Source organism: Acipenser ruthenus, chromosome 22 (genome assembly GCF_902713425.1).
Source record: "Acipenser ruthenus chromosome 22, fAciRut3.2 maternal haplotype, whole genome shotgun sequence".
Classification (NCBI taxonomy): domain Eukaryota; kingdom Metazoa; phylum Chordata; class Actinopteri; order Acipenseriformes; family Acipenseridae; genus Acipenser; species Acipenser ruthenus.
Genome location: NC_081210.1, coordinates 5929603 through 6050891, shown reverse-complemented (window position 1 = coordinate 6050891; position 121289 = coordinate 5929603). Strand labels below are relative to the sequence as shown.

The window sequence follows — 121289 nt, the reverse complement described above, 5'->3', positions numbered from 1 at the left end:
GGGTAATGCATATACAGTGTACAATTTAAATAAAAGTTTAGTGTCCTACATGAATAAGTGTGGAATCTGTAATGCAATGACCAAAGCTGTATTTCAGATCATATGCAATATTAATAATAGAACAAAATACTGTCTTACGAGCATGCAAACGACCACTTTATTAATAAAACAGCACGGGTTGAATCTTGTTTTCGGTCTGGCATGTCGTATGGTGTTGTCATGCTGCGCCATTTGTTCCAAACTACAAGGATTTAATTTAAACATACCTACCATTTCAACTAGAGTTCTTTTTTTTCGATAAACCATCTTCGCTTTTTATGAGTATACAATAGGGTAAACATTTATATGTAAGCACTGAGTTTGTTCTAATCACAGCTCCAGGCACTATCAGATCAATGCCATAACAAATGTAATCTCCTAAACTAAGCAAGGATGGGCCTAGTTGGCAATTGGATATACAGATAACACAGGGAGTCAGCAGCAAAAGAAAGACTGTGCTCAAAGCCACTTTATAAATCACAATGTCATTTCTTTTGCAATAGGGTCCCTGTGAAAAATCTCTGTACCGCTAAATAGAGGCTGTGTCACAACACTGTTTACAAATGAAGAAACCTCAAATGTATGACCATGTAAGACCACGTTAAAAAGCATATGTTTTTTTTCTATGTTTATTCTGTAGCCTTTTCTGCATGCATTACATAAAGCTCACTACATAGAGCAACCTTTAGTAACGGAAAATATAAATATATAGAGGTGGGTGTCCTTCTTATTCAACAAGTCTAGAACTACATGCTTCCTCCCCAGCCACCCCCACCCAACAGAAGAGACAGCCTATTCAGTGTTCTCTCAATATCCTGCTGGTTCTCACTTACAGTGCAAAGCCTTGGCTGTTCCCTGACTTTTAAAACCCTGTCACAGGCATAGAACCAGGGAAGTAAGACAACCTCACAAGACAATATCCTGAAACAGTAAATCGACTACTCAAAAGCCACGTATCATGACCATCCAGTCTGGTCTCCAGCTTTGGGGTCTGAGGTTTTAAGATGAGCTGTCATTTCAGCCTTCAAACCGCACTTTGTGAATCTCTTAGCTGTAGGATAACCTATGCAGTCTGTTTTAAGAAAGGGGATGCTAAAATACGGTCATATTTAGAAAAAGTTAAACAAATCTGTGGCAGCACACTCAAAACTATTTGAATGCTAGAGTTTTAGTTTGCGAATCCAACAGCAGCGTGAGGCCTCCAGTTTGGGGGGAGATTTCCTGTCTGGAGACCAGATGTCCGATCCAGTTCAGGAAAAGTGCTTTTTTTATTTTTTTTTTGTTTTAGGTGGGCGGAATAAAGAACATCTCTGAATCAGACCTATTGCATATGCACAAAATAAACCCACACATTTACAAAAATGAGACACAGAATAAGTTTGGATAGCAGGATTTGAGTTACCTTATGGCATTAACCCCCACCCTCCCAGCAATTGAGCTATTCCTATAAGAAATAACGAATAATAAAACCAGTTTAAGTGTGTTTAAATTATTTCTCATGGTTCCCTCTAAAAAAGTACAGTACAACTTTGATTATCCAAACACCTCTGCGATCTAAACAGCCCCTTGTGTGCTGTGCTCTTCTGCCCTGTTTGCAAATAAAATGCGCTATCCAGCTCTCAGTTTCTGGCATTTACAGAACAGTGCAGTGCTGTAGGTTATATATTAAAAGGTAAAGGGGGAGAATTATATCTTTTTAAGAGGTTTCTTGATTGCGAAAGTCATGTAAAAAATATCACTGTCATAATTCTGAACATTTTGAATTTCTGAACACCCCCGGTCCCAATTAGTTTGTATAATAGAAGTTTTACTGTAAAATAACATGCATCTTTAAAAGCAATGCTTTTTAAGACTTTTCTCAAGTGTGCTTGAGAAATTATGCTTCTTTTACATAGTTGTACAATTGGGAGGACACAGTGATACTGTGTCAACTATTCGGCACTAGCAGACTTAATATAAGCTGCGGGGATATAGCCTCGCTCTCACCAGAGACTGCTGCTCAGTGCATATTATTTCCAGATCTAGTTCCGTTCTTAGTGTTATTTTTTTAATTCTAGCCAAAGGTATGGGAAGCCTGAAGGCTTTTCCTGGCAATTCATTCCTGGCTTAATTGAGGCACTGATGCTGGGAAAAAAAAAAAAAAAATTACCGACCGGATCATCAGCCCTTTCCTCACCAAGTCTCTTCCTCACCTGGGGGCTGCACTCTAGACCCAGCACTTACAATACCTGACGTCAGCTTGGAATAACGTTTGGGAAGTGGAGCTGGAAAGCGGGACCCTCAAGGATAGGCAAAAAATAATGATCCAGAGACGATACAGGACAGGACTTTCCACTTCCCCTAAGTAAGCTGTGTTTTGCTTTGGGGTGTCTGCAGAGCTACAGAAAATCTGTAATATATATATATATATATATATATATTTTGCAGTGCGAATATTAGATATGAAATAATAAATACCACATAGAATAGTCTAAACAACCATTCAAGTTTTCCTCTTCAATTCTATGCACCCCTAAGTATAAAATGCCACAAGCCGAGACATTCCATTGCCGTGTGAAATGTGCTAGTCCTAGACTGGGCAGGGCAGGGCACACAACCAACTGTATGTACATTGCAGTGCAGTGCTGCCCACTAAAACACCCAAACTCAACTGACAGGCATCTGGACAAGTTACATTTATACTATAGCTGCCAAATACTGTATTCTGTTCTTGCCCAAACAGCAAAAGAAGCAAGTGAGCTCTGTGGAAACCCATTGGAAACGTAGTTGACGACACCTGAAAAGCTGTTTAATAACACTGTAGGTATGAGCTCTGCTATATGTACATAAGAACATGTCTGAGATTCAAATCTTTGAATGGTTTCATTATCTACAATAGGATACCACACACATGTAATGTATTGCTCTGGTATTCCACTGATTTTAAATAGCTTTCTTTTTTTATAGCAAGATTTGTTGTTATATAAACGTTCATTTCCAAATGACTTTACGATGTCAACTTTACAACAAATATGAATATTAGAAAAATTCCTTGAACATAAAGTCGTGAACTAGACAGCAAATTTGTATTAAATTATATTTAAAAAATAATAATAAATTAAACAAGAACTTTTTAAAAGATTTTATTTTTTCCAAAAGGACATTCTAGTCTGAGGATTTCAAACTGGTAAAGTGCTTATCCCTTGGAAGTCATTTAAAAAAAAAAAAAAGCCCACACTGATGATTACACATGCACAGAAATCAGAGCACAGAGCTTTCAATAACTCACTGAAGTGAACTGTAAAAGAGACGCTACAACTACTGCCATGGGACAGCCTTGCTCTGTGTCAAGCTGACTTTGACACAAGAGAGGCTCCTTAATGTGCTCATATCTCAAAATCAAGGGGCCTAAACAACTGATTTATCACGGTTCAGTCAGAATCCCTTTTTGTAAAGAGAAATAAAACTGCAGATGTTACAAAACCAGTAACAAGCACCTTAAGGACACCATTCCCAGCCTTAAACTAACACTCTGATTTGCTTTACTGTCGTGGAAGGAGGAGGGTTGCGTGTCTGTGGCTAAAACGGAAATGTAAACAACGTAAACAAAAAGGAAAACCAACAAGGTCTGTCTTCTACCAAGACTGAGGATTCATAGAAAGCTGAGCTTACGATGGAACATAGCAAAGAATATTTTAGGAGATTAGAGTAATCCTTTGACAACGTGGGAATCAACAGTTTTAACAAGATTACATCATTTAAGTGAACTGCCTCCTGTGTCAGTCAGCCAACGATTATCACCCTAGTGAAATAATTTCATAATAATTTGAGAAGCTTTACAGGGTTGGTGGGAATTAGAGTCCCAAAGCCAGAGAGCAATTTGAGATGAATAATTTGGTAATTACAGGCCCTTATTAGCAGTGCATTGTTCATGAAACAGTTCGAGAAGAACAAGGTGAGTTATGAATTGAAATACCTGGATTAGTACAAGGGTTTCATATTCCAAGATCAGTTTTATATGCGACCTGCCAATTCCATTATATAATTACAATTCAGGCAAAACTACAACTTCCAAAGAAGGAAAGTTATCTTCCAAGCAGAACTACAAGATTACTTTTACAAAACACTGTTCATCACTCGACCTTACTTGAGTTGATAGCCCAGTGGAGGTCATTGTTGTTTTTTTGGTTTCTTTATTTTCCCTTAAAAATATCAAACTGCCCTTGTTGAACTGCATTCTGTACATCAGCCTCCTCTTCTGTCTCTGTGCTAAATTACATTACTTCTGGAGCAGGCCTCCTCCTGAAGATCTATCATTCACAGTTTATTAAGGATACAGTACAAACAAAACACATTTCTTTAAAAAGAAATTTGCAAAAATGCGTAATACATAAAAGGCAGCAACTAATATTATAAAAGCCACAGGTATTATGCAAGGCTTTCATTCCCCCATAAGTATGAATTGGGTTAAACCGATTTCAAGTGAAACAGAAAGCAAGGAAAGAAGGCAAAGGGTATCGTGTACTTTTCCATGCAACCACTGTTTCTTTTACTAAGTAATCTAATATGCTGATAAAAGTATTTTGCTTCACCTCTAATAAAATGAATTAATGCCCACTTCCAGGTAGAAAACAATTCTACTTGTAAGTCGTGATTAATATGATTCAAGTTAAGAAAACACATGGGGCCCTGTGTTTAAAGACTTGATCAGCTTATACCTTGAGAATCCATCTGGTTTTCAGCAACTACCTATTTTTAATACTAATCCTCAGATAACCATGGATAGCAATGCAATCTGGGGTGATTCTGGAGTGCGGAGTGCAGATTTTAACAAGACCTCTATTTACTGCATTTGTAGAGAATTGAAGAATGAGTCAGTGTAAGGGAATGTGATCTTTACTATAGAATCCCGCCAGGACACTGGAATATAGCACTAACAAGCCTCCTTCACCTGCAGTGTGAAAAATGACCTGCCGATATTTCTAAACTAAAGAAACCTGAAACGCTAAACTGCATTCAGATGCTAACCAGCTGGAAATGGCACTTCTCAGTGCAGAGCTGCATATAACACTGGTTTATAATCACATTATAAAGGACCCTTCTCTCAAGAACACTTGAAAAGCTTAAAAGCTTACAAAAAAACACCATTCCCTTCCAAATGCAATGCACTGCGCCCACACATCAGTGATGTCCTTTGGAAACCATCACCTGGCATTAAAATGTGCTGTGTGCCTCACCAGAGGAGTTCTAATTGGAGAAAATGTGGTGCAGAGCTTCAGCTACTAGACAAAGGTTGAACGATAATCTGTGACTAACTAAATGGGTGCTTTTGGAGCGCAAACTGGCTTGCTTTCTTATGATGACAACTGCAGGGTGATTTCAGTCTGAACCAGCTCCCTGTCCTCCAGATCTGCTGCCACAGCAGAGGATAGCCTTGCAGGTATACCACCATCTTGGAGGCTAAAATAAGCGCCAAGATTGTGACTAATTGGAATGGAGTTCATTAGGACGTCAATGGCCCGAGTTGGTGGCCAGATCTAAGAAATTCAGCACTTTGTTAACTCAAATGTCTTCAAAAGACGTGCCAGAGCAACCCAGGCATACCAAATTGACTGTTTAAAAAAAGGAAATGCTAACTTAACTGCTGTCACATCTGTGTAAATCCAGCTAATGAAGCTTCACAAAACGCTAATTGCTGCACTTGCCCCTGCCATTAAAGGTGCATTAGTTAATGGTTAATTCTGAATCTGCACTGGTGTTATTTGGAGCTACAGTTGAGACTTCAGCATCTGCTGCTAAAGAAGTCTGCATCCTTATCCTCTGGATTTCAAATGACCATCAGATCTGTGTGTTTGTATTCCGGCCTAGTTCTGATAATAATTCAGTCAAAGCCAATGAGTCAATGTGTTAAAATGCAAATGCAACAAAAACAATGGTTTAGAAAACTTACAGATATCAGCTTGCTGCAATACCTTGTCTCTCATCTATACATGAAATCCTATTAGAAGAACCCATTCTTCTGAATCATGCTCGTTATTTAAAATGTAAATCACTGAGCTCCCACAAAGAAATGTTTTATAATTAGTGTTGACTAATCTGCTGTTTTTCAGCCACACAAATCCTAATAATTGGTTATGTTTATTTGATATATTAATGTTTACAGAAATGATCATCAAAAACCTCCCACAAGTGCATTATGCGTATTACACAAATGATTTCCTTGTGGGAGAGTTTGCGTTTCTACGCACCCTGGATTATGCAAGTATAAAAGGTTTTAATAAAGGCAGAAGTACCGTTTAGCTGTTCAAACAGATACATTCCTCAATGTCAAGACTGGTTAACATAAAAAAAATACACATGATCGTTTAAATAGCATTGAGTCAACTTCAAAGCATGTCTTGAATATCATGCCATTTTGTACAGATAACACTATGTAGACTGGGCTAAACTAATCTATATCACACCCCTAAAGCCAGACTGCTCTGTCTGGTGTAGGTCTGTATGTGGAGTGGCAGCCTGGATCTAGGGGGTGAAACACCATGTTCAGAGATTTAATCACCCCCAAGATACAGGCTGGCATCATATTTCAACAGTAAGGGCTTGATTTATTTTTTTTAAGCTGCTTCCCGATTAAAGTCTTGAATCACGAATGCTTGCATAAGACTAAAATGCTAAATTTTAAAAAAGGAAGCAATGCCAACTGTTTTGCATTCAATCCCTCAACCAATTCCCCTCATTGGCTTTTTTTTTCCATTACAGCCACACACAAAAGCTGAATACAGTAGAGCCCTAGGGCCAGGTGAGAAAAAAATAAAAACTCCAAATTTCGTCTTTGAAACTCGACATGCTGCCTTTGAAACTCGAAAGTTCACCTTTAAAAAATGCTAAATTTCGACGTTGAAAATGAAATGGTAGCCGTGTCCAGAGATGACAGACAAAGAGAAGGACTGGTGATCACTTTTATTGGACTAACAATCATTAATCTCAAGCTTTCAAGGCCTCAGAGATCTCTTCTTCAGGTGAAAGTAGGAAAGAGAGATTGATGCTTACATTCAAAGGTGGCATCAAAACTTTAACAAAAAGAACCCATGTTGAATCACTACAATTCTAATTTAAGGAAAAAAGCTGTGTTGAAAAAAAAACAGATGTGTGGCCATATAATAAACTATGACAATAACAAAGACAAAATAAATAAATAAAATAATAAAATACAAATAAGCAAAAAATGGTAACAGTACATAACAATATATGGAAATAAATAATAGTAAAATAAATACATACATAAAATATAAATAATAATTATATAAATATAAACACACATTATATATATATATATATATATATATATATATATACTATATATACAGTGTACACATACACACACGCATAAATACATACAATTACAAATTAAAATAAAAAATATATATAATGTGTGTTTATATTTATATAATTATTATTTTTATTTTATGTATACACATAAATACATAAAATTACAAATTAAAACATAAACAAACAAAATAATATATACATATACACACACGTACACAGAAGTATTATAAATTGTAATGTTAGGAAACCAGTATCTCTATTGAGTTTTTGTTTTTTGAGTCCAGGAATTGTATAAATTTAAGTTCCTAAGTTCTCCTGTCTTGTGTGTTTTTGAAATTGCCCTTTAAAACAAGAAGCGTCAGATCATGCAGAGAATGGCTAGGCATGTTGAAATGGCTGCCAATATGAGAGCTGGTAATTGTGTTGCTGATGGTGTGTCTGTGTAGATTCATCCTGGTCCGAAGATGTTGTTTGGTTTCTCCTATGTAGGTCCCATTGGAGCATTTGCTACATTTAATCATGTAGATTACGCTTAACATCTGGAGAAAACTACCAACTGACAAAAACAATGCACACAATGGAACTAAATCCTGCAATGCAAACAGAACCTGTCCCCATATCTCTCTGCAGAATACCATCCTCACAGCATAAGGGAAGCTGGAGATCAAAGGATAATTTATCTGCAGACCCAAAAACTGTTCAGCTCATAAGATCACAGCTATCATGTATGACTGTAAAGATAAGGAAAGCAAAAAACATGAACATTTGAATAAACTGTCAGCAAAAATGAATACTGGCCTTGTAAAGCTACCATCATGTCAGGACGGTTTCAAAAATCACGTGAAACAGGCATCATGGCAAACTAAATGTAGCCAAGCCTAATTTAGGATCTCCACAAGACCATGGGTGGAGAATGGAGGATACTGGCACAGTGCTAGTGTGTTTTTTCTGGGCCCTAGTATGCTCTTGCAGTACTGGCAGTCTCTGCTATTCTTTAACAAGAAATAGTTGTTTGCCAGCAAAATCTGCAATGTATTGAAATGTGCCCATGCCAGGGAGTGAAGGGATGCTGTAATCTCATAACAACCTGATGTTGAAACCACTGAAAATTAACATGTACAATATATAAAAATTCTACTCATTTAAATATGTTTTTCTTAACTGGGCTCTGTTGTCAAATCAATTTATATGCAGTACATCATAATATAATTTGGCTGATTGGCTACCCATCAAATAAAAATCGAATTTTGTTTTTTCTGAAATAAAGCATGCTTTAGCACTGTTTTGTGTACTTGCAGCAATAAAATGTGAGTGATTTTCAATTTAAGAATTCAAAAATACAATCTGACACTAAAGTGTTATAATTCCAATTATATTTTAATATTTAGCTTGGAAGACTAAATAATTGAAAACATATTTATTAGTCAAATGACTCAAAGTAAATGCTATTTAAAATATTAAGACAATGAACTGTTAGATATCCAGCTCACCATACTGAACTGTGGAAGACCCCAGTATATTTTCAATAATATATATTTACATACTAAAGTAATAGACTTGAAAAATGGTTCCTGTGTTACAACCAATACATTTTCTTCCATAAACTGTATCGTACAAATATTCTATTCAAGATGAATCAAACTTTTGGTTTACAGGTCCATTATATTCTTTCTTTAACTCAAACCCGAGGGTCCCTATTTTCTTGCCCTTAAGCCATAGGTGAGTTGAAAGATAAGTGTCACTAAATTTCTACATTCACTTTTTTGGGGCAAGATATCCCAAAGGGATAAGTTGGTCATACCAAAGACAAATATGTTTTATACAATATAATCCACACCAGGAGGTTCTGTATATACTCCATTTAAATGTATTTTAGGTTCCAGCACCTAATAACAGTTTATGATTTATACTGAAAATCCAAACATCCATTTAAATGTATACATAGACTGATGAGGATAAACCTTTTTTTCCAGGTTATCTGCTCACCTATTTTGACTGAGCAAGGTGCTTTCCACAAAAGACGCACACAGCAAGATTGTAGATGACGTAATTCCGATTTTTAGCACCATGTCAGAGACCCTCTACTCTGACCAGAAATTATGTCAGTCTGACGTATGTACTGTAAGTTTTGTACTCTAAGCAGGTATTCTCAAACCCGGTCCTGGGACCCCCTGTGTCACTTGACTAAACTCGTAATTGAACTAATCATTTGCTTAATTAGACCTCTTAATTGCTCTCAGCTCTGAAAAAGATGCAGATTTAAAATGTTACAGCTAACTTGAATCATGAAGAGGTTTATTACTGGGTGATGCCGTTCCCATGCCACAGCCGTGACTAACTCATGCTGCATTGGCTTTTGAACTGAAGCCTGGAAAACTCAAATTAAAGCGAATGTTAGACAAACACAAAACTCAAATTGGCAGACGGAGTTGCACAACACTTGGGATTAACTGGAATGAACTCGATTTGAACGGCTAGATAAAATAAAGTGTGTAATACTGCTTGAAATCCAACTTGTAGGGTCTCCAGCTGAGACTTCCAAGGCATTAATGTGATCTTTTGTACCACTATCTAAAAACGGATGGGAGGGATGAAAACAAAATTTATAAACATTGAAGAAGAAAGCAATTGATTCTGACCATTAAAAACCGAGGCTGTAGTTTAATTAAACTGTGGTGCTTAGATCACTGAGCTGGGCATTTGTGGACGACGTCCACTGAGTAGGCTTATAGATTTAAGTAATTATCTGACTCACAACAACGATGTTAAGAGCGTCCTCGTTTTTAGCCGGAAAGTGGAATGTTGAAAAGCACTGTATTGCATCGTAATTCTTTACATATGTCAATACATGACCATATAGATAGGCAGTCATGCATCGCGACGATGGAATTCACAATCCCTGTCTGAGGGCGTCAGGCACTGGCTCCTTCGGTCGCTTGCCATTATTGACAACTTGCCTTTGTGTAAAACACCTTGAGTTAACTGCTGGTCATGTAAGATATAAACTAACTAATATAAATTGAGCTGGTTATGAAGCAAACAAATACCAAAAAATGTAATCAAATATATCTTAACATCTCACTACAGACTGAGTTAGCAACTGACTCCCTCTTGTGTTAGCAGGGAAGAAGTGCATTGTTAGCAATTTAACTGCTTTCCAGACTGGATTAGGTGGATCATGAAGCAATGCTAAATAAATACTCATTAAGTGATCAGCAAAATGTGTAAAATAAATAAATAATAATAATAATAATAATAATAATAATAATAATAATAATAATAATAATAATAATAATAAAACTATTATACAACAGACTTAAAGTTTGTTTTATAACCAAAAAAGTGAATAAATGAATAGATAATATGAATCCTTTACTCAGCAATGACTCATCTAAAAGTGATGTATGCTAAATATTTACATCATAATTACTAAGGAGCACAGAACAAATTATCGTGCAAAAGCTAACATGAGTCTGCTATTAGTAGTGTTTCACAGATATGAACATATGGCCTGATGGTTAACAAAGATTCTTGTTTGATCCTACCATCTACAGCCTCCTATCAAATAGCACATTAAACAGTGATATACCAAAGGCATATGTATGGCGCACTGGATATTCACAAGGGTAGAAAATCTACTCACGTTGGAGACCAGAGCTATAAAGTAATACATGGGCTTCTTCACAATAACGCTATACTACTAAGCTCAAGTTACAGTATGAAGATTCTTATGGGGTTGCCTACAAAATATTGAAGCAACGAGTCCTGCTATGTTAAACCATGGGATACCTGTTGCACACAAAGTTTTCAAATGTGCAAATTGTTGTGAACTGTTTAAACATATATTATGTATTTCTATATTAATATATACAGTATGCATAACATTTGTGGGGGCTGTTTATACAAATCCAAAACAGCAAAAGTATAATCTCACAAGCTTCAGATTCCAAGTTCTAATCTTTTTTAAAAGAAAAATGGTGCAAAGTGAAGGTGGAGCAAAATGTTTAAAAATATACAGTATATATAGGTCGATGGATAAAACTGGAATGCTTAAAAAGAGCAGGATTTTTTTTAAAAAACTGCTTTGATCATATTGGGGTATGAAATGAATTACTGTGCAGAAGTGTGCCACTCGCAGATTTCTGATTCAAAGCCAGAGGGATGACAGTCTGTACGCTTGTTAAAATCTGCTTTTAATGGAGGCGAGACCGTGGCACTAACTGAAGAGCAAAATGGGATTAGTGCTACATTGTTAATGCAAAACATTACGATAACGAACAGAGTGTGGGGGTGTGAGGCCAAATATGACACAGAATGAATCAGAAAAACCAGATCCAGGCTGCTGGGAATTTGGCTTACACTGTCTATGCAATGCAAAATCAAATACATACACAGTTTAGTAGTTTTGTTTGTCCCCTATACTGTCCAACTTCTCTTTCCTAACTCAAAACAACTTTCTTATTTTTAATAAGGCATAGATAACAGACAAAGGTTGTAGTGAGGTTGAACAAATTAGTTGTGAGCTCTAGAGAAGTTTGAGGAATTTGCTCTTCTTTTTAACCTGCTACACTGTACAGCAAAGTACAATATTCTATTGAAGATATACAAGCACCCTTTCTGCGTGCTTCCTCATATCTCATCAATGTCTGTTTGATCATTTTATCACTGTGCGCTATGCCAACCATGAAAAGATAAACAGAAAGTAAAATAGGAGATGTTGATAATTAGGCTTAAACTGAATTCCATATTAAGCTGCTGGAAATCATGCTTGTTGTCTCACAAAAGCTCTTGTGTAATAATATGAAGAGGCAATAGAAATAGAAAAAGGACACAGCTTAAACCCTAGAAGGGCTGCATAACAAACAAATAAGGGTGAACTGCCCTTTTGCTGTCCAGCTCCATATAATCAGCTCACCATTAAGATCACATCATGTCAGTTCTTTTTGAACCACTGGCCATCTCTCTATTGAGATTGCTTTCTCACGCCTTCAAATCAAAGGTAATTTAAAAGCTTGAGGGCTGAATAAAGGTATGTTTACAGATGAAAAGTGAAGATAAATAGCTCCAACTGAATCTCTCAAATTGATAACACTGGGCAGTCCTATGTTGCTTGCTATATCACAGTTGGTTGTGGCCTGTATAGATTCGTGCTGTAAGATAAACATAATGTTCATTCAATAAAGAAAAAACAGGAATTGCCTTTTACAGTAGAACCTATTGCCAGCTTTCTGCTCTACCAGTTTCCATAGTTAGCTTGGATTTCAAGTGCATGCATCGTCTGAATAAAAAAAAAACATACAAAAAAAAAACACCAACACGTTTTTACTGAATATGGCCGTTAATGTCCGCTTTTGGTATGTATTCTGGGATATATTAATATATAGAGGATTGCTGGCTGCTCCCTTAAGCCAATCAATAATTCATTCCCAGGCATGCTTCTTCATTAACTAAGTGCAATGTGTCAGAACCTTGCATGGACTATTAATAAACCAGGGTCCGTGCGCAGTGATACTGCATCCAGCTGGGAGAACCAGGGCCAGAAATAACCCTCTTGGAAGCTGATTCGTTCTCTAGAGGTGGGGTATGCTTTTAATTGCATTGAACAGGATTAGGCTATTATGGCAGAGGCTGCATATTGCTGTGTGTTCATTAGAGGTTTATGTGTTTTGTGGTTCTTGGATCTATTATATTCTACCCTTTACCAGACCAAGCAATGGCTAAACTCCAGGTCTCTACATAAAAAAATGATAAGCTAAGTTGAGCTATCAACAGTGCAACAGAGCAGAGAAAGAGAAAGGGTCTGGGCTTTTGCTTTCCTTTACTTCAATACCGCTTAGTGCTTGCAAATAGCTAACTCCCCCAAAAGTAAGCCAAATGCATTTTTGTTAAAACACCAAAACAACAACTCGCTTTTGCTTTCAAGCAGCTATCAAAATTGACATTTCTCACTAAGAATGTTTTCCGAACAGAGTACGAAAGAAACGTGTGCTGGTCTTGCCAATAGGTCCTGTCTTGATTAGACATTTCATGTAGTTGGAGTATGCTTTTCAGCACTGTATATAAAAACAGCTAATATATCTGCCAAGTGTAAACAGGGTACTGGATTCAAACCAAAGCCCCTGATGCCAAATGCACTTACCGGTACGGACTGTGCATTACACGCTGCAGTCCCTGACTCCTCCTGTTACTTAATGAAATGAATTGTTTGGTTCATTTTTTCAAACCTTGTAAAACACTGTCATATTAAAATTATTCATTAAAACAATAATTCTATTATTAATAGAAACAGCCTCTGCTCCAGTTTATTCAGAGCATGCATCTCTGAGCTTTAATTTGTTTTTTGTTTTTTTATCGTTGTTTTTAATCAGAACTATTTGTTATTAATGAGTTCAGAAGAAACTTCCCAAAAGGTAATAACATCCACATGTAAAGAAACTTACAAGCAAAAGCTACTATGGGTTCTTCTGGGGTATATCAGCTTACCTAATTTTGACCACATCTGGTTTTATTTTACCAAGAGTAGAAGCAGAGCACTTTTAATCTGGTGGTCTAAAAAGGGGCTTATTGTTGATTAGGATATGATAAAACTGCAGGTAAAACAATATTCATGTCAATCGGCAATATTACATTTATTTCTATTTTTTTTTTTTTTGCTATTTGGTTATATTGCTAAATGCCAACATACACTGATGATAGGTATTCTTCATCAGATACCTAGATCATAAATCAACAAGTTAATACTTAGTGGACACCAACTGATTTGAACTTCAGGGATAGAAATCCATTGCATAGCAGTTTGATCCATTCCCTGTATTACTATGAGGTTAAAAAGACACCTGGGTTTGTTACCTATACAAACTAATTAAGCTCACAGTAAACCCTGGAATGGGTGAAACTGCAATGCAATAGGAGTCTTATTTCCATTCCTGAACTTCAACCATTTTTTACACAACTGGTAAACAAGTGCTGATCTCATATCATGAATTAGTTCCTAGTTAGTTTTCATTGGTCTTATGAACAAGGAAGGCCTAAATGCAGAATCCTTAAAGTTTTGTCTTCCCCATTATTAGTTTCACTACTCGTCACTGTTCACCTAATCATGAAGTTTTCACTTCAGTTTAAAAATATATATATTGTATTGGCTGTACAATATTGTAAATCTAAACTGCACAAATTGGTGTACATCTTAACTGTGTGAAGAGAATGTTACATGGGGGACATTCTATTGATGAAAGTGATTGTGATCTACCAGCATCATCTGTAAATATTTATACATACTGGAATACACTCCCAGAGACACTCTCAGGCACTGTGAGAGGTTTCACTTTCATAACCTTGACACACATATGGCCCTATTATCTATAATGGGGTGCTATTTAGATCCTCTACTGTTAAGATTAATTTAATTGACCTCTAGTTTAGCACAGAGATCCTTGGAGAACTGAGGTTAAAGAAGCATAGATTTCAAGAATCTAAATTTCAAGACTTCAAAAGCAATATTGCTTTTATTTTTTTCCCTTAAAAAAAACTGTGCATTCCCTTACATTACAATGATGTCTGAGGGGAATAGTTTAAATGTATACAAGACACTGGAAATAAGACATAAAACAGGAGGTAGATTTTAAGACTGTATTTTATCAAAGACAGACACCAGACTACACCCTGGTGGCTAAAAAGAGCATTGCTTCTTTAGCAATATTACTGACTTTGTGAGGAAACTGTGCAACTCAGTTTGACTTTCCACCACAGCAGTAATTTGCTAACATGCTTGGTTTCTAACAGCATATTCCAAGCCAAACCTTCATTTTTTTTTTTTTTTCAGGGATTTACAATAAAACATTTTGTTACCATAGTTCAACAAACCAAGCAATGCTTGTGTGATGCGCCTAGAAAACAGGTCATGACTAATTCCCATAAGAGGAAAGCACCTTGGTGTGTCACTGGACTATGAAACATCAGCTTCTTTTTACAAATCTGCATCATTTGAAAGCTATTACTGACTGCAAGTTGAAATTCCTTAGTAGGTTTCATTTAAAATGATAAATTACATGACTTAATGGTATGTTCCTCTTACAGGAACTAGGGCCTACAACCCAATAGAGAATACCAACAACTATAGCCATGTTATTTATGAACAAAAAATATATATATATATTTGAAAATGTACCTTTTTTTAAAAACGTAAAAACAATACACAAACACTTGATTAAATTAGTATCATGGGAGTAGGTAGGTAGAGCTTAACTTGTGCAAACGCTCTTATGGCAAGTAACAACAATATCTTTATATTGCACACTGAACACCTAAAACCAGAAAGCATGTTTCTGCATTTAGGACTAGAGGTTCTTTCTGAAGGCATGAGGTCAAAACAGAAAAAGGAACTGGCTAGAGCACTGTTGTAGATTATTGGGGTATTCTGGGAGCACTGCTTTCTGGACATGATAGACTGCCTTAAGCAATCCAGACCCCTCAGAAAGGCAAAACACAACTCCTCTCTGATTATTCCAGCTTCTAAACACAGATTTACTTTATGGAGGTGAGAGAACTCAAACAAACATACATGTGCAAAGGCCACAAAGCTTTCTTCAGCCTGACACTGCACTCCGAGGGCAGCGAAAGCTTTCATTTCATCACTCTTTGTAGCAGGTCAGAGAGAAGCGCACTGTCAATATATCTGAAGGCTTCCTCCAGGTTTCCCTTTTGAATTCATGACGGAGTGTGTTCTGTGCATTCTCTTGAGCTCCCTGGTCCCACATCAGAAAGCTTGCTAAGGAAACTGTGTAAAGCAGCACTGTACAAAGCTGGCACCGTGGATCCCTTCTCCACGGGAAAGGGATGGATTCCTGCATGCAATCCAGGGATGACTTTACTTTGAGTTTTATAGCCTTGCAGAGGGTTGGCCTTCATGAAGTCTGTTCTCTGACCTAAGGCACTCAGGACGCTTCCAGAGCTTGTAATGGGCTCACGTTCCCCCTCACTCCTCTGTGCTGTGGGTTGTGAGAGAATAGAGAGTTCCCCAAGGTCCTTTGGCATTCTCATTCTGATTCAATTTCACGAGGTAAATTAATAGTCAATAGCAGAACAAAAAAAAAATCAAATGAGTCTTCAATAGATTAATGAATTTCAATGTGGACCTGCAATTAAAAAAAAAAAAAAAAACAGTTTAACCTTTTTACTAATTCAAGAAAAGTAATGTAAACTACGCAGAACAAAACTCCTTGATAGCCAACTATTCAAAATACTCAGAACTAACTTTTTTTCCTCTCTCTCAGTAAGTGCAGCCTGAAGAATAAAACTCAGTTTTAAAATATGTCAATACATAGTCGTGGTTGACTGTTAATGTTATCTAGATAACCAGTACTTTTCCAATAGACAATCTTGAAAACCACAGGAATTCTGTATGGCGCGACATGACACACTCACTTTGATTTTAACCAGATAGCAAGTAGCTGCACCAGTTAAATTCAAAAGAATAGACACGTCTACACATTTATATAATAATTGAAACATATTTCTGTTTAATTTAGTTCAGTTAATAACTGTGCATTATTCCTGTTCACTAACATTTTAATAGATTGTTTTGTTAGTTATTTTTGCGATCACACGTCTGGTCGTTATCTAACATGAATTACATCTACGTGCATTTTGTTTTTCCTTACCTGTAGTCGCACATTGAATATCATGGAAGCAATGAGGTAGAGATAAGGAAATTTTATTCTTAGTCTCCAGGCCAGGTCGAAAAAAATCAGCAGCGTTCTTGACAGCCCTTTGGAAAACAGCCCATAAGATCTGCCCGCAGACCCCGAAAACCTGACCACCAAATCTGACAGGCCCGCCATACAAAAACAACGCCTTGGATTGTAAACAGAATCCTTGATTCACTAACGACAGTGTTTCGTACAGTTCATTAAGCCCCTGTTGTGTATTCTGTTCATTTCGGTAATTTCCTTTTTGAGTCGACTCTTCTCAATCGTTTTAAGAATGCTTCTATTTTTCAAGGCAGCTGACTCTTGTTTCCTTTTTTGTCACCCGGTCGGACCGCCGAGTATAAATCGGAAACGATGCAGATTCACTTCCTGTGCCAGACGAAGTGGAATTTGATAGTATATCTTGTTAAATTCAGCGTCTCACTTTGTCCACTGCGACTTAGCCATCTTTCAAAAGTAATCGTTTTAAAGCCATGTTGCTATGTGTGCAGAAGTGCGTCACAAAAGATATATAGGGGTCGCGTTAAGTAAGTGAGCCGCTCAGAAAGCACACTGAGCAGATTTAAGAGACCCGAGAGCGCTGAGCGACTTTTAAAAATGGCGAATAATATAATAATTATTTGTTTGTTTGTGTTTCTGAGGTGATGGTGGATAAAATGGCCCCGTGTGAAGTTACTGTCCCCTGCTGTACCTCGCTGAGTTCGGCGCTCTGTTTGGACTGAACCTCATATCTGGCTGTGTTTAACACCGGCAATACAGACGTTAATAATGAAAATTATGAATAATATTAATACTACAAGCCTAATAATAATACATTAATAACTATAAAACAGCTCTACATTAAAAAAAATGAAATTCAATGATACAAATTCGAAAACAACAATTTTTACCATCTTATTTAGCCAATTTAATACATAACTTCATAAATCGAAACCAGTTCATCGTTCTTGCCAAACGTATTTGTCAATCCTGCCTGTCATCTCCACTTGTTTCCTGCAGGTGGCCATTCCGTCCGCTCACTCTGATCACTGATGAAAAATGCTCTTTGAGGTTTTCCACTTAAACCCATCCTAAATAACTTACAGTATCAGTGAAGTATTTCAAACTGGTTAAAAAAAAAAAGGAAAAAAAAGTAGTGTTTTATGTGACATCATTTTGGTATGTGTCGTTCATTGACAGTAGGTGGCCCTCTAGTCTAGCGGTGGCACTGGAATAGTATTGTACCAAAGAATATAATTTTTTTATTTATTTTTTATTGCAGTTTTCAGTAATGGTACAGTTCACAACTGTTTTAATTTTTATTTATATAGATGTATATATAAACATTCATTTAACACACACACACACACACATATATCACTTGCTCGTGACCCCGCCCACCTGCCCACCAGCGTTACCGATAAGGTTTTGGGTCTGGGAGTAACTTACCCTCTAATAATTTGAACATTGAGAGAGTCAAATGTATTTTCAGGGGGTAAAATGCCACATTACCTTGAAGTCATGAGTAATCTCGATAAATACTGAACAATCTTTAATGGGGTAGGCATAAAAAATAGCCTTCCATTTGAACTGCAATGTTAACTACTGTAACCACATGTGTGGCTCTGCAAATTACTTATATTTTAACATTACATTCTTAAACTCAGTAAACATGTTAAAACTTCAACATAAAGCCATACTGATAAACAAAGTAAGGAAATGCATTAATAAGTTCGTTTAATATAATAGACACCTTCGTTTAGCAGTTGCCTCTGACGACGGTTCCAGTTAGTATTTGTAGCAGGACTGGGGTGTTCACGCTTCAACTTGTGTAGCTTCGAATCTTTCTTATTCTTACTGTGATTGGCTGCAAAGACAGCAGGGCCAGGTAAAGATTTGTTAGGTTTGGTATTTCTTATGTAGAGTCTCCTAGTAACTGAAGCCATTGTATTCTGGGAGATGTAGTTGTTAGTGGAACTTTTATGGGATGCGGGAGGAGGCAGACAAACTGAGCAGCAACATTGCTATGCATATTTGTACCCATTTAAATTTAGTGCGTATTTCGGATTTTTCTTTTAATGCGTAAAAACGGCAGCTACGCAGCTTATCTGGACCGCTGCCCGCCAGTAATTTTTTTTTTTATAACTGAAGAAAAAAGATGAGGACATTATTATATGTTGTTTATTTAAATACAGTTTAGTTAACAGTTTTGTTTTTTTTTCTGAACCAGATACTGTTTATTAGAGAATTTTGAGTACCTGAGGTTCTGAATTTGCAGGACCTGTGTGGTTCTGAACAGTGCAAATAAGTATTTTTTTTCGTTTAAAATACTTACCTATTAACGTGAATTTTAACAGTGATGGCAAATACCGAGAAGACAAGAGTGCTTTCATACATAAAGTTTTGTGTGATATTAATTATAAAATCACATTCTGCAATAAAATGAGCTTAAGCGGGTTGACAAGACACGAGAGTTTAGCTGCGTGAGTTGTAAGCACATCATAACAAATGAAGGTTGCAGCTCGACTGACCAGTTGATTTGATAGGCTGTTTGGCTGTGTTCTGATTTATACTTATGAATATGCATTTGACTTCTATTAATGTGACTGACCGGCTCCGAGGCTCCTTGCAAACCACAGACCTATGAATTTGACACTCATCTACCAGTCTGTCTGAAATAATAAACCTTCAAGTATCCCACTTACTTTAAATGCTTCTAAATACACCAGACCGATATTTAGGGTTTCTGGTTTTCGGGTTGTATTTCTGTTTTGTGTGATATTAATTATATGCACACAACGAAATGCATTTTATTTATTTATTTGTTTATTTATTTTATTTTATTCTTAGCAGACGCCCTTATCCAGGGCGACTTACAATTGTTACAAGATATCACATTATTTTGAATGACTTGATCTTTTACAGTTTGCATTTCTACAGATTTTTTGAAAATATTACAAAATAATAACAATAATATCTGAAAAAAACAATATCCAGAAATATAGTAGGGTTCTGTTAGTCAGCGGCGACCCTTAGCTTTTAAAGTAATGTAGCACAGACCTGCAAGGAATCTGAATTTAAAGCCACAGTGCACATTGGAAATGGAAGCCCTTAGCTTTCTCAGTTATTTTAACTGCTAATCCTGCTACTGTTACAGTGCACCAGGATCTGTTTTCTGCGCCACATTGTATCTGGAACGGAAATGCGCTTGTGGTTACGTGACTTGGCTTCTCTTTCCATTGCCATAGCGCCTTTGTGCATTTGGGAAAAGATGAACGTGCGCGCCTGAAGAGAAGGAAAAAAGATGGACGTGCGCGCCTGAAGAGAAGGGAAAAAGATGGACGTGCGCGCCGATTCATGAAGGAATAGATGGACGTGCGCGCCTATGCAGGAAGGAATAGAGGGACGTGCGCACCCATACAAGGCTCGCGCTCTGAATTCCTGAATTCATAGGAGAGGCCGGAAATGACTCGTTAGGGAACAGCGAACAGGGAGCTGCAGTTTCCGTTGTATTGCGCTGCAGGTTTTTTAGGGTGGTGGCTGGTTGCGACTCAACTTCTAGTCAAGAGTGGAGGGAGGCCAGGTTGTTGATATCAATCCAGGACAGGGAACATTAATGTTGTTTTAATAAACACTGTATATTCATAAAATACAAATATCTACATAAACACAGAGAGCAGAAAAGCTCAAAATCGCGAGGAGCAATGCAGGCCATTAAGTGTGTGGTTGTTGGGGACGGGTGAGTTGTTTGTTTTTTTTTGTTTTGTATTACTCCGGTTTTATGGGGAATTGTTTCGCGTAAGAACCGATTCACACAGCAGAAGTCTTGGACTCTCCTCGGTCGGGACGTTCCGCATTCCTCCTGGTTTGAAAGTGAGGCCGTGGATTGAATGTGCAACATTCCTTTTTGACTTTTTAAAGCGTTCAAAAGAGAAGAATGTTCGTTTCTTGACGTGGTTTAAAACACGCTTTTCATTTCCTGTGGTTTCCGAGGGGGTGCTAGAAGTGAAAATATTAATAAATATGGCCATGTAACAACGTAAGACCACTTTCCTGCTACGCATACACACGAGTTGATAAGGCAAGGGAACGTGTTGTTTTTTTTTTTTTCATTTTTCCTAACAGTTTCAATCATTTCTGTTTTAATTAAAATGTATTTGGAATGGCCTTTTAATATTGAGTCATATATACAAATAAGTTTGTTTTATGTAATACTGACATATTTAGTCAAAGTACATATTTAAAGGTGGTTAACATTTTTTCTACATTTATTATACATTAGTGTAATAAAAGACTCCACTTGTAAAGAGAATATTCCTACTTTCAACATGTATTCTTTTTTTTTTAACTTTCTTAAACCATCAAAGTAGATCTGTTTATAAATTGTTCTGTTTGCTATTTGAGGTTAAGCTTTGTTTAGCATTTAAAATATAACTATATGTGTAATTTGTATTTTATTAAATCTGTTATCCACAATCCACCCTGTTGAGTTAAATAAATCCTGTTGAATGTATTTCTTTAAAATAACTAAATGATTGACGTTTAGCTTATAAAGGGCTCAGTGCAAAATTAATTTTGAAGTTTTGACAAGAATGCATTTTAAAATGTAACGACAACGAGAATTGAGGTGTTTCTTTTTAAATAAATTGTCATTTGTGCATAACATATTAATTGGAATAACTGTGCTGCTGTAGTTTTCAAAGACTGAATGATCAAGTTCTGCGTGTGTTTTTAAAATGTAGGCTACTTGTATGTTTGGGAATTTCTTTGGAGGTTTAAAGTTTTTAAACTTGGTTAATTATATATTGGACATATGTGACACTTGGCATGCAATACATTTTATAAGTTACAGTTCAGTCAGGACAGCCATGTGGTCTAGCCACAGATTCTGCATTGTGTTAGTGGGAGAAAGCACAGCCCTTAGTGAGATCTTGTGTTCTGATTTAGAATTGTACCCTCATGTTTTTACGAAGGAGTCTTAACCTCTTAATGCTAGATTTTCAATGTATCACTTGCTTCATTTATTTTGCATGCCATATTTTATACAATATACCTATGTGATTTCATCCTTTAACAGAATATGTCCCATCACAGAATGGTGAGAATAAAAGTGTGGGGTCATTAGTGAAGTTGAGAGTGTGTTTTGAACCCAGTCAAGAAACTACTTCCACATCAGTAGCAGAGGATGACAACAATAAATATGTTGAAACAGTAGATGCTTATCTAGGTAGTAAGTTGATTGAGCACATTAGTTGGGAAGGGAAGAAAGGGTACTTGAAATGCAGCTAATTGGAAAGTAAATCAGTCGAAGTTAAAGCACAATTCAGGACAAGCCTACTTAAACTGCATGGAAAGGGCATTCCTGTAAAGGAGGTAACCCACGCTTATCATAGATGTAGCCGGAAATGTGCTGAAATGGTATGTGAGGATGAGAAGAGAATTATTCACCATGATTTCTACAAACAATGAAAATAACTAATGGACGACTGGACCGTGGCTGGAGGCTACAGCTGTTAAATGCTGGTGTACCGAAGCCTGATGGAAGGGGAAAACATGGTAAACATAAAAGGCTTGACCTTACATCAGTTTATGAACATAGTGGCACCTTCCCTCATACCAATGGAAATCATCAACAATACTTACCTCCTTGCCTATTTAAAAAATGTATGAGCTGTACTGCACATGGTGCCTAAAGAAAGACAATGAACCTGTGAAGGAGTGGGCATACCGTAAAGTTTTTAATGAAGAATTTAACCTGAGCTTCCATCAGCCTCTAAAGGATACTTGTGACAGCTACAAAGTTACAATGACTGCTGAGAACACTCCTGAGGAAAAACAAACCTTCCAAGCTGAATGGGATCTCCACCTCAGAAAGCCTGAACAAGCAAGACATTCTCGAAGGAATCTAAAAACAAACTCACACCCAAGCATGGACATCTTCACTTTCAACTTAGAAAAGACATGTCCAACTCTGGACAGAAGTACTGGCATTGCCTGTTATGCTCAAACTCTGAACATACAATCTAGGTGTCCACAGAGTTGATGTTTTCATGTATGTGTGGCATGAAGGAGAAGCATCCAGAGCCCTGGATGAGATTGGATCATGCATGATGGGAAGCAAAGCTTTACCATATTTTCAGACTGCTGTGGTGGACAGAACAGGAACTTTTCAATGGCAGTAATTTGCTCTTACTTGGTACACAGTGGTGCTGATATGGTTGAACAGAAATTGATGAGATTTGGCCACATTCTTTTTCTTTCCCCCAATGATGCAGACTTTGGGGTTGTTGAAAGATCCAAATCCAAACACCATGATATATTTATTCCTGAACACTGGATGAGAGTTGTTGAAACCGCCAAAACGAAGAAACCATTCAAGGTGGTAAGAATGACACACAATGAAAGCAGTCAACAAAGAAAAAGCTGAAGCAATGAAAGTTAAGTGGCTAGAAATCCAGTGGCTACGATTTGAGAGTGGAAATCCCCAAACTATGAAGTTCAAATACACCTTAGAACAGGATGTGCCCTGGTTGAAATCGATTTCTCAAGAAAAACATGAGGATGGTCTAGTTCAACATCAGCCATGGAGAAGCTGTACCCATCTCGGCGACCAATCAAAGCACTGAAGAAACAAGACCTTCTTGGACTCCTTCAATTATCCCTCAAGTTCTAATGGGATCTATCGCTAGATGGTAATGATTGCAGCTGAGGGCTTTAATTTTATATTTGCAGCTGTGGCATGGTGTTTCTGGTGGAAATGTTGGGGGAGCTCCTGCTCAGATAAAGGGGAATTTTACTACGTTGGTTAGTTTTCCTTTAAGTGATTGATTTGATTATGAATTGGTTAACTCCCTTGCTGTTTGTAGACAGTGGTTAGTAATAGTCCGCCTTTGCAGTTGGTGTTTGTAGCTTGCCTTTGTTGCCATAATAAAGCACTTCCGTGTTGTCAAATACAGCAGTGTACACTTTGTGTTGCCAGTCTTTTGTTTTGTTTTGCTTTTCTATGGTTCTGCCTTTGTTGAATTGGCAACAGTTTTGATTTTAGAATTGGTATGAAATCCTGATTGAACATGACAAAGTTCTGAGGGTTGTGTTTTTTTTTTTTTGTTTGTTTGTTTTAATGGGGAATTTTGATAGCAAACACAGTGAGCTGAAATGGCGAAATACCCTGATCTAGGTGACAAATGCATTGAGCAAACCCTCCGAGTAATAAACAAACAAAAGTATGCGGCTTTAAACCAGACTGGGAGAAAGTTTACTTTCACTAAAAGCAGTGGTAAACCTGTGTCTCATCTGCAACAAATCACTTACACACTGTAGCCTGTACAAGGTGAGCAAAGTCAAACGTCACAAACACATTTTCATCTGAATATCCTCCTGGATCAGGCTTAAGGTAGATGCTGCTTTCGTTGTTCAGTAAAGAAGTTGATTTAACGATTCAAGCGAGTTTTGTATGTCATGGAATATCGCTCGTGCCAAACGTCCTTATATATAAAAGTGGAGTGTTGGCGCTAGACTTGGCAGGGAGATAGGGGAGGGCTGCTGCTGTCAGTCGGCTTTCTGCTTGTTGTTCAGGGGCTTGCTCTCATCCGGGCTTGCTCTCATCCAGACTTGCATGTGTACTGCTCCCCCTCCCCCTTCCAAAACCTGGCCTAGATTTAAAGAGCAGTGCATCCTAGTAATTTGCTCTGCAGTCCTACATTGTGTTTTGTATTGATCTACAATGCAAAGTGTACCTCTCGAAATAGATCTTTGGCACAATTTGCATCTATAAAGATCATTAAAACTTGTACTTTTATATATTGCAGGCTATTACTAGTACATGTACTGAGTGGCCTCCTGATGTATAGATGCACTAAATTCCTGTTAAATTATTCCCAGATGTACTATACACTGTGTTGGAACATCTGAGTACATCTTGCAGAATACAATGTGCTTTCCTGCTTGCATGTACTGAAGTTATGTACAGCAGTTAAGTAACCGTGGAAAAGCCATTGCCTGGCTGGCCGATCATTTAGCAGTAGTCTAGTAAATCTGTTGCAATTCAAGCAATGCCTCTTAGGGATTGCTGGTAAACTACATTGTGAAAGGAGTTTGCTGACTAGCTGGTTTACCTGGAGTATTACAAAGGCTGACCTTGTTGTTTCATGACTTGAGTCTGTATGTTTAATTGTAATAGAAGGGGGGCAGTTAAGTGGAGCAAGTAGCTCATCACTTTTTAGGTCAAAGGGTCTCCTTGCCAGAGGTCATGGGTTGAAGACCCCCATCCCAGCTGTTACCACACATGCATGCTGTCAAACCCATTACCAGGGCTTGGATTCACTGTTTTAAGTTTCAGTTGCTATATCATTTTCAGGAAGACTATTCTGCTGCCACAGGCAATATTGACCATAAGCGGTCTCTGTCTTTTGGTCTATTAACTCACTTTTTTTTTTTTTTTTGCAGGGCTGTAGGGAAAACATGCCTGCTTATCAGTTACACCACCAATGCGTTTCCTGGAGAGTATATCCCCACTGTGTAAGTATCTGTGCTATGTGTCTCTGCCTCTTATGAACGTATAGACCTTTTACAATTAAGCTTCTAGTCTTTATTTCATAAGCTATCATTCTCAAGGTTTTTTCTTTGATTTGCATCTACTTTAATTCATATAGAAAGAATCTGCTGATGTGACTTTTGCTTTTTATGGCAACTTGGAAGGCATTTGAAACCTATAATTTTAATAACTGTTGCATGTTAAGGTATAATGCCTCCGTCTTACAGCTTCGACAACTATTCTGCAAATGTAATGGTTGATGGCAAACCGGTTAACCTGGGACTCTGGGATACAGCTGGACAGGAAGACTATGACAGATTACGTCCCCTATCGTACCCCCAAACGGTAAGGATGATGCCGGTTATGCAATTAGTTAAAATCCAATTATGTAAATTTATTAATTTTCTGAAAGACAAAGTTGACTACTTATTCTAGATAAAATTGTGACTTCATCAGAGCCACAGATTTTTATCATGTTGGTAATAAATAATTTGATATTCCATAAGTAAATCAGTGACCTTGGCACTACAAAAATAGACGTTGAGATAGGGATGTAATAAGTTAAACGGTTTGACGGTTAAATAAATTCATACCGTTTTTACATAAGTTAATGTATAATACAAATTGATAAAATGTATTCGGCATTTTGTGTTTTTAAAAGTAAATATCCAAGAAAGCATGTGCTCTTAACGCACTGCCTCGGAACCCTGCAACTCCTCTACCTGAAACCTTTTTTTATTTATTTTTTTTTATTTGGCAACATATGATGTCGGGTTAGGCATGATTAGTCGACTGAAACCTCATCTATCAGACTAGTCTCAAGCTGTCGATTTCCGGTGTTCGTATGCGGAGCACAGCAGCTGGCGTCAAAATAGAAAAGGGAGGGCTGTAAAGATGGATCAGTCAAAATGAAGTTAGTGCTTTATTTTGACCGAGTGCTGCAGCTGTACCTGAACCAGCTGAGCCAGCAGCTGAAAGACCATGTGGATGGACAAGAATAGTGCCATGTCAGTGCTTTTAGGTGAAGACTTGTTCTAAAACCGGACGATAATACAGTTGAAAATGAAGTGGAAAGTTATTTCGGGGAGCCTTGCCCTGCATTGTATTGCAATCCATTGAAGTGGTGGAAGGCCAATATGCACCGCTTTCCTACAACTGGGCACAGTTTTGTTAAAGTTGCAGTTTATCTGTGGTCATTTCAAGCAACTGGAAAAAATTGTGTGTTTTACGTACTTGCATTTAAAATGGATTCATAGCATGAATTCATAAGAATCTTGAAAAATGAATTGTATATTGCTACGCTAAGTTTATGGGATGGCAACGTGTTTTTTTTTTTTTTTTTTTTTTAAATATAACTGGTGTTTTATTTGATGTGAAACCAGTGTCCCCTGTAGTGGATCAAGATTAACTGCGAAGGAGATACTAGAAACTTAGAAAGGTGTACCGGTACACACATCGTCAATGTGATGCAATTAAAGAGGATTTGTGCGTTAAGCTGGCTCTTATGTTTGGTAGACAAATGTCAATGCCTGACAAAGACTTAATCTATGTGGAAAGTGTATTTATTTAAAGGGTATTTAGTGTGGTGGTGTAACTACGGTTAAACAGTTAACCAATAGAAGTCAAGTAGTTTAAACAGATTTTGTATTAAACCATATTTACATCGAGTGATCGAGATTTTAAAATTTTTCAGGATTGGGTTTTAACAGTGATGACAGTAAGTATAATTAACGCTACAGCCAACATGGCCTTTTTGGAATTGCGGGGAAAGCTGTTTTCTGTCTGCCTGTCTCTTACAAACTTCTCTGTTCCGCATGATTGTGAGCTATTTCTAATATAACTGTTTCAAACTCTGCATGTGTATACAACAATTGCCTGGTATACTATCTTGGTTCATATTCCTTACAATAACTTAACTTAAAGAAGGTTCTGTAGGTTAATATCGATACTGTCAAATCACAAATAAAGTGATGCAATAAAGTTTCTCAAGTGGATATGCTTGGAGGAAGGAAGTGAAAGGCTATGTATTTCCCCTAAATTCTTAAAATGCAGGTTGGGTGTAGTAGTTAAATGAATCCCTGGGGGTCCCCGAGTGGTGCGCAGGGTGAGTCATACAGCGCAGGTTCGCGTCATGGCTGTGCGAGGTAGGCCGGTCTTCGCTGGGGACTCCGAAGGGAGCGTTGCATTGGCCCAGGCGCTCCCGTGGGTTAGGGAGGTAAAATCAGCAGGGACTGTTACTCCTCATCACGCTATAGCGAACCCTGCTGGCCAGGCACCTAGTGAGCTCAGAGCGGACACCTGCAGGGCTGGCCTTTGTCCTCCATCCGCTGTCGAATTTCTGGGTGAAAAAGGAAGCTGGCTTGGTTGTGAGATCGGAGGACGCTCACTGAATTTTCGGGTCTCCTGAGCCATATGGGGAACTGCTGTGGTGAGGAGAAAAGCGACTGGGCATTCAAAATTGGGAGAAAATCGGGGGCGGGGGAAGAGAAATTATAATTGGACACATTAAATTAAATAATGAAAATAAATAAAATGTATCCCTAAAGAGAAACTGCCCTTTGTTTGTAGAAGGCTAATGAGGAGTGTGTAGTGTACGTTGATGAAGGCTTGGGCATTAACCTGTATTCCTGACAGACAGTCACAGGAAAGCTTTTGGCTTGAATTCAGACCTTTTGCTGATATAATTCCTTGCAGCCTGTACTGTCACTGCCTATTTTACTATACTGTCCCTGCATTTTTATCAATCTGTCGATCTAAAATCAATACTCAAATCTTTACTGTGGCTACAGTGCAAGTGCAAAACAAAAAAAACCCACCAGATTTTCCTTCTCAGATTTGGTTTCTTCCTCTTTCAAAAAGCCAAGTGTTGGTCATGCTTTGTTTCAAATTGAAATTCACCCTTGAAGTGTATTTCCTGGTAGGGTGACTTAAAATATGTTGAGCAACCAGTATAATGTGCTTTGACGGGAATATTGCACAGTAGCACATTTTATACAAATAATTCTTAAATGATGCAATCCTGTTTTAATTCTATTAAAAACCCTTTCCTCTTTGCTTTTTGCAGGATGTCTTCTTAATCTGCTTTTCACTTGTGAGTCCTGCATCCTTTGAAAATGTCCGCGCTAAGGTAGGTCTACAAGTGTTGCTCTCCAGGTCAGTCTCCTGGAGAAGGAAGTTGTTAGCTGGGATATACCCCTTCAGAGCTGTGCTTGAAAAATAGACTTTTTAGATGACGGTTTTGTTAACTTGAAGGTTCTGTAATATGAAATGAATGCTGTAAATCCCAAAACTAAGCAATGTGCTGCAGTGTAAATGGGTAATGGCTTCAGATATGTCGGGAAGAAGGATGTGAAAGGCTGGTAACATTTTTCATATCGTTTTAAAATAGTTGCAATGTGTTCTCTTTCAAAATAGTATAAAATTGTTATATTACAAGACTGTCCTAGGTTAACTAATCGTATAGTTAAAATAAAATAAGCTTTGGTTCATAATAAACCAGTGGCAGTTGGCATAATTAGCTTTTAGTTAGTTTTCTTTGAGCATACAAAACCAGGAAAAGTGACATGGCTTTGGCAAAATGAGCAAATGAAACCTGACTTGATGGTTGTTGCTGTTTATTTTTTTAGTGGTATCCTGAGGTGAGACACCATTGCCCAAACACTCCTATCATTCTTGTGGGCACCAAGCTGGATCTGAGAGATGACAAGGACACGATTGAGAAACTAAAGGAGAAGAAACTCACTCCCATCACCTACCCACAGGGACTGGCCATGGCTAAAGAGATTGGTGGGTCTCGAATTATTTCAACGTCTACAAAACCATTGAATGTGAATGTCTGTGTAAATTCATATTGTATCACTAAAAATATCTATTTGAAGAACAATTCAAAACAACATTTTCCCTTCCAAACATAATGGTGTTAAAAGTTTCACCTGATACAGCAACTGATCTTTGCAGCCAGGTTCTTGTAACCCTTTGCTTAATTTAAAATACAGCAAATTAAATAAATTGTTCTTTCTTTGGTGCATGTTTAATGAAACTATATGGACGTGAGCCACTACCTGTTAAACAAATGCAGCTGGATGACATTGTTGTTTCCTCTTCCTTGTACAGGTGCAGTGAAATATCTGGAATGCTCAGCACTTACACAGCGAGGCCTGAAGACGGTGTTTGATGAAGCTATCCGAGCAGTGCTGTGCCCACCCCCCGTCAAGAAGAGGAAGAAAAAGTGCATGATTTTGTAAACTGCCTTCCAGTCTTTGCTTTCCTCAAAATATTCGAAAATGCCATTTTTCTTCGATTGTAATTAGTGTTTCCTATCCTCCATTAATCTTGCCTTTTAAATAAAATCCCAGTTAGCTTTCATCATTTCATTTTGAAAACAAATATATTGAAGTATGCTGCCTTTTAAACATTTTATAACTTGCTGAAATTGCAAAAAAAAAAAGTCCCATCAAACAATTTTCCTTTACTTTGTAGAGTTCCCATTGTTTGTTTACAGTCTTCAAAGTGTTGCCAAACGTATCTGCTGTAACAAAACATTGGAAGTCCAACTGCAAACGCAAACTCATTTGTTTTAAAATTATTATGGTTTGTCTGTTTAAGGAAACTAAATCTGGCTTGGTTAAAGGTATTTTTTTTTTTTCTATAGTAATGGTTACATAGTTTAAAAAAAAATACTAAAACGTTTAGTTTTTAAACAATTGCTTAAATATTAGCTGAGGCGTGGCATTGTAGTGCAACTATTGAACACTAACCTGTGTTTACTGTAGAACTATGTACATCGTCAGATGAATGCTTATAAAAATTACTGTATTCGATGGTTTGAGATTCACAATTAAATGCGTTACTGTTGTAAGAGATGGGTTGTAAATTAATCCCAGCTCTTGCTGCTGCAATTTAAAATCCAAAAAGAAACCGCTCTAACTTGTTTTGCTATGGTATTATTCAGTCCCTCTCACCCCACTCATACACTGAGGAAGTAGGAAACCTAAAGATCCCTTTTTGTGTGAAACTGCAGTATTGCTAATTCGTTTTGGCACAGAGACTTGATTATTTGCGCTACTAAAAGTGACAAAATAACTGACCTGTGACTTCTAGGTTGTAGTGGTGCAACAGCTGGCCAGGTTTTATGGCTTGGACCTTACATTCAGGATTTCTATACCATTTTTGGTATTGGGGCATTTATATGGTAATCAGTCATTCCCATAACTATCTTGATTATCTTCCTTTCTTTAAATAGCACATTTAAATCCAAGTAAAAGCTTATGTGAGACTTTAAAGCATCAGTTTGGGTAATAAAGATGTTCAACTAAAACCCAATTTGGCTATTTCATAGGCTTGTTTGTAACTACTTGCTGATGGTGTTTGGTGTTACAATCCTGTGAATTTCCTTTTTTGTAAGGTTTTTATTTAAGCTACTTTTTTTATTAAAGTTTCACATCACTGTATTTTAAACTAACACTGTAAGTCTCATATGGTGCAGTACCTCACTTAATGGAGATATAACTCTTGATCTGATTATGTTGCTTCCTACATTTTAAGCTTTTAATATTGCTGCAGATATTATACAATATACTATATTTAGTGAGTGGTAGAAGGAGTTTTAGAATTTCAATGTGATTTTTATAGTGAAATTGCATTTTATGTTCAACCTTTTGAACCACTGGAACTGAACAAAACATTTATTAGGATATGCAGGTAGGTGTCTTGACATTCCTGCGGATGTATTTAGCAGAATATTCTACATGCATGAGTGAGCTCAATTAATCATTTTACCAGTATCAGCTTTGGTAATTTATATTTCTGAAAGCAAGGTGCTGTATTTTTCACACCTTGGAAAATGGTAATACTTTTCTGGATTTCAACAAAGCCAATAAACTTTCATTAAAAATAAAATGCGTTGGTTTGTTCTTGGGTAAATCTCTTCAAATATGCAATATATCTAGTCCAACTCTTTTGAGGGGAGTTTCAAGTCCTGCATGTAATAGCTGCAGTGTGTTGGTGTGATTTTATTGCCTTCACTTTTGCAATTGATATACATTATTAATGAGATTTACCATCAGACATGGATGAACTTAGTTTTCTATGTCATATAATTATTTGCCATGCAGTAATTTTGAATGGAACATTTTCTTGTTTCAGCATACAAATGTAACTACTCTTGTATTAGTGTTGCTGGGTGATACATCATTACAGTGTTGATAACCACTGTTTGAGCCTGCTCTAAATAATTGAATACCATTTTAAAATGTTCACGCAATCTCTTATTCTGATTGAATTTTTGTAAAATATAAATTAATTGGCTTTTTCTAAGCTAGATAGACCCGGGGAACTGTTTTGATCCACCTAAAATATGTATACCCTGTTTTCAAAATAGAAACAAAATATAAAAAGCATGGTTTCCATAAAACAGAAGAAATAGCCCTGCATCTCATAAATGATATAATTTAATATGCACTGCACGTCAACCAAATCGGTATGCCTAAAATAAAATGTCTAAACTTTTTACAATTACCGTACATTATTTTACTGAATAAACAAGCTTTTACTGAATAAATCAATTGTACTGTATGTGTGTATATATATAGATGAGGGCATAACTAATAAAAAAAGCAGACCTGTTTGTAGGCTATGATTCCCCCCTTTAGTTTAAATAGACATTTTAAAAAGAAAATACACATCTGAATCCACAACAATAAATAATTCAGCAGAAAGTAGTTGTTGGCATTCATATCACATTTAAATTGCTTGCATTGTTTCGAGGCGTTGGACAGAAAATGAAGGGACTGTCCTGTGTCAGGCTGTTCAGAGCTTTGAGGACAAGGTCAGGCATGTGATCTGTGATCATCTTGGGGCTGATGAGAACACTGCAGAACGAAGCTTCACTCGACCACGCGGCACGATACTTCACTTCAGAAAAACAGGACCTACAAATAAACAAGAGAAAAGAACTGACACACGGGTTCAATGTGAGTGAGATACAACATCATACCCCAGATTTATTTAAGCTGTTAATTACTGGCTGTATCTGAGCCCTTACCTCCTCGATGTGCTCTCCTCCACTATGTGTAATATTCGTCCAGGCAGGTAGAGAGGCGGGTGCTGGAGGTGAGAGGGGGAGTCCTCGGATACCAGGCTGTGGTAGGAGGGTGACCTTTGCACCAGGAAGCTCTGTTCAGCCAGCAGCGGCAGGCTCAGGTCATCCTGATTCCGGCTCTCCAGCTCTGTGGGGAAGTCGTCTGGGTTTCCACCAAACACCTCGTACCAACAGCCTCTCAAAAGGATCTGATACTATGACAGAAAGAAAGGAAAGGCTGGTGACTGCTTTACAGGTGCCTATTTACAAAGAATGTTTTATGTACATTTAAAAATGGAACTATAGATGCATATAGACAGATTCCCTTTGTATAGAATCTGAAAAACACAATAACTTGTACTCACGAATTTAAATATGCTGTGCATCAAAAGAAATGTATCGCTTCTATTTGAGCATCAAAAGAGAAACTGATCACTTATATTTGGATAAAATTCACTACATGTGATGGAAAAATGACAAACTCTCTTTTAGAACAGGTGCAGTGACTTTTTATTGTGCTGATTAACAACTGACATCATGAAGATGCTGCAAAATGATCTGTCGATCATTGTGACTCTTGGTCTTCCAGTTTGTGGCCTGTCATTGACAGAGTGTGTCTGGTTATACCGTCTGGTCAGGTTTGAAATTGCTGGTTGTGAGCACCCAAGACGGCAAGCCACAGTACACTGCCCTAGTCCAGCCTCCAACATGCCGATTGCACGAAGGCGGAGCTCTCTTGACAGACGTGGAATATTGTTTTTTTTCTGTGATTTTCTTTATTGCTTTTATTCAAGCTTGAAATTCAACAGCTGAAATCACTCCATAGTCAGTGTCCAATCAACTGTCTCACTAATTAGGTGATTAAGTGCATATGTTTCAGTCAGTCACTCAAGTGTGTCATGGTCGAAAATAAATGTGTTATAATCGTAATAAGTTTATTTTGATGCTCAGTATATGTACTCTAGATCTATGTAAAAATGTATCCCCATATTCTAAACACTTTGACTCAACTTTCCAGCATAGTTCAGAGGTTTTGTGGACTGATCTTGTGAGAGTCTAGGAACAACAGACTAGTAAAGGAGGTGTACTGTATGGAATACCTTTGGTTTGTTGCAGTTTGCAACCATTCGGAGTATTCTTCTCTTGAGGTCCTCCATATTGGGAATACTTAACCTAGGCAAAACAAGAAATAAATCTCATAGTTCTTACAGAATTATATTGTGGGTGTATCAAGTGTAAGTAAGCCCTTCAAACATTCTTCTTCAGTTTTTCAAAGAGAAGAAGTTCACTTACCTTGGAACAAGGTCCTTCCCAACCACAACAGACACGATGAATTCTTTCGAGTAATCTGCAAGGGGTTTGCTGGGTAAAAAAAAAAATCAAGAATATTATTATGAGAACTGTACGAAAGATACATACAAATAATACTAGTACAGCTTTCTAGGCATTAGACTAGAGATCAGACGATAGTATGCCAAATCTTGTTTTAAATCTAGTATATGCATATAAGTTCAGTATTAGTAATGATTTCGTTGTCTGTTTACCTAAGCAGGCCCCCTGGTGGAGAGAAGGCATAACATTTCAGCCCAGGGAAGGCACTCCTGAGTAGGACTGAAAGCACCGCGGCCGTCCCTGCTCCAAGACTGTGGCCAGTGATAACCAGCTTGTACTCCTGAAGGGAACGAAGGAAATAAGTTCTTGGACGTGGTTGTATTAATTACAACTGTTTATGTTGCTTTTAGAATAGGGGATGTGTAATGGTAACTTTAAGCCAACCAGATTGGGAACCCTTCAAAAAAAATCATTTTAGGTAGCTACAGTACAGATTTTATTGCATTTAACCTGTTGTGACAATATAATATAAAAGTAATCTAACAGCATACACACCAATCACATACTTCTAATGTTTTACACATTTATAAATGAAAAGGGATACTGTTTCTACTTACAGGAGCAATGGTGAAGGCCTGGTTCAAAATACCATCGTTTATAAGCTTCCTGTAAATGTAGTTGGCTGCTTGCACGATACCCTATTGAAATGAATGGTAAAGTTTTTTGTTTTTTTTTTGGACCAGGAAATTGACCACTGAATTATTAAGAAAGTTATGGTTAGAAGAACTGAGAATATGATAAAGGATTGGTACAATTGTACATGATTACTCATGATTACTACCGCAGGGACCTTACCTTATGTGCATAGCAGGGTCCAGAAACCCCTTCAATAAGCAAGTTTTCACAGTCAGCAGACAGGTCTGTCAGAGCATCCTGTAGATACAAGTGTTAAGATTGAAACAGGTAACAAGGGGACAATGTTCCTGGTAACTTAGTATGCAACAAGTGTGGCTGATATTCTTTTTGTTGGGATTAATCTTGCTTCAGCCCAATGAACTCACCCTAAGAGACAGAGTTCCTCTGACCGCAACCAGCACTGCCTCCTTCTTGTGATCCAGAGCCACGAAGAAAGGGATCTCGTAGATCTGAAATAATGAACGGTGAAAACAGCACTAGAACTGCAAAGGACAGGTAAATACATTCAAAACACTGAATCCCAAAGTGAACACATGTAATATTATTAGACTTTTTTCTGCAGCTCTTTCAAGGACGTCAACTCAGAAGAAGACTATCCTCCCAGGTACCTTGTTGTGAAAGCTGATGTAGATGAAGTCTCGGTACTGCAGGCCGGTGGTGTACAGCATGGATGTGAAGTGGCAGCCGAGGTGATCTCCGCCCACAATATCGTACTCTGGAGATCTGCTCCTGCAACTGACCGTTCACAACGCACAGCATGAGCCACATGACGGCAGCTACAGACTTCACTGTGGTTGTAAAACTTTATAAAGCAAACAAGGATCAAGCCAATAAGTAGAAATGATGACTTTATTAAACTAGCAAACGGCATAAAAGGGATACAAATTGGCCAACTCCTAACCCGGTACACAGCTATACTTCAAATTTAGAAGAAAAAACACCTACCAATCCCCACTGAGCTTACAGGCCCCAGTCAGAGGGTTGCTGAACACAAACATCGGCCACCCGTAGGCAGCCACTGCAAACTGCATGTAGTGAGCAGCATTCTCCAACTCTACATCCAAATCGTCTCTCTGCAAGGAAGGACATCTTTACTGTGTGGCTGCACCCGAATTAGTGAGCATCAGACTCTAACGTGGTTTATTTCACAGGGTAGATTTGACTGAAGGAGGTCTGATTAGAATCTACTCCGAGTTGAAAGGTATGATGTGATCTGATGCTAAACCTAGCTTTGCATCCAGCACCCTGTGAATGTTATTAAGCAGTCCAGTTATGTTTGAATTGTTTTAATGAAGACCACCTCATAGTATGTACAACAGACACTCCAGAAGTACATTATAAATGGAGAGCTGTTTTTAAATGCAATGCTCTTGCACTCACCATGTGAGAGGCTGGGCTTGGGGACACCACCACCTCCTCTGGGTCCCGGGTCTTCTCCACTTTGTCCTGCTCCTGGTGCAGGAGAGACAGGCCGGCAGCGATATCACTGGCAACCAGGTCAGTATCCTGCATAACACAGGAGACACACCTTCACTACAGGGAAAATACAACAGCAGGGGGCCTTGTTCTTGAAAATGCTCATGTAAAACTTGAAAACTGTCCAGATTTTTGTTTCACCCAGGACCTGAATGTATTCATTACTAGTCTGCACTGCTTTCCTGTGTACATAATTACAGCGCTTTTTTTTCAGAGCAAAGCTTGCATAACTAAATAACAAAAAAATAGACACAGATGGTCACAGTTGCTGGCTGTGAGCAAGAGTGGACTAACTGACATCTTGGCTAGGGAGCTTCAAGGAGCATTGCATTGGCTTCTGTTGTAACAGATGTCACTCCTTGATCTTCAGTAATCCTTATCAGTCAGCTGGATGCAGATTTAGGCAACATTTGAATTGGGCAGAAAAAAAAAAAAACTAAATCTATAGTATAACATCAGTCATAAGATATCAAACTTCTTTCTTGTACCAAACTGGACAAAGGAATAGGGATTGACACTAAAATAATAAATTGAAGAAATTTAAAATGTTACTAGCTATATAGGCACCCTTTGATATAAGGATGAGGGCGTCTGTAAAGCTCCCTTACCGAGAAGAAGCCACTGAAGAGGTGGCCGATGCTGGAGAAGGCTGCGCGGTTGTCTTCCTCCTGCATGATGCAGCAGCACAACAGCTTGATGCGACTCTCCCACACCCGCGCAGCCAGCGAGCGTGCCGTGTACATCAGCTGAGCTGACTCGCTGCTCTCCAGGTCGTGATCCCCGTGGCTGTCGAGGTACCCCTGCCTTTTACTGCCCAGCGGGTCAAACACAATCAACACAGCGACCACAGTGAAGAACAGGATGATCCAGCTGCAAGGCACAGATCAAAACATCATGTAGCGGGTCTGCACATCAATCTTAAATACTCTTGCTTTCTTGTGTGGTCGGTCGTACTGTTTTTTAGTTTTTAAGACTCACGTTACATAGCAGTTTTATCCATTTCTGGTTTTACTATTAATTTAATAGGACACATCTGAGCTTGTTACATACACACTGTGGCTAAGCAAGCTTGTATTAAAACCTGGAATGGGTAAAACTGCTATGCAAATTCTTATTTCCATCCCTGAACTGCCTTTGGTTAACATTCATATCAAGGCTCTGCAGCAATCAGTAGCACCGATTCTTAATTTGCTTGGGGTTTTTCATTCCTCACTATCCCTTTTCAATATCCTATATGTCATTATGGTATGCTTCCAATCATTATGCACCTCAACATGTAAATACATGCTAAACTATAGTAAGAAGACAAACCATACGAGTAAGAAATGAAAATAGGTTTAGTACTATAAAGAATGTGTTAAGTAATTCAAACAATTTCAATTTGCTATTAACTTTTTCATGGAAATCGCAATTATATACAGTATGAGACAAGAAAAACTGATTTAGGATTTGGCAAACTTACATTACAGAGGTGTCTTTCACACATTCAAGACTATTAGAGGAGAGAAAGACACGGACATCACTGATAATGTGAAGCCCTGTGTTCCACTAACCTCGCCACCACTGCCCCAATCACTGCGTTCACCACAGATTTATCACAGCCTGGACTGTCATCGGACACCCACACAGCTCCTAAGACGGCCCAGCATAGCTCAGGCACATACAGAAGGGTGCGGACATAGATGAGGGTAGGGATAGACCTCCTGGGACCAGGGTTTGTGATGGTACCTGTAGGAAGAGAGTGGGTTATATATAGGACACAACAGACCTACTACAACTTTAGGGTTATCAGGGATGAAGGAGGTTAAAGAGACTTACAATTACACATCATTGTCTATTCCGTTCCAACTTCATAACAGGTATTTAAAATATATCAAAAGCGACATTAATGTACAGTACAAAAAAAAACAATCAAATAATCAAATGAGACTTGCACAATGTAAGCTACACTAAGGGAACAATTGTGAATCCCTGCTGAGTTGTCCTGACAGACTTTTCATGCAGATGTTTCAATTACTTTCATATCTTTATGAAATTTAGACTTGAATTACAAAGTATTGTTATGGCCGTGAGCTTCTGTTCTCAAAACACAGCTTTTGTCCCATTTTGTAGCCTTGTTTAATTAAGAACCATGCATTTCTGCCTACCTTGCATACTGACATACACAATCGCAGACAGTGCGAGTATGATTACAGACAGGATAATAAGAAGAACGATCAGGTAGCTGTGCAGTAACCCTCCCCCGGTGCACACGAACTGCCCTTTATTTTTGACGTATAGAACCAACATACCAATCCACCTGTGGACAAAAAAAAAGCAACCTGAGTCACTTCTCTTGTTTTGTCTAAATGTATTTGGCTCCAATGTGTTACTTTTGTCGTTTTCTGGTGAATGGCGTCGCATGACTGGCTAGTTAGACATGTTAAAATAACCGACAACCTGGTCGCACAGTGTTTGTAAATGCAGTATTACCTACCATATCACCCGAATGAACAGTTCAAAGACAACTGGGAACACTAGGTCGTCGCTTGCAATACCCCAGCGCCTCCCGAACGCCACCAGCCCAGGCATCTCTGTGTTGGTGGTATTGAAATCCAATCTCTACGTCACTAGTAACAACAAGATGTTTACCACAACAAGTTCTGCTTAGAGGGAGTATCATTCCAATCAAACAAACGACATTATAAACACTAGTAACCTTCTTCTGTTACGTTTTTTTGTTGGTTTTTTTTAACGTATTACGTGATCGGGAAACACTGTCAATGGTTCCTGAACTTAGCGAATGCTTGCATCATGTCGTGCTATCTCTTCTGTCAAACGATATCCCAACCTTGACAAGAAGTCTTCCGAAAGCCGTTTAGTTCCCACTAATACTAGAGAGCGACACACAAGCAACGTTGGATTTTCCTTTTAAAATATTATAAACAATATCGAAACCTGCCTCTTTCCAGACTGCCTTCAAAGCTTCGGCTGTGCCTATTACAAAAAAAACTGTGCAACAGTATTATTATTCCCCCCTAAGAAAATTGGAAACAGAAGCTTATACAAATGTTCCGCCGTGTAATGTTCCACCTAAAATGTATCAGTTCTTTGTATTTTACGAGTGAGAAATACAAACTATGAATTTAACTCTAATTCCTAATTTACAAAATTGTACGAAGGAGAGGAGGCCATTAGGCCCATATCGTCCGGTGTGGTATCAAATTCAATTGTCGTCTTGGAAACGCCTGAATGCCAGGATGGGGCCTTTGTGAAAGGTGCCGGAGTTTCTTCATGAATACGCGTATATTATCACTGGTGCGATGTGGCAGTCGGCACAGTCAATATATTTGTATAATAAAATGAATCCTGAAGTGTTACACGTAAGTGTAATACTTTGTGCTTTATGCTACCAACAACTAGCGTCTATTACCTTGACGCGTTCAGTAGCAGCCACACCCTCCTTTTGTTTTTGGACCGTGCGTGTATATTTCCAGATATAATAGTAGCATCTTTATTAAAGATAATGTATTCAATTAGATTATTCTGGATTCTCTGTACGTGTTGCGTTTCACCCCCATGGGTTGTAAATAGGGCTGCAACGATGTATACATGTTGACCTTCAAAGGTTCGGAACACATTACCAAATTAAGGTTCGAACCTTCGATGGTACTCATTTGAATAATGTACTGGTGACGTCACCATAGCTACTTGTTTATTTGATTGAAAATCCTATTTTACAGGTAATCCATATAAATGGAATAAAACATTCACACATAGTTTTAAAAAAAAAACGTTATATAGAACAGTAATCATGTTTTTATAATTTAAATAAAAAGCACGTTGTTTATTTGCACGTAATTGAAGATGTGTGCGATACATACAGTAATCTTGCATTGCACTACAACACTTAGGCAAAACAAAGCTTTATTTATCAGTCACATTTTACTACTACTACTAACTACTACATTGTAGGGCAGCAGTGTGGAGTAGTGGCTAGGGTTCTGGACTCTTGCCCGGAGGGTTGTGGGTTCAATCCCCAGTGGGGGACACTGCTGTTGTACCCTTGAGCAAGGTACTTTACCTAGATTGCTCCAGTAAAAACCCAACTGTATAAATGGGTAATTGTATGTAAAATAATGTGATATCTGTATAATGTATGTGATATCTTGTAACAATTGTAAGTCGTCCTGGATAAGGGCGTCTGCTAAGAAATAAATAATAACTAAAAATATAAATACTAATATGAACTTATGCTTGTCAAGTGACCCCGGAGATTGGTTAGATCTCCATGATACAGGTCGTTTGCATTAAACTTTTTTGTTGGTCGTATGGGCATTTAACAAAAAAATCCCAAACAGCAGAAGGGTTTCGAGACATCTCTTTCAACACAGCTTACGCTGTACAACGCTTTGCTGTCGAGATGGAGAACGAAGAAATTAAAGGTTTGCTTCTGAATAACACGAGCTGGAGGGGGGAGGGACGGACGGTGCTCAGTTTTTGAAATTACTTCTGTTATCGTATATTATTTGTGTTGTAGTTATATTGCGTTGGATGGTAAAAACAGAAGACAAAAAGGACTAGAGTTTTCCCATACATTTTTAATTTGGGGTGATATCACAGGATAACATCATGCAACAGCTGAGTTAAAAAAAAAAAAAAAAAAAAAAAACACACACCTAGAGGAATGATTTGGATCAGTAACAGAATAGCCAAAGCCATTAAAAAAAAAAAAAAAAAAGTACTAAAACAAAAACTTCAATACTCCCCTATACAAAAAAAAAAGAAAAAAGAAACATATGTAGGCCTATGGGTATGTTTTTAATTTACCTTAAACAAATTTACTAATTCCAGCAAAGGATCTGTATTTCATAGTAACACGGTTTCATGTTTCACCCATTACCCTAAATCCATACTTCACTGCAGTGTCTCCAGTAACAGCTTTTCTACTCTAAAAAAATAGAGGGTATGGAAATAATTGAAATGGAGACCCTAGTGTTGGAAAATATATTTATACATCCCTAAACTGGAGTGCCAGAAATTGGATAGATAAATTAGAAAGTAAACACAAGTTTACTGTAGGGTTACATGAAGAAAAGCAATTTACCGCAAATGCATTTCATTGTAGCAGGGCAGTTTATCAAAAGCTGTGTTTCTGTAAAGAAAGGTCTCTGGGCATTACACAAAACAAGGCTATGCACTCCCTCAATCACCTGCCAAGGAGCAAGCCTGTCACATCAGTGTAGAGGCCAGGGCACCTTTGAGTGTAACCCAGGGATAGAGGTAACCGCTCAGAAAAAGGGAGATTGAAATAGAAGCAGAGAAGAGAACAGGCAGGACGCTGAGAGTTTTTACTGGCTTTGTACAAAGCAGCTGGCTTATCCAAATAAATACAATGGGAAAATGAATGGAAACAGGGAAAAAAAAAATTAAATGACACTGATCAGCTGGTTTTCTGGCAAATCAGGCCAGTTAGATGCCCAAAACTATCCTTTTTAAAAGATCAGCAAATAGTTTTCACTTTTTATTCTGACTGCAAACAGACTCTTAGAAAAAAGTGTTTTTTTTATTTTTATTTTGTTTGTTAAGAATATCACCACTTAACTTTTTTTTTTTTTTCTTACTGTCAATCTTCATATGTAGAAAATTGTTATTTTTTATACAGAGTAATAAAAAAAAGGTAAGGCAAGATGCATAAAACAGAAATCCGAAGGCGGTGGAGGGGCCCCTCTGTTTTGTTCCGGAGTTGTTGGTGTAAAATGATACAAAAACAGTAGTGTTTCCCTGTCGCCCTCTCTGTCTCAAGCATCTTACGCTAACTTGTGGCAAAGATCTCTTCTGCCCCAGTGACTCCAAGGGCAGATGCTGCTGGGTTGTTGTTTTAATTTTGGCACTTAAGCAGGAAGGCTGAGCTTCTTTCCTTTCAGTACTGTGGAATAAAAGAATAAAACAGAGTTACACACACACACAAACAGCTCTGTAGGTATTTCCAGTTACAAAATGGGCTTTTTATTTCCTGGCATCTCATTGGCTAGTACCTTTGGCAGGGGGGGGGGGGGGGGTACATTAACTTTCTGGCAGATATCCTTGAGCCACCCAATTTAAAACACAAATCTATTTTTTTTTTTTTTTTTAATTCCCAATAGTTGCCCATTTTGTAAACACAATAAGACCCTCCAGGGTGTGAGGTATTTGGAAATACCGGACCTTCCAGGGGCTATAAGGCCATCAGCATGTGGCGTCGGGCCTCAATATACCATTGGGCGGTCCAGTATTGCCGAATACCGCCCACCTTGTTGAGTCCTATTACTTACTTTATCTACCCCAGTAATTTCAGTTTTATATCCCAGAGCTTAGAGAGGATATCTGTTACCATCAGCTGCCTGCAAGGACCATAAACAAACTGGGCCACCAACAACATCTGTTTTCCAATGATTTAAAATGCACAGATCAGCTCTAAATCAGGTAATCAGCTGTGCTGTATAGAGAGGACCGGATTGCAAGAGGACTTTGGATTACATACTAAAGGTCTTCAAACGTTTCACAACCCAGAAGAACGTAATCAGTGACTGGGTATTCCACAACACAAGCTGTCAATGTTTGCCAAGCTTTAGACTAAAGTGAGCTTCCACATCGCAGATTCAGAACGTTATTCTAGATTCATACACGCAAGCTACTGAGCACTGCTTTTTCATATGCTGAATATGTATAAACTTCAGCTGGGAGTAAAATCTTACATCAGCTTTGAGACAAGTAGAGTAACTGCCAGTGAAAAGCGCTCTCACCTTTTGTGACATACAAGTAGAAGAAGTCACAGTAGAGGATGGTCTGCACCACGCCGGCCACGATGGCGATCAGGTCGAAGAAGCCCTCAAAGTAGAAACGCCAGATCCAGTTGATGAGGTACAGTGCCCGGTACAGCCCCAAGAAGAACAGGTAGTGAGTGGTGATGGTCTCCGCCTCACCGGTCTTGCTGATCATGAAGAGCTGTGGAAGGATCGCCACAGACTCCAGGTAGATGGAGAAGGTCCACAGGATCTGAAAACAGTGGCTACAGTTACTACCCGGACCACACAATGCCATATCATAGGACACGTAAATAATAACCAACAGAAACTGCAGTGCAGTCATGAACACAGAACAAGCGCTGTGGTGTGTCGTAAGATTTCAATCTCCAAGTAGAAACACTTCTGTTAAATACATTTTCCTAGACCCCATTAAGTAGCTCATGCCTTTTAAACCCCAAAGATCAATCTTTTCACTGTTCACTGCAACTTGAAATACTGACATACAATACTGCATTTTCTGAGGTAGTGATTGAAGTCAGTTTTGTTGCCAAGACCGTTCCAAAACCTTATCCCGAGTGATTTACCCAATTTAAGTTGCAAAGCTCTGAAAAATATAATTCGATGTGGATGTGGGCATGGTTGAAAATGGATGTTCTTGTGGTTTGCAGACTCACCTCAAGAGGGGTGAAGTCATGGTTGACGAGGAAGGACAGCCCACCCACGGGCACCACCAAGAACTCCGCCCGGAACGTGTCGTGGTTGCCATCGTAGGTCGCCTTGAATTTCATGTAGATCAAGTACACAGTGGCATACGCACAGCCGATGTAGACAACCTGGTTGAAATGGGAAGAAAGTGTTCGGAAACGTTCAAGTCATAGAATTCCATCAGAAACGACCGGTTTCTTCTGCAATCTACCTCCAGTCTCCTACCCCAAACTGTTCCTTACTGCATACTGGCCTATTTTGTATAAAGAGATGGGAGCATCAGAAGCAGGATGCTTTGTAGAGTGATGACACTTTATTCTGTTGCTTTTTTCTTGGACTGAATAAGGAGATCAATTATTTGTTGTTTCTTAAGTAGAAAGTTATTGCTACCTGTGTGACAATGTGGGCAATAATCCTTACACTATCAGTGCACTGGAGCAGACATTTTGAAAAGAGCTTTGGAACAGACTTAAAGTTAGGTGTAAAAAGTTGTCAGGATGTGAACAATGAAAATAAAAACAGGTACGTTATTTAAACAGTTGTAGTAACACGTGGGGACGTGGAACACTGCATTTTTCGGAACCCCGCTACTCTCTTTAAAGTCCAGTGCAATCAGTAGTTTTCTATTGACCTTCAACTGGAGAAATCCAGCTGCACTGGTGTCAGAAGGCACGGTATGTGTTTCTCATTGCTGAAAATAAAATTCAACATGACCACATTCACTTACCTTCATGAAGGTGTTATAGAGAGAGATATAAGAGGTGAGCAGATCCAAGTAACGGGTGGTGAAGACCAATGCAAAAAGAATCTGGCTTTTCCCAGAGATACCTACGAGAGAAGATACGCAATGTTACTACCCTCCTGATTGCAACAAACCACAAGCAACTGCAAGAGAACTATTAACTTCAAAGCAAAAAATAAGCACATTGTGACTAGTAATTATGTTCCCCAATCATCCAACCCATATCCAAAGACCTTTAATTAACCCACAGACATTCGGAACTGGTCTACATGCTATAGATTTAGAAACAAAACATTTGTATATATCTTCCAATACATTCCAGTTATTTTGCTATTCAAACATACAAGTGAGCAGTTTTACAAGCCATGTTAGCACAGAATTCAATCAAATACAGTATTGGAATTGTTCATTCTATTAGCCTTGGGGATGGAGAGAGAAAATCCTCGGCTATTTTTTTTTCGAAGACACTTGCTACTTTCATTAGTTACAGGAATAATCCAAACGTCTTCCATTTTATATCTGCCATGTTCATTTAGATAGTTTCATACTTGACTCCTATAGCATATATTCTAATAAAATAACTTAAATGACAAACAGATTGCTTCTTCAAAAGCAACAGTTTCTACGTGGCATATGACCTGGAGATTAAAATGTCTCTGCCAGATGGCCAAGTAAAACTTGACACCACAAATGACCTTACCAAAGCAAAGGGAGTCCTGTTATAGGAGTAAATGTACCTGTAGGCCGTAATGCAACTCTTTATAGATTTCCATAACCATCTTTCCATTCGTTTCTCTTAAACAGAGCTGTTGGGATTACTTTCATACTATTGTGGCTACCTGATCCATTAATCAGAGAATATAACAATACACCCACAGTCTGCAAAAGACACACAAATCACTGTATAGTCACGCACTCGAATATTGTTTGAAGATATAACAAGAAGTGGACTTGCTTGACACTTGAAAGCACACAGGAATGACTGGCATACGAATGGTAAGAACTACTTTCACTGTATGCAAAGACTGTTGTATTCAGCTTCCACCACGTTATACAAACACATACACCTTAAAACAAAAAGGTTAGGAAATCCACAACATTTACAGCAAACATTCGCTAAAAACCAAAGCGACCGTGTGGCTAATATGCCGTGCCGTGGAATGAAGACATTTTCAACGCAGGTTGAGCTGCATGACTATCTGCTCCATTGACATGCATTTTGAATGGTTTCCGTGAGCTGCATTGGATTTGAATTGTACAGTGCGGTGCATCTAATCTGAATGAAAATGTCTTTACTGGGGACATATTGTGTTTAATACTACTTTACTGATCCACAGAGGGAGAAACTTAGTCCTGCTCACAGTCTGGTGCACAATGTGTTTGTGTGCATGGTTCTACACAAACACATGCTCTGGCATGTGGCTTTAGCGAGTCACTAGCAGCTCCACATATACTATGAACCTTCTGCTCACACAGGTATTAAGCCCTATCACAGTGATGTGCACTATGAGCAGCAGAGATACAGGCACGCCAACTCACCCAGCCTGACTGCCCTGCAATAAACACAAACAAAACACCTGGATGAACAGATGCAAATTGTGAAAGCAGCAAAATACACGCAAATATAGAATACCATCTCTTCAAACTTGATGTTATGAAATTCACAGTCAAGCCATCCTAGATGATCCCAGTGCTTGAATGTCATAGGACTTCCATGCACAAGTGGCTCCAGCAGTACAGTGCATAAAACACAACATATTCACTACTTTGGTAAGAAGTAAATAATGCAGGAATCAACAACGTTCTAATAAAACATAGAAATATGGCACCTGGCTAATTCAGAAATTGATATCGATCAGTTGTTTCGAATCATGACTCGTTTCATTATCAAGTGTTGAATGTACAGTATTTATGATCTTTTGAAAAATCCTCCCTTATCTAAACCAGCACTATGCAGCGCTGCCACGTCATAAGAGCACCACTCCTTTCCTGAAAAACCTTCTTCGCTTTCATCTTTCTTGCAGCGTTAAATTAACTTTTATTAATTTTAGATAAAGTTTAACCTGCCTTCGTCTTCCATGAGATGCGCCAGTAACAAGTGTTCACACTGCAGCTGCCACCTTAGTTTTACGTTAACTACAGCAGCTTCAGTAATATTTAGAGGTAACAATATAATTTCTTTAGCGACTTTGTATTTTATAGATGTTTTTTTGCTCAAGTAGCAATGCTTAAAGTTTAAATCCAGCATTCATAACCACATTGGGAAAGAACACATCGCTAAGGGTTTTTCATTCATTGAGCAACAAACCAAGCTTATACACCATCCTATTGAGGCTTGACAAGTTCCGTATCCTTTTCAAAACAAAAGAACGTTATTAATTGAGGGGCACGTATACCAGTTTATTAATATAACCTCATTTCAATTATAACAAAACATGTACATATATTTTGCATCATAGGGCTTATTTACATAGCAAACGACAACAAAGCATACACGTCACCACAAATTATTTGTTACTGCCGACTATTTTGCTTTAACGAAAGTCTAATCAATATGTATTTTTTAATATAACTTTTTAAACAGTACAACAACCTTGGAGAGCATTTATTTAATTTGTAAAAATCCTACTCCCACTAAGCAACGCGATTTATTACATTGCTACCTTTGAACTTCGGGACCGACTCGGGGCTGTAGAATCTAAAACAAATATACACCGGCTATCAAAGACAATCACATTTAAGCGCAACGCGAATTTTATAAATAATTTACTGAAACTTAAGTTTGTCTGCCATATACAAAATGTAGGAAATGTATATTATTATACAAGTACAGAAACCATTCGCACATACCGGCACAAGACCTGGTCTTCCATATTTTGAGCAGCAGTATGATGATGGCTGCTAGATGGGAAAGATCGCCGGTGAGCCTGAAGATGTTCATGTTTTTTTTGTTATTTTTGAACGCGTTGCTAATCGGTCAGCGCCTTCAGACGGGATTGTGGAGACTCCCTCTTTTTCTTTATGCAGCGAGGACTATCTGGCCCGCTATCTTCCACCTCTTCTTTAGCGATCCGAGTAAAATGGCGAGAAGCAGCGACGTGGCCTGGGGACGTGGCCAAAAAACATGAACTCACAAAGCAGGCTGGGAAAGCGGTGGAGACAGCAAATCTCAAACCGAAACCTGAGCCGCGCCCCTTAAGGGAGACCTGCTACCAGCAATCCTTTCTAATTCCATTACTATGATTTACAATGAAAATTGTACTGTATGTTGTTGTATGGAATACATATGTTTGTACCAACAGTAGAATATGCAGTAATACTAAAAAAGAGATTTACTTTTCATAGTCATATATGATTAAAATATATATTTATATGAGTACGCTTTTAGTACGGGTGTTTTTTTTCCTCTTTAAATCTAGTGACGCTAAACTGAGCGCCGACTCTCCCTGTGTGCCTAGTCGATTAATTTCTGTGTTGGAAGCGGCTGAGAGTTCATCCAGATTCTTTGTCAGCTAAATACTGTACAGGATATGTATCCTGAAACACGAAGCGAACTTATCCACAGAGGTTACATAACAGGCCACAGCTGCACAGTTGAGCAAAGTTGTGTTAAATAATATAACATATTCACTTCTATTTAGCAATTTGCTAGCAGCTCATTCTTAAATCGTGGACACTAATAACTGATCTCACCAAGGCAATCTATGGGAACATGATCACGACTATAGTACTAGCATAGAATGGTTTCTGTCGGATCAGACTGAGAAAATGCGCGTTCACGGCCACACACGCAGACTTCTATTAAAGAATTATGCGCATTCTCCAAATCAATCTAGAGAGGTCTGCGCAAGCGCAACATGTTGGCGATTGCTCGGGGATGCAAGATATCAAGAGGGTACACGATTCATCATAACACCGGAACGGTGCGCTTACACTTGCTTAAAAAAGCGGGGGGTACTTCTCACACGAGCAGACTCTGAGTATGTGTACTATGAGAGTGAAAGAAGAAAAAGAAGAAAAGCTGACGCCCTGCTGTTGTGGCAGATTTTTCCGCTGCCCATTCTAGTGCTCGTGGGGTCCTGTCTTCGCTCCAGCTAGATATTAAAACCCTGCTTTCTTCATCAGTGAAGTTGCACAGGCGCCCTTCCGACATTATTTCTGAAATCTGCAATACAAAACAATTAGCCAGTAGTCGCTACACATCGAAAAATGTAAACTACATAACACAGCTGTTAATTGATATATCAGACATATTATCAATGCTTAATATACAAATATAGAAATGCGTTACACTTACTTTTTTTGATACTACGAGTTGGAGTCTGAGTTCTGCAAACTTCTGCAAACCACTGTGCCCAATGGTAACGGGTGGTGTAATTTACAAACTACAACTACACAGTAAAATAAAAATATACATAGCACTGTCTGTACATATTAAATGCAAAGCTTCTAATCCGATTATATTTGTCTGGCGTTCCTTTGCTTCTAATCTGATTATATTTGTCTGGCGTTCCTTTGCTTGTTTCCTTTTTTAACAGAATTTGTAGCGTACCACCCTTACCCGCAAAACAAGAAAATTTATATTCTAGCTCGAATGGAGTCATTGACGTAATTAACAGGTGAAGAGACAAATGCACCAAGAGAAACGCGGGCAGCGAAGGTATCAGACGACTGAGATTTTAAACACCGCTGCCGTAATTAATATCCATATGTATTGTGTGTGTGTGTCAGCATCTTCAAAGCTGGCGGCAGTGACGGACATTTCCCTGCTGGGAACGTGCTGTGGGGTCTCGCGTCTCGTTGTACAGAAGCATACCAAAGGCCAAGCAAAGGGTAAAAGACAGTGAAATCAAGATTAACGAAGAAAGAAGGAACACACGATTAAAAAAAACAAACAAACAAATGGAAAAGCAGAGCAAATTCATAATATATGAATGGTACAATGCAAAACTCCTGTGCTAATTCAACATGAGCAGCTATTATAAGCGGGTGGGTTACTGCAAGTTATGACCACCTTAGTAACACATTTTGAAAGTAGGGTCGCCACCTGAGGTATACAAATCCGGGACACCCGAACGGAGGGGGCGCTGTTAAAAGTTTAAATTCTCTTTAGAAATCCTCTATTCACCTAACAGAAAATATTAATCATATTACTGCTATAGGATGGCCAACCAATTCATATTATGCGTCAATTGCGGTGATATTGTACCGATTGATCTAACTTGTGCTGTTTATTATGGTACTGGCATTAGTGTCCCGGAAAGGCATATTGAATTCCGAGCTGCTCTGGGGACCTTAACATGACTTGTAATTATAACCCAATTGTAAACCAGCCTGCGCTTTAAAACAAAACTCTTCTGAGACTTTAAACTAGTGGGTTAGCATTTCCTGAAATTCCAGAACGGAGTTACAGAGCATCATTCAGTTTTGTAACAGATTAAACAATACCCCCTCTAGCGGTAAAACAAGGGAATACATTCTGAAAATAGCACAAATATCGTAGATAAGCCTTTATTCACATGAAGTTCAAGTCGAAGGCATGCAGCCTAAAGAACAAGTAGCAAATGCATGACCTCATTGCAGAAAACAGTAGTGCACACTGGAGCCGTGTCCTTTACAAAAACACTGCAGTCTTCAGGTTAATACCACAGAGTTGGCAATTAAGCACTGTTGTAAATCAAGTAAATTGCTTCCACCAGCAGCAATGTTAACCAGAGTGAGGATTAAAGTACCCTTGCATTAAACACAGAGTTCACCAGCATGAATTGCATCTGAAATGAGTTTTAGCAGCTGTGGTTAACTGCTTCCTGCCAACTAATAGCTTCAGAAAAATCTAAAAAAAAAATCAACTTTATATCAATTATTCATTATTTATGTTCAGGAGATAAGACAGGGTACGCATGATCAGAAAACATTTATTGACACTCATTGTAGATCCAGAAAGTTTAAAAGATTAAAATACATAAAAATTGAGCTTAAACTTCTGCAAATAATAATGCAATATATATCTGGGTAGCACCAGGTCCAGTAGTAACATACTGTACAATACGCGGCTGGCACAGAGTAAAACGACAATACAAATCCCTATTACAGTGAAACCCTCATAATGGAAGACTGATTGTACACATGGATTTAATCAAATAAAGCGATTACTTTAATTGTATCGGTTCAACAGAAATGAGAATTACATTTGATTACAGTAAGTGGTTATCACTGTACTAACATTCACGTTCTTGTTTATTTTAAATCATGGTTAAATATAATACAGGTGTCAAGTACAATTTAATGATTTATATGTATTCAAAAAAAATACCCAATTTTACCTTGATTATCTAAACTTAAGTTTAAAGTTTAATACATTCTATATTTTAAAGTACGATGATTGTATTATTTCTGGAGGTTTCTTAGTGTTGGAACGTCACAGTAACATAAATAATACATATAGATTTTGCAAACACACTGATATATATATATTTTTTTAATCTCCACAAATTACACTCTATATTGTACTCCACTGAAACTTACCTTAATGCAAAAGAGGAGCAATTTGTTTAGTTTAATGTCTGCAAGCATCACATGCAAATTTAGTGTCATCTATTCAGCACCTATCCCAAGCATTACATTCAATTCCAAAATACATTTAAAAAAAGGAGCACAGGACTTCAACAAGACTCTCTGGACTGACTGTTACCATTAGCTCTTTTTTTACAGTATTGTAAGGTACCACAAATCAGACCGTCAATGAGAAGTGGGGAAAAGGTTTCTTAAACTTGAGTCAAAACTACCGGTAAACCTTTCTTTGGCTTGCCACCTCCCTTTCTAGCAATGGCACACTTTAAAAATGGTCATAGGAGGTAGAAGTTGCTTGTCTGACTACTGCAAGTAGGACTTAACATGAAGATGTTTATCGTGTATTGCCTTATTAAGTTTTAAACTATGACCCACCATGGACAAAGGGTAGGAAAACCAAACACATTAACTTTGCTTGGAAGGAAAAGGGCAGATTGATAGACATTTAAGTAGGGGGTCACTGTGAATAAACTCCAATCTGTAACTGAAGCAGGAGGATCAATCGAGTCACTCTAAAGCTTTAGACAGAATCTCTAGGTATACTTGTGCTGTCTTTCGGAGGCCTGGTGGGCTGGAATTAAAAGAAGGGTTCGGTTTTACTCCTCGGGCCGCAGCACAAAGACAGCGTCGTCCAGGTGGTAGTAATCACTGTACATGTCCCCCTCACACAGGTACGGCAATCTGGTGAAGGCCTCCACGGCAAATCCCGCCTCCTTAAACACGCCATTGGCCATGCTGGTCACCTGCTCCTCCCATGTCTTCCCCTGAACCACCAGGAATTCCGAGGGCTGCTCCCACTTCCCACCTGGAGGACAGAACATACATGCACGGATACATGTGTTTAAAAGGCACCGACTACTCTGTGGATGACTGACCGGGTTTCATTATATGAATTGCTAAACAGTAAATTAGACTCTAGAACAGGGGTCGGCAACCTGTGACTCACGAGCCACACCTGGCTCTTCAAGTAACCAAATACAGCTCTCGAGTCTCCAAATCATTCACAAATACACACACAAAACAAAACAAACAAAAAAAGCAATTAAACTTACTATTAGTGTCATCGCACATCTACAAATGACCAACTCGGGACATAACATCTCGCTTTACTTATGTATTTATTTATTTTTATATCCACCTACCCACTACTCTTATTGGTGCTTGTTTCCTGGAGTCTGTTTCATAGTGTTTTGATTGGTCGAGAGATCTGTCAACAAGCAATATGCACACGAGTCACAATCTTCAACTCCGCTTTGACTGCGTTGTTTCAGTCTCGAAGTTAGTTTAAAGCCAAAAATGGCAAAAAGAAATAATCAGATGAGGAATACCTTTCTTTTCTGCCAGAATGGACTCATATGTATGCCTTTGTGGGGAACTCAGGATATCTACTTTGTTTCATATGCAGTGAATGACAGGCTTCAAACAAAAAAAAGTAATCGAATTTACAATGACATTTCATGACAAAACATGCTGCATTTGCAGTGAAATACCCAGGAGGTGAGGCGCGGAAAAAGGCCTGTGAGGAGCTGCAAAGAAAAATGAAAGCGGGGCAAAATAAACTACTGGCATGATCGAATAAAGGTAGAAGTTTGAATTCAGCAAGATGTGCAGGCTCTTTAGAGATCGTTCGCAAAGGCAACCGTTTCACTGATGGCGAATATGTGAAGAGCTGTACGCTTAATATCGCCAAAGAGCTATTTGAAGAATTCCCCAACAAAGACAACAAAGGCAGCAAATACAAGACATGCCTTGATCTGCAAAAACAGTTCACCATCGAGCTGTTTAAATGGCAGATCAGGTTGACAAGCAGCAAATAGAAAACAGAAGTTCTGCTACATATTTTTAATTTGCTTTGGATGAGTCAACGGATGTCTCTGATGTTGCACAACTATGTATTCTCAGGCGATATTTGGCAATTAGTACAAGAAGAAATGCTTGAAATTCTGCCAGTGAAAAAATCAAACAAGAGGCGAAGACTTACTTCAAACTGTGCTGGATTTTATTAGATGAAAGGCAGATCCAGTTAGGGACGCTTGTTTCAGTACTGATGGTGCACCTAGCATGATGGGGAAACACAGGGGATTCGTTGCACCTTTGTCAGAGCAACAGAAACGTCCCTTTTTAAGCTTTCACTGTATTACGCAACAGGAAGCTTTTATTATCTTCTGGAAATTACAGGTCATTTCAATCAACTTAATGTTGAACTTCAAGGGCAGGGAAACACACCCTGTCTCTACAGCAGGCAGTTTTTGCATTTGAATCCACATTGAACCTGTTCATCAGAGATAGAGACTGGCGGACTGACTCGCTTTGCGATGTTACGAATATTTCGAGATTCATGCATGGTAGAGGATCCTAGCAACAATCTAGTTCTGCAGCAGCCTGTGGCGTTTACATCTGATCTGCTAATGTCGTTCAAGCCTCGTTCTGTGGACTTTCGCAGACACAGCACTCGACAAGTTTACGATTCGTCCACATGAAATTTGCGTGAAAACACTGGACTTGACGGTGAGTCCAGGTATCTCAATCGCAGATTTGGAGTTGGAAGTTACGACTTCAAGGAGTCAGACATTTGGGTTGAAATGTTTCACACAATTCAAATCTGGAAAGCCTTGCTCGGCAACGCGCAGAACTAGCAGAACTGCACAAATGGACTAATTTGAAGAAATTGGAAAGCGAAGATAACCTCATTCTGCAAACTTGGAAATACCCTCCACTTCCACATGGCACAATGCAGAATGCCAGTTTGGCTCTCTTAATGATGTCTGGCTCCACCTGTATGTGTGAACAGCCATTCACCCACTTGAATCACATCAAAAACAATGTGCGCTCAAGATTAACAGAAGAAAGTCTAAATGCTTGCATGAAGCTAAACTTGACCAGCTACTAACCAGACTTAAAAGAAATAAGCAAAACAATGCAGCAGGAGAAGTCACCTTAAAGAAGCTCGTGATGCAAAGCGGAATTTAGTGTCAGTCGCTTCCTTTTAACTGTACTTCTCTTTTTGTTAGTATACAGAATTCATCAGACCGCCCTATCCCCAACCACCCATTCTTTATAATGACATTTTTACTTCTATAGTTTCTGCTCTTTCACTTTATTCCAACTCATTATGGAATTGTGTAAAACAGAGATCTCAAACTTTGTGTCTTTGTTTTAAAGTATAGAAACACTTAGTGGTGAAACACTGATTGTGCTGCTGAACAGGAATGGCTGACAGAACAGTCTTGCTCAACACAAGATGTAAGAAGATTGCAGAGCACAGGAAATGTGCCAGTAGCCACTGGTTGGAGTTTCTCTGTTGCAGTTTCTCTTTTCAGTGTAGACCAGACAGAAGAGAGACCCGCTCACAATGACAGAAGCATATTGTTTCCACCTTGCGTTTATCTTTGCATTCCTCCAAATACAAGGTAAGGTCTCTCTCAATTCTTAGGTTTCAAGACTGGTGGATGTATGCGGTAGGGGAAGTTTATTTGGTTTCTGTTTTTCAACTGAACTGGGTTGACTTTTAATGGCAGCAGTGGAGGTTGAAATTAAATACTTACAACCCACCCTAGCTTTTAAGATTTGGAATTTTCTGAGTTTTGGTTTTATCTAACAAGGGTTTGATGCTTCTAAAAAGGAGTTTCCTAAAATATTAATATACATTTAATTTTGAGCCATCTACATTCAGATGGTTTTTTTTTTTCTGACATGCTATCTTTCCAAGCAGAAAGTACCTGTACACAAGCCATTGTTGGGAACTGCCTCCTTTCTTGATTCTCAGAGATTACAAAACCACCTGGCCTCCTTGTCTAACATTTGCAACTATTTCAAAGCCCTGTTTATGTCACAGAGCTATGTTATACATTATTAACAACAATGTGTTATTTGAACTATGAATTAGTTACAAATCTAAGAAAGCAAACTAACCAGAGGAAATAAGGCATGCTCCATATTCAGAATACTCAAACTAAAGGTTGTGCCAAATCAAGTCATATGGAATTAATCACCATATAGCCTACTCATGAGATAACCAGAAATACTAACTGGGGCCTCAAACAAATAGAGAACATTGCCTCACTAACTTAATCATTGTTTGATTTTTTTTTCTTCTACTAAACTGTTCCCCTTTTTATTTTTAACTTCCTTAACTACCATCATTTGTAAGCTCACAGTTTCTCCCAACTCCTAAGATACAGTCGCTATTACAAATTAATTGAACTTATGTAACCATGCAACTACTCCCTCATACACCAATTATACTAAATCATAATAAATGAAACTGTTCTGGGTGCAGAAATTATTGATCATGGTACTCGCCTCTCTTGCCAGAATGCACTAAAACCATATAATATACTTCAAGACCATTTAAAACTAATTTGTGAAAACAGAAAAGTCTATACTTGAAAGAGTTCCATCATGACTTTTTCTTCAGCAGGATGTGCTGCGGAAGAATGCGCTGTGGCTGTGTCTCAGCCGAACTTCATAGAAGTGAGTGAAGAAAGCGAGACGGTCACCATACACTGCAACTTCACCTCGTCCGGACAATGTCCTTCCATTCCTGAAGTGCTGTGGTATCACTTTCAACAGCACTCGCACAGAAAGCTCCAAACACACTCCTCCAACAAGTATTCACTGGAACAATCTGGCAACAACAGGTCCCTTCGGATCAGCCACATCCACCCCAACGACAGCGGCATTTACTTCTGTGGGATATCGTTCACCAAGTCGGATTCAATCCACTCGAAAAACACATCCACTGGGACTATTCTGGTTGTTAGAGGTCAGTTAAAACTCTCTAAATAGGATCCTATCCTCCCCTCTCTTAACACAACTCATTTCTTTAAAGGACTTTGGCTTAACACACAGAACCACCAGCAGCAAATCGAATGTTGCAGCAGTGGATGCTTTGTTTCGTATCTTACTGCTAATTGTGGAAAGAACTTAAGAGGCAGAGTAATGTCACATATTCTTAGGATTCCTCGCTATGTGCATATAAAGTTATGTGGCATTTGCTGGAAGCTATTTTGCTGCTCTTAACAGTCTTGCTGTAGAAGTGTTTGTAGTCAAAAAGTACTGGATCTGGTTAGATGTTTCCTTTTTATATATATTAATCCCCTTCTCTTTTGTTTTAATATTGTCAGCGGTGATGGTGATGCCATTCAAAAAACTGCTAATGATTATCCTGACAGTCCTTCTGTTCCTGTACAGTGTCTGTATTGTAGTCCTGCTTGTTCTTTATAAGGTGAGCTAAACTTTCCAATCTCAGGTGTGTGCTAATTTGACCATCCTTACAATCTGTAGTGTCCAGAGTTTTCACTAACCTCAGACAATCCGAGCATTCCATTTGGGGTTTTCTTTACATCCTCATTACAGGTCAATCAGACTCGACCACAGTTAATGAGTCAATAACTTCTAATAGCTACAATCACATTGTTTCCCTAGTAACATTAAGTATCTGTGTCCGACAGCAAGAATACTTTATGTCAACAGATATTAAGATTTGCTTATAGTGGGCTCACACAAGTACAGGAAATAATGTTGACGAAAAGTCAACAGTTCTTCTTGTATAAGTCCCTTCTATCTTCTATTTACAGCCGATAACATGGATGAGTAAAATAACATGCAGAAGAGGTAGAGAGAGGCCTTCCAGGGAGGTAAGTAGACAAAAAACTGCAGTATCTTAGCAATAAAAAAAACACACATTTGAGAAGCAGGTAGTAGCAATTATTTTTTTGATGACACATTTGACATTTTTTTGTTTGTTGTGCTTTACGTGTTTATCTGCTTCAGGAGAAGAGTCAAAGAAAAAGATGTTTGCTTTGCTGCTGAACATCTGATGTTCTGAGTAAGGATACAGTGGATCTAGACAGCGTTGCCCTTGTAGAAACCTAAAATAAAATATTTATTTTCAACAGAATAAAAATTCTACAAGGAGAGCCAACTTCCGAGCTGTTGCACAGGAGCTCTACAATCGGAGGAACCCCAGAAAGAACAGAAAAGCTGTAAGTGTTTGAAAAGCTTGTCAGCTTGGCAGCCTCATGAAATGAAATACAGTCTGATATTCCGTTCTTTCAAGAATTTGGTTAGAATAAAAGCACTCAATTTTAGATCTGTGTTTATTTCGATTCTACTACCACATCACCAGCAGTTTAATCTAGAAATCTAAATCATGTTTGTTTGTTTTGTTTCAGGCGGAGGAAATCTCCACCGCTTCTGCACCAGATGACCCCACTATTTATCAAAACTTGTGAGAAATCAGTTTGCGGAAGCCATTGCAAAACTGTGAGGCGTATCACAGCTGCTTCCAGTAGTAGAATGAGACAATAACCACTGCTGGGAAAAGTGTTTTGATTCTTATAGCAAAGATCATTAAACAAACAAAAAAAAAAAAGCAGTGGGAGCTTGAATCTGAAATTGAGCCTGAAAAAAAAAAAAAAAATCTGACGAGGACTTCATCTTAGTAGGTGGTTTTTTTAATCTTTGGAACCCAGCCAAAACGTCCATTCCCACAGGCCGTTACTGAACAATCATAGCTCTCCCTCCTGGTTTTGAAGAGTTTGCTATTCAGTGTGTGACTTGGAAAAGTGTGAAAAAGAGGAACCCAGTTTTTATGGGTCCCCACACATACCTAACACTGTTACCAACATTTATAATGTGTTGGACATGCATTGCAAAACATGTTATGCGCCCAATAAATTTCACAACATTACTTTCCTACCATTTTGAAAGATTTTTCCCCAGACGTGAGATATGCTTAAGTCTATGAGAAAATATTAAGAAAAAGAGTTGTTCAAATTGTCACCCCCAGTCTAGCTGTATAAAGACAGGGCGGGGAAGACTTTATTTTTTACTATATATGTTAAAAAGCCTTTAATACTGTTTTGCTTGACCATTGTGAAACTGACACTCTTTCAGTAAAAAACACAATGGGTGTGCTGCAGGAAGACAGTTTGTGGTTAAATAGAACAACAGAGCAAAGGGAAGCTCAAATACTCGCAGTTTTATGCAACATCATCAAATTTATAGTTAGAAAACATTTTATGTTCTGTCAATATCATTGTTGCTTCTGATGATACCGTATAATCCTAAATAAGGCTGTATTAACACTAGAACCACCACGGCAGTCATTTTGACAGTTTGAGGTTTTCAAATTGAAATTACTCTGCATGTCTGAAAGTTATGTGGTTGTCCATTTGTGACTTTTCCTAAATACATGTATGAAATACCCTGACGGCGTTTTAAAGGCAGGATCGCGAAAATAAGGAAGTTATAATCCCGCCCACCTAGAACCACCAAAGCAGTCATTTTGACTGCCTTTTACAATACATGTTTTTATTTTGAATATAACCTACAATATTCTATTTTTTATATATACTGTACAAGCCTGTTTTTATCTCTACCCCCACTGAGCTTACACGTGATATATATAGTCTGCTGTTGTACAGTATTACTATTTTACTGTTACAGGTACACTGACAGAGACTAAACTGAAACTCAAAATGGCTCAACGAAGACGCATGACCACTCAAGAAGCGATTGATATGCTTACTGCTTTGTCCAAAAATGATTCTGATGCAGGGAATGTGAGTGATCATGACAGTGACGAATCCTGGATTTGTGAAACAGGCAGTTCCACCAGTGAAAGTGAGAAAAGTGTGAAACGGAGACACTGGATTTCTACGGAGTGAAAGTCGGTTCTCGCCGGTAGCCAGTTGCTGTATTTTACAATGTACTGGACCTGGCAGCCATCAGTTCCTTCATTTTGTACAAGAAATGCACCAGGGAAAATATCAGTAGGAGAGATTTCATCTTGAAGCTAGCCACAGCGCTTCGACAGAAACATTTCGATCAGAAAACTGCAAAGCAGCAGGCAAATGCAGCTCAACCTGGATTCAGTGCTGCACCCAGTGACACACGCAAGAGAAAACAGTGCCAGGTAGCTAAATGCAATGAAAATAAAACTTCTGCTATCTGTGCCCAATGTGAAAGAGCAGTATGTGGTAAATGCACAGGAAAAACTGAGAAGCGTTACATCTGTGTGGATTGTGCTACTTAGGTGCTACTTTGAAGTCTGCTTCCCTGAAAGCGCATTCACGTTATATAATGGGAATTGAGGTATTTTCTTTTTTTTTTATGTTACTCTATAAAAAAATGTTTTCGTTTTTACAGTTTTGTATGTATATATACCTATTTACTCACTAGTTTATTTTGAAATGTTTATTTTATTATAGTTTTCCATTTTTTGAAGTAGTGCTTTACATGTGGCAAGTTAGAAAATAAACCCTTTTATGTTTAATTGTTCATTTAAATACAGTGTTTTTCGGCTGTGCAGATGTTTGATATGATGTGCTGGAATAAAACTTTTGAGTTGTATACAATACTTTGCCTTTCATTTTAATATTGAGGGTCTAGGTAGGAGTATAACCGCGGCGGTTCTAGTATTAACAAGGCAATACTTCTTGTTCACCAGCTCCAATATTGAACCAAGAAAGTCATCCCAGAGAACAAGGCTGTATAAGTGTGTGAAGTTCAATGCAAATATGGGAGTGTATGTGTACTGTTTATTACTATGCCTTCAGTCAGGGTGCTGCAAATCTTTTCCACATACCGATTTCCACGTAGGGGTGGAAGGGCAGCACTGCAGCCAGGACCAGCCTGCCTTTGGAGGGCTCCAGGGATCTGCGGATGTCTTTCAGCAGTTTCACTGGCTGATCGCAGCGGTCCAGCAGGTTGAGACAGCTGATCACATCGTACTGAAAGCCTGTGTCCTGCCACTCATCTATACCAAGCAGCCTGGAACCAGAGGAGGGTGAGGGAAGAGGAGATCAGGACAAAATCAAGGGCTGGGGGTGGGAGACACTGTTTCCAAACAATATTAGTGAAAATGCATGACTGCAAATAAGTGCATCATTATACAACTCTAAGATGACAAGGTTAGTCTCCGACTTTCTTCTCTACTTTATCAAATGAAAACAGCACCACCCTTCAGGATTCTTACCTGTACTGTTTCTTTTCAAGCTGCCATTTCATGGTGGCTGACACCTCAGTGGTGTAGATCTCTTCAAAGTGTGGGCTCATGACCTTGGTAACCTCCCCATCTCCGGCTCCCAGGTCCAGCAGCCGCTTACTCTTCCAGTCTTGGGAGATATTCATCAGCTGGCGGAACTGCTCTGGGGAGAACACAAACATAGAACCTCTTCCCAGGTACCTGCTCCCACAAAGCACAAGAAACACAAACTACATTAGGATTGCTTTAACAACAGCGGTACAGAGAATTTTAACACAAAGAAGCTAATCAAATATGATAAACAGGAATAGCAAATAACACAGCCTTACTCTACTTGTTTGAAGTTTTTTCTGTTACATCATTAAAGCTGAACCTAGTACTCAAAGTAACTTGGACACAGCTTTTTTTCCCTCTAAATTGAAGGTTTTAAAACTTGCCAAATTACTTTTTGGTCAGGGGAACAAGAATGGATACTGTATTCCTGCTTCGAGCTTTGATGATGCGACTGTGGGTTATGGGCTGTCAATCAGTTTTTGTGTGTTCAGACCATTGATATTTAACTAGGATTTATTTTTAAGCCACTGGACTGCTGAAGGTAAAAACATTACTGAAGCAAAGCCAATCTAATTGAATTCAATTACCCATTTATTGAGGTTCTGGACATAAAGGGGCTGAAGAGGGTTGAAACAAAAGAGTGATAGAGCTGAGTGACAAGGCAGCCGGACTTCTCTGCGCTTCTGTTCAGGAAGGCCTGTGTCTCCGTGTCTAAGTAACTCTGGATGAAGGCCGGCCGTACAGACTCACCCAGGATCTCTGTGCGACACCCATACCACTGTGGGAAGAAAAGAACACACAACACATACTGAGTTGAATCGGTATTATGTTACTTTGCCGCTAGAATCTATAAGCGTCACTGTGTAGCATCTCTCTGGGAATCAGGCCCAGTGATGTATGCGTATCAGGGTCTTTGCATGGATGCAAGACAGCAAGTGTGCTTATATCTGTGCATGTTTCTGCAAACCTGCACAGATCTGTGCATGTTCGTGAATCAGTGCTTGGGCATTTATCTTCAGGTATAAAACCAAAACAAACAATAAAGATGTTACAGTGTGTAGAATTTTCAGTGGGTGGGTCTTGACAAGGATTAACAGGATTTATATGTGACACAGCTTTACTTTTAGGCTTCATTGCTACAAATACCTATTCAATCTATAGTAGAGTCTTCAGTGTTTGAGAAATGGATGTAGGGATAAACTATAGTACTCCTGTCTGAAATAAAGCAATTACTGTTATACTCATGCTATAACTGAATCATTTACCCCCTCTTAAATAATGGCAGTGTTTGCTTCGATTTACAGTGTTTAGAGAGGCTGCTGTTTGGTTTGATAAACTATAAACCATGGAAATGGATCACCTGGAACTTACCTAATTCGCCGCATCACTGTCCAAAAAACGTATATTCTCTAAATGTGCCCGAGTAAAGATGATAGCTAGTAATTGTGTTTGACCAGAAAATAAAGAAAGAAAACATGTATTTTACACATTATTAAGTCAGCAAATTGGCAACAACAGACACCACTATTATTGTTTAATAATAAGTCTCTGTTCTCACGCTTTTCACTGTAGGAATCCACATGCACACAACAATGAGTTTCATACCTCATGGGCTTCTTGCTGTGTTCCTGATTCGCAGACCATTTTAATCAACAGGGACTGGGTGAGCGGGTTCCTCAGGTATTTTCCACTCCACATCCGTCAAACTAATAGAGAAATAACAGAAAACCCAGCGTCCAAAAAGTAAAAGATTCATCTGTGAGCGGTCAGTCACCTGAATAATAGAAACAAAAAAATAATATCCGTGAACTTTAAGTTCTGTACTCTAGCCGTAGTCGCTAAAACAAGATTGATGTCTGAACACAGGTGTATACAAATCACAAACCTGAGGACGGTGTACTGTTGCTTTAAGGGCGACATGCCATTGGTACCTTCCTTAATCCAAAAACGAACTTTTCAGAATAATTATTTGTACAAACCACTGAAGGTGCATAGCATCTCCTCTCCACTAGTAAACAGTCCACGTTTACTTCCTGTGTTAGCCTAAATAACGTCCCCTGAAACAGAAACGCCTCGACTATTGTTGTACAGTAAAGGCATTGTGTGATCTTTTTTTTTTTTTCGTGGTATATTCACCCTCCTAAGCCAGAAGTCCCCCCGCCAAAAAGTCAATAAATTCCTGTAACTGCAAGTTATGCTCGTCCCTTCTGCTGTTGACAGTTTAAGAACATTTCAGCCGGGTTTTCTCGAAACACTCCGTCCATGCACCCACCGCAACAATTTGCGGTTGATAAATTTGTTCTTGCAACATGAAAAAACACAATGCACGTAACAGACTTTAGAAATATTATACTATGCAAAGTACGCAGGATAAGAAACATACACTTCATCTTTGAAAGGTGCCTATATTATTTAAACATTTAGCATTACTAAATGATTTTCAATGTTTACGTGAACCACGAATAAGTATAACACTCATGTTGATAATAATTATAAACAACGATACCTGGTTATTAAATAGTTCTGAATGTGTAGCAGCAGGACTTACTGTATCCTGTAATATGCAATTATTTACAAGTTTCTACTCCAACACATGGTACAGTTTTTTTTTAGAAAGATAAAACTCCATAAACCACAGCTCTGCATACGTGGAAGACCCAAAAAACCCGTCTAACAAGGATGAGCAAAAGATAATATCCTTAAGGAATAGAAAGAAGACAGACGTTGAATTGACAACAGAACTGGCAGAAGGCACAGGTGTCATTGTCCATCCATCAACAGTCCAAAGCACCTTTAACCATTGTTCCATAGTCCAATTTCTGTGTTCTTGTGCATATTTTAGCCTTTTAGTCTCGTTCCCCTTTCTTAACAGAGGTATTCTTACTGCAACACATCCTTTAAGTCCTGATTTCAAGAGTGACCTTTGTACTGTTGATTTGATAGACAACGACACCTGTGCCTTCTGCCAGTTCTGTTGTCAATTCAACTCTTGTCATATTTCTATTCCTTAAAGATATTATCTTCAAGTGTTGCTCATCCCTGTTAGGCAGCTTTTTGGGTCTTCCAGTCCTGGGTTTGTCAATTACAGATGACGTTTCTCTGTACTTGTTGCTTATGCTTTGGATACCACACCTTGAAAATTGAGTAATGCAAGCTATTTCACTCAATCTGTTTCCTTCTTTATGCAAGTCAAGGTTGTTATAATAGTAGAAAACACTAGTGGAGGCTTTAAGTAAATTGTTGATGCTCAAAGACTAACGCAAAGCAGTGTACAGACGTACATACAGAATTATTATTATTATTTATTTCTTAGCAGACGCCCTTATCCAGGGCGACTTACAGTCGTAAACAAATACATTTCAAGAATATCACAGGGGTTAAATAAGACAGGTAGATTGGAAGGAAGGTTATGCAGGGACAGAACAATAACACGTCAGGTGTAAGTAACCACAAATGACTTTTAACTTTTATAAGTGTACTTTTATAATTGAGCATTTAATGTTTTATTTATTTTGAATAGAAAGAAGAAAAAAATAAATTAGCGACAAAAAGTATGATAGAAAAATAAAGAGCGAGGTCCATGAGCAGGTCAATGCAGTCCTATCACTAGGTGCTGGTGACAGATACCGACTAATGACCCACAGTGTTAGTCTGAGAGAGCTGTTTTTCATTGCCTAGTATCTCCGCCTCCTCTGTCTCATTGCTCTGTGGTTTCTACTAAAGTAGTGCGAAACTGGCAAGTGAATCTCCAGCCACTCTGGGTGTATATAGGGTACCTTCTTAAAAATGTGTCAAATAAGGTCAAGCGTTTCGATGGCAACTACAAATAAGGTGAATAAAACGGTTACCTCTACAATCTTTAGAAATATATATTTTTAAAAATGAAAATATAGACCTACTTCTTACCTTAATGGCCTAGTTTCAGATTACAATAGTGACATATCTTACCAACCAATCAACCAACAAATGAAACGATTACAATATTCCAAAGAACATTTAAAAATAGCACCATAAAGTTTTTTTTTCCCCCTTTAAAAACTATTTATTTTTATTGACCGTGGTTATCAAAATCAGACTTCCTCTTGGTCCTCAGTGCTCTCACAGTGCCCGGTCTTTAAGTCTCAATGTATTTTGCATCGACTGTGTGGCTTTCCCGGATTGAGTATGGAGTCCAGGCCAAAATCTGCAGAGCTGCAACGCATACAGGCACCAGGCACACCAAATAAAACATGACATCATGAAGCTCCTGCAAAGAACTGCAGAAAAAAAATGATAACAGAATGCATTCAGAACACAGACAAGATTATTATTATCATTTTTTTACAGTGACAGTGGGATATCATTTCAAAGTGTTTTCTACAGTCCTTAAAGAGAACAGTTCATGTTAACATTACAAAATGAGAAACAAAAGAGAGAATTCTTTATTCCTTTTTAAAAAAATGGTATTTACTAAAATCAAAACAGTTTTGTCCCAATAAAAACTGTATTTATTTAATTGTTGTTATCTGATTATGTGTTTTACTAGCAATGACGGTACAGAACAAAGTGCTTGTGTGGAATGCATACATGATACAGTAGACCTGATATGCCACTAGAGGGCAGAGTCAACCACTTTTTAGCACAGGATGCTCTCCAGACATTTGTTTTGTCTCAGTCCCAATGACACGCTGTCACATTGACTCTAGAGGTCAGACTTCACTCATTATCTAAAAAGCTGAGACCGGTTTATACAAGACTGTATAATGAATACCTGCTGAGTTTAGCACCCCTGAAAGGCTTTGCAGTAAGAGGCCCTGGAATTAATAATTAAAAGGGTCTAAAACAGCTGCTCACGACTGTATAAGTGGGGTCTATGGGCTAAGCAGATAATTGCCTATAACAATCTCCTGTACTAAAATAAAAACCTGACATCAAGTGCCATCGTCACGCATTGAGCACTTTGAAGACTTGACACGTGACATCAGCATTCACCCATTGACCGAGATATGTATCTCCAAAGATTAAAATAAATAAATAAATAAATAAATAAATAAAAACATTCTCTACAACAGCGGCATATGCTGTTCCATTAATTTGTGACAGAGACGCGGCTGGGAGCTGAATTATACAGGAGTCTGTGACGCTGCACAGAATGCGATATCACAGGCACAGATGCAAGACTCTCTAGGATGCCTGGCATGGTCCGTCCACTTGGAGTCAAACAGTGTTTTAGAAAATCATTTGTCAAGTTGCAGTTTGAAAACCCCCCGTATTAGCACTTCTGTAGCAAACAGTAAACCGTTCAAATGTAACAGCATTGCATCTCTTTATTGCTTTACAAGGGTCCACATCGAGGCAAAGGGGACTGGCTCTGCTGAGGGAAACATTCCAATTCAGGACAAAAGTCTTACCCTTTATCAGAAACAGCAGCAATGTCCTTCAGTTTCTCGTAGCCAACCTGGTTCAGTATACCGACCACGAGCATAGGAGCCAGGGACTGGGCAGGCTTGGTGAAGAGGGCATTGGTGCCAAACACCATTGAGGACAGCGGAGTGCTGCAGAAAATATATAAACATGAAAGGACCTGATTAAAGGTGGTGGGCTCAAGCGACGGTTACTCCAGATCAAGATGGGTTTCTGGTGTACTGAAGTCACATTGTGAACCCACACTGGCTTTGGAAGGTGTTCTGTGTGAGGGAGAGGGAGAGGCAGAGAGTAATACACAAAGAACACATACCTGCGTTTGTGCTTGTAAAGGTCGGCATCAATTATGTCAGCCAAAGGCAAATTAAACAGGCTAAACGAAGCCTGGATCAGCACCCTAAAAGAAAAATAACACAACACAACATATGATGAGTCCCAGCTACAAACTAATTGTTGTGGACTTGAGATTCATAATGTTTTGTTTTTTTTTTCAGAGTAATGAAGGAAAAGATTATGCAGTATTTCAATGTTTAGTGCTGTTCTTTTACAATAATAACTATCCTGTCTAGTATAAAACTATAGCGATGTCACTCACATGTTTCCAGTGAGAAACAATGCCAGGATGTAGTAGTGTTGAGGCCCTAGAATGAACATGACGACTGCAGCCCCAGCTTCCACGTAGAAGGTGAACAGGATGACTCTGTAGTATCCCAGAGTCCTCAGCAGGTTCTGGCTGCTCAGAACCAGGAGCTGGAACAGATGAGGAACCGTGAATGAGGCAAGAGGAACCATTCACTATTCCTGATGGAAAGCATGGCATTCCCAAAACCAAAATGACCAGCTGAGATGTAATATATATTGTACGAGGAATCTCCATTATAACAGTTCACCACAGTAAATAATTTGAACAGTTTTTCAGTTTCCCATGCTTATAGTACATCATGCTTTGCCAGGATTGACATGTTGTTGTTTTATTTCCCATGCTTTACCATACTCATCTGTTATTTACCATGCTGTTCTGACTCATGAACAAAGACCTGTTACATCACAAGGTACCTGCGGGCAGATGAACCCAGCTCCGTACATGATGCTCTTGACAAAGGAAGGAAGGACGTTCTGGGGGATGAGATGCTCCGCGAAGATCATGGTGAAGTTGTTGCAGAAAGCCAGGAGGAAGACCTGGAAGAAGTTCATGGAGACAAAAAGCACAAAGTCTTTTTGGGTCAAGATCTGTTTGGTCATGCAGAACACTGAAGACAACGACAGGGCCGCCCCGTCTCTCTGTCCGGCCTTGTTGGTGGCCTTTGACGCCAGGCAATCATATGGGCTCGTACTCTGGAACCCCGTGTAGAGCATGCAGGTGCAAGCCAGCAGTGCCACCACCACCGCGAAGCTCTGGAAGTTGGCAAAGTTATCCATGTTTTCTGACACCAGTCCGCAGAACAAGACACTGGAGGAGCCGATCAGAGAGGCCACCTGGTTGTACTTGATGAGTGTCAGTCTGTTCTCGTGATGGGTCGAGATTTCTGCAAAGAGAGCGCACTGGGCCAGCAAAACGAAGGTCAGCATGCCATCGAAGGCACACAGGGTCACGATGAGGTGCACTCCGCTCAGCCAATCGCCTGCCTCGTACGATCTCCATGGAAACCAGGCAAGGAGGAAGGTCAGTGCATAGAACGGAGCCCCATAAAGAATAGACAGCCTCCGTTTGGAAAAGCAGGGGACTCTGGAGTTGTCCTGAATGTATCCAAATAAGGGATCGTTCACTGCATTCCAGATCATGTAGACAACCTATCAGCAGGAGAAAGATAAGGGAAAGGTGTTCCAATTATAGGAATGCAAAATAAAGCTGCACATTCCCCTTTAATATTGTTTTGCATTCAGTGTGTTTGGTGGTGAAATGTTGCTATGGAAGTTTCTTTGATCTGGATTTGACAATAGGTTAGCAGATTTTCTAACCACTGTATGTCAAGGAACTTAAGTGGGAAAAGAGAAAGCAACGAGTATAATAATCTTACTCTATTGAGAACGACTGAAAAATAAAGTGGAATTGTATTGGTTTGCTAGGCAGGTATTAATGAAAGATCAGTCTGCAGCTGTATTCTTTGTTTGCTGCAGCTGTATACACTGCTGTATCCCCATGTGATAAGATGTAAATAGGACTCCAGGCCTCTCCTGTGAATACAAGACACTACCCTTAGATCCCATGGGGGAAACTGTTATTTACAAAAAAAACAAACTCCATTAGTGGCACAGTATGTGACAAAAAGGCTTGCACAATGACACATACCACTATTTCCTTCTTTTAAAAATGTGTTCCTTTTTGCAAGTAAAAGTATTGCAAAATTCAAAATAATGATCCCAAAATATGATATCTGATAATATTATATCTATTTTTAAGACTAATTTATAATGGGAGTTATTTTCTGTACTGCTAGAGTGATGTGCAGTTTTGAGTGGACTGTATCTTTCCTAGACCTGAATAGATAGGTGCAGTGAATTAGCACTCTATCTGGGTACAATTCTTTAGCAGTACCTAGTACCATGCAACATCACCAAACTTTAACAACTGTAATGTCAAAAAATAACCAAAAAACAATAATGCATACTTGTGATTGGTGGAATGCTCCCTCAGAGATCTTGTACTTGTTCAAAAACAGCTTGACATAGTAGAAGCTGAAAATGCTGTTCATCATACCAGCACCCAGCGTGGTCATGGCATAGGCCAGGGCATTGTGGTGGATTCCAAACATGACCTGCCTCATACTGTCACTAGCAGGACTTGGGCTCTGCCTCAGCCTGGATCTCATGAACTCCAGCGATCTGTCTTCCAGAGCCACACAAACGGAGAGAACGGAAAGCTTGAAAAAAAAATTCAGAACAAGTAACTGTTAAAGACTGAATGTTTATGGTTGAAGCATTTAACAAGAATATAATATGATTTAGAACAAGGAGGCTAAAGTGTGACTTAACAGGCTGTAAGGTTTTAAACATATTACTTTCCCTAGCTTTCTGATTTATGACTAGGATGTAGGGTTTTTAACATATTACTTTCCCTAGCTTTCTGATTTATGACCAGGGTTAAGCTAATAAAAAACATATGTTGATAAAAAGATATTGCAGGAATATGTACAACAAAGCAGGAAACCAGGGAAAGTAACACTTCAGTTTTACAGTACTGATGAAATGATGTACCAGTTAATTTCTGCTGAGCCAGCAGCTTCTTCAAAGTCCAGTGTTTGGTATCTTATGTTGCACACTGACCACAACGAGCCAGGATGCAGACGTTCTTTGCTGTGAACGAGACAGCACATCTCAATGGATCCTCTCCTGGTGAAATACACACATAAATACATGAACAAAAATGCAAATGACATTCCTTGTAATGCAATAACGAAGTTCTGGAAGTCCATTTTTAGCACACAGAAAGGCTGAAGCTGCAATGTCTCATTGTGAGAGTTATTTTTTTCCTGACTGTATTGCAATGTTAAGAATAAACCTGGTGATTTGTGCAATCTGAACAAGGCGATGCAAGGCTGTGAAATACAGTATCACTGATGCAATTGAGTCCTACCGTTTCTTGCTGTAACTCTGTCGTCTAGTATAAGCGAGAACAAGCAAGAGCTGTATTGGTTTAAAAACCGATCGCCCATCTGAAATGTAAAATGAACCAGGAAAGACTAGAAGTTTATTAATCATGTATTTACATTAAGTGCATTTCAAATACAACCCTATTAGGCTTTTTATGAACCTTTTACTGCATTTTTTTTAGTATCTAGCTACAGCATTTTGTAAAATATTGGGAAAATCAAATAGCAAAATAAATGTGAAATATTGTATTGTTACCTATTCAAACGCACTTAACAGCAATGCAGACTTGACGTAAACCGCTTTCATTCACATCAACATACGACTATGTTTCCTTGTTTTTCTCTGATAATGGACAGCAACTCTCCTTCCACGCGGAAATGAGCGTGGCTTTGCGATAAACCCCTCCCATGACCTGCGAGGATTGGACAAAGGGCTGCGTTGCGCTACGTCACCTCTGTTAAAATGATCGAGGGTCCAATTAGCTGTCAATCTAAATGCGTCACAAGCTGACATTGGCTCTCACCTTTTGAAGGTTTACGTCATAGCACCTAATTTACATAATACTGGGAGTGTGAGTGCCACGTTGTTGCGGTCTTTGCGGTGCCTGTACGCTCGCATTAATGTGAGTTCACTCCCAGTCTCTAGCGGAGGCAAGTGTTAGATTGTCTGCACTGGGAGAGGCAAGGCGAGACGAGACGAGACGAGGGGAAGGGATTAGTATAGCTTTAAAAAGAAAAAAAAAAACACCTTGTCTCTGGCCTCTGGAATATAACATTAGCCGCATTTCACCAAAAAATGCTCACCGATATGATGGTAGAAGAGGAATTTGAGATCAGCGAGGACGAACCGTGGTATGATCATCAGGACTTGGAGCATGGTAAGCGGTTTAAAGAACTCAAGTGATGCTTGCTGTAGTGTGTGGATGAATGCTGCTCTGGTGTCTCGCCCATGGTTACTGACTGGAGAGCATCTCGCACTATACTTATCAGCAGCTCGTTAATATTAACACAATGCTAGTAAATGTTTTAGTGGCACTATTTAATATTATAATACGTCACTTACATTTCTAGATATATTTAACATTACTTACAGTATTATCATTGTTGTTGTTATTTTAGAGATTAGATTTGTCCCGCAGTGGTGTTGAAGTTTGTCTAATAGTCCATAAACAAAAAGCGTTTCAAATACATCACATTTTGTTTAATTGCGGCTTAATTGTACACCGCTATATATAGACGAAAACACCTAGATAAGTGACTATCAATTGTAAAACAATGGGAAACCTTACAGGTGTGCTTGCATTTTAAAACATTAAAAGGTGCAAACATTAATGTTCAAATTCTACCAGGTAAATTTATTGGAGTAAAACTTCATGTAATCAGGTTAAGACGCATTTGGCCGTCTACAGAGTCCGCACAGTCTTTGTTGTTTTACACGTTGCGAAGGAGTAAAGTGAGCAAGATATATTTTGGAACAAATATGAAAAGTTTAGAATTGTAATTTTTAATAAACAAAATTATCCTTGCTTGAATCGAATCGTCTTTTTAAAAGCAGCATCTCAGTCTCCAGTCTCACAGTGACAGTGTAGCTTCCTGTACTCAGAAGTCACTCTATGGGCTTCTAAACTAAAACATGTACTTTGTTTATGTGTTTGACTTTATGATTGGTTGTGCGCTGTTATATATATATAACTTAGGCCAGATATACTGCTGTGCATTGTTTTTGCACCACCTTTTGTCTTTGACTGCCAAAGGTTTCAAAACGAGACACAAATAACTCCTAGTATCGTTTCACGTTAAATAAGAGAATATAACGTTTTAGTAAACTTTGCACTGGAGCAAAAGCATTGCTTTGTGTTACAGCTACTGCCTGATGCATTGTATTGCTTTGAAAATGGTGACAACTGACAAGACTGAAGTTGACTAGTCCGCTTAAACGAAATTCATATTGACACAGGATATTGCAGTATGAGTTTTCTTAAATGTGGTTGCTTGTGGCATTGGTATGGTTTTTATATGAGCTACAATCGGCTGGTTTACAAAGGCATCCCTGGAGGAAGGCAGGAACACTTTACAGTTACACACAAGCATACAGTGAGCACACCGTTTCACAATCCATACATTATTGTATTCACTTAACATCACATCAGTCACAAGACTGGTTCAAATGATCAAACAACAATCCCTTAGAATGACAGGGACGCTGTGGATCTGAGTTCTGTGGCTAGTTTATTCCAGCCTGAAGAGGCTGCAAAAGCTGAAACTTTCCTTCCAGTGGTACTCACTGTTGGTATTTTGAAATTCTTACAGTAGTATCACCAACATTTAAGGAATAAGCATAATTAAACTCCTGGAACAGACCATTTGGATAGACAGGCAGTTTAGTATTCACCCTTTTAAAAATGATCTGGTTCCAGTGAAAACTCTAGGAACCAGTTCACTTGGAAAAACCACAAAGACCAATCCATTGCTGCAGAAATGTTTCTGCTGTCGTGGAATATCTCCTATCTCGGTCTAAGACTAGACTTTGCTTATCATTATTTTTACAACCGATCTCAGACAGGCAGCCAACAGCAGTGTGGATCCGTGGTTGTTGGAGTTAATTTCTTCAGGCTGTAGGTCAAATCTGATGTAAAACCTTTGAGCTTGAGTGAGTCTGCTGGAGTGAAATGATCTAAAGTCCTTTTATATACCTCTCTGGCACTAGACAGGTTAGATTATCAATAATCAAAGACTGTCAAATGGTCAAGTCTGTAGACCTCGAGTTAATATGTATTAGCAATGGTGTTCCGATGACTGGTGCATGGCTCTATTTAATTTCCGTCACTTCCAGAGAATTAGTGAGTACAGTGTGAATTATATTTGCAATGTTGTAAGATAAAAATGAATGCCATCCCCAAAACTGTGGTTTAAGTTTGAGATTAAATAGAATGAAATCGATGTAGATCTGTTGATTTTCATTTTAAATTTGAGAAGTTCTAGAGGTTCAGTAGCAGCTGTGATGTAAACACAGTCTTGTGATGGGATCAACTGTCAAGACTGGCCTGAGGTGGAGGCAAGTTTTCCTGAATTATTGTTATTATTATTTACTGTATCTCATAACATCTCTGTTCCACGTTCTCCCCATCAAGTCCATGATCTTGCACATGGACATGCTGTAAACTTGTCTGCTCCTGTCCTGTTTGGTTTTAGTTTCAACTTCGGTATTCTCTGACTGTGACTGTGACCAATCATGTCTCTGATCTCACGACAGCCTCCTCTTTTATGTATTAAAAGTGGTGTGTGTCCTTCTGTCGATGGTCAGCTGAAGATTATGTTTGTGGTGGGATTGCAAGGTGTAAAATAAACTCATGACAATTGTTGTATTTTTTTGTATTTACGTTATTCTATGCTAATGTAGTTTGTAGATTATTTACTTGACTGTTTTGAGAGTAATTCCTAATTAAAGTTATTCATTAAAGTGGGTACGGTCCTGTTCTTGTGAACCCCCTTCTGACGATTGATGGTGATCTTGTCAGGAGCTTTTCAAGGATTGGCCCAGGCTGATTTTAAAAGGTTAATTCTAGCTTTTAAAAGTGATGCATTTTTATGTTCCAATCATAATAATACATTATGGATAGTTGTATACATATGCCTTTAAAGTTTTCACTACCTTTATGCATCTTTACAGTGACTTGATCTCAGTTACAGTTCAACTTTAAAAGAATGCTGGTGATCTGTTTACAGGGCAATGCATCCCAGGCACCAGTTTATTTTTGTATTTTATTTATTTATTTATTTCTTAGCAGACGCCCTTATCCAGGGCGACTTACAATTGTTACAAGATATCACATTATACATTATTTCACATATCACATTATTTTTACATACAATTACCCATTTATACAGTTGGGTTTTTACTGGAGCAATCTAGGTAAAGTACCTTGCTCAAGGGTACAACACAACCCTCCAGTCAAGAGTCCAGAGCCCTAACCACTACTCCACACTGCTGCCCTGTTTAATTATAATAGTTTTAATGCCAAGATCTTGGATCAACTGAGATAACCTGATTGTAAATTCCCTTCCACGTGGTGTGGCATAAGCCGGCTCACCATAATAAAAGTACAAGCTTGCTTCAGCCTTTAGCTGTTGCCAAGACCTGCTAAAGTCCAATTAAAAGGGGTGAAAGGCATTCATTAGAAAAAAATGTTGAAGAATAAAGACCAGCATGACCTACAGAAGCAGTGCTTTGCAAGGCTGCCACCATTGTTTTACTTTGTTACTCTTGTGAATACTATATGTAGGCTTATTTTATGTTTGGGTCAGCAAGAGGCATATACAGTTGTGGGTGCTTCCGTTTGTACAGAATATGTCATTCTTGCATTTTGAATAGTCTTTTAAGAAATGCTCCAATGGTGCTGGCACTTTGAATGGACATCTCATACATTAGTATGCTGATCAAATAAACCAGAAAGTTTGCAAACATATCACAGGAGGTTGTGGTGAGTAGGATTACAAGGAAGTTGTTGTTGACTTGTAAATAACTCCCTCAAGTTGATTTTTTTTATTTTTTATTAATCCTTTCTCTTAAAAGCTCTGGCGCTCTTGCGTTGCATGGTCATTAGCTGACAGGGCAGATCCCTGATTAACAAGTCGTGGTGTTTTTGCCGCAGTGGCGTGTTTGGTGGGTGCGCTCACGCACGTTACTGAACTGCTAGTCGAACAGCGCCTTGTACAGCAAGTCCCTCCGCGTGCTCAGCAGCAGGGAGAGCCAAGGTTTCAATGCATGAATACTGTGGGCTTCTTTCATGACTTCTTGTAACTGTTGCAACAGCTATTCTGACACTCTCCACTCAACAGTACCAGTCTTTGAGATCTGAGCGATCCATTTCACCCCCTCAGATACATTCCTTAACACGGGGAATGATGTTTAATATGAGAGGGCAAGTCTTCTAGTGCTGCCTTGTGAAACCTCCAGATAGGGGTAGTGCATTTTAATACAGTAACAAATAAAATGCAAGACAGACCATGCAGTGCAGTCATCCTAGTCATCTGAAACTGAATATTTTTTTAATGTGAGAAAGGACTAACTTTTTAATGAGAAACATATCTTTGATAATGTTCAGCAGAGAAGAACATAACCATAAAGGGTCTTTTTTTATTTGTTGGGGGTGGCAGTAGTGTGGGGTGTGTATCTGAGGTGAAATACTGGCAATGCAGAGGGACAGGAAATGCTGTCCCTGGTGCATCATTTGTTTTTTAATTGATTTCAAAATGGGCTTCTCTAGGTGCTGCACTACAGTACACCTGACCTGTCACGTCAATAGTTCTTAAAGTGAATACTTCTCAAGTGGCATCCCTTAGGCAATGTTTGATAATATTGTATCGTTTGTTGCAGATTTGCACCTGGCTGCCGAGCTCGGAAAAACTCTGTTGGACCGAAACAGAGAGTTGGAGGAGGGGCTTCAGCAGATGTACTCAACCAATCAGGAGCAGCTGCAGGAAATCGAGGTACGAATGGTTCAGTTTGATTTTTTATAATTGTATTTACTGTGCTGTGTGTTAATGTACATGTCTTTATTTATTTCTTAGCTACTTTCAGACACACCATGACAAAGGGAGTATAATCTTCTTGAACTATGCTTTGTGAAGGTGATGACTCTATCTTTGCTAATACGACCATGCCCTTGCAGTGCCTGGGTCAATCGAGTGCAGCTTCCTGCGTTTTATCAGGCCATGTCTGGTGTATTCAGTCAGGGGTCTGAAAGGAACTAAGCTTCTTATTCTGTGTGCTTCTGGTCGAGGTCTTGCTGTATACTGCCATAGTGTATTGTGTACTGTAATCCACACTAATGTCCACAGCATTAGCTAGGGTCAGGCTAAAAAAATGCTGGCTCTCCTTTTAGTCACTTCCGTCAGCCATCTCAGGAAAACAGGTTAAGAAAGCACTGACTGTGCCTTTCAGCGTGACAGAGACTTTGATCCCAGGAAGTCGTAGATTGCTTCTGATCTTTCTCATTCCCATTGCACCTTGCAGGTATTTCATATGTTTTTGACCTGCTGTTAAGATCTTAGAGAATAATAATAAAATATCAGATGTGATACAGTCAATTGCAAACTGTGTGGGATATCTTATATTTATTATTGTAAAGTCACTATTTCAACATTTTACAAGCAGAACCCTTGGGGTCTTAAAAACAGCACAATGCCACTTTATTGAGGCCCCAGCACTACTTTCTTTGCACATTGCTATTGGAGTGTGGTGGGTGACTTCTGTGATTTAAGGAGAATCTAACTGTAAAATGCATATTGAGGTTACCAGTAACACACATATTCTAGCTCGGCTGCTTTGCTAGCAAACAGCAATTTCTTAAAGAACTCCCAACCCTTCCAACCCCCGAGCCCCAGCCCCAGCCCCAGCCTATCACCTCTCACCTATTCTCCTTGCAATTCGAAAGTGTCTAGTGATATAAACCAAATGACAGGAATGTGGTGCTGCTGAAGCAGTGGTTTTGTGGACCAGGGTTCTGGAGATGGGTTGCGCTAATTCAATTGACTAGCTGAGGATAAATCTAAACCCTTAATTAAAGAGGAACTGTAATGCAAATTAATATATAACCATTTCAATAGAAAACATGTCAACTAAAGCTTTTGACGCATTTTCAGCCTCTCCTTGATCAGTATATCGTATAAAAACCATTAAAACAAATGAAAATTGAATGTTTTGGAGCTCTCTTCTGTCCCGTTTGTATGACGTCCTGTCGTTGACTCGCTCTGTAGTCACACATAGTATTCTATTGCGCGTATGTCCCGTTCCTGTATTATATAGTCATTGTTTTGTTATGGCCGCCCTTTGTTGGTTTAAAGGCTTAGGCACACAAATACTTTGTTACTGTTTTTCTTTTTGTTATTTTTTTGCACACGAACGCTTTGCATTCTGACAATTCACCCTGCCGGCGTTCACTGGTGCGGTGGGCTGTCAACGATATGACGGAACCGCGGCTCCAGAAAGGATCCAATATGGCGCCGGGCCTACAGTTTCAGCTGACCCAGAAAGCTGCCAAAAAAACTGAAATACTGACCAAACGCTTGACTTTTTAACAAAATTGGCGCAGCGAGATGCATTTGTTATGTATACAGAGCATTTCGAGAGCCTTGTTATTTTGAGTACAGTTCCCCTTTAGAGGATTTCAATAGTTCATCCCTTGAACTGGTGGATAATTGGATTTAATGCACTCCCTTCCTTCTGAATGGATCATCAAAGTCAACAGTGATTGGCGTGGCCAGCAATTGGACACACTTTGTTTCTCTGAATGATCAGTGCTTACCTTTTCTGCCCTTGTCGTCAGCACTTTAAAATTCATTTTATATTACAGGCAAAATGTTTTCGATTTTAGCAAACTATTTCTTAGAAATATACTAAAATATGTTTACACTTTTGGTAAAGAAATCTAGGGCCTTATTTCCTGGTAGCTGTATGCAGGGTTGGGGGGTCAATTCATCCAATTCCTTTTGAAGGAATTGAAATTGATTTTAATAAGGAATTGGAAATTGAATTGAAAAGCAGGAATTGACCTTAGCCCTGACTCCAAGGGTCTGGAAAACACTTTCCAAGTCAATTCAGATTGGAGCCTTCATGGCATTAGCATGGCTGCTGAATGGGAGCATACAGCCATTTTACAGGCCAGACTGTGATGCTTAATAGACTCCACAGCTTCCCAGATGTTTCAATAGAAGGAATTCACTTGATAAAAACCTACAGTACTTCTCTGTCATAACTGTCAGGTGCCCTGGTACAGTATGTATGTACACAAATACAACTGTAGTTACAAGCTCTTCCAGTGTAACAAGATCAAATATGACAGATGTTGCTGAATGTTTAGCATTGCCAAAGTTATTTGAATCAAAACATTATCTTTTTACCGCTGATAGCACAGCAGCAATGAGGAATTATCAGGTTTCGCAGTGTGTTGACTGTTATGACTTTTACAAGGTCCTCATGTCAAGTTTTGCTTTGTTTGAATAGCTACCAGTTTGTAAAGGAAGCATGCAGCCATTTGAGCTTAGTATCGGAGCTGCAGTATGCAGGTGCAGAAATCTTGATAGCATGCAGTAGTGTTCTAGTTCTTGCAGTAAGCATTTTAATTACTTTGATGTTCCTCAATTACTAGATTACACTGATACCGATTTGTGAAGAGATTAAACACAAAGGAAAGGCTACAATGATGGCAGATTGCTGTTTTGAAATTAGAGTATTAGCAAATTGATTTCCTGTTTTTATTTGTTACAATTGTCTTTTAATCTGGTGCCTTTTGTGCTGCTTGTTTTTAATACAATAATTTTTTATTTAGCCCAAATTAGAGCCCAGAAATCTTTCTCCTGAATGACCTTGGCTCTGCTTCAATGTATACTGACAGGGAGACCTATTACTATACTGTGCTGCTGTTCACAGTACAGTACTCAGAAATGGACTAACAAAGGCTGTAGACACATAGAGGAATGTTTTAACCGTGGGCTTCCTGGAAACAGCTTCTTATTAAAATGCAGACATTTCTTTAGCGATCGTTTTGATATACCCAGTCCAGTATTGTACTGTAGGTGCAGTGGGTATTTTAAGATTCTGTAGATAGTTGACACAGGGGTTGGTTTGCATGCAGAAACATGCATATGATTTATCACTGCATACTCTTTGCTGACAGCTTGCCTCGAGTTACTTGAATATGGGATGTTTTTTCTGTAGTATTATGTACAACTTTATCCTATCAGTATTTTTCACGCTTTAGGTGTCAGAACCATATGATTTTATATAGAATGCAGTCTCCCTTCCTCGGTCACTCGTTTCTGTCCCTCTCTCCCTGCAGTACCTCACCAAGCAGGTGGATCTTTTGCGGCAGATGAACGAGCAGCATGCCAAAGTCTACGAGCAGCTGGATGTCACGGCCAGAGAGCTGGAGCTGGCCAATCGCAAGCTGGTCCTGGACAGCCGGGCGTCCCAGCAGAAGACCACCGAGTGAGTGGAGGGGTTAGGGGGCTGAAGAAAACATGGATACAGTAATGTTCTTTAATCTGATCTGAGCCTTGACTGTGCTTGACATGCAGTATCGCAAACTTTGTTGCTGACTAGTATGTAACATATAAAATCATTCTAAATATAGTATTAATAAATACTGAATAGTAATGAAGCGGATGAAGAGAGAAACCAAGTGCACACAGGTGAAGGAGTTTGCATTCCCTGTGAGTGAGAAAAGCAGTGTCTGGGGGTTTATACCATTCAGAGTAGTGCCCTGGCCAGCTCTTCCTGATTTGGCTGTGTCACGCCTCCTCTCCCCCTCCCTGTCCCAGGCTGGTGGAGACGATCGAGGGGCTGCAGGTCCAGGTGAGTGAGCTGCAGCGGCAGGTGGAGGAAATGAAGCAGCTGAGCCAGGGGGGCTGTCTGAAGAGGGACCTGGCTGAGCAGCGACGCTCCAGCTCTGCCCAGAGCGTGTCCTGCCTCAAGGAGCTGTACGACCTTCGCAAGTGAGTACCGTCGGCTTACTTAAATATTGCAATTTAAATTAATGTTATATTTGGTGTGTGTGTCTATATATTATATAATATATAATATATAGCATAGCTCAGCTCAGTATAGCTCAGCAGATTTACCTGTCTGACTGTCTGCCAGCACAGCCACTTGTTTTGCAGCTGTATTAGTGCAACTGGCTGTACTCCTCCAGGGTCAATGCACAATTGCCTAGGCATCTACCTGTCAACTGATCCACGCAAGCATGTTTCTATTTTCATATATAGTGTGTAATTCTGTTCAGGCTCAATTCAATTTTCTAGGTATTTGTGACAAGCCAGGTTTTAGGTAGGGGAGAGAGTGTGGGGGAGGGGCTATAAACGTGCATGGATAAAGACATCACATTTAAAAGCTAAAAATATAGCATGCAACCTTTTTCTTAAATTTTATACTGCGACTATCATTGGTGAAAATAGCAATTACCACTGCAGCTGTAGATAATTGCCTTTTAAAGTTAGAGTCGATTAGTTGGCCCCATTGTAACATGTTTTTACAAGATTGACACATTTCTAGGCAGTTTCACAGTATGGTTGTAGTCAATCAAATGATCACACAGTCCATGAATAGTTAGTTTCATGTACTTTTATTATATAGTTATTTTTTAAAACATTCTCAATTTCTATCACTGAGAATGTATATGCTGTTTATTTGGTCCACTTATTTACATTTTTTGTCTATTCTCAAACTGGGAAGCCGACAGCAGGAGTTGATTTGTCAGTTGTTCCTTAAGCCCCTTATCACAAGCTCATTGTAATGAATCTCCTCTAATTGTCTTCAAGAAAGTGTTACAGCCCAGAACTAGAAAGGAAGTGCGACTTCTCGGTATTAAACTGATAATAATCATGCTGTGACTGAGGTTAAAATGAACAGGAGGAGGGCCGAGGGGGAGGGGTGCTGGCCCTGTAAAATTACTTTAAGCCACAATAAATGTATGTATTTTACAGTAATATTTAAAATTATTATGTAGAATACACCACAGAAAGGTTGGTGCTTTTTTTTTGTTATGAATTTAATTTACAAGTGGGAACCCGTTTAACTAAAGAGAAAAGGCTGCTGACTTTTTCCTTTCTCTATCACCATTCCCAGGTACTTTGTATATGACCACGTGTTTGCTGAGAAGATCACGTCGGAGCCCAGCGAGCTGAGTCAGGCGGAGGAGGAGAATGCTGCCCTCAAGAGGACGGTGACCGCACTGCAGGGTCAGCTGAGGGCGGAGCGGGGGAAGCGGACTGCCGCTGAGCAGGATGTGGAGCTGATCTCCCTGGAGAACAGAGACCTGGAGCAGCGCATCGCTGAGCTGAGCTCCTGCCGGGCCCGGGTTCGAGAGCTGGAGAGTGACGTGAATGAGCTGCGGCAGATGTGCAAGTCCGACTCTGCTTTCGTGAGCCGTGTGGAGAAGCTGGTGCCTGAGTCCTTCCTGATCTCCTTCCGGGAGTCCCTGCTGGAGCGGGAGACAGGGGAGGGAGGTCCGGACCCAGCAGAGGAGAACGGGGTCCCGGAAGTCGACAAGCGGTCGCTGAAACGTAGCAGCAGTGATACCAGCCTGAAGAGCACCAGCGAGGAGGAGATCCGCAAAGGGCACGAGCAGACCTGTATCCGCCGCTCCGAGTCGGTCAAACAGAGGGGCATCTCCCTCCTGAACGAGGTGGACGCCCAGTATAGCGCCCTCCAGGTGAAGTACGAGGAACTGCTGCGCAAGTGCCAGCTGAACGACAGTGACGGCCACAGCAAGGCCGTGCAGACTTCCCAGCGCTACTCCCGAAGCAACATCGCCATCGCCCTCGCCCTGCCCTCGCCCAGCGACAGCCTTCCCTGGAGCCAGCCCCCAACCCCTGATAGCCAGCAGCCAGAGTACAAAGCCCTCTTCAAGGAAATCTTCACCTGCATCAAGAAAACGAAAGAGGACATCAGCGAGCACCAGCGAGAGAAGAATAAGCCAGTCTCCTCTTCACAAACCCAGTGAGACTAGATAGACGAGGCTGGTTCAGCTTCGAGACAGGGTAGTATTGTATTTGGTTTGTCCGTCCGGTACAGATGGGATGAAAAGCAATGTGTTTAATTTCTGTTTTATGTTCTGAAGACACAGAATGCAGATTGTACGGCATCAGTGAAGGGGTTCATATGGCTGGATTTCTTTTTTGGTCCCAAAAAGCTGTATTTGCCCCTTCCTCCCTCTCCCTCATGCAGCATGGATAGTCAGAAAGTCATACAACTGTGTTTTCTTCTTTTCATGCTCTTGTTGTGTTTTTTTGTGGTGTACTATATATCGCACTTTCTTTCCACACACAGATGAGACAAAATTCAGGATACCCCAACACCCTGAACTGTTTTAGTTATTTATTTATTTATTTTCCCCTCCTACTCATTTTCTTTACTAGTTTGTCATTGACTTGTTTTTTTTTAAAAGAGAAACAGAGTTTAATTCTAGCTGTGAATTGGCAAATGACTACTGATAAGCATAGTGTTTTTAAAAAAAAAAAAAAAAATTAATACATTCTTGTTAAATGTATTTTTTGCATTTATTTTCCAATTCCTGTGGCTGGAATTATAGTATAATAATGATGCTGCCACCCTTGGAGTCTCGTCATAGAAATACCAAATAAAAAGAATATATATATAAATATAATTGAGAATTCATTTTGCAATTTTAGCAAATTTATCTTTTTTGCAATATTTGTTATTGTACTTTTTTAAAGCACTTTAAGGATTGGGGATGCAGGACTGCTGTTAATAATGCTTTTGCAAATAACATTTTGGAAGTTGGTTCGTCCAGCTCTCCAGCCAGCCTGATTTAACCCTTTTGTCCTATAATCCTTAGTGTGGTCCTTCTAGAACACAGTTTGTGTTACATGATCAAATTCTAGATAGAAAAATGTTCAAAAACACATTGACACATGCTGCACCAGAACATACACAAGGGTTCATTTTGTTTTCTGTTTTAGCCAGTCAGGCATGTTCTGAATTTCGTAGCAGAGTTGGGCCCGTGTTTCTTTAATAAATACAGCAGGCTGCCTGAGCTCAAACTCTTTCAGTTTGGTACACACATCTCTTTAGCTGCTTGCACATAAGGCTGATTCAGTTTTGGGGAAAAAAAAATCTACAGCACCTTGACCTGTAGCACGATGGTGCTGTTTATGAGATGTAAAACTTTCAGCAGACAACATGTATGAAATCTCTAAGTGGGTGGAAATGTAACGTTGAACGAATATTGTGTGGCAAGCAATAGTAGGATTCATTTGTGAAAAAATAGAGGAAGCATGTTGTGGAGAAAGGTACGATAAAGAGGAGTAGGTTTTGAGTAAGCATTATAATAAAGTTGGGTGCACTGCTTCTCTAGAACAAAATGTATTTGACATTAAGCTGTAGCTAATAAGTAGGGAGACATGCCTTGATAATGTGTTCAATCCCAAATGCGGTTCTGCTTTATAGCTTAAGCAGTTTGTCATATATATATATCAGACATAAAACTGCCATTCATTTTCACGTAAAAAGTAGCACATGCTTACTGGAGTAAGTTCTGTGGAAACTGATCTCCACTCACGGGCTGGGTAGAAACTAACATTCAAGTGAGAATGTGGTACTTCTGTCCTCATTACAGCCATGGCATCCTTCTGATGTCATGTTGTTGAGAACTAAAAGCGGAGTTGAGAAATCAGCCTTACAGTGTTGATCCCACTGGCATAATTGTACATAGTTACATAATTGTGTGTGTGTGTGTGTGTGTGTGTGTGTGTATATTCTCCGATGTGTGTGAACTTGTATTAGTGTTATAACACTCCTACTCTTTTAGTATAAAGCAGGAGAGATGGAGGATAATTGCAACCATGTTAAAAAAAACACCACCTGATAACTATTTAATAGACTGCTTTTTGTTGTTGTTGTTGCTGCTTCTGATTGAGGTACAGCAGTATTCAGTATTCTCATCGCTAGTGTTTTAATGAGGCAGATGAAAGCTATGTAAATATGTCGGCGTGCTGCCTGCCAACACTTCTTCTTGTGCACTGTGAACGTAGTCTGTTTATGATTTTCAGAGGTGGTGCTCGTGTGGGCAAGACTAGGTGATAACTGTTTTCAAGTTCATGTAGTAAATGCAGCCTCTGCTGCTTGTCTGTTGGGCAGTAGTTTAAAAAAAGATGACTCTTCTTCCTGTTGCAAGTCTTTGGATCAACAATGCTGGTTGTTGTCTGTCTTAATAAAACGCCTGGTCCACAATGGTGGAGGTTACTCGGGACGTTCCTGTCCACAACCAGGGATCCAGAATCCATTCCAGTTGGGTGCTGCTGGAGCCCACATGTAAATAGGGGGTAGGACCGAACATAAAGGCTCAAGGTAAAAAAAAAAGTCAAATATCCTTCAACAATTCTGCCTCGCTCTCCATAATATTTTCTGACGTGTTCAGGAAATGGATCAAGTTTTATAATCACTCAGGTGACAATAAGCCTTCTGTCTGCCTGCCACCTTGTGGACAGTCCTGTTCCATTGCCTATTTCCATGCAGTGGTTTCTGTTGAACTGCCAACTTTTATAATGGCGTTTATTAATGATGTCACCACGATTGTTGTATAATGACCGCATATCAAAACGCAACTTTGTCCTCCAAAGTATTGCTGTCTGTTTTTTTCAATGTCTTACGGTGATAAGATGGGGGTCATCATGTATAAATCTAACTGCCCTGAAGCCCATGGAACATTCAGCAACATTGTAGCAACTTAAGCAATTGTTAAAAGCAGTTCAAACCACACATTGCACAAAAATGTCCCCAACAGTGTTGCCTGATGTTACATGGGCTTAAAAATAATAGACTTCAGGTGTATAGACAGTAAAAACTCCATTGAACATTATATATATATATATATAAAATAAGACTTGAATTTGAAATAGATTTTGTTATTGTTAATGTCAATCAAAATTAGATTTTTTTGGTTTGTTTAGTAATTTAAGTAAACTAGAAATGTTTTTTTTTTTTTAAACTTTGTCTATATCAACTGTTAAGTGGCTTTTAATGGTGTTTATTTGTAGTTTCTTTCTACAAGCATGTGAAGAGGACTCCAAAGTAACTATTCAGCTTCAAGGTTAATGTAATGTATCGACACCAGGATGTTCACAACCTATTAGTTATAAAACCAATAAAGTTAATTGTGCAAGTGGTGTATTAATCTGCCTGAACTAGAGCCCAGAGAAGTGTTGCATCCCTACACAATTCCAACGAAATACAGCAAACATGAAATACTAAAAAAGCATTAATGACATCTCAGCATTTTTAACAATTAAAAAAAAAACCACAGCACCTACCAACAAAAAAATAAGAAGTACCAGGAGGTGGCATTCAGTTTCATTCTTAAATAATCATAGCATACCAATTCAGTAACATCATCATTTAGTCATCAGGTCTTCTGCTCAGTCTGGCGTCATCTTAGCCTCCTTGCTAAAATGAGGTTCCAGACAGATGCCTGCTTCTCAGGACCACATGTTGTCGCCCGTTTCTTGGTATAATCACAATATAAAGCTGTGCAGGAGCCACTGCTGCTAATTGAAGTTGGCTTCTGTTGACCGTGCTTGTACTTGAGTCTTGGATTCAGCATCAAAACTAAAGAGGTGTCTGATTCTCAAGCAGCCCCTTTCCCTTTAACAGAGGAGTAGCGCTCCTACAATGACAGGACTGAACACTACAAGGGCTAACGTGCAAGTTCTACAGCTCAGTCTTCAATTGCATACACCTCACTTCTTTATTTAGTTTACCCAACTGTTACAGGTTTTAAACATACCTTCGAATAACAGGTCAGCTACCAAGTAAGTACAACAAAACTCAAATAAAAAACCCTGCCAAAATTACCTTGTGTACACGAGATAAGCCATTCTCATAATCAAAATATTTTTTAAAAAAAATTCACATTTATTTCTCTCAAGTGGCCCTAGCTCTACACAAATATTTCCTTGTTTTCTATCACCGTTTAATTTCCCTGACTTATAAAATAGAGCTAAGAGACACACAGTGAGGTTTTCTGAAAAAGCTGCATGTCACATTTCTGCCATAATCACTGTTCTATTGGGTTAAGTGCCGTCAGTCAGCGAGTCAGTTGTACAAACCTCTCTCTGCTGGGTTCAAAAGCAGCACAGCAGGTCAGGGGGGCAATATTACTGGGGGTTTAGTTATCTAACACAAAAAATAAGTGATCTTGTAACATGTAAACAAATAAGGACATTTTAAAAGTTGGGCAAGGAGTGGAGTGCTACTGCCAAAACCAGTATATACTATAAAAACAGCTGGAATAATAAACATTACACACACAAAAACACTAAATCCCTCAAATTACAAAAGACACAACTCAAACACACTCCGAAACACATTGAAAAAAGATTCCAAACCGTTAAGGTACTTGCTTATTTTATTAATCTTATACTATAGTACATAAACCAAAACATAAGAGAATTCCAATATTGTTACCTTTAGCTTCAAGAACCAGGAGGTTTCAAAACACTGCAACACCGCTGCACGGCACGAACCAGTAGATTATCATTAATCCTTTCCAGTTCAAATGGACTGCTTTACCGTAACAAAAGAACGGCACGAGGGAGAGTATTTTGCAAGCTGCTTTTAGGGGACTAATATATTGTAACTGGGTCAATTCAGAGGTTATAGGAGAGTCTAAAATGCAGCTTTTCTTGATAATTTGGGACCGTAGCAGAATTTACAGTACATAAATCAGTACATAATCTTTCATATACTGTATTGTGTTCCGTCGAAGGTTAAGTGAACTGTTTAAGAGCCAACACATTTTTCCTTCAGGACACCATGGTATCCAGTAGCTGGGAGTGGCAGGACTGGGGCAGGTATGGACTCCTTCAAGGCCAGTCAGTGTGAACTCCTGGGGCAGCCAGCAGTGTATGTGAATTTGTGACATTTACATTTTCAAATGAATTAATTTATATAAATCGGGGCAATACTGGATTTCAAATGAACACACAGAACTCCCATAGAAAACGCATCAAAATTCAGTGAAACAGCATGTGGAATTCATGAAAACAACTGATTCAATATGATGGAGGCACTTCTTGCAAACCGTGACTCACAAAAAACATAAGCACCATGGTTTAGACAACAAAATAAATTTTCACTTGTATTGTTTTTACCATATTGGCTACAACAGCCCCCAAAAGATACATCCTTTAGGGTCAAAATTGTTACAGTACAAATGCTGGCAGCATTTTTAATAAGCACTGTACAACACCACCCCTACTCAATTAAACGTTTCCTCCTGTTACAAAGCATTTCAATTTTTTTGTTGTTGTTACCATATTGTACAGCCAAAATCCCTTTAATTATAATCGTTATATAAACTTTTCTGTTTAGGTAAAAAACAGACGTAAAATGCTAGATTGTGAGATAGCATCCTGGTTATTCTGTGATCTATTTAGATTATTTTTAAACTTCTGGATTCATTTGTTCTTCTGCAAGGTTCAACAATTTCATACTTGTTTTTCTCCCTTTATGTCTAAGAAACGGTTTCTTCTTTAAAAACAAAATATATTAAGGAGTACCCCAAAATCAAGCCACTCTGACAGCAAAAGCTCATCAGTGTACAATTATTCATATATATTATGTTTATCTTCATCCTTTGCTGTGGTTTCTTTAGGATCAACCCCGCGCTGGAAGCCTGATTTTGTTTTCCCTCCTGGCTCCATGTGACCTCAATAAATTAAACAATGGAAATGGTTTGAACAGATTAATGACTGGCACTCTTATCCCCCCCAACCCCTGCCCTGCTCCTCTGGCCTGAGGGCAGCGATTGGTCCAAGTCCTATCGGACCACCCCACTGTGCTGTGGAGGAGGTGAATGCTAGACTGACCCTGCTCTCCAGTCTAGTGTCATGACTGGACTGTGCCTTTGAGATACCACATTCCACCGTAGCTCACACAGCACTCCTGCGAGGAGACACAAAGGACAGGACAGTCAGTAAGACATTCACTTCTCATTGAAGGAGTAAGAGACTACACCGGTCAGGCTCTTTCATGCTATGCAAGTTTCTCTTCAAAAATAAATGGTATCATATCTGATTTTATGTATTGTAAATGTGTCTTTCGAAACCGTACATTTGAGACATACACAGTGCGCAATAGGTGTTCTATGTCATTGGCTAAATCTAATTAAATCAAGATATATTGTGGAATATGCAAGTTAAAACACCTTTCGTAGGAAGCTGTTCAAGTGTTCCTACTAGAGATGCACAAACCTATATTGAGACTTGAGCAGTGCAGACCATTTTTCTTTTCGCAAGGAGTTGTCTCCTGCTGTGTTTTTACAGCAAGGTTAAAGAGTAAGTAGCGGGGTTCTGAAAAATAGAGCGTTATACGTCCCCACGTGTTGCTACAACTGTTTAAATAACATACCTGTCATTTTTATTGTTATTAACATCCCGACAACCTTTTACACTTACAACTTTAAAGTTTGTTTCAAAGCTATTTTCAAAATGGTCGTTCTAGTGCACTGGGGTTTGAGATCTGTCCTCTAAATCACTGCAGGAAAAGCGATTAAAAAAACGTAACAAGTGCTCTGGCTTTTCTGTTCCATGCCACATCATGGATCGTTATTGCTGAGTTACCTGTTTGACAATGTGGGCAATAATCCTGACACTACCAGTGCACCAGAACTACCACTTAGAAAACAGCTTTGAAACAGACTTTAAAGTTGTAAGTGTAAAATGTTGTCAGGATGTTAATCAAAAGAAAAATATGACGGGTACGTTATTTAAACAGTTGTAGCTACACATGTACCGCTTTATTTTTCGAACCCCCCTACTTACTCTAACTGGCCTTTAGGATAGCACAGTAGTGTGGGAATGAGCCCGTCCTGGAATTTAAAATATTTCACAAGGAAACGGCATCATGCACTGTAGATCGGAAAAAAAACAGAACAGGTGACTGTACCTTGAGCAACCTGTCTAAATCCGTTTTTGTGACATTGTCCCCGAACTCCTGGGTGAGTTTCCCCTGGATGAGGTTCCGGCGCACACGGTAGTTCTTCATGAAGATCTCCAGCAGTAACTGTCGGTGCTAAAACAGCGAGCAAACAATCAGACTCTGCTGAATCTGTGTGTCCAATTACAATTTTCCCCCCGATTTTCTCCCAGTTTGGAATGCCCAATGGCTTTTCTCCTCACGGCAGCAATTCCCCACATGCATTAGGAGACCCGAATGTTCAGTGGGCGTCCTCCGATCCCACGACCAAGCCAGCTTCCTTTTTAACATGAAATACTGTACTGCTATTATGGCTTCCAGTAGACACTTGCAACACCATTTTTTTTTTCTTTCATTACATGATGTTAAATTTAAGATCTAAATTATGTTCAAATATTTTTTTTTATACAATTAATGTCTTAATCCTAAAATTGTAGGTGATGCAAAACTTTTGGCCACAGCTGTATACACTGTGGCTAATCAAGCTTGTAGTACAACCTGGAATGGTTGAATCTGCTGTGAGTCTTATTAACATACCTGTAAAACAAATTTAATTCAAGCTAGTTTTTCCAACACACATTATCAATTTGTTTTGTGCGGTTTAAAAAGCCTCAGAAAAAAAGGTTCCAGCTTTTTAAGAGGTTATTGTAATACTGTTGATCATTCAGTGTACTTCGACTAGAAACACATCTTCCTTTTGAAGAAACCTTAACAGTCAACTTCCCCCAGCAGCCACACTGACAGCTGGAACCCACTAGCAATGGAAACCTCTTTCTTACCTGGTCAAATGAGTCTCCCATTTCCCAAAGGGCAAACACCTTCTGTTCATCTGCTTCTGCAGAGCTCTGGGGTGGGAACTGAACAGAGAGGAGCTGGATTATTGGGCTGCTAATAATGACTTCAGTCTCAAGTAAAGCATTACGATTCAGTTACAGACATTAAAGCTCCCTGTCCTGACATGTAGGTTTTAGGCTACACTGACGAGCTTATCTGGGAAAGGCAAACAGATAAAATAAAACTGAAGCGTAAATATTCATGCTACTTGCAACGCAATGGTTTCAACATCAGCGTAATGGGAAAAGTTACTGCCCACAGTTCTAAAACAGACCCTGCAAAAACAAGGTTCTCTTTGCTGTTCTACAAAATATAATTACACATGCCCCACTTTTTTTTATTATCAATTTAAAATGCAATCTGAGAAGAGGGGTTTAAGCTTATTCAAGGTGGAATTTTCAGTCCTACACAATTGTCTTTTTATCCTAATTAAGGGCAGTTTACAGTACAGTGTTTATGATCCCATTTTTTGTGCTTCGTGTAAAAGCGCAGGGTATCGATCTCTATACAGGCTCATGTCAGCACAGGTTTCTGCGGTCAGTGAGCATCTCGGCCTCAGCACAGAGGAGTGCTGCAACCATTGTCAATAATTCACCTGTTCAGAAATCACAGCCGGGAACCGGCGATGGTGGGAGGCAGAGAACTAACATTACAGAACACAGCGTGCAGCCAGAGCATCCTTTTGAAATTACAGCACAGACTGTCAGAACAGTCCAGGAATAACCCCTCGGCCAAATTCCACCAACAGGACATCCATAACTTAAAACCACCAGATATCAAACAGCCCCACACTAAACAGAATACAGTTTAGAATACTCGTTCTAGAGTTCTCAGTAACAAAGAAACAGCCCCAAATCACACTTTATTACTGTTAAACAAATTTTTCTGAATATGTGAACAAACAGCACTAAGAAGTTGGTGCCATTTCCACAGACGCAAGTTACTACTTAAAAAAACAGGAATGCTGTACACCCAATGACCTCAGCTCTGTCAACAGGGAATAGCCAACTGCAGCAGACTTTTATTCATTCCCAAGAATGGAAACAAGACTATTGCACAGCAGTTTTACCCACTCCAGGTCTCAATCCTAGCCTGCTTAGTCCGTGTTTAGGCAGGAACATCAGGTGTGTCTGATTAAACTCACAGTAAAATCAGGAATAGATCAAACTGCTATTCAACGGGAGTCTTTTCCAGCCCTGCATTGCCTGGGAAAATCAGGGTTAACTACACAGGTGAGCAATCTGAGCAGTGTAAAAGGGGCTTAAGGCCATCACTTACTGTTGTGTCTGAAGACACAGAAATATTCTGCGACTGACAATTTCACGACTTATGATCCAGAACTATTAAATACTCAATAGCGCTAGTTACAGAAACAGTGAAAGAAATTTGAGAAAGACTAGTCTAAATGTAATAGTATCCCTAAAATAAGGACTAGCGAAAGTAAGCAGACAAAGGCACAGCTTCTAAGTCAGTATTCTAGCACACAGCTAGAATAGGACCGGTTCCCACATCTTGGTTCAACACTCATGTTAAGGATAGAGACCGCGAGCCCCTTAAATGAGCAGCTGCCAATTAATTTAATATCAATGTGCAGAATTAATTCACTCTCCGACAGCAAGCTTGCTGACTAAATGATTGGCAAGTCATGAGAAGCTCTAGAACAGATCTTGAGAGAGAGAGAGAGAAAACACAATACAGGACAAAGAACAGGCAGGCCTGGGGAGGATCAAAGGGATGGGGGAAAAAATAAACTGAAATAGCAGCAGGAGGAGGAGGAGAAATAATCCAGTGGAGGTGAGTAAGAGTTGTGTGTTTCAATAAATGGGAGTACATTACAAAGGCATCTATTTATACTAGAGTGATTTGACGTTATGAATGATGTATATAACAAAAAAAAAAATCAATGTTAAACAAAAGAACGCCTTTTTCTTCTGCCTAGCTAAAATCGCTCACAAACCACATCAATGCAACCCTACTAGCATTAACCCTTTGAGGTACAAGGGACATGTGTGTCCCACAAATAGAGGGATGCTAACTTTCTTATTTTTTCCATGAGGTGCACTAGAGAATGTAGCAACAGGTTGGATCTGGTCAGTTTCCTCCTCATGATACTCAAGTCACTCTCAAATGTATTTCTCAATTCCTTGTATACCCTAAGAGGTTAAAAGCTGCTTTGATTAAAGGAGCACTCACAGGCACCAGGATCTGTTTGCACTTGGAGTCGAGGACAGTCTCCTGCAGCAGCCGGTCTGAGATGCCGCTGAAGAGGCTGTGCCCGGGGGGCAGACTGGCCAGGTGCAGGTTGAAGAGCCTCTTGAGTTCGCTGAGTGTCAGGACAAAATGCTTCCTGAAGATGCTGCTCACGAAGTCCCTTAGCTCCTGGGTGGGGGCGGCGTGGGCACGCGGGAGGCAGGGCCCGTTCACAGAGTCCCGCGAGCTGTCATCCGAGTACAGGCCATTGACAGCCGCATTGTTGTGCCCCGCGGAGGAGGACGTGTCCATGGGCTCCTCCCCGTCACTCAGAGGCTCCTGTTTGACCCGCACCGCCCCCAAGTCCTGGCTCTGTGCCCTGTGCCTCTGCTGCAGCTCCCTCTCCAGCACGCTGTAGTTTTCACGCACATTCTCCCTCGCCTTGGTAACAAGCTGCTCTCCGCTCACCACCACTGAGCCTGCGCCAGCACAACAGACAGCATTTACAACAGCAGTTCAGGAACATGCCATATAAAATAGGGTCGGGTGGAGAGTTATACCCTGAATAAAGACTATTACTAATGTGACAAACTCACTGACTTCAGATCTTAATGGAAAAAAAAAAAAAAAGAAGAATGGGGGATTCTGGATATATTAATTTTTGCCCATCAGATAGCAACACCTTAAGATGCGATTATCTAATATTCAGGATTCTTGGAAAAACAACCCTAGTGGTTTCAGAGCTCTAGGTGGTAAGGGTCTGCAGTGTAGTCAATTCTTTCACCAAACCGCACACACTTCCAAAAGCTTTGGGGACATACATTCTATAGATGCATGTTAAAAGCTCAGGTTATTGAGCTCGCTGTGTTGGGACTTTATTTTCTTACCTGGTTGAGGATTCTGTTTCTTTGGCATCATGTCTTCCTTGGACAGCTTGAAAACTTTCTCTAACCTTCAAAAACAAGAAAGGAAAGTGTTGCAGCCAGTGGCAAACTTGTGCAAATCCATCAGAAAGGGATCTATTGAAAATCCTCCCAATCTCACGGATAACATTAAATCAGCATAGCCTGCCAATGTATAAACACAGCACAGTTGTACTCATTTATAATCATGAATACTCAATGCACAACAGACTGGCATAAGCTGTGGAATGGTATGTGTCTCGTTTCACCCAGCAGTCGAGGGTTGGTCTCCGTGTGTCAGCAGTGCTGCACTCACTTGGCCTGGATCCCCATCCAGAGCATGTGCTGCCGCTGGGCCACGTCGGGGTGCTTCTTGATAAACTCGCCGTCGTGGGGCAGCAGGAACTCCCAGCCGCGGTTAATGCGGGTCACAGACATCTGCTCCATGAAGTCCTTCACGTCCTCGGGGGGCAGCTGGGCAGGCAGAACAGGAGCAGTCAGGTGATGCAAGTGAAAAAAACATTTTAACAAATAATGCAAGTTGAAAGATTAGTTTATGCAAAGCATAAATGAGAATTACATTCTTGTCATACCTGCTCTCAATCTGTCTCTGCTGCCTGTTCTTGCAATAAAACCTTATAAAGCACATTAGACATGTAGCAGAACCAGAACCTATTACATTTCTTAAAACTAGCTTTTGTACATGTAAACAGAAACACTATACATATTTAAAGCAATTAGTTATGCCAGTGCAATTCCATAGGATTCCTTATTATCACTTTCAAATATTAGGGCTGTTTGCATCCTGTGACCATAGGCTGACTTACCGGGCAGACAGGACTGGCACAGTTTGTGGCTCTCCCACTCACCTGGACTGACTGTATTAAACAAGCCCACTGGAACAGTACCAATTGCAATACCCTGCATGTTCTGTAGCAGACACTGGCAAAGAGGGACATCAATCGCGTTTTAAAGATATTTTCCACCACATACCTTAACAACGGCAGCCACAGCCTTCCTCTCCACCCATCGTTCCTGCGTGAACTTCCACATCTGAGGAGACAGTACATTAGTGTACTTACCAGGTCTCATTGTGAAAATGTAACATACCAGGGGTGGAAATAAGACTCCCATTGCACAGCAGTTTCACCCATCCCAGGTTTTACTACAAGCTTGGATCTAACCGCTGTGCAATGGGAGTCTTATTTCCATCCCTGCATACACACACACACACACACACACACACACACACAAGTAGGACAAAGCTTCTATAAATAGTAAAAAGTAGATTAAGTTTGAAGCCTGCAGTTATAGGTCAAAAGAATGTATAGAAATGAAGTGCAATGTTCTCATCTCCACCAGGCAGTCAGTGTTGTGTCCTTGAAAGAGCTCCTTCTTACTGTCACACTCACCACATAGTCCCTCCCCCGGCACAGCACCTCGGCCGGCACGCCACTGTGAGGACTGCAGCTGTCTTTAGGGTACAGGACATCGCTGTGGAACAAACACAGGCTGGGATTGAAAAAGAGAATATACCCTGCAATGTGTATGCACAAGACACGTGACACATATGCATTTTGTGATTCAAAAGACTGCTTTCTTTTCGTGAAAATAAAAAGAAAGCATTATAAATCTGGTTGCCTAAAAAAACAGGTAAAAGCAGCATAGAAGGAAGCTAACTGTTGCAACAAGGGGAGGGATATTATGCTATACATGTAAAAAAAAATAGCCATTTTAAATATAGTATTTGAAATACTATTTAATCTTTATGCGAAAATGCAATATTGTTTGACTAGTACTACAAGTTCGTAGATTTACCTAAAATGTAATTTAGAACAGTCTGAACTGTCTATTCATGCACACTTTCTATTGAGTTGGCTATTTATACAAAGACGAGTGTTTCCTCTTCTTTTAGCACTTGCCACTTTGAGGCTTACCTCTTAATCACCCAATTTCCCTGGACCAACATCGCCACCTGCTGTATGCAGCGCAACACTGCAGTGGAGTCTGTCCCATGACCCAGGAAACCCATCAGGTTAGCGAACGGCATCACTTTCACTAACGGGGGGGGGGGGGCAGAAACACTGATTCAGTATTTCAACCAAGCTACAGTTTAGTCTGCCTGCTAGTTTAGTTTCAGGCCCATGTTAATACGCTGAAGTTTTTCTTGTTTTCAATATACCCTAAATAGAAAAAAAGGGATATATCACACAGACACTAACGGGTTTATTCAAGCTCCTTGATACACAATAAAACCATAACACACAATGTTGTAATGGAAAGATGCTGCAGTCGCCCTACCGTTCTTCATGAGAGTCCTCACTTGGTCCCCGAGTGGCAAGCTCCTGAGCTGTGCCATGGAAAGCACATTGCTGGGACACACTGGCTTTGCACTGAAACACAATGGGAGAGGGACAGATAGATGTGAATGGGAGAACTCAAGTTAAAACAGCCTGGATTGTTTTTGAACATCTAACAGCGAAGATAATGAAATTCCTAAACTTGATACTTACAATTCCTCTTCTACAGGTGGAGGCATCAACATGGCCAGGTACTCACTGCAACAGAGTAACACAATTAAAATGCAATGTTTTGGCATGGTGTTAGTATAATAAACCATATTATAAATCTCAGCATGGCTTCTCCCTGCCAAATCGGGTTCCTAGTAGAGCAGTCACTATCCCATAATCTTGAAACTTAAAATAGCAACTTAAATGTCAAACTACCTAATGTTACCCAGTACAAAACACAATCTAAAATGTCTTTATACACTTTTTTGGGTTTATAATAGCATTAACCCTTTGCAGTCCATTTATTAAGTGCGTGTCAGGTGCGTCAGGTCCAATTTATTTTCACACGCGCAGTTAATTTTAGACGCGCTGTTTAAAAGTATTTTTTTCCACAGTCAAACAGGTTTAAATGGCCCTGCATATCAACAAAGCACTCACTAGGCATCTCCAGCCCCGCCCCACCCTTTCGTTCGCTATAGCTTTCACCTATGTAAGAAATAAATAATAATAAAAATAATAGTCGTACATACCGATCAATCATCTCCGGATCACTCGTTCTATCACCAAACTCCTCAATATTGTGATCAAAGTCATTATTTTATTACTATAACATCTGAAAAAAGCTCTGCAAATGTCCATGATAGTCTCTGTGCGCTGACGCACTCAGCCAGCTTGTTTACTATGACCGCCCGTTATCTGATACCAGGGCCATATGTATGACTATTCATGAGATACGCCTTTTTTTTTCTTTCTTTTTTTTCCGACTTATTTCGGCTCCTGTCGCTACCACTCGGCAATTGAATGGTTTTCTTGGCTTTTTCCGGAGAAAAAACGACTAGAAACCCGTTTTTTGCGTTGCTATAATGATGTCGGACCCAGTCCGACAAAGGACCTGAGAGGAATAATTGCAATGTTGGACCCAGTCCGACAATGGACCGCAAAGGGTTAATATTCTACTGCTGTTATTTCCCTCGTTAAATACTGTTGCTGTGGTCAGTTATCTAGCGGTTAAGGACTGCTACCTCGGACATTAATGCTCAGTGGATTACAAGGTATAAAATTTATTGAGATTAGCCAGCCTCTTCATGCTGACATTAGCTTGGTCTAGTCTCGAGTTCGCCCTCTGGGTTTGTACCAACCTGGGTGACTTGACGAGCTCAGTGTTCTCAGCCATGCCTGTGAACTGGCAGAACAGATACTGGCGCTCGTGTTCCGAACGGCTGTCCTGTAGAGGGTGGGGGTTAGGGGCAAACATTAGGATCTGGCAGCTATTTACAGGGCGAGAGATTTACAAAGAAAAAAAAAACACAATCTGGAAGTGCTGAGAATATGTTATGTACAAGTTTCCAACATCTGTACTGAGAGGCACTTTCCTATACTTTAATATAAAATCCTTCTTCAGTGTAGACACCCAAAACAAGTTTTTAGCCCAACTTTTGCCGCGTCTATAAAATTAAACCTTTTCACTTCCCTGCTGGATTACAATGCTCTTTCTGCCATTTGTGTTTGTCAACAGCAGCCTGCAGGGATGGAAAGGAGTCTTATTGCATAGCAGTTTCCCCCAATCCAGGTTTTAACATGAGCTTGATTAGCCACAGCGTATAGGTAACAAGCTCAGGTGTGTCTTATTAAACTCTTAGTAAAACCATAAAATGGGTTAAACTTCTATGCAACAGGAGTCTTATTTCCATCCATGAGCCTTTTACCTTAAGTCCGTAGTAGTGCAGGTGAACCCAGGGCTCTTCCGCATGTTTCTTCTGTAGAAACTCGTAGGACTGGACTCGGCGCTGTCTTGCCTGCTCCGACTCCGGCCGAGAGAAACGAACCTGCAAAAAACAACAAGGACTGTCAGCACACACACAACTGAGCTATCGATCCAAATCAATGGAAATCACAATTACAGCAGAAGAACGAACCAACATATTGATGATCTCATTCTGTAAATCATTTTAAAATAGCAGCAGAACATTTCCAATTAAATAGACAGCTTGCTTATTGAAGTGAATTTTAACTCAGGCCACGCAGACTCACTGTGATCTGCTTAACGTCCTCCTCTGCCTCGTCTTGAGAGGAGTCCCCACCTGAAAAGAAAAGCACACAGTATCAAAGTCAGAAGTTCAAATCTATACATATAAAAAACAGATTTACACAATATTACATTTACAGACCACACATGTGACACGGGACTGTACCTTCATTGGCAGCCTCCCGCTCTCGGTGTTTAGAATCAGCCTTGTCCAGGTAGGAGAAACTAGGTCTCAGCTGGAGAATACCATGTAGTGGTGTCAAGTGGAGTTCACCTGAAAGATTGTTTAGGATAAATACCAAATGTTCTGCAAGTCCTGTATTTCAAGTTCTATGAATATTATGAAAAACTTTTACAAGCAGTCTGTGCTGAACTTCAATGCCTTTGGACGGACAGAGCTTGTGACATTCATTGTGCTATTAACAGTAAAATAAAAAATGCTTGTGCTTAACCTTTCCTGAAGACAGCAGCAGCATAGCGAGATGTGTTTGTAGTGGCCTGGATGGAGGAGAAGGTCTGCTTGTCCATAAGCTTTCTGGAAACAAAGAAACAATTTGCAACTGGAGAGAGAATCAAATCAGATAAGCAGGAAAGAAGAGGTTTGGGTTTGCTTTACTGGGTCAACAGAGGAATGATACAAACTTGAACGAGGGGTCTGAATAGCAGCAATCAAACAGTACATGTAGCTTGCAGGTACTTTTCACCAAGGTCTGTAAATCTTACGTGGAATACGTGTTGCTCTCCTCTGTGGTGGTTCCGTCGACGTTGAGGGCTATCTGCTCTCCTTTGCTGCGGCAATAGTTTGGGCTCATGGAGTCTATGGCCAGTTCCACTTCAACCTGCAGAGTGCAATACCAGGAGAAGATCACTGTGTATTGTTCAAATAATCACATAATGCAACGAGGGCCTGTACATTACACATGGTATGTGACGAGAGATGCACTCACTTTTACTCCTTTTAATGGCTGCAAATGTGCCTTTATTTACAGGAGTTGCAAACTAAAGTATATATTGGCATTGCATTTTCAAGTCATTCCAAAGTGCACAGCTAACTGAACGTAAGCTCCCCTGCCGGGTGTAGACTCTTACCTTCTGCTGTTTGGGTTTGATTTTTGCAGATAAATGAGCGACATCATAGGTCATAGCAGCTGGGCGTACCGGGTACTGGGAAAGCAAACAAGGGGTTAAAGACAGGGTGCCTTCACAACTGAGACACAGGTGTCACAACACGATGTACTGTGCACATTTAAATGTATATTTAATGCTTAGATTGTCTTTCAAAGTCCATGAATTGCTCTGAAACTGCTTACCTGGAATAAATACAGCTTGTCTGCAAGGCTTTTGGCCAGGTATACGTCAATCTAAAAAAAAAAAAAAAAAGAATCTGATGTTGAGACAATTTACAGAATTGTTTTCAGATTTCTTATGTACATTTACAAGAAATGTGCAGTATTTATATAAACTTGTGAGTAACCTCAATCTGATGGATAGGAGACACTGATTTATTTTATCATGGCTAATTTGTCTGATAAACTACAGCTGATGTTACATGCTGTAATCAATCAAAAGCTAAAACAAAGTGTGCCGTACCTCTTGTATGATTGGGTCGTCATCCTCGCTGGACATACTGGAATCGCAGAATGGCGAAGGGGTCCTGGCACAGCTGAACCTTCTTGATTAGACTCTGCACCTAATAAAATGCTTAAATAACAATCCAAAAGCTTAAATAACAATCAGATTGATCAGACCTCATACCAGAACATTTTACATTATTTTTTTTTTACAATAAATTGTATTAGAATCTGCTGCAATACTACCAGTGCTTGTGATCTCAACAGATCTCAGGAAGATATTAGCAAAACTGGGGTCTGGTAAATTTGACTTCTCAAGGCAGTCAGTGTGACCTATGTCTAAGGCAACCCAGAAACATAAACATGTTTTCATAACTGTTTTGGGAGAGTGTAAATAATAATACGTGCCTATTAAAGGTAATTTAAAGAAATACATTTTTTTTATGTCTTGGATTTAGTGCTAGTGAACTCCAAAGTCGTCCACTGATTCACCCACAGAGCCAGTATGACAAAGGCACCCCCTCCCCTTTAGTTAACACGGACCCCAGGGTTTAGAGTTAATGAAGAACATCGTACTTGACCAATATGCCGATCAGATCGCAGAAAATGGTGCACAGCATGCGTAAAACAGATTCATTGATATGCAAGGTTTCTCAAACCAGCGGTAATGCAGTATTGCTCGCTTAATTTACTCACTGCCAACAATCACACCGTGTAATTAATTCCCAACCAGGTGAATCGAACAACGCGTCACGCACTCGTAGATGAATTAGGCGTATGCTGGTTTTGTTTTAAAAAAATCCTGTGGCCCTCATATCGTTATATAATGGTGGTAGTACGGTAGGTGCTACTAGAATACACGCCATATTATATTAGAATTACAAAAATCCTAACTATGTATAATACGGCAGCAACCAACATTAATTAAATAAATACGTTGCAGGTGCACTGTCATGTACACAATACAAGTACAGAAGGAACTATATTAAGATAAATTAAATTAGACTTTTTTGTCTGCACGTAACGATATTACGTCCACTAAAGTTAGTTCACCGGTAACAATTTAAACACCTGACGCTGTCTCTGATGACTTGTGAACTCAATTAAGACGTGTAGGTTACCGCAGCAGAACCTATCAATGCGATACCATTTTGAAACATTAAAATGCCACTCGGATTTATCATGCTTTATGAATGAAAACAAATAAATGAAACTGTTAATGTAGGCCTCGTGTAAATAAATGAGTCCAGTTTTACAGTTAAAAGACTGGCCTTTTAATAAAAATGCATGTCCAGCTCACCAACAGCAATAAACGAAAAGCGACGTTTCCTCCAACTTAATGCGTGTTTTCCCGGTTGTCTTCTCCGGTCTCTGTTTTCTCTGCGGTGGGTGAATTCTCTCAGGCAGCTGCCATGTTGATGTTTCATAGACACGTGGGAAGCTCTCTACCCACAATGCTATAGAAGCCCGACATGCAGGTCTGAATTCAGTAGAAGATGGCGCAAGCTCATGCGACTTTCCTTGCCAGTAGGAGGCAGTACGTGAGAGCTAACTTAGAGCCAATGTGAAACGCTGAAACTGGAGAAAGACGCTACCAATGTGGCAGAAAGCTGTAAGAAAAAAAAGTCATGCTGGCAGCGGTGGGATTCGAACCCACGCCTCCGAAGAGACTGGAGCCTTAATCCAGCGCCTTAGACCGCTCGGCCACGCTACCACACAAATAAACAGGATGCATATTTGTGTTGCATTTTGACTGTACCACAGTAAAGCTATGTGGCAATTTTCCTGTACAACAGGACAGACGTTTGTCCACAGCAATGTATGTATGTGTAATGTACGCATACAGTCTCTCCTTTGACAATATGGCCTAAAAAGTTGTTTCTTCTCATTTTCCTTTGCATATTTTTTGTGTGATATCAACATAGCCATGTTCCTGTAGGGCGTTCCTAAGCGCGAATAAAGTTTACCCCTTTTCATTACTGGCTATGCACACACTTAATGTCCTGTGTAATGAATTAGGGCAGTCAATCCCTTTCCATCACACCCATCATCAATATTACTGCATTGATGGACCACACCTTGCTTTTATAAATGTGTTTTCCTTCACTAAACACACTACTGCATGCAATGCTTATGCAGTTGATAAAATTAAAAGGTAGCAATTTTTGTATCTTAGTTTGTACACAAAACATGTATTTATTCTTTAGATGGCAATCAAACAATCAAAACTAAAGATTGTAATGTCATTATAGTAAAGTCATTTTAAGAGCATAGTGTGGTGTATATTCAATGTTCCATCAAAGAATATATAAATTTCATCTTCATGTTTGATTATACAGTATAATGCAATAAAAATAATGATTAGTTTATTTTGCAGATGCCTTTATCCAAGGCGTCTTACAGGTGTTACAGGACAATACAAGGTTACAGATCTGCTGGACGACCAGGAACAGCAGGTTGAGCGAAAGGGTCACCCAGAGGTCAGCAGCCTTGGCATTATTGTGTGTGTAAAAAAAGAAAAAAAAAGAAAAAATCCCTTCTGGGAATATATTTTTCTGGTTATACAAAGTGTGAGACACAAATCAAATAGGTCTGTTTAGGAACATGTCTAAGAAATATATATATATCATTTTTCTTCAGGAACTTTATGAAGTGGAAAATAAAGAAACACGTCAAGACTAATCACAAGTCAGAAAATAAATCTGAAAATATCTGCAACAAACTTTTATTCTGAAGTGCAGTTTGAAAACCAGACATTCACATTCAGCCATGCCGGACAGGTACATGTTTTATCGATATACACAGCTTAAGATTTCTTACTATCTTTGCACATGCAACTTAAACTAAACACAATAACAGTTTTACATAATCATTCAGCTAAAAAAAGGATTTCCAAAGTGCAAAAATGGCCAGTTTTTGTTTCTTGAAAACTGTTTTTAGCAAACTACCATACAACCTTTATTAAAAGTAAGTTTTAAAAACTATTCAAGTTTTTTTTATATACATTTGTGTAAACTATATATTTTTTTTTTTTAAAAAAGGCCACCTTTTTTTTTACAATATAAAACAATTACAAAAATCTATTTTGTGTTCTACCTTTAAGCTAAATATATATTTCACTACCCAATATGATTGATATAAGTGCACAGAAAAATGAAAAGAAAGTCCCAGACCTATGTAAAGACAAGGATACTAAATGTAATCTACAAAATATCCATTCACTATTACAGTAGAACAGCCAACTTGATGGCTTCTCAAGACACCATAGGATTCTCCAACACAAGAGAAAAAATGTCCATGCATAATGCTTCAATGAAGACCTCTTGTACAACATAAAAATGACACACTCCCCAGGCAATATTTTTTTGCACTGGGTAAACATATAACAAGACTGAAACGACAAGCAGAGTGGACGGAAACACTGACACAAACACAGAAAGGTACATTTGGTTTGTAAACAGTTCAACAGTCTGGTTGGAGACCTGTTCCTGCGAGAGCTGCTCGGTGACGCAGTGACTGCGTGGGGCTAGGTGTGCTGCTCACTCCTCCATCAAGCTCCAGGCCTCCTCTGCCTTCATGTAGTACTGGTTTGCCAGCCTGCCCTTCAAGGCCTCCATCGCTGCGTCCGCTGCCTCTGTGAACAGATCGCCTGGAAAAATAAAACATGAACACGGCCTGTCAATGATAAACAGGGCACTCCTTTCTTTAATTTGTTCCTGTAATTCTTTGCTGTGTTCAAGTCAAAACGGGCTTTTACAGAACTTCACTCAGTGGAAGTAAACTTATAAGCTCTGCTAGGGAAGACGGCATTCAGCACACTTGGTTTTGCTTGTATGGAATCTACTGTACTACAGTATGCGTGATGGAACGGGCCCTTGTTAATTCATGGAAACCAGGTGCGACTCTCCCAGAAGAGCTTCTCTCTCTTTCTTTTGTTTGTTACCTGCTTTCTGGGGGTCTGGCTCCAGGCCGAAGCCTCCCTCCATGTACATCTCGGCCTCTCTAGCCAGGAGGAGGTAGCGGGGCTCATCCTGCATTCCGTCGTACTCTCCGCCCTCATCGTAATCCGTCATGTTGAGCGCTGTGTCGTACCAGCGCACCGCCTCCTTCCAGTCCTGGCTCCTGCAGACACAGAACAACCAGCAAGCTCATGGAAATGGCTTGCAGGATCTCAATGTTCTCCTCTTAATAAATCTCCACGCTTCTTTACTCAATCAAAAAACAGTTATGCTTTTTTTATACCTCAGTAAACAATCTAGAATATATTTTTAATAAAATCCCCACATGGTGAATTGTTCAACTTTAGGACTGTGTTCCCAAGTTGAATGAATATGCAACCACGAAAAACAACCAACCTTACTTGACATAACATCAGGAGCTCTGGAAATAAAGAAAGAGGTTTAAAGCTACGCATTTGAAGGGAGATGCCCTGCACACAGAACCACAGTGGTCCGCTCCTGTGCCTGCTCACCTGTCAGGAGGCAGGGTGAGTCCAGAGTCGAACGCTCGGGACACAAAGATCATGGACGGACGGTCCCCGGCTTCAGCGGCCTGCAACAGGTAGGCAAACCCTTTCTTTCGGTTCTCTTCGGTATCCTTTATACAAAATAAAAAAAATAAAAGAAATAAAAAATCCCTTTGGGTTCTGTCACATGTTGGGTTTAAATTCTATTGACGGAAAGCGTGACAAAGGAACACATTTCCAGTTATGATGATGTCCTTGTTACCCAGTGGAGTAAGTATGGTACAAATCCCTAAACTTTTACATCTCATTTCAATTTACTTTAAACTTGCAAAGACTCCAAGGGGTTGAACTGATCAACCTATAACCACGTATATGTTGTGGATGAAATGAAGGAGCCACCCCCAGTGCTGTAAAATGCTCTAAAAAACCAAGCTGAACATATTATACTTTGTGATTCCTTGGCAGCAAAGTCCTTACTCAATCTTTAAATATAAGGAAGTGACCTCAATAGTTTTTTGACCCAGAAGTGTATGTTGACAGTGGCTGGCTTGCAGTGTTAACAGTGAAGACCCTCAACAAGGCCAGTGAAAAGGTTAGATAGCGAGTTTGTTTACTGCTGTGATTGACAGCCTGTCACCTTCAGCTATTTACAGTTGCCATGCCTCAATTACTGTAGCTCATCCAATGAAACCTGCCCAACCCACAGCTGAGGAGGTTTCAGCTTGCCCACTGACTACACAACCACTTATCCACGTACTTATTTGTATTAACGTGGATGAGCACTAATGTGGCCAAGGATTTCAAATGATTACTTCAAAAAAAGGTGTACCTTTGAAACCATTTCATAATTGAGTAACTTCTATTCACGTTTATGGCACTGGTAACACTTTTTGTAATTATGACATAAAAAAAATTCTGAAATGGAACTTAATGCAAAGTGCTCCCCTCTTCCTCCAAGCTCACCTCCAGAGTGACGTCTGTGAGGATGTGGTGAGGCATCTGGAAGTACATGAGTCCCAGGGCGACAATGGCCTCCAGCTCCCCACACATCGCCGCGTGCTCCAGGTGAAAGACGGCAGAGTCCCGGTCCCACTCCTGGTCCTTCTCACAGAACCGACCCCCCTCGTGGTACCGCACCATGGCCAAATGGACCTGAGGTCATACACTTCAGTATGTACACTCCGCACATTCCACACACAGGGGTTTGTATAGCATTCCACATTTACAGGTGGACAAATAAATAAAGAAATAATACAAATTCTGTGGTGTGCCGTTGCTTTCTGCTTAACAACATACAGAGACTGAAGTAAACAGACCCCCCCCCCCCCCCCCTGTCCTATACACTATGTAAAATATTCCAGATTTATTAGGCAGAACTTTCAACACTTCAAATTACTATGGCACTCCTAATTTAACTTACTGAGGTATTTGTTTGAAGCTTTGTAGGATTTAAGTTTTGTTTTCTGCTTCTAAAAAAATAAAAGCGCAGTGGTAAACGGTTTGTGAATATCTTCTACTAAAGGTTTAACGAATTCCCTTGTATTGTAATGCGTGGAGGCTGGAGCTCACCTTCCCCAGGTTGGACTTGCCAATCTTCTTCTCCTGTACCAGGGCGTTGAGTCTCTTCACCTCGACAGCGACACACGAGGGCCGGTGAACATGCGAGTGAGACGCGTGGTACACATTCCACTTCTCCTCCGTCAGCTGAACACCAGGGAGGAGGAAACAAAGACACGAGTCTGAAAACAAACTCCATCCTTCCACTACAGCAAAATAAGAACCCACAGGGCTGATCCTCAGTTGTGTCATGGAAAATATCCATTTTCATTCAGTTGTTGTTGATCAGATCAGTAGTTTCTTGTCTGGATCAGCCCTGGAAAATGCAACACACCCCTTGCCTGGATACTGTCATTATCATGCATACTGTATATGGGATGTTAATGTATATTACCGTCATATGGGATATTGTAACTGATGTACGGTAATGCAAAACCAAGGTTTTCATTTCTACAATAAGGACTGTTTTACACACAGCGATTTGGAGTAATCTTTGCATGCGCTTCAGTATCTGAAGAGAAGATCTTGCTGTTGAAGAAGTTGCCAGGACAAACACATGAACATCTATTTATAAACAACATCCACCCTTTTTACCAAGGCATTTAGTTTGAAAAGCAGAGAAAACATATCAATGGTTAGGGGTTACATGAAGGGGGGTGCAGGTGCACATGCAAAAATCACCGTGTTGATCAGGGGGCTGTTTATAGGGTTAGAGGAGGGTGGCTTGAAGGCGATAGCCACTCTTTGCTGGTTAGGAGAGAAAATATGGATACAATGAGGACATGTGGGGTGTTACGCCTCTAGGCCACATGAGGTGTATTAGATGGGAGAGATGGGAGACAGGGGTAGGGTTGAGAGGGTTGGATGATGATTGTTGGAAGGTTTGGTATTTACCCGTCGAATACTGTCCTCGTCCGACTCATAGCATCTTCTGCTGTTGAGCGAGCTGGCCTAAGCAATAATGCAAACAACATTGAAGCACAATTTAGAAACAAGCCGACATGCTCACAATGCTGCTTTAAGAGCTCCCCACTATTAAACTGTCTGTGAAAGATCCAAGGCCACCACACAAGCAAACACAAGGGAGATACCCGAGCCAGATTAGCAATAAAACAAATCTCCGAGCTATTATCACCCCTTCACTTTTCATAAACTCTACATAAAACCAATAGCACTGTATCACTGATCTTTGCCTCCAGGCCCCCTTCTAAAGCATGGTAATAACATTAGTGAGTTATGGACTCTGTGTTTCTTCCTTCCTGGAGGAGCAGTGTAACAGAGATTGCTCTGAATTGCTCTGTAAATCCTTCGTGCATGACTAAGATCTACCATGGTGACAATCACTCTAAACCTGACTTGTTACGGTCTGAAGCCGCTGCAGCAGTTGGATAAACACACAGAGATAACTCTGTGAGAAGAATTATGAGGACATGAGGGGGTTAGAGACAGGATATGCATGTTTTTTTTTATTTTTTTGCTGAAAATCAACAAATATCCTGCGAGACTCTGTTTATAGAAAAAATGTAAAGAAAATAGGTCCTAACATATACCTTACATACATAATTTCCTCAAGTGCTCACCACATTGGACATTGCAATGCTGGAGCCACAATGTCGCAAGCTAGTTTTATTTCCTTCTCTATTCTAACACCATCCGAGTTAACACAACTGTGTGGGTGCGATGGAACTGAGATATAAACTTCTATAGAACTGTATTCAGAAACAACACAAGTGGCAATGCTCACTGAAGAGTGCTTTCTCAGTGTCAAAAACATTGCCTAGGACACTTACATGAGTACTAACACTCAAGTGTTGTCTGTATAAAGGCCGGTTTTGTGTTTTCGGTGAATGGAGCAGAGAAGGAGTTTTACCCTGGCTCTGTGTTCCACGTCGTCCCCCTCACTTCGTCTCTCACTGGGATAGCCACTGTCCCCACCATCTGAGTCCTGGGTGGGGGGGAGGAGGAGGAGGAGAGAGTAATTACAACTTTTATTTAGATTTTTAACATTTGCTGGCATAACATGAAAAATGTATTCAGAAGTATTTCTGTGTATTGTTTATTACTAGTTCAATTTCTTTTTATTATAGAGTCAGTTAATTTAACAAGTATTTCTTATCTACGTGCTTGTCATGCTTAGAAAGCAGGACTGATTTGCAATGAGTTGACAAACAGAGGCCATGCAGGAGGTCATGCATGGAGCAGCCTATCAGGGAGCTGATAAGCATGTGGCTGGGCTGAGCAAATCCCTTCCTGTTTACAAGCTTATCACCAGCGCACTTCCACATTTACAACAAGCTAGAACTTGCATCAGCTCTTACAATCCAGTCCTGACATCTAGTTATACTGCAAGCCACTACAAGTTTCATCACAACTGGAGATCAGCTCTCTAGATATATGTAAAAATGTAATTGTGATAAAATGGGTAGACAGACAGACAGACTCCTAAACTTGTGCTAATGAGTGCCCTTAGCAAGTATTGTCAGAAATGGATAAGCAGTTCCCTAGATATATGTACAGATGCTTACCCTGTGTTCATGAATGTTATTATTGGCTTCGAATGAGCCGGCATCGACATCATTTAACAGAGACCAGCCTGAAAGACAGAATTGAAAGAAGTGATTATTTAGTAAGGCATACTACCTTCTGGATGTTACTGAGGTGCAGCTACACTGACACTGAGGAAGTTCAGTAATTGACAGTGCTCGGTCTGCAGAGTGTTTTCTATGCCACCATTCCCCATTCTCTTAATTAAAATGTTTTGTATTCCAAGGACAATTCCCATTAAACAAGTGGTGCTAATTCTGCAAATACAAGCTTATTATTTTATACAGATAAAGTAAGTTTACAATAAATAAAGCCTCTTTCGTACTGGTTCCTGATTCTAATCTCACATCATTTTAATCTGTAGTTTATTTTTTGTATTTCACGGAGAGTGTGCGACTCACCCAGGGGAGATTTCCTAAAGGATTCTGGGTACAGGCCTGCAGGGGAGCAGGGGGTAGAGTCCAAGGGCCCGTCACTCATGTCGTCAGGGCAGGAGGACTCAGAGAGGTGGGACAGCAGTGGGGGGAGGCAGCCTGTGGAGATGGTGCGCACGCGAGGGCTGCCACACTTCTCCTCGCAGCCTCGCAGCACTGTCTTTGCCGATTCCTAGAGAGAGAACTGCTCTCAGTATACCGCTAGCTAGCTATGGGACACAGTCAGTGTATGTGCTCAACTCACCAGGAGCTTATTGGTGCAGTCCAGCGTAGCCTTTTCCATGGGGGAAATATCAAATGGCGTGAGGCCCATGCTTTTGCATATCTTGTTGCAGAGGTGGGAGTGGAAGAATAGAGCCATTCCTCTTATACCTGCAGCACAGAGAGAGAGAGAGACAGTCAACCACGACTCAGTACTGTATATACACTGTTCACCTGAACTGCAAACCCCACAACGATGTGGCTTCAATGCATTTCTTTAAAAACGCTTATCAAGTTGCACATAAATGGTCTTTTTAGCGCCTTTTAAACCATCATACTACATTTCCAGCTTTTCCAGTTTCAACAGCATCACAGTTAATAAGTAGACCAAAAAACCCTATACACTGATTTGTTTTTAATTGATGATAACCATAACACTCCCCCCACCCCCCGCCCCTAAAGAGACTGAACTTTAAAAATAATTCTTCAAAGAGCCTGTTCATTCTTATTAAATATTGCACTCCCCATGTTCCATCTAGCACTGTAAAGAAGGGTAGGCCGAGAGACTTACCCAGGTTTCCGTCCCCAAAGTCGGTGCCACAGTCCGTGTGGATCTGGGGGTCAGTGTAGAGGTCGCCCACCCCCTGGATATCCACCACGATCAGCTGGTGAGCCGAGCGCTCGAAAGAGAAGTGGCTAAAGGCCTGCCGGAATAAAAGGGGGTTGCATGAATTACACATTGCATAAATAAAAACCGAAATCACTTGGAAGAAAATAATTATCACAACATCTGCTGCCTGCAAACATTCTAGAGACCCTTCTAGAGAGGAAATGTTCGGTTTCCTATTCATTCATCATGGAACACTGCACCTTAAAATAGTTCAAGCACTGATCAGTATTTTATGATTCTGTCCAACTGAATTGAACATCAATGAAAAGGTCCCTGAACTGAAGCTGACCTGCGGTGTGAGGCGGATGTTGTCGTCGCGCACGAAGCCCGAGTTGGAGTTGTATTTGATGTACTTCCCCTCAATGTAATGCTCCAGGTGGTACAGAGGCTTGCCTGGACGGTTCTTCATCTCCACAATACACATCTGCATGATGTCAACCTGCCGGGACAGACAGGACTCTTCCAGCATGCCACAACCATGACAAACACAGTCCTCTTACTCAGAAACATTGCACTGGGTGGAATACAACGTTTCAAGCACTGGAATCAAGGAAGGCATATACTCGGGGGAGAGCACCCACAAAATATTTTATTTCCCACCACTGGAACAAACGACTTCCAAACAAGAGACACACCCATGAACAGTCAAGCACGCTGGGGCTGTCTCTCGTCAGCGCCTCAGTTAGAGGCTCAGCACAGTAAACCGTCATATCCAGCACATAGGCAGTGGCAGGGGTAACCAGAGCTCTTTCTATAGCGGTCACAGCTCTCAAAGCATCCGTTTTAAGTTGCATGCTCCACTGTGAGGTCAGCAGGGTGGACTGGTCTGGGCTAGCTCCCTAAGAGGTCCAATCTCACTCTCACCTGCTTGGGGGGTCTGTGCCGGTTGTATTCCTCTCCCCAGAGCTTGGCTTCCATCTGCAGCCTCACATCCTCGAAGTACACGTCTCTGTCCACTGGCATCAGGTACCGCTTGGCCACATAGTTTGAGGCTGACTTCCAGTTGTGGCTGTGTGAGAAATTGGACAGCTTTTTCCTGATGAATCAAAAAGAAAGAAAAAAAACACATGAAGATTTGACTAAAATGAAAAGTTTGATTAGGACAGTCTGAACTGGGCTTTAGGAATAAACACACTGTATGTGATTAAAAAAAACCCCAGTTGTTCCCTTTATTAATTCATATTGTTTAAGAAAAATCTGAGCTGCTGTTTTGCTGGAGGGTAAGGGATAGTGTTGCAAATAGAGTCAAATTTGCATGTAAACAGCTAGCAAGCGACGTGCGCGACTCCACACACTGAGCTCAACTAACACAGACTCATTTCCTCTCTGCAAACTGCACACCCCAGCAGGCTCATCTCATTACAATCTTAACCGAGGGCCATTAGCTCCTTAAATGAAATTCTTGAGATGGCTTCTATTCAGATAAGTACAAATAGTCTTGTCAAGGTTAATATTGTGCACATCAGAAGCTTATAAGCAAATTAAAAAAACATTTCTCAAATCTAATTATGACACCTGGACACTTATAAACATCCTAATTGGATTCTGTCATATTGAAACATGCCCTGTAGCTTAAATAAAAGCTCCTTTGCAAAAGACCTCTGAATAAACTGTCTGAAAACAATCTGCACTCAAGTATAAGCTAAGAATCTCTCCTTATGTGCTGGTTAAGAGAAACATCTATATATGACCATTGTCACAGGGTTCCTTTTTAGCCGAGCGCTAATCCAAGTCCCCGGGATTAAATAAAGAAAACAATTTTAAACTTATTTATCAAATGTCGACGTTCCAATGCAGAAAACCACTTTGCAAATATATTTACACTGAAAATATTTAATAAAAACAACCGAATAAAATAATAGAATAAAAAGAGATAAACAAAAATAACTAACTTTCAAAATCAAATAAATGAGTATAGATTATATTATACTTCCCTCTAGCCCTAGCTTTGGGATATCACAGCAACGGTCTGTGTAGAACCGAGTGCTCGTGGAATTCTGCCCTCTTTACACCTGCTTAGCCCCGCCCACTTTTACAGGTGCACCTCACTCCCTTTAATTAGCTTGTTACCTTACAGGTACAGCACACTAAAGCATAACAGGAAGTCAATGCACAGGAAACAACAATACACATAACAAACAATTAAGAGACTAATTCAGTTACTTGAATATAAAAACAACCACGAAACAGTTAATGACTCAAATTATACCGACTCAAATTAGACCAGCAGCAATCCAGTGCCTTGATATAAGAAATGCAATGCCTACAAGCATTGCAGCGTTCTTCCCAAGGGTGGGTTTTCATGATGCAGCATACACAAAGACATACAATGACCAACAACACAGAACCAACAAGAACAAACGTTTGGAAAAAATGTCCTTTATTTATCTTTGTCTTCCGGGGAAAAGAGCTGGTGACTATGAGGACAGTGATAGATGTGTTAATGGAATACAGGTAAGTCTGCAGTTTCCTGTAATTCTTATCAGGGTTCAACTTAAACAAAACTTACGTTCTGTAGCATTCTCTCATAGCTCCCCGGCCAAAGGGCTGAAATTGAAAAAGCATGAATCCATCAGCTTTCAACATTAGACAAAAACATCGAATTCTACAGGCAATAAAAAAAAAAGAAAACGTTCTTGACCTCTTACAGTTCATTCTGTCCTTTATACCCATTAGCAAAATTAATTTAATCCATAAAATAATAATTGCAGCTCGGTACAACGATCCGCAATATAAGCTGCAGATACATAGCTCGGTAATAATAATCTCTCCCTTGTTTTATTTGAAGCACAAACTTGGCAGCACAAATTTCCAACATTTGGATCATAATAAATATTGTGTCCATAGCGGCTGCTGTTTATACTTATCAGATGTTTAGTAAGTGTAGCACCTTACCTGCGATGCCATCTTGATGAAGACTTCATCCTCCACCCACTGTCCCGTGACAGCGTTGTACCTGAATACAAAACATATCCATTACCAAGCTAGCATGCCACCACATTCCTCATTGGTGTTGTCTAAACCAGTGAGCTGCAGGGAGAAAACTGATCTTCATGCTTGTTAAATACTGTTCTAAGGGGAGCAAAAAAACACTAAAATTGTACCTTAAAATAGACAAGAAATGACAGCTTTGCTAGAGGACAAACTGACACGCTTCCTAGTCACTGGCACAGCTGGGCTCTGTAACTGACTGCCAGCACAGTGGACACTATCCAAGCGCAACACTATCCAAGCACAACACTATCCAAGTATATGCTACCAGGGGAACATGCTGTGCTTTAGGAACTGTGTAACTGAATAATGGTTGTGGTAAAGAAACTCTGTCACAGATGTAAACAAAACTTATGGAAGAAGGCATAGACAGTTTTCTTAAAACAACATAGCATGTTTGTTTTGTTAGTTTCAGATTTAACCAGAATAAGTAACCAGGAGAAAAACGATATATACCAAAGTACAACTACAGATATATATAAGTTTGTGTTTACAAAATTGTTTCAGGTTCTTAGTTTGCAAAAGATTGCACAGTTTTGGAATTGCAAAAAATATTTATTTTAGCGTACCTGTGTTTGTATTGCTGCGCTTCACAAAAAATATCACACTCACTACTTTTTGACTAAACTGGGGAAACGTAAAGCAAAACACTTATGCTGATAGAGCTAGAGAAAGAAATTAGTAATAAAATGGACTGGTGTTTCTATTTAAATTGTCTGCATTACATACAAACAGGTATATATACACAGCACAAACAGAATTTTAATTACAAAGTATGTGTGTTGTGTCTAAAATAAGGTCAGACTGACAACTACTCTCTCTCTCTCTGTCTCTCAACAAACCAGTGGCTTCTAACCCCTATGGTATGTGGCCCAGCACTAGACGTCACAAAAGGCTTTAATATTAGACTGCAGGACAGACATACTGTACCTGTAGCGAGTGCAGGGCTCCTTTTCAATTTCCTCCAAATGGAATTCTGCCCAGGGGTCTGGCATTGCCCTGGCTTTCCTGATGGCATTCTTCCAGGCTGTCTGTTAAGGGTACACAGTAATACATAGCATTGAATGCAGAATCGGACTGGAGACCCACCCCATGCAATTACAAACAACTAAAGGAGCTGGCCAATGGGGACTGTGGCATTGCCTCAGCACTTAGGTCAATCAAACATGTGCTCTTAAAATGCTCCGAGACATATGTGACAGTTTTCTGACAAATAATACAAGCCTTGATCATATCTTAAATTTTGTTCTGTACTGTGCCGTGCTGTTGGGTATCCAGAGAGTTATTTTAAAGCATGCTGTCCACATTCAGAATTTATTGCAGTATGGAAGCCACACCCAGTTTCCTTTTGGCTGCAGATCAATTTTCAGATAGTTTAAAACACACTGCACTGTAATAAAAAAATGGGCTTTACTTTCTAATCTTATGTATGGTATGCAAAACCTTTCTGTATGAATGCCTCCCCCCATGACATTGCAAAGTAACAGCAGTTATTAACTACAGTACTGTTCTTATAAAGACTACACATTGTATGACTTGAAAACCAGTGCATGTGGACATAGGTTTAGCACCTGGCTGCCCAGCATTTAGTAGAATACATTAAAAATTGTCATCTGGCATGTCAAGGGAGTATATGCAAGTTCATGAACTAGTGATTTAATTACATTGGTTACATAGAGGTCTTAAATGGAGGGAGGGCTGGAAAAAAGGATTGACCAGCTGAGCCCCCCCACCCCAACTCCAGAGGAAATTGTGCATCTGGCCTATAACACCTGGCAGGAGGGGGCACCAGACAGTGGGCAACAGGTGCACTACAGTCACCGTCTAGAAGTGTGAAAGAATTAACTGTTAAATATGGTAACTGTCCACAGAGTCTGGCTCACAACCATTAAAAACAGCAGAGACACTCAGTGCCTCAACAGATTGCACCCTTAATCCCTGTTGTCAATGGGTATTCCACAACATCGTGTAAAGTGGCTCGCTGACTGTATAGCCAACACATACTGAACTGCATCTAAATGCAACAGAAGCCATCCGAGTTACAAATGAAAAGATTAAAAGGAAGAAGGAAGTTGAATGTAACCAACCTCGTCCAGATAACGTGTCAAAACTGACGCGTTATCTGACACGTAACTGGGAAAGAGTAAAACAGAGAGAGAGAGAGTTAAATCGAGAAACGGCAGCTGTACAGATCAAAACCACTATACAGTTCGAAGCACAGCAGAAGTTTATGCACGGTTCATTTTTGCAGTATTTTGAAATGGGTTTTCTGCAAGTTGCTTACAATGCATTGAGACGGACCAGCTAAGCTCAGACCCCAATGCAAAACCGTGAGCTTGCACCACATTCTTCTAAGTTTTGAATTAAAGTTTATGTTTAAAAAGTAGCTCTGGTGCATTCAACAGTCAATGTATTCAGTAACACATAGACCACACAAAAAATGCAGCTATCTTTAAATAAGAAACATATGATAAAAAGCAGACAGCTTCTGTATTTCATCACACTGTAGTCAGAGAGCATTGCACACAAGGAAACCTTGCTCTTATTTCTCAGCAGGATTCTGCAGAGGACCCAGGGTTAACTGGGAAATGCAACAAGCTGCTGTACAGTTCTCATTGTCTTGTGTTGTCAGAAATCTTTTCAGCTCACAATGAATCCTGTGTTTGATGACCCCACTAGATCCAAGCTCTGTCCCCAGTCTAATTCAGCCAGCCCTGTTAAGTGGTCAGCTTGTTTAAACTGACATCATAACCCAGAGTGGATGACCCCAACGTTGTGATTACAGCTCTGTGGCATTGACGGTATCTAATCTTGCCCTCTCTCTCTCTCGCCCTTGCCCCCTCTCTCTTGCCCTCTCTCTCTCTCTCTCGCCCTCTCTCACCCTCACTCTTGGCCTCTCTCTTGCTCTCTCTTGCCCTCTCAGCATTGAGCAAAAGAGCACACCCTTCCAATATTTGAAAAGCCTGGCTGTCAACTTCAGGAGTTCCTTTTAAGGCAATCATTTTCTTTTTAGTTTGTAACATGACACTGCTGCCTGAAGTAGAGGATTGCATATTTATTCAGAATTCTGTCCCAGAGCCTTCATTTCTAGTAAGAAAAACCATCTACCATCTCATCTAGTGAATAACTACTTTATCAGATGTCACACCTTCTTATTCAAAGGTTGTGTGGTTCTTTATTAGAAAATTTGATTTAAACAATGCCTCTTAACTAGGCCAATGGCATCAGACAAACACAAGTCTGCCACTCTGGTAGGTTTCGTGACAATATTATTATTATTTTTTATTATTTATATGCCTTTATCCAAGGCAACTTACAGGTGTTACTGGGCAGTACAGGGTTACAATGCCAAAACAATATTTACATACAGTATACAGTAAGTGCAAATTATACTACTAAAATGCAACAAGTTAGGATTACAACAATTTATATCGACAATGACGTAATTGCAATAGTGCATGGGGTAGTGCAACAGCTGAGAGAAGCACCTGGACTGTGGTGAGACAATATTAGCATTTGTATTGGATTTGTATTGTTTAAAAGTATACATTTTCAATTAAAAAATAAAATCTTGCTGCAGTAATGTCCATAGTAAGTGTACATGTGGTGGCCACGGCTTGCTTTGACAGGGCTGGGGTCCAGGTCAGGGTCCTCAGGCACTTACCTTGACGTTGAAGCTGGTCTGGGTGGGAGCGTTGGAGGAGTACTGCTCGTTGTGAATGAGGTTCTTCAGGTAGTTACAGATTTCGCTCGCCTTGTAGATGGGGTCGTCTGTGATGGGACAGATGTAATAGTTGTCTTCCTCGTCGCTGTCTGGGTCGTCCAGCGAGCCAGCCCGCTTCGTCCTGCCACTGTCCACAACGTCCATGCTGAAGATGAGGTCTTTGTCTGCCATGGCTGCAGTTATTATTACTGTAGACTGGGTCGGTACAGAGTATCTGTGAATAAGAGAAGACAGATAATTTAACTCAGAACTCCAGCCCTTACAAATATCTTACATACAGTAGATTTGCTATACAATACATTCTACTACTAACAGCAGCCCAGGGTGATTGTACTTTGCTGCATACTGGGTGCACCCAAAAATAACTACTATTTAGCACTGAATACTATACCTGCACAGTTTGAAAAGGTCAGGTACAGTATCACATTAATTTGCTGCAGGCTACAGCACTGACCATATACTCAGGTTCCTTGGCAGTTAAACACGGATGAATTGAGTGGTAATGGTAGTGAAGACATTAAGGGACCAGCATGGCCAGGCAGAGAATTGTAGTGCTGAGCAGTGTACTTGGAAAAGACAGAGCAATATAAAGAAATACTGAGTAGTGACTGATGCAGATGCTCTTCTGGTCAGAGAATGAATAAGAGGCAGCTGCCCCCATCATCTCCAATCATCTACTGAAGAGCAGAAGTGATCCGTTCGACTGATGATTAAAAAGCACATAACAGAATCTGTGTACATACAAAAGTCAAGTGACTGGAGGCAAATATTGAAACGTTATGGATCTGTCTTGTACAACAAAGCATGTCTTCTGCCTGGGCAAGTTTTCAAATTGGACCCATAACACTTCACAGTGCCTGTTGAAAACGTCTTTAAATCACATGGCAGAGATTAGAGACTCATACTCATTCAGTTCAGTGTGGAAGGTCAGTGTATTTAAAAGGGTGGAGATTATTTGCTTCTGTGTTTTCAATAAACTATGGGAGTGTGGTTTCATGTTAAAACACAAAAGGAAATGCTTATTAACAGTGCAGCAAAATACAGACCTGTTGCTGACTGTGTCTCCTTACCAGTATATACACTGAATGAGACCGATGATGGCTACTAATTAACATAGTATCAAGCAAGGTAAACTGCACACAATCTTCCACATGAATACCTGTTCTGCAGTTTACGCTTTGGCATAAACAAGCTATTGGAAGGATTGAGTCAAACATAAGGCTCAACTATATGGCTTTTTAGACCTGAAGTCTGAGATCCAAACACATGTATAATCTGAGAGTTAAAACAGGCAGCCAGTTACTGCAAGCGTGTGTTTGTGTTAGGAGCAAGTTGCCTTCTGGCTAGCCAAGCTTCTCTGTGTTGACAAACTGGCCTATTCCAGTTGAGTGCAGTTAAATGGCCTGTACGGGGTGGGGCTATTCCACCTTGGCAGCTGCAATGTATCTAAAACAAACTCTTTGTACCCCACCCCCCCCATCCCAATCCCAATCCCAATCCCAATCCCATTTCAGGCTGCACATGAAGACAACACTGCAAATTGTCAATTCAAAGTTCTGCAGCCATATGGAAAATTACAGTCAAATGCCTTCCCTCACAAAAGGCTCTGTCTCATACTGTAGCTTTTAAAACAGTACACAATTCCTTTTTAACAGTTTGGCAAAATAAAACTACAAAGATTAAGAGTAACAGAATTGAAGTTTGATATTCCAAGGGACAGGAGCATATTTTATTATTTACAGCTGCATACCACAGGTTGGCTTGGGTTAAATGTACAGTAACCCAGTTATAGAATTTCACATAGTTTCCTTTAGGAGTCGCAGTATGATGCCACAGACAGCTCTCTGTGCTTTTTATCATGAACCTCGTTGCCAAACTCAACGAAGCGCTGGCCTTAGCAGTTAACACTTTAAATAAGCAATCTTAACAAGGACTTCTGTTGTATTCGCTTGCACCACATATGAATTCTATTTTTGTATTCGTAATTCATTTATTTTGTTGTCTTTAGGAGATCTTTGGCATATTCTAGATTGATTTTATAATAAAAGTGGGATTATTTTGCAATATGTGTTAGATATACCTAAAAATACGATTTGGTTTTTCTGCTGAAAAAACTTAAATTGTAGTAATTTTGCATTTTTTATATCAATTTATAACGTCATATTTTGATTTCCAGAAATGCATTTTCAATGTCATATTCAACAGATGTTTTTTTTCAGTTGTATTCAGGGGTGCTGAAACTAGGGGTACTGGGGGTGCGGTAGCACCCCTGGCTTTGCATGGCTTCCATCACATACAAGGGTTACAGTTTTGTTCAGCTTTCAGAACCCCCACCTTTAAACATTGTTCCAGTGCCTCTGGTTTTATTATTATTATTATTATTATTATTATTATTAATAATAATAATAATAATAATAATAATAATAATATTTCCTTTGACCAGCAAAAATTGTACATCTAAATATTTAAAGTACTCAAGTGGTATTTGTCCATTTAAAAATCAAGTGATGTGCACGTGTGAATTCTTGGTAGCCGAAAAAACTCGAGAAACAGTAATTTTCAGTTTAACACAGTTACAAACAGGAATACAGTGTACCTAAATAAATCCCCCGAAAAACCGGTTATGTTCAGCGACTGTGTTTCGTCGCGGATAATGGTTTACAAAACGTTAACAATAAATTGCTTACTTTTTCATGGAATTGTAACATCATTATAAAAGACTGTTTAAAAAATAATAACAATAATCGGCAGTTAAAAACATGAATTAATTGAAAGTGACGCCCAGGTTGAACTGAATGCAGTCTTTCAAAGAGTAAATATGGTATAGTAACTAGATTACAGATTTAGAAAGTGTATGGGAATGTTATGAATGCTGAGACGTACTACTAAAAACATGACATTAAAAACATCATTGACAGAATGTGATGTTCCTATGTCTATGAAAAAAGAAATCAAATGTTTAAAATCCTGTTAACTCAAAAAATATAGGTGCACATATTGGTTTATGGAAAATAATTATCAAAGAGGAAGTAGAAGAGTGGGAGGTTAAACCACTCTGTAAAATAAAATAAAACACATAAAAAAGAATCAAAAAAGAAAAGTACTTACCAAACGGTTTCACATATTAAAAAAAGAATGACTTTATTCGAACACCCAACAACGGCTCGATTAATACAAATCGCCAAAGCCTTACCGGAAGGTGGTAAATCCTGGTTGTTTTGAACGCACCTTCTCTTTTCACATACTGGTTTGCCAACACAGACCTGTTCAGAATAGATGGTGCCAGGGGGCTGAACTGAGATGGGAGGCGAGGGGTTTGGCTCTGTACTGGGATCAGGTTTCTAATGTTCCCTGAATGAAGCCTCCACTGCAGCAACCATGCAATGCACGTACACACTAGACCAGTGCACGGCAATGGCGCGGTGCTAACCAGTACAGACAACCTGCGCTGCATGGTAACATAACACACGCCACCATCTGGACAATATGGTACATTACAATACAAAAACGAAACGTGGAGTACACCAGTGTATGTTTTCACTTACTAGTCCTGTATTAAACCTGTGTGGGTATGGTTTCAGTTTGTTAACATTTTCGAATTTTACACTTTTACTGTACCGGACTTCCATTGGCGCGCTTATTCAAAGTATTTTTTACGAAGATGGGAATCATTGTTTGGAATTGCTACTCAAATCGGATTCCCAGACACGTGGTAACCTACAAATGTCATTGGCCATTTTTGCTTAAAGAATAACAACCACTTTGTAAATATAGTTTCCAGTATTACTGGTGAAGCTGTTATAACCTGTGCTTCAGGCAATCAGCGTTAGATTTCTTTAGCTTTTTATAAATGAAAATAATAAAAAAAAACAACAACTATAAGCCTTATTATAGGTAGGTTTTTAGTAAGGTAGCGTGGCCGAGTGGTCTAAGGCGCTGGATTTAGGCTCCAGTCATTTCGATGGCGTGGGTTCGAATCCCACCGCTGCCAGGATTTATTTTTTTCCGCCCTAATTACAAAAAAAATAAAATAAAAATTGTTTTTAATAAATACATTTTATATATTGTCGTCACATAAAGAATTAAACATAGCTTTTACGTTTAGTAAACCAAAAGTCTTCACTCACAGTATCTAATTGGGAGTTATCAATACAAGCTGTTTAAAAAAAAAAAACCCAGATATTTCGTAAAATACTGTATTTAACGGCACTGACGTGATACAAAATGTTCTATAGAATTTTCTATTCAAAATATGGATAGCACATTTCTGCTTTTCTATGTCCGGTGTTTTTTGTAGGAGCGCCACCTACTGCTTTTGTTACAATATTGTTTAATCGTCAACATTCATTGAATAACATCAGTTGAAACATGCCGGACTTGAATATATCGTTGAATCACTTGAATATATAGCGCAGCCAAGTGCTGAACACCAAATATGGTCAAATAGGGATTGTGTTTTCCTTTTTTTCCCCAGCAATTTCAGAATAATGCAGCTACTGTGTCTGACACCTGAAAGGTATTTTAGAATAGGTACTGTCACGGTACTTGTTTTCAAGCACAGAAGTCATTATGTTATTTTGGGCTCTGCCGGTTCCCAGTCACAAAAAGGTTATTGTAGTGTTAATGAGAGTATGACGTGCGTACTGGGTACCTAAAACGTCTCAAAACGTTGCATAGGCGCTCCTAGTAGTAGCTTAAGGTTCCTCCCCATAAATAAGTATTCATAATGTCAGGTCCATCCGTCTAGGACGGACGAGGACGATCGGTTTGGGCTAGTTTTCATCTTGTGGTATGCACAGCTGTCGGGAGAGACTAACCTTGTTGGAAGGGGAGGACCAGGTTGAATGGAAGATTCCACATTCCATTTGAACTCCACGACTGTGTGTGTGTATGTGTGTGTGTGTGTGTGTGTGCAAACCACTTAGAGTTAAGTGAAACTCAATGTATGCAAATGATGTGCACATGTTCTATGTTAATTGTTATTAGCTGCAAACCTACTGTATAATTTCTAAACGACAACACACAAATTTGATGTAATCATTTGTATTAAGAATTTGATGAGCTGTATTTAAACAGTCAAAGCATACAAAATTATATATACAATCTTGAAGGTGTGAGTGACAGCAATGTTCCTTACCACTACACGGGAGCAACCACAAGGGGGCAGCCCTTCCATTCTCAAGATCCTGACTTGCAATTAAATTATTTATTTCTCAGCAGACGCCCTTATCCAGGGTGACTTACAATTGTTACAAGATATCAAATTATTTTTTACATACAATCACCCATTTATACAGTTGAGTTTTTACTGGAGCAATCTAGGTAAAGTACCTTGCTCAATGGAACGTTAAACTGTCAGCTCCTTATAAACCATGCTAAATCTGATGCACAGAATGGTTAAATTGAGGTTGCCTAGAAATGGCAACTTTCTCATCTACCTATGATCACTGTGCTGCATCCGTGTCCTGCTCAACAGAATTATCCAAGCGCTTAGACACGTCACATATTTGAGTCGGTGTTTACTCCAAATGGGCTCTGTTATTAGTAATACAAATACAGGGTACGTTCACGGAGATCATTCTGCACAGATTCAGTTCAAAATCTGACCAATTTAGCCAACGATCTTCTAAGAATGATCTCCGTGAACGCACCTATTAACTTAAACCCGTCGAAAACATGATGCCATCATAATACTGCCCCATATAGTGCAGTCTGAGAACCTCTTACTGGATATTGGATTAGGTCTGTGGACAATGTCTGAGGTGGGTGATCAGGTGTTACATAGACTTCTGTATCCCATAGAATTCTGTATCCCCGCTTGATTCCATGCCTGTGCAGATGCAGTTTTTCAAAGCTGGACGTGGATGCGCGATATTCCTGTGCCCGAGTCCCGCTGTGTTCTCAAGCACTTCCATTGCAACAAATATTGAAAACAAGACCAAACTAATTCTGTAGCAAAATAAAACGGCACATTTAACACCACCGATTTTCTACAGTACGCTCAGCCTCCTGCGTTGCTCAATACACGAAACCCTTGATTTAAAGTAATATAAAACTGTATTTTTCTTTTAAAACACATTTTAATTTTATTACATGTAAATACTGCTCAGAAACATCAAGCGTTCACGTGTAGCGATCTTGATCTATGCAGGCGTCAAATCTATGGGGATGCAAAAAATCTGTTTAACACCGGTGGTTTATTAACTTGAAATCATCGTAGAAAAAAATCACAGAAAAAAAATCACAGAACGTCCATTCGTCTCAGCACAGCAGGCGTGTTTTTTTAAAGGTATTTTTTAACTGCTTCTCTGATTGGCTGAGCCACATGACATGGTTTACAAATCTAATAATAATGGAAAAGTGTAATTGTGAAAACAAAATGTTACGGTAAATAAATGTTTTGAAATTACAGTAACGCATTAAAAAAAACTGAAAAGTTATTGGGCCAAGAAAGTTCTCAATACATTTCAGAACCATGCTTTTCAGCGGTAGGCTTTTCAGCGTGATACAGGGTTTGTTTGAAGCAGATTTAAACACATCATTACAGTAGACTCTCTTGAATTCATATGCGCTGATATACAGTACAGATGGACAGCAATGCAACCACTTACCAGAGGGGTCAACCTTTCAAACAGATTGACAGACTCCCCGCCACTGAGGTCATAAATCTGTCCACTCTGCAAAGAACAAGCAGGTTAAAAGGCTGACAGAGTTATTTGTAAATACGGGATTTTGTTTTTTTTAGAAGAATCATGTTATAGTAAATATAGGGAATACGACATGAGCAACATCTGATACAGTTTATTAAACTAATATATTGCGTAAATGGATTAGATTATACTGAAAACGAGAAGACCATGCAATGTCATTCTAAGAATAATACACCTACAGCACACAGCTGGAGTTGCTGTGTGCTAATCAAAGCAGGTATTTTTTTTTATTATTTTTTAAAATTAATTTAGCACAGATTTTGCAAATCAAAGGAATGCTGCTGCCACAAAACTTCAGCCAGTAAAGGACAAAAAAAAAGATTTATAGTTAGTTATTGTCAGCCGGTAGGTCAGCTTAGTAAAAAAAAAAAGCACTAGATACTGCACACGCGTTGAATCCGGATAATCTCCTATATAAAGCAATTATAGAGATTAATATCTAATGACAAGTATGACCAGGAGGGTACTATGCAGTTGCTTGTGTGCGGTAAGCAAT

General features: G+C 39.5%; 10 protein-coding genes and 2 non-coding genes across 22 annotated transcripts; 4 read left to right on the top strand and 8 right to left on the bottom strand.

Annotated features, from left to right (window-relative positions):
- Positions 1 to 14962: 14962 nt before the first annotated feature.
- LOC117431395 (small integral membrane protein 10-like protein 2A) lies at positions 14963 to 17883 on the bottom strand. The gene is made up of 2 exons (XM_034052264.3): positions 17007 to 17883; positions 14963 to 16481 (listed from the first exon to the last, which is right to left on the bottom strand). The coding sequence occupies exons 1-2, from the start codon at positions 17184 to 17186 to the stop codon at positions 16461 to 16463; spliced, it is 201 nt and encodes a 66-aa protein (XP_033908155.1). The 5' UTR covers positions 17187 to 17883; the 3' UTR covers positions 14963 to 16460.
- A 2571-nt stretch (positions 17884 to 20454) lies between these two features.
- LOC117431016 (ras-related C3 botulinum toxin substrate 1-like) lies at positions 20455 to 31464 on the top strand. Of its 2 annotated transcripts, XM_058995899.1 has the most exons (7): positions 20455 to 20772; positions 25479 to 25550; positions 25794 to 25911; positions 27260 to 27283; positions 28631 to 28693; positions 29193 to 29352; positions 29680 to 31464. In XM_058995899.1, exons 1-7 carry the CDS (start codon positions 20738 to 20740, stop codon positions 29808 to 29810), a joined length of 603 nt encoding a protein of 200 aa, XP_058851882.1. In that variant the 5' UTR covers positions 20455 to 20737; the 3' UTR covers positions 29811 to 31464. The 2 variants fall into 2 exon arrangements, with proteins under 2 accessions (XP_058851882.1, XP_033907478.1); XM_034051587.3 differs by lacking the exon at positions 27260 to 27283 and having other exon boundaries at positions 20458 to 20772.
- Positions 31465 to 31987: 523 nt separating this feature from the next.
- On the bottom strand, positions 31988 to 39486 carry daglb (diacylglycerol lipase, beta). The gene is made up of 15 exons (XM_034051586.3): positions 38625 to 39486; positions 38296 to 38447; positions 37702 to 37876; positions 36757 to 37018; positions 36053 to 36178; positions 35618 to 35745; positions 35281 to 35407; positions 35038 to 35121; positions 34832 to 34909; positions 34594 to 34674; positions 34189 to 34316; positions 33938 to 34006; positions 33745 to 33817; positions 32609 to 32859; positions 31988 to 32495 (listed from the first exon to the last, which is right to left on the bottom strand). The coding sequence occupies exons 1-15, from the start codon at positions 38717 to 38719 to the stop codon at positions 32297 to 32299; spliced, it is 2028 nt and encodes a 675-aa protein (XP_033907477.2). The 5' UTR covers positions 38720 to 39486; the 3' UTR covers positions 31988 to 32296.
- A 1222-nt stretch (positions 39487 to 40708) lies between these two features.
- Positions 40709 to 47549, bottom strand: LOC117431218 (ER lumen protein-retaining receptor 2-like). The gene is made up of 5 exons (XM_034051953.3): positions 47213 to 47549; positions 44348 to 44448; positions 43590 to 43748; positions 42913 to 43165; positions 40709 to 42056 (listed from the first exon to the last, which is right to left on the bottom strand). The coding sequence occupies exons 1-5, from the start codon at positions 47301 to 47303 to the stop codon at positions 42022 to 42024; spliced, it is 639 nt and encodes a 212-aa protein (XP_033907844.1). The 5' UTR covers positions 47304 to 47549; the 3' UTR covers positions 40709 to 42021.
- A 2712-nt stretch (positions 47550 to 50261) lies between these two features.
- Positions 50262 to 62955, bottom strand: LOC117431830 (protein-L-histidine N-pros-methyltransferase-like). Of its 4 annotated transcripts, none has more exons than XM_034053144.3 (6): positions 62485 to 62955; positions 61584 to 61752; positions 60566 to 60756; positions 59916 to 60125; positions 59526 to 59710; positions 50262 to 51737 (listed from the first exon to the last, which is right to left on the bottom strand). In XM_034053144.3, exons 2-6 carry the CDS (start codon positions 61674 to 61676, stop codon positions 51529 to 51531), a joined length of 888 nt encoding a protein of 295 aa, XP_033909035.1. In that variant the 5' UTR covers positions 61677 to 61752; positions 62485 to 62955; the 3' UTR covers positions 50262 to 51528. The 4 variants fall into 4 exon arrangements, with proteins under 4 accessions (XP_033909035.1, XP_033909037.1, XP_058851881.1 ...); XM_034053146.3 differs by having other exon boundaries at positions 62527 to 62955; XM_058995898.1 differs by lacking the exon at positions 62485 to 62955 and adding an exon at positions 61864 to 62435 and having other exon boundaries at positions 61584 to 61684.
- Positions 53997 to 59295, top strand: LOC117431831 (immunoglobulin superfamily member 6-like). Of its 2 annotated transcripts, none has more exons than XM_034053148.3 (6): positions 53997 to 54342; positions 55353 to 55697; positions 56059 to 56159; positions 56512 to 56571; positions 56833 to 56919; positions 57109 to 59295. In XM_034053148.3, exons 1-6 carry the CDS (start codon positions 54285 to 54287, stop codon positions 57166 to 57168), a joined length of 711 nt encoding a protein of 236 aa, XP_033909039.3. In that variant the 5' UTR covers positions 53997 to 54284; the 3' UTR covers positions 57169 to 59295. The 2 variants fall into 2 exon arrangements, with proteins under 2 accessions (XP_033909039.3, XP_033909038.3); XM_034053147.3 differs by having other exon boundaries at positions 55350 to 55697.
- Positions 62956 to 63248: 293 nt separating the features above from the next.
- Positions 63249 to 69374, bottom strand: LOC117431269 (transmembrane protein 180-like). 4 transcript variants are annotated; one of them, XM_058995896.1, is made up of 9 exons: positions 69228 to 69361; positions 68956 to 69034; positions 68577 to 68711; positions 67991 to 68242; positions 66438 to 67172; positions 65977 to 66131; positions 65695 to 65778; positions 65369 to 65512; positions 63249 to 64234 (listed from the first exon to the last, which is right to left on the bottom strand). In XM_058995896.1, the coding sequence occupies exons 4-9, from the start codon at positions 68189 to 68191 to the stop codon at positions 64093 to 64095; spliced, it is 1461 nt and encodes a 486-aa protein (XP_058851879.1). In that variant the 5' UTR covers positions 68192 to 68242; positions 68577 to 68711; positions 68956 to 69034; positions 69228 to 69361; the 3' UTR covers positions 63249 to 64092. The 4 variants fall into 4 exon arrangements, with proteins under 4 accessions (XP_058851879.1, XP_058851880.1, XP_033907932.2 ...); XM_058995897.1 differs by having other exon boundaries at positions 68577 to 68675; XM_034052041.3 differs by lacking the exon at positions 68956 to 69034 and having other exon boundaries at positions 69228 to 69374.
- Positions 69375 to 69523: 149 nt separating this feature from the next.
- On the top strand, positions 69524 to 82174 carry LOC117431241 (cerebellar degeneration-related protein 2-like). The gene is made up of 5 exons (XM_034051993.3): positions 69524 to 69849; positions 74349 to 74461; positions 77812 to 77960; positions 78293 to 78466; positions 79596 to 82174. The coding sequence occupies exons 1-5, from the start codon at positions 69768 to 69770 to the stop codon at positions 80470 to 80472; spliced, it is 1395 nt and encodes a 464-aa protein (XP_033907884.3). The 5' UTR covers positions 69524 to 69767; the 3' UTR covers positions 80473 to 82174.
- A 3425-nt stretch (positions 82175 to 85599) lies between these two features.
- Positions 85600 to 99054, bottom strand: LOC117431042 (DNA-directed RNA polymerase III subunit RPC5-like). The gene is made up of 21 exons (XM_034051627.3): positions 98798 to 99054; positions 97517 to 97627; positions 97237 to 97287; positions 97016 to 97090; positions 96650 to 96765; positions 96379 to 96461; positions 96093 to 96200; positions 95932 to 95981; positions 95607 to 95726; positions 95040 to 95125; positions 93904 to 93948; positions 93692 to 93783; positions 93328 to 93448; positions 92803 to 92884; positions 92384 to 92443; positions 91707 to 91864; positions 91376 to 91440; positions 90492 to 90967; positions 88244 to 88321; positions 87435 to 87560; positions 85600 to 86432 (listed from the first exon to the last, which is right to left on the bottom strand). Exons 2-21 carry the CDS (start codon positions 97550 to 97552, stop codon positions 86376 to 86378), a joined length of 2085 nt encoding a protein of 694 aa, XP_033907518.1. The 5' UTR covers positions 97553 to 97627; positions 98798 to 99054; the 3' UTR covers positions 85600 to 86375.
- A 75-nt stretch (positions 99055 to 99129) lies between these two features.
- trnal-aag (transfer RNA leucine (anticodon AAG)) lies at positions 99130 to 99211 on the bottom strand. The gene has a single exon. It is a non-coding gene; the product is annotated as a tRNA-Leu (tRNA).
- Positions 99212 to 100194: 983 nt separating this feature from the next.
- On the bottom strand, positions 100195 to 117542 carry eef2k (eukaryotic elongation factor 2 kinase). Of its 3 annotated transcripts, none has more exons than XM_034051600.3 (18): positions 117192 to 117542; positions 114024 to 114297; positions 111290 to 111390; positions 110264 to 110324; positions 109878 to 109915; positions 108233 to 108404; positions 107658 to 107807; positions 107270 to 107402; positions 106742 to 106869; positions 106465 to 106669; positions 106045 to 106112; positions 105390 to 105464; positions 104414 to 104470; positions 103532 to 103666; positions 102926 to 103114; positions 101969 to 102093; positions 101441 to 101619; positions 100195 to 101146 (listed from the first exon to the last, which is right to left on the bottom strand). In XM_034051600.3, the coding sequence occupies exons 2-18, from the start codon at positions 114252 to 114254 to the stop codon at positions 101037 to 101039; spliced, it is 2157 nt and encodes a 718-aa protein (XP_033907491.2). In that variant the 5' UTR covers positions 114255 to 114297; positions 117192 to 117542; the 3' UTR covers positions 100195 to 101036. The 3 variants fall into 3 exon arrangements, with proteins under 3 accessions (XP_033907491.2, XP_058851878.1, XP_033907490.2); XM_058995895.1 differs by having other exon boundaries at positions 117312 to 117542; XM_034051599.3 differs by having other exon boundaries at positions 117277 to 117541.
- A 450-nt stretch (positions 117543 to 117992) lies between these two features.
- On the top strand, positions 117993 to 118074 carry trnal-uag (transfer RNA leucine (anticodon UAG)). Its single transcript has one exon. It is a non-coding gene; the product is annotated as a tRNA-Leu (tRNA).
- Positions 118075 to 121289: the final 3215 nt, after the last annotated feature.

Excerpts from the sequence above, each read along its gene's own strand:
- LOC117431241 (XM_034051993.3), top strand. The coding sequence starts at position 69,768 with ATGCTCACCGATATGATGGTAGAAGAGGAATTTGAGATCAGCGAGGAC. Across the intron at positions 69,850-74,348 it reads TCATCAGGACTTGGAGCATG|ATTTGCACCTGGCTGCCGAG; the intron begins GTAAGCGGTTTA and ends CGTTTGTTGCAG. Across the intron at positions 74,462-77,811 it reads AGCAGCTGCAGGAAATCGAG|TACCTCACCAAGCAGGTGGA; the intron begins GTACGAATGGTT and ends CTCTCCCTGCAG.
- LOC117431016 (XM_058995899.1), top strand. The coding sequence starts at position 20,738 with ATGCAGGCCATTAAGTGTGTGGTTGTTGGGGACGG. Across the intron at positions 20,773-25,478 it reads TGTGTGGTTGTTGGGGACGG|GGCTGTAGGGAAAACATGCC; the intron begins GTGAGTTGTTTG and ends TTTTTTTTGCAG. Across the intron at positions 29,353-29,679 it reads GGCCATGGCTAAAGAGATTG|GTGCAGTGAAATATCTGGAA; the intron begins GTGGGTCTCGAA and ends TTCCTTGTACAG.
- LOC117431042 (XM_034051627.3), bottom strand. The coding sequence starts at position 97,552 with ATGTCCAGCGAGGATGACGACCCAATCATACAAGAG. Across the intron at positions 95,982-96,092 it reads GCGGGAGGCTGCCAATGAAG|GTGGGGACTCCTCTCAAGAC; the intron begins GTACAGTCCCGT and ends TTTTCTTTTCAG. Across the intron at positions 91,865-92,383 it reads CTGTGGCTGCCGTTGTTAAG|CTGCCCCCCGAGGACGTGAA; the intron begins GTATGTGGTGGA and ends CTGCCTGCCCAG.
- daglb (XM_034051586.3), bottom strand. The coding sequence starts at position 38,719 with ATGCCTGGGCTGGTGGCGTTCGGGAGGCGCTGGGGTATTGCAAGCGAC. Across the intron at positions 36,179-36,756 it reads TCTTCAGTGGCTTCTTCTCG|GATACTGACCTGGTTGCCAG; the intron begins GTAAGGGAGCTT and ends TGTGTTATGCAG. Across the intron at positions 34,317-34,593 it reads AGGCCTTCACCATTGCTCCT|GAGTACAAGCTGGTTATCAC; the intron begins GTAAGTAGAAAC and ends CGTTCCCTTCAG.
- LOC117431395 (XM_034052264.3), bottom strand. The coding sequence starts at position 17,186 with ATGGCGGGCCTGTCAGATTTGGTGGTCAGGTTTTCGGGGTCTGCGGGC. Across the intron at positions 16,482-17,006 it reads TATTCAATGTGCGACTACAG|GTCCACATTGAAATTCATTA; the intron begins GTAAGGAAAAAC and ends TTTTAATTGCAG.
- LOC117431830 (XM_034053144.3), bottom strand. The coding sequence starts at position 61,676 with ATGTGGAGTGGAAAATACCTGAGGAACCCGCTCACCCAGTCCCTGTTG. Across the intron at positions 60,757-61,583 it reads CACAGCAAGAAGCCCATGAG|TGGTATGGGTGTCGCACAGA; the intron begins GTATGAAACTCA and ends TTCTTCCCACAG. Across the intron at positions 51,738-59,525 it reads CCACCCCTACGTGGAAATCG|GTGGGAAGTGGGAGCAGCCC; the intron begins GTATGTGGAAAA and ends TCTGTCCTCCAG.
- LOC117431218 (XM_034051953.3), bottom strand. The coding sequence starts at position 47,303 with ATGAACATCTTCAGGCTCACCGGCGATCTTTCCCATCTAGCAGCCATC. Across the intron at positions 44,449-47,212 it reads GAAGACCAGGTCTTGTGCCG|GTATCTCTGGGAAAAGCCAG; the intron begins GTATGTGCGAAT and ends CTTCTCTCGTAG. Across the intron at positions 42,057-42,912 it reads CTACTTGTATGTCACAAAAG|TACTGAAAGGAAAGAAGCTC; the intron begins GTGAGAGCGCTT and ends TTTATTCCACAG.
- LOC117431269 (XM_034052041.3), bottom strand. The coding sequence starts at position 68,191 with ATGAGATCCAGGCTGAGGCAGAGCCCAAGTCCTGCTAGTGACAGTATG. Across the intron at positions 65,513-65,694 it reads CTTTACAAGCACAAACGCAG|CACTCCGCTGTCCTCAATGG; the intron begins GTATGTGTTCTT and ends TATTTTCTGCAG. Across the intron at positions 64,235-65,368 it reads GCTGCTGTTTCTGATAAAGG|TTCTTTGCAGGAGCTTCATG; the intron begins GTAAGACTTTTG and ends TTTTTTCTGCAG.
- eef2k (XM_034051600.3), bottom strand. The coding sequence starts at position 114,254 with ATGGCAGACAAAGACCTCATCTTCAGCATGGACGTTGTGGACAGTGGC. Across the intron at positions 108,405-109,877 it reads ATGAGAGAATGCTACAGAAC|GAAAAAGCTGTCCAATTTCT; the intron begins GTAAGTTTTGTT and ends TTGATTCATCAG. Across the intron at positions 101,620-101,968 it reads CTCACCCTGCCTCCTGACAG|GAGCCAGGACTGGAAGGAGG; the intron begins GTGAGCAGGCAC and ends CTGTGTCTGCAG.
- LOC117431831 (XM_034053147.3), top strand. The coding sequence starts at position 54,285 with ATGACAGAAGCATATTGTTTCCACCTTGCGTTTATCTTTGCATTCCTC. Across the intron at positions 55,698-56,058 it reads GACTATTCTGGTTGTTAGAG|CGGTGATGGTGATGCCATTC; the intron begins GTCAGTTAAAAC and ends TAATATTGTCAG. Across the intron at positions 56,920-57,108 it reads CCAGAAAGAACAGAAAAGCT|GCGGAGGAAATCTCCACCGC; the intron begins GTAAGTGTTTGA and ends GTTTTGTTTCAG.